The sequence below is a fragment of the Loxodonta africana genome, chromosome 18 (assembly GCF_030014295.1).
Source record: "Loxodonta africana isolate mLoxAfr1 chromosome 18, mLoxAfr1.hap2, whole genome shotgun sequence".
NCBI classification, from domain to species: domain Eukaryota; kingdom Metazoa; phylum Chordata; class Mammalia; order Proboscidea; family Elephantidae; genus Loxodonta; species Loxodonta africana.
The window spans coordinates 38,879,269-39,023,447 of NC_087359.1; the positions used below are offsets into that span (position 1 = coordinate 38,879,269).

Below are 144,179 nucleotides of genomic sequence, written 5' to 3' on the forward strand. Positions count from 1 at the left end.
GGTAATGATAGACTCCCTCTTTTCTACACTCCACCCTCCCCAGCAGGCTTTGGAGTCAGGTTCCGAGGGATGCTATATTGGGCTCTCGCGGGTGAGGGTTCCATCCCACTCTGCCCTTGATGGGCTGGCTTCTCCCCGGGATGGAGAGGTCATTTGTATCACCAGGGTGGCAGGGCCTCCTCCCCAGAGCCATGGTGCCTAAGATAACAGGGCAGCCCAAGAGCTGTTTATGAAAAGGCAGTGGAGTGGGGGGCGGGCAAAGCCCGTGGGACCGGGGACTGCTACCACAGATAGCAATTGGGGCGGGGAAGGCTGTCTAAATTACAGCTCCCAGAATAGAGGGGCCCACAGGGAGTGGCAGGGCATCCTACCAAGGAAGCCCTGGCAGTCTGCCAGGCACGTCTGAGCTCTAGGCCCTTCCCCAGGCACAGACAGGGTGACCGCACACTGGCCAGGCCACAGGGGATGCCATTCATCCTTGGCCAAGGCAGCCACGCAGCCGTGAAGTCGGTGAGGTGGCAGCAGGAGGCTCCTGGGGGGTAGGAAACCAACACACTGTGCCCTCCTGGAATAGGTAAGGTGCTGAGGGAATGGAGGAGGGGGTGATAGCTTGCTGCCCCTGGAGGAGACTCTGTCACAGATTCCTGTGGATATTTCTTATAAGAAGTGTGAGATATTGTAAAAATAACAAGAATACTAGCAATACATGTCATAATAGCAGCAGTCAAGAAATCAAACGGCGCATTGCCTTGGGCAAATCTGCTGCAAAAGGCCTCTATAAAGTGTTAAAAAGCAAAGAAGCCACTTAGAGGACTAAGGCGCGCCTGTCTCAAGCCATGGTATTTTCAATCTCCTCATATTCATGCAAAAGCCGGACAATGAATAAGGAAGAGCAAAGAAGACTTGACGCCTTTGACTTATGGCGTAGCACAGAACACTGACTATACCATGGACCGCCAGAAGAACGACCAGATGTGTCTTGGACGAAGTACAGCCAGAATGCTCCTTAGAATTGAGGATGGTGAGACTTCATCTCATGTACTTTATCAGGAGGGACCAGTTCCTAGAGAAGGACATCAGGCTTGGTAAAGTAGACAGTCAGTGAGAGAGGAAGACCCTCCATGAGATGAGTTGACATCGTGGCTCCAACAATAGGCTCAAACATAGCGATTGTGAGGATAGCACAGGACTGGGCAGTGTTTCGTTCTGTTGCATGTAGGGTTACTACGAGTTGGAACCGACTCGACAGCACCTGGCACCTAACAACAAAAACAATGTAATAATAGCAGCTACGTGTCTCTTAAGCTCTAAGCACTAACATACATCACTTCAGTTCACCCTCATAGCTCCTCATGATATGGGTATTATTACCCCCATTTTATAGATTAGAGAACTGGGGCTCAGAGAGGTCAAGTACCTGCCAAGTAGAGCTTGTCATCAATTGCCATTGAGTCGATTCTGACTCATGGTGATGGGAAACCTGGGCTGAGAGTCAGGGAATCTGGTTTGGAGCCCTTTGCCTCTCAGGGTCTCAGTTTTCTCATTTGCTCTGGATCAACTTCCTAGAGCTGCTGTGGGAATCACAAGGGGACACTGTGTTATGTTGGGAAGAGCTTCAGGTTGGAAGGCCTCGCTGAATTGTAGCATACGGATGGTTATAGCTACCTCCCTGGGACCCTCTGAGAAGATGATGAGATTATGTATGTGTGCAAGTACATTGGTGCTTTTGAAAGCAGTTTATAGATAAGAAAGTACCGCATTTCAAATTCTACAGAGGCTGACCAGTTATAAAGGCAATGATTTCCAGTTCTCTAGGGCTCTTCCTATATGCACAACATCCCTAAGGAACATCCCTCGTCAAATGAGGAATTATCCCTTTGTTTATCCTTTTTTTTTTTTTATCCTGGATGAATATTCTATTTTCCCCCCGTAATGGGTGGCTTAAAGCAAGGCACACCTGCATTCATGTACCGTAAAGGATTTGCTGCCCTGAAGCTGTCATCTTCAACTACTTATAGCCGAGGAACTGGTTTTCAGCTGAGGCTGGGCAAGCCCCCATCCCCAAGTTCCCTGCAGCAGCTGTGCCCTGGCCCAGGGGAATCCGTACCTAGCAGACACAGACTCGGCCCCAGATGACCCTCATCTCCGGCAGCTGCCGGCTCTCCGAGTCTCCTTCCTTCCCAGATGTGTTACTTAATGTTGTGCAAGATCCTCTAATCTGCCCCAGGGGAAGTGCCGCAAGGAACCCCAGAGGCCGGAATTGCTGATTCATCTGGGAGCCAAGGACAGGTTAAGGGCACTGTGTCCAGGAGGGGAGAGGACACCTGGCTGGCAGCCTCACCACTGCTCCCATCATACGTGACTGCCTCCCCTTTCTCTGTCCGTAGCTCAGTGTTTGCAGCGACCAAGCACCATGCAGGAGCAGGGAAGCACGCCTTACACCTGCTCCTCCCAAGTCTGTGGTGCTCCCTTTCCAAGGCCATGTCTCCCTTGCTCTCCCCAAGATCCTCACCACCCAGTGTGAGGAGTTGTTTCAACTTGGTACATGTCACCTTCTGGTTAGGAAACATAATTGCAGTGTTGTGGCACCATACGGTGAACTTACAGGAGGACCTGGGAGTAGCTGTCTCCTGCCCTGTTCACAAGATCAAAGCTCCAGGCCACTGTGAGCACCCCCTCCATTCTAGGGAGGGTTCTATGGAGAATCATTAAGTGGAAATCACTCACAAAATCATTCATTCAATGAATGCTTACTGAGTACCTACTAGGTGTCTAAGCCCTGGTGGTGCAGTGATTAAAGCATTTGGCTGCTAACCGAAAGATTAGCAGCTTGAACCCACCAACCACTCTGTGGGAGAGGGATATGGTAGCCTGCTTCCGTAAAGATTTCAGCCTTGGAAACCCTATGGAGTAGTTCTACTCCTATAGCGTTGCTATGAGCCGGAATCAACTCCATGGCAACAGGTTTGGTTTGTTTTTTGCTATGGGTCCGGCACAGCTCTAGACACCAGGGGCATAAACAATTCTTGCCCTCATGGAGCTCTCATCTAATGGGATGAGGCAACCAACAGTATATAGAATGCCAGCTGGTGATAAATGCCATGGAGAGTATAAAGCAGGGAAGAGGGATTGGCAGTGCGGGAATGGGTGGAAAGGGGTGGTTATTTTATTATAAAGGACAGTTGAAGAAGGCCTCATTGATAAGGTGACATTTGGGTGCAGTAAGGGAAAGAAGTGAGGGATCATGCAGATATCTGGGGGAAGAGACTTTTAGGCAGAAGGAACAGCGAGTGCTAAGAAGCAGGGTGGGAGTGATCTTGGTATGTTCAGAGATCAGCAAGCAGACCAGTGTGGCTGGAATGGAATTAGACAGGGGGACAGTGGCAGGTGATGAGGTGAGAGGTGAAGGGGACAGATCATGTACAGCCTTGTAAAACTTTGTAGGGCTTTGAATTTTACTTTGAGTGGCAAGTGTGAGCAGAGGAGTAGCACACTTGGACCTGAGTTTTAACAAGACCATCTGGCTTCTGGATTTTGTTGAGGACTGACTGTACTGGGGTAAGGGCAGAAGCCAGAAGATCAGCTGGGAGGCCACTGCAACAGTCCAAGCAAGAGACAATGAGGACTAATGGACCACATCTACCACAGCCTCCACCAGACTGAGTCCAGTACAATGAGATGGTGCCTGGCTACCACCACCGACTGCTCGGACAGGGATCACAATAGAGGGCTCCAGGCAGAGCTGGAGAAAAATGTAGAACAAAATTCCAACTCAAAAAGAAGACCAGACTTGCTGGCCTAACAGAGACTGGGGAAACCATGAGAGTATGGCTCCTGGACACCCTTTCATCTCAGTAATGAGGCCATTCCTGAGGTTCACTGTTCAGCCAAAGATTGAACAGTCCCATGGAACGAAACAAGACTAAAGGGGCGCGCCAGCCCTGGAGCAGGGACTGGAAGGTAGGAGGGAACAGGACAGCTGGTAATAGGAAACCCAGGGTTGAGAACGGAGAGTGCTGACATGTCGTATTGTTGTTAACCAATGTCATACAACAATGTGTGTACTGTTTGATGAGAAACTAGTCTGTTCTGTAAACCTTCATCTAAAGTTCAATTAAAAAAAAAAAAAAGAGAGAGAGACAATGAGGCTTGGGCCAGGGTAATAGCAGTGGAGGTGGTGCAAAGTGGGCAGATTCTGGGTGTATTTCTAAAGCAGAGCCAACAGGATTTGCTGATGAATTGGATGTGGGTGGTGAGAGAAAGGGAGAGGCAAGGAGGGCTCCAAGGTTTTTAGCCTGAGCTACCGGCCAACAACAACAACGGGAAGGACTGTTGTTGTTAGTTGCTGTCAAGTTGGCTCCGACTCATGGTGACTCCGTGTACAACAGAACGAAATGCTGCCTGGTCCTGCGCCATCTTCAGGATAGTTAGTATGCTTACGTCCATTTTTTGAGGCCACTGTGTGTTTTGAGTGTGATGCAAGACACACTCTTTCAACCGAGAGGACTCACCTTCTAGCACTATATCGGACAATATTCTGTTGTGACCCAAACGGTTTTCATTGACTGGTTTTCGGAAGTGGACCATCAGGCCTTTCCTCCTAGTCTGTCTTAGTCTGAAACCTCCACTAAAACTTGTCTACCATGGATGACCCTGCTGTATTTGAAATATCGGTGGCATAGTTTCCAGCATCATAGCAACACGTGAGCCACCACAGTGTGACAAACTGACAGATGGTTGTTGGACTGGAAGGACAGAGCTGTTTTTACCGAGAAGCAGGTTTGAAGGGTGGGAGTTTTTGCTGTGAAGATCTCGAGTTTCTCAAGCCAGTTAGTTTAATTAAGCTGGGCTTCAGGGTTCAGGTCCCAATATGTTTCTTCTTCAACACTGAACACATCTCAAGGGAAAGTGGTCAAGTTTCCCCTTGAAGGCAATCCCTTTCCTTTGATTCCTTTTCTGCCCAGCTCCAGCCTCCCTCATGGAGGGCACTCCCCTGTGTCCAGAGGGGACTTACCTGCCTGTCCCACTCCTTTCCCACTAACTTGGCACTTGGCACACACCTGGCTGGTGTCGTTGTCTTAGTTATCTAGCGCTGCTATAACAGAAATACCACAAGAGGGTGGCTTTAACAAACAGAAATTAATTTTCTCACAGTTTAGGAGACTAGAAGTTCAAATTCAGGGTGCCGGCTATAGGGGAAGCCTTTCTCTATCTGTTGGCTCTGGAGAAAGGTTCTTTTCTCTTTGGAGCTTCTGCTCCTGGACGATCCTCCCGTGGCTTTGCATCTGCTCTTGCTTGTTTAATCTCTTTTATATCTCAAAACACTCAAGACACACTCTACACTAATCCTGACTCATTAACATAACAAATACAACCCATTCCCAAATGGGATTATAACCACAGGATTTACAATATATATTTTTGGGTAACACAATCCATGACATTCCACTCTGTGGCTCCCCAAAATTCATGTCCTTCCTACATGCAAAACACATTCACCCATCACATCATCCCAAAAGTCTTAACTTCAAGTCCAAAATCTCATCTTCGGAATGATCTAAATCAAATCTAGGTGAGATTTTAGGTGTGTTCCATCCTGGGTCAAAATTCCTTTTCATCTGTGAACCCGTGAAATCTAGACTACAAATTATCTGTTTCCAAAATACAGTGGTAGAACAGACACAAGGTAGACATTTCCATTACAAATGGGAGAAATTGGAGGGAAAGAAGGGATAATGGGCACCAAATAAGTCCAAGACCCAGCAAAACAAACTATATTAGTTCTCAATGCTGGAAAATAATCCTCTGTTCTCTGAGACCACCTAAGCAATGGCCCTGCCCTACAGACTCTGGGTGTTGGCCACACCCTCTGGATTCCAGGTGGAGGCCCCTCAGGCCTGGGCTTCAGCTCTGCCTTACAGGCCCACTGGTATGGCAAGTCTTCCCTCAGCTTTGGGCCAGCCCCATTTTCCCAGTCCATCTGAGTGGTGACCCCACCACCTCGGCCCTGGTAGGGCCTGTTCTTCTGGCCCTTGGGCATGGAAGCCCCACCCCCTCAGCTTTGGGTGGCAGTCCCATCACCCTAGCACTCATGAATGGCAGCCCCACACTCCAGAACCAAGTTGGCAAAGATCCAATTCTTTGAAACCTAGGAGGTTGTGGCCCCACCCCTTGAAACCAAGAAAGCCCTGCTTCCTGTGCTCCTTCCATCAGTTCTGCTGATCTCCAAGCTACTTCAAGGATGGTCCTTTTCTTTTCCTGGAGGACAACAGATGTAGCTCTTTTGGTCTTTTTCCTGCCTGTGGAATTCCAAGAGGTAGGCAGCATTCTTTCATTTCATTTTCTCTGTCCCCTTCAGTCTAGGCTGGTGGGTTCTGCTCTGGTAGTTGGTTAGAACCATCACGAGAAAGATTATGTAGCCACTTCCTTGGTGAACATCCTAGGACCAGTGTCCACAGTTTGTACAACAGAATTTTCCAAATCTTAAAGTTTTGTTTTCATTTTGCACAGTTCATCTTTATTGTAAGTGGCAAGGAGAAACCACATGGTACCTTTAAGATCTTGCATAGAAACCTCCTCAGCTAGATATTGAAGTTAATCACTGCGATGCAATGGCTTGATTTTGTGTTGGCCTTTCTTGCCATGGTCTAGTAACTCCCACCCAAGTGATTGGGTGGCGCTGTGCACATAAGGTAATTGTGGCCCACCAAAGGGACTGATCAGTTTTGCCATCCTGCTAGGCTTAAAATGAACCATTCCAGAGGCAGGAAGGAGAGAATTCCACCACCACCAAGGAAAAAGAGAAAAGCATGCCCTTTCGACCTAGGATCCCTGCAGTGAGAAGCTCCTGGAACCAGGAGACCGAGAGAGAGAGAGAGAGAGAGAGAGAGAGAGAGAGAAAGCGCTGTAGCACTGAAGACGGCTAGAAGCAATAGCAGAGAAATGGTGGCAGGAGATGGTACGGTGGGCTTCCCAGAGAGAAAGCTGAGTGCTTTTGGGCAGGAGGCCTACTAGCACAGTGGGGTGCCTCTGGGCACTTATCAGCAGAGCTAAAAGAACTTTGTAACACTTGCCTGAGCAGGGCAGAGGCCGAGGGCCACAGAGAGGCACGCCTGTGGGCACGGTTGAGAGGAGGCTGTCCTGATGGAAAAACCGTACCCTGAGTGTCCCTGAACCTGAATTGTAACCTGTACTTCCCTAATAAACCCCATAACTGTGAGTACGGTCTGAGAGTTCCATGTGGCCTTTGCAATGAATTATTGAACCCAGCAGAGAAGTAGAATGCTGTGGGAGGGTTGGTTGGTGTCAGAATTAGTAAAGGTGGCAGACAAAGGAGGTCATAAAGACGTCAAAAAGAGGCAGCATGTCTGACCTCCACCTCATAGGAATCAGCCTTGGGCTGTTGATCTTGATTATCCTTCCCACTTGTAAAGTTAGAGGTCAGACACTACAGCCACACCGTTTTTACAGTCACTTACAAATTCTACCTTCCACCAAACATTTGAACATAATTCAGACAAGTTCTTTGCCACTGTATAAAAAGTATCATCCTTCTTCCATTGTCCAATCGTATGTTCATCATTTTCTTTAAAAGCCACAACAGAAGCACATTTAACACCCGCATTTCTAACAATATTCAGTTCCTGGCACCGTATTTATTCTCTAAGACTATAGAGACTTTCTCTATAGCTCTCCTCACTCCTTCTGAGCCCTCACCAGAATTGCCTTTGATGTCAATATTTCTACCAACAGTCTCTTCAAGGCAATCTAGGCTTTTACTGGGAGGAACCTTAAAACACTTCCAGGCTCCACCCACTACCCAATTCCATAACCACTTCCACATTTTAGGTATTTGTTAGAGCAGCACCCCACTCTTCTGGTATCCTATTTTTAGTTAGCTAGAGGTACTATAACAGAACTATCACAAGTGGGTGGCTTTAACAAACAGAAATTTATTTTCTCACAATTTAGGAGGCTAGAAGTCCAAATTCAGGGTTCTGGCTCTAGGTGAAGGCTTTCTGTCTCTGCCGATTCTGGAGGAAGGTCCTTGTCTCTTCGGAGCTTCTGCTCCTGGGCTATCTTGATGCGGCTTTGCATCTCTTTTCCCCCATATCTGGTCTGCTCAATTGTTCGTTTAATTTCTCTTAGATCTCAAAAGAGAGTGACTCAAGACACATTCTACACTAATCCTGCCTCGTTAACAAAGACAACCCATTCCCAAATGGAATTATAACCACAGAAATAGGTGTTAGGATTTATGACACATATTTTGGGGGGGGGGTGCAACTCAATCCATAGCAGTCACTATCACTTCAAGTCTTCTCTCTCCAGCTGAACTGAGAGCACCTGGAGGATGGGACTTACAAATGTCTTGGAGTTTATTGTGCTGGGCATATTGGAGTTCTCAGTAAATATGCTTGAATTGATTGGGAGTGTGGCTGCTCTAGGGAGGCCACCCCTGTTCCTGGGGATGCATGGGCTCAAGGCTGCCTTCTTCAACAACAGCCTTTCACAGATCCCAGGGACACAGAGGAAGACTGTCAGGGCTTAATAGGCACTGGGGATATCCAGGGTTCAAAGCAAGAAAACTGAGCTCAACTTCCGATTCCAATTCTGCTACCTTGGACTTTGCCGTCTGGATCCCAGATTCCTGTCCTCTCTGGAATGGGGCTGTGGTTTATCAGCCTTGGATTCCAAGGAGGTGCCAAAGGGGCTGCAAAGATGAAGGGGAGGCTCTGTTAATCCACAGACCACACGTTCACTTCATCAGGAGAAGAAGTTCTGCTTTGATTTGTTTCACATGTGTGTTTCCATGTACGCTTTCGTTTGGAAAAAGAATTTGACATTGGTTTAGCAGAAAGTATTAGGAATGCTGGTTCTAAACTTGGGCATGAGTTCACCTGGTAGAAGCAAGGATGGCAAGACTTTGTCTTGCTTACTATGGACACGTCATCAGGAAAAACCAATCGTTAAAAAAGGAAATCATGTTTGGTAAAGTAGACAGATGGTCAAGGAAAATGAGGGAAACCCTCCATGAGATAGATTGACACGGTGACTGCAATGATGGGCTCAAACATACCAAACATTGTGAGGATGGCACAGGACTGTGTTTTATTCTGTTATACATAAGGTTGCTGTGAGTCAGAGCCAACTGGACAGCAACTAACAACAACATGGCCTCAGTCTCATCTAGAAATTGGGGCATATAGAAACACCTTTCCAACCACAAAATGATAGCTGGCAAATTCTTCAAAGCGGTGTTCTCCAATGTTAATTTCTGAGACCTAGGGAGCCAGTGGAGCCCTGGAGGTGCAGTGGTTAAGAGCTACGGTTGCTAACCAAAAGGCTGGCAGTTCAAATCCACCAGCCGCTCCTTGGAGCTCCTATGGGGCAGTTCTATTCTGTCCTATGGGGTCGCTATGAGTCGGAATCAACTCGATGGCAACAGGTTTAGGGAACCAGTACTCTGGATGATTCTTGGTGATTCATGGTCTGTAGACCAAGTCTTGGTAAAACTAACAAGAGTGGTTACTTCTGGTGAGGAGCATTGGGACGCTGGGGTGGGAGAGGGGTAAGAACACTTGCTTTTTACTGTATTCTCTTTTCTACCTTTTGGATTTTGTATCATAAGCATGTATTATCTATTTAAAAAAATAAACTTAACACATTTAGAGTATTATTTAAGTACAAGATAAAAAAACAACCCCTCCAACTATATCCACTTGCTGTGTTCCCACTCCACAGATTGAAATTGAGCCTTGGGGAATGCCACCACACTTGTTCCCGAGGCCTTTGGGAAGAACATCTACTGTGGCCCAGCCTGAGTCGTGTAGGGTCACCTACAGGCCTCTAGAGAAGGCAACGAGGGAGTCACATACCTCTGCCATCAGGTGTGGCACTCAAGGTGAGTAAATGGTGGTGGCAGATTCTTAACTACCCATGTTTCTGTTAAGGGGCTGCCATAATGGCAGCCATGCTAAAACCAAACAAACTCAATGCACGTGGGAGGAGGCCCTCTCCTTTTATAAGGCAGGTACTGCCTCCCGGCCTGAGCTTCTCCAGCACTGGCTACACACCTCTATAAAAACCACCACCAGGTGCTGTGCAAATCTGCGCACTCGTCTATCACCTATTCTAGAGTGTGGATCCTCCAAGGCTGAGACCCTGTCTTGTCCATCTTCGTGTGTCCAGTCCTATTTACTGACCCATGCAAATGCCTGAGGAAAGAAAGCTTCTCACAGGCCCACACTGGACATCAGTAATTAGCACTTTACCTCTTACAAACAGCTTTCCCTTCCGTTCCTACACTCCTGTAAAACAGGCATTATTGTTATCTGCATTGAACAAATGAGGAAAGCAGCCTTGTGTCTGCCATTGTGTATTTTGTGGTGTGCCCTTGGCCAAATCACTTCACTTCTTCAGTTTTGTCATCTGTACACCATTGTTTCTGATGCTTCCACAGGCCAGGGAGTGGATAAGAATCAAAAGTTCAAAGGGGCTAAGTAGCCAGAAGCGGTAAGGGGCGGAGGTCAAATCTAGCCCAGCTTCTAAACTATTTCTGCTGCCTCACCAGCCTCAGGAGGATTCCCTGGGTATTGCAGATACAGTTAATGTGCTTGGCTTCTAACGCAAAGGTTGGAGGTTCGGGTCCACTCAGAGCTGCCTTGGAAGAAAGGCCTGGTGATCTACATCTGAAAAGCCAGCTACTGAAAACCCTGTGGAGTACAGTTCTGCTCTGATCCACGTGGGATTGCCATGAGTTGGAGCTGACTCGTTAGCCTCAGGAGGTGGAAGTCAACTCATGATCACCCACAGTGATGTAGAGATACTGTGAAAGGGTTGATAAACCCATTCATTCTTCCCTTCTTGCTTTTGGTCATTAGGAATTTGGAGAGGAGGATAGGCAGAAATATATCTTTATGCTTATTAACTCTTTCATTGAGTACCCACTACATGCACAAGTGCTGGGAGGCAAGTATAATTAAGATACAGAAAAAGAAAGTTTAACTCCTCATGGCAGGCTGGCTATTGCCTGCAGAGGAAGCATCTGAATTAGAATCCTGGAATATCAGTGCTGGAGACTTCTTAGGGGTTTCTAGTCCCTCATAGATAGATGGAAAAGCTGAGGCTCAGAAAGGGGAAGGGGCTTGCTTTCCCATGTCCCACAAATTAGAACATTTAAGTGACGTTTAATTAGATTAGTGTGAAAACAGGAATGTTGGTCCTTAGCCTGGAATCCTGAGGGAGTGAAGCAGGGAGGGAATAGTGCCCTGAGGGGTAGGGCCAGAAGATGGTAGTGGGGTAGGGATGGGGGATCAAGTCACCCTGCAAAAGGAGGCCCCAGAACCCAGAACAGAATCCTGGACCTTGCACCCACCTCCCTCATAGCTGGAGATAGTTGAACCCTGCAATCCCTCACACCAGTGACTTCCAGAAAAAAAGGGGCAGAAGTCTATCAGATTCTGCCAACAACAGAGGGCTTTCCAGGGCCTGACTCCAGGTTCTGACATTGGGCAGATCTGAATTCTCGTCTAGTTTCTGCTAGTTGTATCTTGCGGTGTGCTTTTGGCCATGTCACTTCGCCCCTCAGTTTTGCCATCTGTAAAATGGAGCCATTGCCCCTGTCACAAATGCAGGCCAAGACAGCATGCGGGGATCAAAAGACAGGAGCAGAGGCGCAGTTGTTTGTGCCTGGCTCTTTCTGAAGCCGATTTCTCCCCCTCCCCCGGACCTGTCCCAAAGAGGCGGATGGAAATACAACAGAGCCAGGCAGTCTCGGAGTAGAACAATCGGCAGCCCCGACGCGGAGATCCGCCCAGACAGAACAGCTATTCAGACGGCGAGGGCGGGGGCGGGGGCGGGGGGGTGTCGAGAAGCGCCCTGCGGAGCAAGAAGCGTTTCACACGCGCCCCTCCCAGCCCCCACCCGTTGCCATAGCCGCCTCTCCTCCCCGTGCTCGGCTCCCGGCGCACACGGAGCCCCGGGCTCGCACCGGCCTCGACGCCGGCGGGCATTTCCCGCCCGCCTCCCCCCCACTTCCTTGTATGTGGTCGAGGAGCGCGGGACGAGTCACGTCCGGGAAGGACGAGTTCGGCGGCGGCGGAGCCCCGGCGTCCCGCGGGCCGTGGACCGCGCCCGGCCCCGGCCACACCTCTGCAGGCGCCACGTCCCGGCCGGCGGCCGCCGGGGCACGACGCCCTCTGTGACTGCGCCGGACGCGGTGGGGCTGGGCCGGTGACCGAGGCGCCCGCGCCCTCGTCGCCACACGTGGCGGCCCTGGGCGCGCGGGTAGGGGGCGCCGCGCGCTCAGGGCCTCAGCCCCAGTTGAAGGGCACCTTGTCTCCCACTGACTTCCTTTGTCAGCTCCTGACACTTGCTAAACTGAGAATTGGCAAGTTCAGGCCAAAACTCCAAGGCAGGGCTTGAACAACTGCAGTTGGGTCTCAGCCTCAGCTGCCTTAAGTCTGGCCTGAGCACATTTCCTAGCGCTTGGTTAAAACCCCACCTTTGCAAGAGCCAATTTTAGAGCTATAGGATCTGACATCCTATAGCAGAAGGGGTGTAGAGAGCCTGTCTGTTGTCAACTGTCGGGTTTTTACTGATGAGGAAATTGAGGCCCAGAGGGGGCTGCATGTTCAAGGTCCCCCTCTAAGTTAGGGCCCAGCCAGGACTGGAACCCATGCTTTTGTTGCCCCGCCCTCAGCCCTGTGCCCTTTCTCCTACACTACACTGTTGTTAGGTGCAGTCAAGTCGGTTCCAACACATAGCAACCCTGTGAACAACAGAACAAAACAGAGCAGGGTCCTGCACCATCCTTGCCATTCTCACAGTCATTACTATGTTTGAGCCCATTGTTGCAGCCACTGTTGTCAATCCATCACCTTGAGGGTCTTCTTTTTCACTGACCCTCTACTTTACCAAGCATGATGTCTTGCTCCAGTGATTGGTTCCTCCCAATAACATGTCCAAAGTACACTACCCTACCTCAAATTAACTCAAATCTACCCTGGGGCTAAGGACATCCAGACTTTTTGCCAAGAGTGGTTTGGCTAAATTAGTGAAATGCCAGAAAAATGGAAGGTTTCTAATAAAAGCTGTCTCCACAGGCCCAGAGTGTTGTTATGAGTGCTCACCCACTGGCTCCACAAATCACCTGCACAGCCTTGCTCCGTCTGTAGCCTGGCGGCTTCAGGCCTGTGCCCTGTGCCCTGGGTGCCCCTCTCCCTCCCTCCCCCCCAACATACACACAGTGGCATTTTCTTCTCTGGAAACTGGAAGGGGCAGAAATGCCCAGAGACCTGGTTTGACTCCACTCCTCCCGGCCCTTCTTTATTCCTGTCTCTAGAATTGCTTCACTGCAGGCGCGTGGGTGGCTGTTGGGGGTTCTGTGGTCTGCTGTACATATATTTGGGGTCTCTGGTAAGACACAAGGTTCCTGAGGGTCACGCATCAGTGCCTCATTTCAAGGGTCTTTCAGGTGGCTCTGTGCTCTTGGGTTATCCCCAGGTGCTTCCATCACAGTGACAGGGCTGTCTTACAACAGGATTACTCTACATTCATAAAGCACTTTGTCTTTCTGGTTCCTTATCTCCTCATCCTCACAACTCTGTAATGCAGGACAGGAAGGGGTCCTTGACATGGATTGAATTGTGTCCCCCCCAAAATATGTATATCAACTTGATTAGGCCAGGATTCCCAGTATTGTGTAGTTGTCCTCCATTTTGTGATTGTAATTTTACGCTGAGAGGATTAGGGTGGGATTACTCAGGTCACCTCCCTGATCCAAGGTAAAGGGAGTTTCCCTGGGGTGTGGTCTGTACCACCTTTTATCTCTTGAGAAGCAAGCAGAGAGCTGGGGACCTCATACCACAAAGAAAGCAGCACTGGTTGCAGAGCATGTCCTTTGGACCTGGGGGCCCTGCACCTGATGAGCTCCTCAACCAGGGGAAGACTGATGACAATGAATCTTCCTCCAGAGCTGACAGAGAGAAAAAGCCTTCCCCTGGAGCTGACACCCTGAATCTGGACTTGTAACCTACTAGACTGTGAGAGAATAAATTTCTCTTTGTTAAAGCCATTCACTTGTGGTATTTCTGTTACAGCAGCACTAGATGACTAAGATGGTCCTTATCTGCACTCTTCCAGGTGCAATGAGATCTCTGCCTTGCCACTTATAAGCTGTGTGACCATGAGTCAGCAACTTGACCTCTCTTGGCCCCCGTCTCTAAAATGGAGCTAATACCTCCCCTTGTAGGTGGCAGAGATTGCCTGTAAATGAGGTGGGCTGCATCTACTCCCCGGCCCACAGTAGTAGGCACTTCAAAACCTTAACTTCTTCTCTTGGAGATGAGTTAACGGAGGCCTAAAACATCACCTATACCACAGCCACTACCCAACTTACTGCCTGTGCTTTTTCTTTACCTTTAAAAAATGTCCGGAGACATTAGATAGTGATTCTTCTGCCTCTAGGTAGGATTCTTCCAGTCTACCACAGGCAGTTCCCAAGCTATGTCCCATAGTTATATTTAGACATTAAATCCTTCATTCCTAGTCTTTAGGGATGGCTAATTTAGCCATTATCCAAATACGCCCTGGCAATGTTTCAAACCACACCAAGGAGGGCCCTCTGCTTAAAAGTTCCACATCAAAAGCAGCTCTTCCCAGATTCCTTCCCTGTTCCCAAACAGCTCAGAGAGAAGCAGCAAGCTGCCCCATTGTGACAGATTGCAAACCTTAGCCTGGTCAAGACTTTCTTTAGTCAGGATAACCCAGAGGGGGATCGGAGAACACCTTCCGAGAATCTACTCATCCCTCAATGTGTGTGTGTGTGTGTGTGTGTGTGCGTGCGTGTGTGTGATTGAGCAAGTCGCTCAAACCTGGACATTCTTTTGCCTCCATCCCTATTCCCTCGGAAAACTACTCTATCTCCACACTATCAAATGGGAAGAACTATCTCATAGGGATATAGTGATGACAGACCTCAAAACGCTTTCAAATGACTGATCTACACAAACAAAAGGAAGAGAGGCACACTAACCCCCAAATCCTTTTCATTGAAAAGTCACTTACACACCCATGTACATAATGTATCCACATAATACCTTCATGTCCCAGAGATCAACTAGTTTGGGACACTTGGATCAAACATGCTTGTTCTGAGGGCTTAGGAAGCCTGGGTCGTTCACCTCTCTGTGCCTCACAGACATTAGGGCCCAATCCTGGAAGTGAGATTGGGGTCATCACAGACTCCTAAGTAAGGAAGCGACCTTTGAGATTACCGAGGCTAACCCTCTCCCTTTGGAGAGTTTTCATAATTATTTATTTGTGTTGAGTACATGCTATGTGTTCTAACTAGAAGGAGAAGATGATCAAGACAATTCTCTCACAGTAGGGGGAGCTCACGGTAGGACTAGGGGGCAAACAAATCTGCCACTAATTACAAACCACGTGGTAAGAACTAGAACAGTTATGTAGACAGTGCAGCTCTGCAGAGGGTGACAGAGTGGGACGGACCATCTCTGTTTGGATAAGAAACACGTACACAGAGGAGGTGATACTTGAGCTGGATTTTGAAGGATGAATGGCTAGCCCACAAAGCTGGTTCGAGATAGAGGCTGAGGACTAGAACCACTGTCTCCCATTTTCTCTGGTAGTGTTCATCTTGGGTATCTAGTACTGCTATAACAGAAATACCACAAATGGCTTTAACATAACAAATTAATTTTCTCACAGTTTACGAGGCTAGAAGTCTGAATTCAGGGTGCAGGTTCTAAGAGAAGGCTCTTTCTGTCAGCTTTGGAGGAAGGTCCTTGTCTCTTTAAGCTTCTGCTTGTTATCTCCCTTCCCCCATCTCTGTGTCTTGCTTGTCCTAATCTGTTCTTTTATATCTTCTAAGAGATAGACTCCAAACACACCCTACACTAATCCTTCCTCATGAACGTGACAAAGACAACTCATTCCCAAATGGGCTTATAACCACAGGCATAAAACAAAAACAAAAAACAAACCTGTTGTCATCCAATAGATTCTCACTCACAGAGACCCTATAGGACAGAGCAGAACTGCCCCATAGGGTTTCTAGGGAGCAGCTGGTGGATTTGAACTGCTGACCTTTTAGTTAGCAGCCTGAGCTCTTAACCCACTGCAACAGAGGATAGGAATTACAACACATATTTTGGGGGGACACAATTCAATTCATAACAGTGTCCTTTTCATACATGGTCACTATTTCTATCATCTTGAGATAAAGAATTGCTGGGGTCAGAAACCTCAATTCCTCGCTATCTGAGGTGGGCGGGGGAGGGGGTCTGGGCATCTAAGCAGCAGCCTTGGGGAAAGCCACTATTAATGTACAGCCTTGACTCAACAATCATCAGCAGCACCAGACCTGCCTGGGCAGTAGAGGGTGGAGGAAGTGGAAGAAAACCTTCTCACGCAGATGGACCAGGGGAGGCAGATAGCAGTGAAGATTTGCATCCTTTAAATCTTGGCATAGGCTGGTGGGAAACCAGAGACTGCTTGTTCCATTTACCCTGGGCAGGGAGAAGAGAGGGACTTTTTTTCCATTTCTCTCTCCAGTTGTCATTGTTATTAGTCAGCTCTGACTCATGGCGACCTTGTGTGTAACAGAATGAAATGTTGCCCAGTCCTGTGCCATCTTCATGATTATTGGTATGCTTGAGTACACTATTATGACTATTATGTCAATTATTCTTATTGAGGGTTTCCCTCATTTTTGCTGACCCTCTTCTTTACCAAACATGATGTCTTTTACTAGCTACTGGTCTTTCCTGATGACATGGCCAAAGTAAGCAAGCTGAAGTCTTGCCATCCTCAGTTCTAAGGAACATTCTGTGGGTAGGCACTGGAATTATAGCTTGGTGAGTCTGCACGGCTGATTCGTGATTAACTGTGCATGGTTCATCCACTAGTCAAGAAAATGGTATCCAGACTTTCTGGTCCCTGACATCTGGCACTGGGTACTCAGAGGATGTGAATGTCTTAGCACAAGACAAGCCCCACTAGGAATGGAAATCTGCTGCACTAAATAAGCAGTTATAGATGTCAATAACTATCAAATAAAAATGAACTTAGAACCAATTGGTCTCTTTTGGATCAGTCTCTGTATTGCTTCCCCTCCTGAGACGTTTTATATTATTTTGAAAGACTGGAATAAGAGACATACCAAAATACAAGAGAATGCATGAGAAAGGAGAGCTACTGCTGGAAGGTCCCAGGACTGACCGGGGATGTAGCCTCACCTCTGCTATGAACTTGCAGTGTGGCCTTGGGGGCTTACTTCTCTCCAGGAGTCAGTTTTCATACCTATAAAATAATCAGTCAGGTGCTAAAGAATGTGAGACACATGGTTTTGACTCCTAGAGTTCTGACTCTTGAACCTAAGGCCTACCTGCCGGACTTTTCTCTCTCTGTCCCATAGAAAACGGTGTCTCCTGGTGATTGTTCTTCAGATCAGACTAGAACATAAAAGGGCCCAGTCCTGGTTGGGCATGTGGAAGGTGAGGAGTAGAGGCCTGGGCAGAGGGGTCGTGTGGTGGAGTGCTGGCCTGCAGGAAAGCAGAGGGCGGCAGGCAGTTCTGTCAGTTCCTGTCAGGTGGACTTGAAGGAGCTTGCTCCTGTCATCCCAAAAGCCTGTGGTTCAAGCAGTGGGGCAGCTCTCAGGACTCACTAGAGTGGGCTGCATTTGGTTTCGGACTCCACAGCTAGTCCCCTGAGCTGAAGTCCCTGCATCTCTTCTTGATCCTTTCCTTGGGTTTGGAACTTGGATCACAAAGAGGTGGAAAAAACCAACTCCCTTGAAAAAGACCTTGTTCTTTCAATCAAGACCGTGGGTGTGGGTCTTAATAGGCCCAACCCAAACATGTCACATCATCCCAAAATACGTAATTCTATTCAATTTTCTTGTGGTAGCGACCTGGGCAGAGAGATGTGGCTCCTGAGGGTGAGGAAGGTAAATAAAGGAGTCTTAATTTGTAACTAGCTGATGTTTGAAGTTCTAATTTTGTAGCTTTCCAGGCTGAGCACTATTTTGTGGTCTAAGCTTGTCTGGGATGTGATTTGCTTGCCCAAGCCACCATCATTCACCTCAGCCTGCCTACGTTTACGATCTTCTAAAGTGCCGCTGCTCCAGGCCTGCATTGCGCTGGCATTCTCCCAGTGAGTTTGCTCCACTGAGTTTAATCCACCAGGATGCTGGTTTACGATAATGGCTCTCCTCTTACCTGGGCCCAGCATGAGAAAAGGAAAACACTCAGCTGTGGAATCAGAGCATCAGTCAAAGCAGCCCAGTGGTTTCCTGACTGATTTTCACCAAGTCACAAACAGAAGGCAAGAAAAGTGATTTCTACACACTGAATACCGACTGTTCTCATTTTTCAGTTCAATATTCCTGATGCCAGGGTAGTGTCCCTCATTCCTCCGACAAGTGATTCTATCATTCCTCTGCTTCTGACCCCTTTCAGGGCTTGACCTGGTCACTCCACAAATGAAGGACTGCAGGGGGTTGTACTTATGTATTTACCCTACAGGGACCCTCGAGGCCCCCACCTCAAACATCGGCATCTCTCCACTTACACAAGGGGGAGGCTTTTCAGCTGCAATCTTCTTTGGATTAATCTGCCCCTGGCCACATTCTGAGGTCATCATTCCTGTCACCCACTGACAACATTACAAAACATGATTTACCACCATCTGTGGTTATTAACGAAAACCCTGCTGGCGTAGTGGTTAAGTGCTATGGCTGCTAACCAAAGGGTCGGCAGTTCGAATCTACCAGGCACTCCTTGGAAACTCTATGGGGCAGTTCTTCTCTGTCCTACAGGGTCGCTATGAGTCGGAATCGACTTGACAGCACTAGGTTGGTTTTGGGTTTTTTTTTGGTGGTTATTAACACTGACCGGGCATCAGTGGGCAGCATGGAATATCATCCTGGAGAGTTCTGGCCTCAAATACAGTTTTCTTCTTTCCTAGCCTTGTCCTTTAACATCGTCTGTTTTAATCAGATGCCACCCAACAGAGGCACTCAGTACAGGTTAGCAGTGATCTTAGGTCAGGTTCCCTGGAGACAGGTATTATTTATGAGTACAAGGTTTATTGCCCACTGCTGCTCCTGTTTTGCTATAGCCCTTCTGGTAGTGATGCTGGCAAAGGCCCTGTATCAGTCAATAATCTACTACAGAAACAGCACAGAACCAAAAAATATATATATTTAGAGATTTATTGCAAGGAATTGGCTTATGTGATGATAGGGGCTGGCTAGGTGTGGTGCAGTGAGTTACTAATATGGCCCTTCTAGCCATAGTCTTTGTGACTCCCACACAAATGATTGGGTGGGACTGTGCAAATAAGGTGCTCGTGGCCTACCAAGGGGATTAGACAGCTTGCTGATAATGCAAATAAGGTGCATGGAACCATGCAGGAGTGGGACCATGCAGAAAAATGTATGGAACCCCAACAACGGGATTGGTCAGTTTTGCCATTCTGCTAGGCTTAAAAGAGAGCCAATCCCAGGGCAGGGGGGAACCTGACTACCACCAAAAAGAGCCAGGGCAGAGCCCGTCCTTTGGACCTGGGATTCCTGCAACTGAGCCCCTCCTAGATACAGGAGACAGAGAGAGGAGCTGTAACATGGAAGACAGTGACAGATGGCAGCCTTGAGTCGACAGGAATCAGGAGATCAGAGAGATGGCTGTGATGGGGCTTCCCGGCCCACGGATGGAGAAAGCTGAGCGCCTTCGGGCACGAGGCTTGCTGGTGGAGTAGGGTGCCTCCAGGCACTTATCGGCGGAGCTAAAAGAGCTTTGTAACACTTGACCGAGCAGGGCATAGGCAGGGCCAAGGAGCCAAGAGGCCGAGGGGCCAGAAAGAGGTGTGCCTTCAGGCATGGCTGAGAAGCTGCCCTGAGGGAAGAACTGCATCCTGAGTGTTCCTGAACCTGAATCGTAACCTGTTATTTCCCTAATAAACCCCATAACCGAGTATGGTCTGTGAGTTGTGTGTGGCCGTTGCAGCCAATTATTGAACCCAGCACAGAAGTAAAGTGTGCTGTGGGAGGTACAGTTGTTGTCAGAATTGGTAAAAAGGGGAGAGGGAGGACACATTTCTGACCTCTGCCTCACAGGAAATCAGCCTTGGGCTATTGATCTTGATTTTCCTTCCCCCTTGTGAAATTAGAGGAGGTCAGACACCGCCCCCGCCATGACATTTTTACACTTGGTAAACCTAAAATTTGTAGGACAGACCAGTAGGGTGGAAAACACTTGGATAAGAGGTGATGCTGCGGTCCATAGGTGGAATTTCTTCTTCCTCAGGGAAACCTCGGTCTTGCTCTTATTCAACTGATTGGATGAGGCCCACTCAGGTTATCTCCTGGGTATGCGTTTGGCTGGTGGGTCAGCTAAGCTGGAGGGTCTGAGAAGTCCTCACCACATGTCTGGAGCCTAGGCAGGGACACTGGGACCTCTCTCCATTCAGTCTCTCATCACTCAGTAGTCTAATCTGAGCTTCTTTACTGGCAGGCAGGTTCCAAGAGAAAGAAGATGGAAGCTGCAAGGTGTCTTGAGACATAGGCTTCAGAACTTGCACATCACTTTTGCCACAATCTGTTGGTCAAATCGAGTCATAAGACTGGCCCAGGTTCAAGGGAGTGAATGGCCACACCTCCTACTGGGGGCTTGATGGGAGGAGGGGCAACTTCACACTACAAAAGGGTGTGGACACAGGAGACATGCATGTGGACCATTTTATCAATTTACCATGGAGACCTTGAAAAGGGAGGTTATATTTAAATTAGAACAACCTAGTTCTAGTTACCCTGGTAGTGGTGGTGGGTTGTAGTTCCCATGAGGAAAGGACTATGCAACGTGCCTGGGATTTGGACTGTCTCCACTGCAGGGCACTGGAATGAGCAATGACTAATCTGTGAAGGGGGCCCCAGAGTTTGGACTCAGAAATAGAAACGCATAGGCTGATGTTGGAAGATCCAGCTAGAAGAACCTGAAAATTCAATATGGATTGAATTCAGGCTGCTGTTGGAAAAGGACTGGATGAAGTAATATACATATACTGCTTTAGTACAGGATTTGCAAACTGTAGGTAGGAACTATTAACCAAAAAAACCAAACCAATTGCTGTCGAGTTGATTCCTATAGGAGACTGTAGAACTGCCCCCAAAGGGTTTCCAAGGAGTAGCTGGTGGATATAAACTACCAAACTCTTGGTTAGCACCAGGGCTCCAGGACCCATCGGTGGGTCTTAAAATTTAGTGGCTTGTGATCAGCATTTAAAAGACTAGAAAATACTCGAATATAGCACATACAAAGGTATTTTTCCTTAAAAGTTTTGATTCGTTTATGTAAGTTCATGTACATGTGTAAAAAACTTAAATGAATCAACCTATTGCCGTGGAGTCATAAAGACCCTATAGGGCAAAGTAAAACTGCCTCATAGGGCTTCCAAGGAGTGGCTGGTGAATTCAAACTGCCGACCTCTTTGGTTAGCAGCTGGGCTCTTAACCACTGTGCCACCAGACATCCCGTATATGTGTACTGAATAGCAAATAATTGGTAAAATATATTTCTTTCTATGGCTCATGATCCAAAGTCGGAAAACCACTGATTTAGCATATATAGGTGGGGAACGGGAGTATCTAATCCCTACCTCAGAAGAAACAGTGCGTTAACATCAGTTATCTTGTCACAGATACAGGATGGCAGAGAGTAAGAGGGGTAATTCTATGATGTGGGTGGTTTTGTGCATTCTAAGAGATTTCAAACAAAGGGAAACCTGAGCAGTAAGATTTTCTTTCTATATGCTAAAAAAAACTCCCTCACTGAAATCCTGAGAAGGAACAAAACTGGGTGGGTCCCGAACGCCTTGTGACAGAAATGTGTCTCCTACAGCAGGCTACAGTAACATTCCTGAAGGCGAGACTTTCCACAGGGACCACACCACCTGATGTCATCGCAGATAATTATTTATTTGTTTGTTGTCAGGTTTCCTCCACTGGAATGTAAGCTCAGTCTTGTTTACCGCTGAATCGCAGTGGGGAGAACAGGGCGCAGCAGATACTGAGCGCCCAGTTAACCTCTGTAGAGTAAATGCATGAATGAATGTCGGGATACAAGCTGGTGAAGCAGGGAAAGGAATTTCGTCCCAAGTGCCATATTTTACATCCAAAGCTTGTCACTGAATGTACTTTATAAACTGTTTCCATCTGTGCTTATTTTTCTTTCTAGCTGGTTCAGAACCCAATCCTGATCTTCTCTGCAAACACTGTGCTCTAGGTATTTTCAGCTTTTTGCTCAGCTGGACAGAGAAGTGCTACGGCAACCAATCAGGCCCCAGCCAGGCAGCACTGCAAAAAGGCAAGGAATCACTCTAACTTTGGTCAGCAGCCTTAAAAGATCATTCATAAAGAGGCTGGGCAGGGTTTGTGGGCTGAGGCAGCCCATTACCATTACCAGAGAAACAACAACTGATAGCAAATCAGGATTGTTGCTCTTACATCAAAAAGGCAATTCATTAAACAAGGAGGCCTCACAATGTTGTCAACCAAGGGTGAAGAAGAAATGCAGTGAAGAAAGAAGGACACACAATGGATATGGCTACTTTTTTTTTTTTTTATACTTTGAACATTAGCATTAAGTTGGTTACCGTACACATCCAAAGGCCCAGCATCTCCGGAATATCATGAAGCGGCACACCTTGTACCAGAGTCTCACAAGAATAAAATATACAATGCTACATCGAGTGGTTAAAAATACACAAAAAAGTAGTTTAAACAATCTATAAATTTTTTATACTTAAAATCATGATTGAGTTGAAATAATAAAAAAAAAGTGCATTTCAATTGCTAAAAAAAAAAAAAATATTGATAATAGTTAACACAAGGGGGAAAATCAGTACACTGAGGGATCTGACAGGATGCTGGAAAAAAGTGACTCAGGGAAGCTAAGCAAAGTGGGCTAGTTTGGAGATTCAGGAGGGGAGCTCAGTTCCACTTCACTGCAACTCCCTGGGGCCAAGCATCTCTCCTCTCCCTGGTATCCTTCCCATCTTAAGAGACCCTGTGCTACCTACCTGTCACCTCCACAACTGAAAGACTCCTCTAAACTTCTGTGCAGCATGAGAGGTACCCGCCCTACACTAAGTCCAACCTGACCTTCAATTGTGTCTCCGCAGAGAGGTAGGAGAGGGACACTGCCCTATTCTGGACTTGACATAAGTACCCCAGCCACGTGGCCTTAATCCTTATGACCTAGCAGGCAGAACAGGGACCAAGCAGCTTCTGTTTTGTCAAACTCCTTTGGACAAATAATCAACATTCAACAACAAGCTTTGTAAACCTAATGCTAAACAATTCCTGGCAAGCAAACTGGATTTTTTTTTTTTTTTTAAGAAATGAGGAAAAGTGCAAGTGATTTCAGTACTGTAGGGAACAACAAAAATAAACAAATTACACCTGACCACCTGCTACCTAGACCAATCACAGCTTCAGTTTTGGTTTTTGTCAAGTGTTGGAGTTATGAGTAGACACCACTATCTACCTGTGGCTAGTATTGCTCAGGGTCAGACTTGGCTTGGGGAAAGGGGATCAGGCAGAAATCAGTTAAGAAAGCCATTCCAGGTATGAATACCTCCTGGCTCTATAGGTTAAATATTTACTTCTGGTGTTTCCCCTCAGCTGATTACTGACCTGCTTACTGGGAAGATGCTCCAGTGACTGATTCTGCCAGAGAAGGAGCCCCAAGACAGGAAGCACCAAACCGGAATTTGCACGTGGAGGAGTACCTGCTGCAGGGGACCTCCCACAGGTCAGAATGCAGTGTGTGACCTCGATGACTTGCTCCCTGGTGTAACAGATAATCCATCTGGAGCAGAGAAGACAAAGCATTTCCTCACTCATACTCCACACTTAGCCCTGTCTCTCTCGTCCTTCTCAGAGATGTGACAGTCTGTGGTGGGGGTGAGCCTTGGAAGAAAGTAAGGACAGTAGCCTTCCTGCTCTGGCACTTAGCACATGATGGATCCTCCATGGAAAGGTCCTGGATTTTAATCTCCAGGCACTGTTATTTAACAAGCTATTTAGATACCTGACCCACTTTATGAATCCAAGGCACTCCGGGCCTTCACATCAATTTTTGCTGTGGGCTGGGCAATGACTGCACTTAGTTATGGGGGGAAATGTCTTAAAAATCAAAATATATAAAGAAGCACTGAGCTGAGAGAGGATATCGTATAAAAGAGATTTAGAAGTGGCATCTTTCTTCAAAAGGTGGAGCATAAAGAAGCTATAGTACTTTATTGCTCCCTTGTGGACAAAGCCAGTACTGCTGATGAAAGAGAATCACACAGCCCATGTCTAGAAATAAATAAAACACGTATTGAAACTTATCACGGAAGATTGAGAAAACCATCAGATTTTCGGAGGCTCGGGATACAACTTTAGAAGTAAACATCAAAATTATGCCACAGTTTCTTTTTTAACCCAGTAATAAGATGAATAATCAAGCGTAGAAAAGGTATTTCTAGGAAGGTTAGAGGTTCTAGGAGAATAAACTACTTCCCACCAACTTTAAAAAGCAATCAAGCACAGTCTTGAGTCCCGTGCAGGAAGTGAGTTGGAGTCTCAGTCCTTCTGATCACACGGTCCCTGTCAGCTGTAAAAACAGGTAGGTAGGATGCTGTGTTCATTCAGAGGAGCTAGTATTCAGAAACAATTAGATTCTTTGGCACAGCCAGTACAGAGACAGGCTCTTTAGTTGATCAAATCAGCTAGCATTGCAAGTTACTCAGTTTCCTTTTGAAGTTAAGCAAAATTCAGCTTCTACCCATTCTTGTCCCATGCCTACTTTCTACACCTTCCAAAGTCCCTTTCAAATAATTTGTGAGATCCCTGACCTCACCAGAGATGCTGAAGTCACTAGTGTGAAAGTAACCTGGAAGTGGAAATCTGGGGGACATTTCTTAGGGATAAGGACTCTCTCTGATACTTGTACCAAAGGTTTCCTATTAAAGATATAAAACAAGTCAACAGTCTGTCTCAAAGAATGTGAACCAAGGATGGCTCTCCACTGGTTTATTGTCTGGGACTCTGAAGGGAAAAGCCACAAATTTTAGATATTGTAGGTAGCCAGTTACTACCTGAAAGAGATCTATTTCTAGGTCATTAGTGGGGGAAAAGCAAGGCAAATTAAAGCAAAAAGTATTTTAAAACAACAAGAAATCTTTGTTACTTCTGTAACATAGAAATCTATCTTTTGCATTTTGTAAACTAGTCTTCCCAAATAGCCTTCAAATGTGCTGAATTTATTCATTATCAAACATAGCCAATTCTCACAATTTTGCACTGTCCAACCAAAAACAAGCTATCACAAGAACAAAAGATTATGAATTTATTAAGAGCTGCCTTCTTAAGACTCCCACTCTCATGTGGTTAGTCAGTCTTGAAAACCTGAGTATTATTAGCTTTAAGAAAAGAGACGTGAGATTTTAAGTCAGTAAGAAAAGATTTTGACTAAGGCCAAAATACCCAATAGCATTCTTTCATTCACTTAAAACAAAACAAACAAAAAACACCACCACAACAACATAATCAAATTTTCTCATTTTAAAGAGTTTCATTTGTTTTCGGTTTTGGAGGAGAACCAAAAGGGAGCAAGGGACTGGTTACAAAGCACAAATTCAATTTTGGCTGTGAAAGATGAGCCAATTGCTAAAATGTTTTCTCAATAAGATACTCATATCACATGGAGAACACACTGCAACCCCCTTTTTATTATACCCTTCACATATTATATTAATCATACTTTGAAAATTAATTAAATGAGAAAAACTAGAAAATCAAGTAACTGGAGGTTTTTGAGGGAAATGGGGATGAGAGAGATCAAGAATCAATAAAGGACTTCTGATAAACACAGAGCAATTCTGAATTAATACAAAAAAAGAATTGGGTACAACCTTACAAAATGTTCTTGGGGAGAGAGACCAGGTGGGAACAGGGCAGAGCAACAGCAGCAGTCAGGATCCCTTCCTCAGAAAGGGGAGGCATTTAGGAAGACTTAAGATGAGAAGAAGATGTCCAAAAGAGATACGCAATGACCTTTCATCTTAAAGGAACGTCTCGTTTCCGGCAAAAGAAAAGAAAGCAAAGAGTAAGATAAGGATAAAATCTTTCATCATTAGAGCTGTAATATGTGAAGAAATAAGATATAAATAAAAGTTAAAAATGTAATCTAAATGACATGGGAGAACAAAACAAATACGTTCAAAATTAATATCCAAGGTTTTACACCTAGTCTGTAGAGCTAAACCAATTGGAATAAGGGTGAATTCCAATACTCATGGAGAATGAAATAATCAGAGGTAGGATTTAGACCAGGAAGAAAATGTTCCAGGATGCTGGCTTTTTGAAGGCACTCAAGAACAGAGTGAGAGACACTGAAGCTGCAGTGAGAAAACAGAGGATTAGAAGAGAGGTGTATACTCACTTATCTGCCATAAAGAAATAAAAACAACTCCAGGAACATTGTGACAATACATACGTTATTGAATAACACATAGAGCATCAAGTTAGAAATCTACTTCATAAGTAGTTTCTTACAAGAATGTAGCTTCTACTTAAGAAACAAGAAAGAGAAGTTTGTTTTCCTGATATGCAACTCTGCAAAATAGTTTTGACTTAAATGGAGAATTTGAGAAATGGTACATTATCTTTAAAGTTGGGACAACCAAGGAATTTGACTTTCCTTTGAATCTTGCAAAACCTATCCTCTAAGACAAAAAGATCTGATCGTAAAGTCTATAAAAAGTCTAGAGAGTATAAAAGTATAGAACTGTAAAGTGGATATATTGATGGCAACTTTTATGGCTTCCATAGAAAGTATAGAGAGGATCTCTGGTTTGCTTTATCGAGGTAGTGTTCAGGGTTGAAAGGTCATTATTTATTACACATGCTACAGATAACAGGAGCAGGTTAGTTAGTTAGGGTGCTGTTATTGCATAATAATGCCACTATCTCTAATGGCTTATGACCTTTCGCTCCTGAAAAAAGGATCTTTTGAGAAATTTCCTATCTTGGTTTAGACAAAGGAAAATTAAAACCCAATATTTGCTTGTTCAATTTTACAGTTGGAAGAATTAAAGTGAGTTGATTTTTTAATGGTAGATAGTTGATAAAATTTTTAAATGTAACATCCCCTTTTGCATTAAATACTTCCCATACTGTCTAGGACAGCATCAAAATGCTCATCACGTGAGTCGGCAATGCAATAAAAGTTGTCTTTTCTATACAGTAGCTCAAACAGAAGGGTTTCTCTAATTTTAGCTTTTTTTAAAAAAAACATTAAAACCCACCCACCATTCTGTTTTACTAACTGAAATCTGCAAGATGGCGTAAATATATATACATTAGCAATGGATTTCTATCTCTGCTTTGTTTTTTCAAAATTTAAAACTTCCAGTGAAATCAAAATAAAACTAGACATACACATCCTTTCAGTAAACATAAAAACTTTAAAAAAATTTTTCAGGAAGTAAGAAATTCAAAGTTTACAAGCATCTCTTCAGAGCATTTTGCCTTCAGTGAGGAAGGACACTGAGGGACAATCAAATTATAGGAGAGTTCTACCACAATAAAAGGTATTTCCAGCAAGTGTAGCTTTAGAAAGATGGTACAACTATGGTAACGTCCATGCTCAGTCATTAATTTAAAACAGTTCATGTAAATGGTGGACTATAAAAGTATAAGTAACTGAATTGCAAAGGTTTCTTTGAACTATGGTTAAGTTTTATGTGGAAGCCTCCCCTGCTTGCTAAAAATAAGAATTAAATCACAAATATATGTGGAAACGAAGCCACATGCATTTAAGCTGTTCATCTTCTTTATTCAAATTTTAAAATCTAACTCAGCATGAGCCTACCTGACACAATTTGATAAAGCAGTAGCCTTTCATTAAGGCCAAGAAGAGTTTATATTTGAATGATAAATCAATGAGAAAAGAATAATGAGATGCAATGACACAAAAATGCAACGTCAACTCAAAAAAGTCCCTGTGAATTTTCCTCAAATAGGTCTTACTCCTAGCAATGATACAAGCCTTTGAAGACAGTACAATTAAGTAATGGGAGACAGCCTCAACTGATATCAATATAATGCTGAAATGTGGCCTTTGTTGTCTTTAAAAGACTGACATAAGTACAGATAAAGGCTGAGAACTCAAACTGCTCCATAGGTCTTCTATTCACAAACAGATAGCAAGTAGGTGATAAGTTCTGAAGAAGTCACAGGATGCTGTAGCGTATGTGGGAGGGAACATGCCATGTAACGCACCTTTTATCGTCGTAAAGGACCCCAACCAAATTTTCAACCCTGAGTCTGAGTTTTGAGCATGTTAAACCTGACGATACGTATGTTTAAGGCTTAATCCTGCAGTTCTTATATTCGGAAGCATTAATGTCATGAAGATTCTTAATGCATTTCATTATTCACATTTAATACGACACTGATAAGGAGTCATTAAGTTTCTGAGCAGTTCTCCTGAAGACCACAAGTCCTAAGTCAGGGGAAAAAAACTAGGTGTTTACAGACTGTTCCACAACACTTTCAGTAAGAATTATACTGTGTGACAATGCCGATTTTTAAAAAAATCCTTTTTGCTTCTGTTAAGGATGGTGGTGATTATTTGCTTAATACTTTTGTTTTCCTATATAGCAGATATTTTCTTATGGCTATATTCACTTGAATGTAAAAATCAAAGATGACTACCTGAATTTTCCAGTGTATAATTATAGTACACCTCATTAAATTAAATGGTTGATTCAGTGATCTCAAGTCTAGAATTCGGAATTGCTGCCTAATACTGTAAATTTATTTAGAACAAAATAAGATATAGCCAATTAACTGAGGTATAATTTACATCTTTTTCCCCCCCCAACCATTTTAATATAACAGGCTTGATCATGAAATAGTGACATGTCTATGTAAAAATGTAGATTCACAAACTGGTCATGGAATGCAAAGGAGACTGGGGGGAGGGGAGCAGTAGCTACTAAATATATAACAGTCATAAGCAAAGAATTAACTTTCCTTGCTGGCTTGGGTACCTGGATATACCCAGGTATACCAAATACTAACATTCTTTAAAACCGACATCCAAAACAGGAAGAAAAGTATGTCTGAGGTACTTCTCTGCCTCATTCCAAAATTTTCCTATGCTCACTATAGAAGACAAAGGCAATAATCAGAAGGAAGAAATCTGGAAATATTAAACCAAAATACTAATAGAGAATGTGATATTTTTAAAATAGTAACTTAGCTTCAATCGAAAGAGTTCCATTTTCTCTCTTACCACAGAGTTAATCAGCCAGAAAAGTGCTTGAAGCATATCTGCACATTTAACTTAAAAATTAAAAATAAATAAAAGCCAGGATTCCGATTCAGGCAATGATTCAATAGCCCATGGAAAAAAGGAGGAATGAACGAATTTGAAGATAAAAAATGAAAAGAGAGAGATCTAGCCTTGGCTAGAACTCAGTTCTCTAAGATGAAGAAATACAAAAGTGTTAGTTAGCTGTACTGAGTCAGGTCTGGATCAACTGATCAGTTAAATATAACCAGCGTGTGAGTCCTTCTGTTCAGCCTTTCCTGTAACAGGCTCCTGATTGACCATTCTCTTTTGAAGTTCCCCAAACTTTAAAAAACTAACCTGCCTAAAAGGTATTGGAGGGCTGCTGTCCTTACCAGCTATGAACGACAGGATCACGTAATTATTTGCAGAAAACAGAGCAGCAGAACTTCGGAGTTTCCCTCACTACAAGTTAAATCGTGTTAGTATAGCTCAAAGTTGTGGATATATTCAGTGATATAACCGATAGTTTAAAACTCGTGTCCAATTTGTGTTCTCACCCAATTTCTCTTCAGTCACTATCAGCAACATTGTTTGTGATTTCAGTTTACTATTTTATCTTCTTACAACAATTCTAAAAAAATAAAGCAACCTCAAAATGGGCAGTGTATTACAGGAGACTTAATCTGTCATCCCATAAAAGGACGTGAGCAATAGGTGTGACTGAAATGAAACAATCTCCACTACTTCCTCCTCTTGATGGTGAACAGCTTTACTCAGATTTTCAAAACATGCCAGCTCTTAGGTGACCTCCCTAGAACAAGGCCCAACCCTCTGCAACTCAGTTCACTTCACGCACTGACTAAATCAAATGAAACACGGAGGACAGGAGCACGTCAGTGAGCCTAACAGGCATTTAAGTATTAAGTAGGGAATCAAAACTACCAAGAACATATGCTAAGTTCTGAAAGCAAAACCTCATTTTTGTAGTAACCTGGTCTGGAGACCCTCTCAGATACATCTAGTCTCTGAAGCACCTTTGCGTTGTACGGATGTAAGAATAATTTTGAACTATAGAAGTTATATCCATCTTTAAGAATCACATTTTGATGATTATAAAAATTTTTTTCTATTTTACAACATAGGTCCAGCTACACTGAAAAAATTACACCGCTTATTGAAATACATTTCCATTTTAGAAACAGACTACTAAAGAAGTCTATACAAAAACTCTAAAATAATTTCTGTAGTAAAATAAAGAGTGCATTAGGAGAGCTACACAAAGAAGAAAATTTTTGTCTTTCTCTATAATGCTTGATATACTGTGATACGTGGCCAGCCCAACACTGCAGCCAGCACCAAAAGCTGAAAAGAATTCCTTACGATACACAGTGATACAATTAATGCTCTGGATTAATCTCACAGCCTTCCCGATTAGTACAAAGGACACCAGGCCTGTCCCCTCTTTGAGGAGAAGTCCAGGATATAAAAGCAAGCATACCTCATCAGCTGATATGAAATTATAAAATTTCACAAGTCTTAGTATTTGAAATTTATAAAAGTCACCAGAAAATGCAAGCAAATTGGGCGTTAGTTCAGTGGTTCCCCTGGTTAGATGACAGTTTCCTCTGGGAGCTCAAGGTTGTCTTCTGGTTCATTCCCTTGGATCTTCTGATCTACCAAGACAATGGCAAAGCTCTTGGTGAGGGCTGAGGAGAGTCTGACAGCTACAGAAATGCTCACCAACTCCCTCCTTGCAAGTCACATATAGGAACTCAATTCCTGGAGAACACACTTGAGGAGACGGATGTTAATGATGCTGTGCTGAACTGTTCTTCTCCGCCAGGTGCCGCAGAAAGTTGTCCTCACTCTGGCCTCTATGATTTAAAGGCTCGCTCTTAAAGAGAGCTGGAGGTGGGGGGAGGTGAGGGACTGGAGGGATGGGAAGGTGGTGTGGGTGGTGAGGGTGTGGGTGGATGTGAAGGTGTGAGAAGGGGTGGGGGATAGGCCGAGGGGGAAGAGTGCTTACAGGATTCATATTGATTGGAGGGACTGGGGTTGTGGGTGTGTTCACCACAGAAGGAACTGGGGTGGCTGGGGAAGTTGTAAGTGGGATCTGGACAGCAGGTGGCACATTCACAGGGCTGGTCACCCGAAAGCACTTCTCCTTGTGGGCCTTAAGCATGTTGGAGAAGCGAAACCGCTGGCCACACACATCACATGGATAGGGCTTCTCGCCTGTGTGAGTTCTGCGGTGCCTCTTCATGTTGGGGCGGCTGGTGAAGCTTTTGCCACAGATTTCACAGATAAAGGGTTTCTCTCCTGAGATGAACACAGACACGCAAAAAAATGATTAACATGCCAGACAGTAATTATGTGCTCATACTATTCCTCATATTAAAAAAGGAGATTACCACTCATCCCCCTTATTGCATATTATGTTCTAAGAATCATAAAGGAGTCCCCCAAATTTGGGACTTACCAAATCAGAGCAGATATGAGTAAAACTTATACATAACCTACCATCTGGGTTTGGTTTTTTTTTTTAAAAAAGCGGTATTTACAAGTAGTGATCCTTCACTTCCTACGCAAATTTCACATCTTACATGAATAGTTGTTCAAGTGGCTTTCCTGTAACTAACACCACAGATGAATCCTTCATTTCAGTTTAGCCAAGTTAATCTGTAAGCAACTTCTGACATTCCAACCCAAAGTAAGACTTTGTTCCAAATACCCCATGGAGCAAATCTGTCTCTTCACGTTTTGCTGTTGTTAGATGCCGTGGAGTTGGTTCTGAGTCACAGCGACCCTATGTACAATAGAAGGGAACACTGCCCGGTCCCGCGCCATCCTCAAAATCATTGCTACGTTTGAGCCCACTGTTGCAGCCACTGTGTCAATCTTGTTGAGGGTCTTCCTCTTTTTCACTGGCCCTCTATTTAACAAGCATGATGTCCTTCTCCAGGGATTGGTTCCTCCTGATAACATGTCCAAAGTATGTGAGACCAAGTCTCACCATCCTGGCTTCTAAGAGCATTCTGGCTGTACTTCTTCCAATATAAATTTGTTTGTTCTTTTGGTAGTCCATGGTATAATCAATGTTCTTCACCAACACCATAACTCAAAGGCATCAATTTTTCTTTGGTTTTCCTTATTCACTGTTTAGCTTTCATACGCATATGAGGTGACTGAAAATACCATGATTTGGGTCAGGCAAACTTTAGTCCTCAAATTGTTTTCTAATATTTTAAAGACGTCTCTTGCAGCAGATTGGCCCACTGCAATACAATGTTTGATTTCTTGACCGCTGCTTCCGTGGGGGTTGATTGTGGATCCAAGTAAAATGAAATTCTTGATGACTACAATATTATCTCCTTTTATCATGCTCTCACTTATTGGTCCAGTTATGAGGATTTTCTTTATCTTGAAGTGTAATCCATAGTGAAGGCTATAGCCTTTGACCTTCGTCAGTAAGTGCTCAAGCCCTCTTCACTTCCAACAAGCAAGGTTGTGTCATCTGCATATTACAGGTTGTTAATAAGTCTTCCTCCAATCCTGATGCCACGTTCTTCTTCATATAGTCCAGCTTCTTGGACTATTTGCTCAGCATACAAATTGAATAAGTATGGTCAGAGGATACAACCCTAATACATACCTTTTCTGATTTTCAACCACTTAGTAGCCCCTTCTTCTGTTCGAACAACTGCCTTTTGGTCTATGTACAGGTTCCTCCTGAGCACAATTAAGCGTTCTGGAATTCCCATTCTTTGCAATGTTATCCATCATTTGTTACGATCCACACAGTCGAATGCCTTTGCATAGTCCATAAAACACAGGTAAACATCTTTCTGGTATTCTCTGCTTTCAGCCAAGATCTACCTGACTGTAGCAATGATATCCCTTGTTCCATGTCCTCTTCTGAATCCAGCTTGAACTTCTGGCAGTTCCCTGCTGAGGTACTGCTGCAACCACTTTTGAATGCTCTTCAGTAAAATTTTACTTGTGTGTGATATTAACGATATTGTTCAATAATTTCCGCATTCTGTTGGATCACCTTTCTTTAGAATAGGCAAAAATACGGATTCTTTCAGTCAGTTGGCCCGGTAGCTGCCTTCCAAATTTCCTGACATAGGTGAGTGAGCACCTCCAGCGCTGCATCTGTTTGTTGAAATATCTCAGTTGGTATTCCATCAATTCCTGGAGACTTGTTTTTCGCCAATGCCTTCAGTGCAGCTTGGACTTCCTTCTTCAGTATCACCGGTTCTTGATCATATGTTACGTCCTGAAATGGCTGAAGGTCAACCACTTCTTTTTGGTCCAGTGACTCTGTGTATTCTTTCCAACTTCTTTTGATGCTTCCTGTGTCATTCAGTATTTTCCCGGTAGAATCCTTCAATATTGCACCGTGAAGCTTGACTTTTTTCCTCAATTCTTCCAGCCTGAGAAATGCCTAGTGTGCTCTTCCCTTTTGGTTTTCTAACTCCAGGTCTCTGCATATTTCATTATAACACTTTGTCTTCTCAAGCTGCCCTCTGAAATCTTCTGTTCAGCTCTTTTACTACATCATTTCCTCCATTCACTTTAGATACTCTATATTCAAGAGCAAGTTTCAGGGTCTCTTCCGACATCAATTTTGGTCTTTTCTTTCTTTCCTGTATTTTTAATGACCTTTTGCTTTCTTCATGTATGATGTCATTTCACAACTTGTCTCGTCTTCCATCATTAGTGTTCAATGCATCAAATCTATTCCTGAGATGGTCTCTAAATTCAGGTGGAATTTACTCAAGGTTGTACTTTGGTTCTTATGGATTTGTTTTCATCTTCTTCAGCTTCAACTTGAACTTGCATATGCGTAATTGATGGTCTGTTCTGTAGTCAGCTCCTGGCCTTGTTCTGGCTGATCCTATTGAGCTTCTCCATCGTCTTTTTCCACAGATGTAGTTGATTTGATTCCTGTGTATTCTATCTGGTGAGGCCCAAGTGTATAGTTGCCATTTGTGTTGCTGAAAAAGGTTATGTGCTGTGAAAAAGTCATTGGTCTTGCAAAATTCTATCATGTGATCTCCGGTGCCATTTCTATCACCAAGGCCATATTTTCTAAAAACTAATCCTTCTTCGTTTCCAACTTTCATATTCCAATCACCAGTAATTATCAATGCAACTTGACTGCATGTTTGATCAATTTCAGACTGCAGAAGTTGGTAAAAATCTTCAGTTTCTTCAGCTTTGGGCTCAGCGGTTGCTGTGTAAATTTGAATAATAGTCGTAGTAACTGGTTTTCCTTATAGACGTATGGATATTATCCTATCACTGACAGCATTGTACTTCAGGATGGATCGTGAAATGATCAGAAGTAGATCACTATGTCTTTCTTCCTAGTCTGTCTTAGTCTGGCAACTCTGCTGAAGCCTGCCCTGCCAAGCTGGACAGTGACCCTGCTGGTATTTGAAATACCAGTGGCATAGCTTCCAGCATCACAGCAAAACACAAGCCGCCACTATATGATAAACTGAAAGACGAGTGGTGGTCTTTGTGCTTATTCATATATAATCCTTAGTACATAGCTTACTTTTTGGTTTTGGACTTCGAAAACACCGCTCCTATAAAGATTACAGTCTAGGAAACCCCATGGGGCAGTTCTACTCTGTCATATAGGGTCGTTATGAGTCAGAAACCACCTGAAGGCACACAACAACAGCAACAATTCTTTACAGGAACAGATGGTCAGGGCTTTTCTCCCATGGAGCCGCTGGGTAGGTTTGAATCACCAACCTTTCGGTTAGCAGCCAAGAGCCTGACCATTGCGCCACCAGCGCTCCTTAACCACTAGTACTATAATACTTTTCTGTTTCCCATTCACTGCCACTGCTAGGCTCACTCTGTGATGCATATTCATTTTTCTAGATAAATTCTGAGCCCAGGTTGTTTTCCTTCCTTTTCACCCTCTTCCAATCATCCTGAAAACTTCAAATTCTATGTGAAATAAAATTCATTAAATAAATTATGGTACATCCACCTGAGACAAAGTGCCATTAAAAAGTGTTACAAGTATAGAAATTTAAAAATTAACATGAAAACATATATTAAGCAAAACGAACAAGTTATAAAAATGTATGCATAGCATTATCTACTTTTTTTTCCAGAGTGTCAAAAAGAAACTTTATTAATTTTATGATAGCCTCTTAGTATTATCTCCTTTTAAGGAAAAAACATGCATAGAAAAAAATATGGAAAGAAATACAACAAATGTTACCAGCAACTATCTCTAGGTGCTGGTAACTACGGGTGATATTTTACTTTATTCTTTATGCTTATTTACATTATCTGGTTTTCTAAAATAAACATTATTTACTTGTATGATAAAGTGTTTTAAAAAGCATACCTATTTGATAACCTATCAAAGCTCTTACCTACCTTCTCCTTGACTCTCCAGATTTATTATTCTTCACTCCCACAGCCACATAGAAACAGAGTAATATGCAGAGTGAATGACCTAATCTTTGAATTATTACACAGAATTTTTTTTTTTTTATAGTATAAGCAAACCTCTCCACTAGCTTCACTAATCACTTCTTAGGTATACCACTTTATTCATGAACGTATGTATTCACTGGAAGCGTACTGAATGTATGACGTTTAGCTTTCTGTTGTTCGCCAATCCTGGATCTTTCTAATCATCTTTCTTTTGTAGTCTTCTAGCCTATAGTGACTTGCCATAGAAAAACCAAAAACTATTAGAACTGGTCCACCACAAATCCATGGATTCAAATTAAAATGAGTCCCTTTTACTGCTTAATTATCTTTTATTCATTTCTTGATGTCCTACCAAAATTTTCACATGTGGTTGTTCCAGACCTTGACTTGGCCTAAACTCACAATCGCACCCACCTCTAACATTATTCAGAGTAGATGGCCCCATCTCTTAACTGTGCTGACGTTAAGGTTCTCCTGAAGCCTCAAGGTAAGACTATACTGCGGCTGAAATAAAGAAGTATCAAAATGTAACACTGAAGATCAACCGCCTGTACAATGCTCCACTTTAAGGAAGAGCTGGTAAATCGGTGGCTGGAAGCTATAGTAGCAGCCAAGTCCACTGAGGTAACTAGGAAAATAAATCAATGCATCTAAAGATTAACCTAACGATTACACAGAGATAAAGGCAACCTAACTGTAAGAAACAGTATTATGATGAATCCGAAGAAAGGTCATTATAAATGAAGGCAGAGAATCTGCAGGGAAGACAGAAAAGATCAGGAATTTGACTAGTTGCCTCTTATACTGCTCAAGGGAAAGGGCCATCTGGCCAACAAAGACAAGCATTCCATTCTGCTTAGTATGTATTCTTGAGTGGCATCAGAGATCCGTATCTATACAGCTAGCCTAAATCTCTCGCTTAAGCTTCAAACCATTTTTCAAACTGCCTACTGGACATCTCCACTTGAATGGCCCCTAACCTACTGCCGTGGAGTTGATTCTGACTCATAATGACCCTACAGAACAGAGAAGAACTGCCTACTAGGGTTTCCAAGGAGTGGCTGGAGGATTTGAACAGGCCACCTTTTGGTTAACAGCCTATGTCTTAACCACTACGCCACCGGGGCTCCTGAACAGCCCATTAAAAAAAAAAAAAAAACCAAACCCATTGCTGTTGAGTTGATTCCGACTCATAGTGACCCTACAGGACAGAGTAGAACTGCCCCATACAGTTTCCAAAGAGTGCCTGGTGGATTCGAACTGCAAACCTTTTGGTTAGCAGCTGTACCTCTTAACCACTGTGCCACCAGAGTCTCCCCAAATGGCCCATAAATACCTGAAAACTAACAAGACAAAATTAGACACATCCTCCTACCTAGCAAAGCTGCTCCTCCCTCCACTATTCTCTATCTTGGCAAATGGTATCCAAGCCCCAAATCTGAGACTAACCCTTGATTCTTCGCCCCCACACCACTCATATCCAATCAATCCCCAAGTTCATTTGACTCTACCTTGCTTATCTCTTTAATTTTACCCACTGCTACTACCAGATCATCTGAATTACTGCAATATCCACCTGACTGGTTTTACCATCTCTGTGGTTAAGAGCTACGGCTGCTAACCAAAGGGTCGGCAGTTCGATCCACCAGGCGCTCCTTGGAAACTCTATGGGGCAGTTCTACTCTGTCCTATATGGTTGCTATGAGTTGGAATTGACTCAACGGCACTGGGTTTGGGTTTTTTTTTTTTTTTTTTTAATTCTTGCTCCAGGAGTCCCTGAGTGGTATAATGGTTAATGCACTTGGCTGCTAACTGAAATGTTGGAGCTGTGAGTCCACCCAGAGGTGCACTGGAAGAAAGGCCTGGTGATCTACTTCCAAAAAATCAGCCACTGAAAACCCTGCGGCACTCAGTTCTACTTTGATAGACCTGGGGTCACTATGAGTTGGAGCCGCCTCCATGACAACTGGTTTGGTTCTTCTTTGTACCCTCCAATCTATTCTCCACACTGTAGACAGAGCGACCTTTCAAACATCAGAGAAGATCTAAGACGACGTGATAAACATTTACCAATCACCTACTGTGTGCCAAGCACTGTGTGTGAATTTCACAATTTCTGCCTTCAAAAAACTTATGTTCTGTCCAGTCCCCCAGTTTCCCGTTGAGTAACGAGACGTTGAACCCTAAGTGACTCAGTTAGAACTAAGAGCCTATCCAAGAACCATCAAATTAAAAGAAGAGAATCCGTTAAATACTCTGATATATCCTGGTATATCCACTTAGGTTATGGCTTCAAAATTATCATTATCTCCTGAGGTTTAATTTAACTAATTTAGCTCCTCTCAGGACTCCTCATCTAACCTAATCCTTAAAACCCTGAGGGGCCTCTGCTCTGAATGGGAAAGAAGCCCTCCGGGCAGGCATTTTTCTTTGGACTTCAGCAGACAAATGGGAACTAATGAGATGCAGTCCTGAGCAGAGTCTCCTCACCCTAGTTAAGCAAAAAGAAGAGCAGGCTAAGCAAGATAATCTTTGTGGTTCTTCCTAGCTCTGCTACTCTGGCAGACTAATAGAACCTAGAATCCCATGATCAGATTTTTTTTTTTTTTTTTTAAAGAAACCTGAAACATTTCCATGCTACTCAATTTGTACAAACACAGCTAATCATAAAATGTCAAGTTAGGACTGAGATATAGTGATAGAATTTACAGGGGAGCTATTATTTTAGCTAGTTCCTTGGAAGATGGACAACCAGATGATTAAGGTTCAAATCCATGCTATAGAGCCTATGCCCCTAAAAACACAAAGTGGCTACAATATTATTTAACCATCCTCAAAAGTAGTAAATTCTGGTAAATCAAATCCAGCCAAACTTTAAGAATATTCTATTTAAAGCAGTCAGTGTCCTCCATCTCTTTAAGGTCACGTCCTTCTGAGAGACCCTTTCCTTAGAAATATAACACGTGCACATACATAAAATAATTTTCACACAATCTCAGGAGCTCCTGAACCATTCTAGAAAGGCATTATAGGTAAAGAAGCCATTATATAAAGGTACACATAAATAACCCTTTTTTTTTTTTTTTAAATAAATAGTCATGAAAGACTGATTTCCCAGTAATATACATCTGTATTTTTATATATCAGGTTCACTTAAAGTGGAGTTTTCATTTAAAACGTAAATTTTGTGGTTTAGATTTTTAAATAAACACACCCACGGACTAGTCATCAACAAGTGCTTGAGACACATCTGTACTTTTCCCAAGAAATTCTTACCAGTGTGTGTTTTCATGTGTTCGTCGAAGTACTGCTTCATGTTGAAATCCTTGCCACACCACTGGCACATGAACTGTTTGTGCCCAATGTGGATGCTCATGTGGGAGCGTAGCTGGTACTTGTACTGAAACCTTTCGTCACAGTTCTGCATTGGACACAGTGGAGATTTTTGAATGCCAAGCATAGTAGCCTTATGTGAGCCCACCCTAACAGTCTCTGAGATTAGGTTTATTTTTCATACCCAAAACAGAACTCGTTTGCGTCGACTATTTGGCTCTGCTATCTCTATGTGGTTGAGTTATTAATAAAGGGGAAATTTTCTTAACTAATTGTCACTGAGGTATACTCAACTACTCTGAAGAGTGGAGGAAAGAAAAATAACTCACTGTGTCTCATGTTCCCAAATGTAACCTAACCTAAGAGAGTTAACAACATTAAAAAGGATATCTCTCTACCTACCAGTGAAATAATACACAAAGCTCAGAGCCCACGGCTGAAGGTTTTGTGGAAAAGCAGTCTTGTACCCTGTACTACAGAACACCCCTCTCTCACTGCCTCACCATATACACAAACGCTCCCAGGCACATTCCTTACCTCGCATCTGAAGGGCTTCTCTCCAGAATGCTGCAAGGAGTGCACCTTGAGTGACATACTGCGCTTGAATGATTTTCCACAGGTTTCACATGTAAATGGCATGTCTTTTGTGTGTGCTGCAACACAGAGTGCACTTTATAAGTCCACCAAAAGATAAATGTCCTACTGTAAAGCAATTATGCCATTTTAATTTTCTATACCCTAATTTGTGAGGCTTTAATAGTAGTGTTCTGAAAGAAAAATAAATAACAACGTTGAAAAGAAACCTGGGTGTGGAAAACTACACTGTCCAATTTGGTGATGCTTACTGAAGACATGTTGCATTTAGTTTCAACAAGTCAAAACTGATTAATATAAGGCAGTTTTCTCATATCCTGCCTAATCTGTAGCAGAAAAAGCATGCCAAATAACAAGAGGGAATTATAGATGTGAGAGAAAAGCAGCAGAAAAAACTTACCAACCATGTGTTTCCTCACATGAGCCATAGTATAGAACTTCTTCTCACAAATTTCACAGGAAAATTTCTTTTCTGCATATCCATGGACGATCTTGATATGTTCATGAAGGGACCAGAGTTTCTTGAACGATTTGTTACAGGAAACACACTGAGCAGGATAAACAGAAATAATCTTTACTTATAGGGGCTTGCAGAAAGCCATACCTGCCTACTGGCAGATGGAATGGGTGTGCTTTTGATTCATGGCACAAAGCCAGAGCCCAGACAAATGCTATTCTTCCACAGAGTCCAGATTCCAACACCAACATCTGTATGTTCTATTTTCCAAGATGCACCTTTCAGAGACACTTTGGGAGTATGAAAACAATAACAAAAACTAAGACAAGAAGAAACAGAAAGTTCCACTAATATCAAAGGGTTGACTATTATCAAGTTTCTATTGTACCTATTAAAAGAACCTTCACTCTTTTTAATACATGGATTACTAAAAGCAGCTTCCTCCTATATACATGGGTTTCAATGCAGTTAGTAGGTGTTTAGTAGAGAACATAAACTAATGTTAAATTAGTACAAAAAGAAAATTTAATAAAATCTGTATCAATGATTATAGGCCTGTAGGGGTTTTTGTACCTCAGAGAATATATAGTAGCACAGGTAATTGAGATTTTACTGTATTTTCCCAAATTTAATTTATTCTATTAAATTCCTCTCTGGCAGAATTTAATGTAACCTCTAAACTGTTAGTTCTGCTCTCTCCTTCCCTTATAGCCCAGTTCCAGATCTCTCTTCCATGCATCTACAGGAAACACACGCAACTCTGCCTAGTTCCTTGTATCATTAATAGCCTGGAATATCCAGGTATAAAGTGTATCAAAACAAAATACTTCTAGTTAAAGCAAAACAATACCAGAAAGTTTTTGGTAGTCATCAGACTCTGGGGTACCAAAGGGAACAAGTTAGTATTCCCTGAAAATAAAGATCCCCGAACATCACTGTCACTTCAGGAAATAAGAAACCCTGGGAAGGATTCGAGGCGTAAGCCTTAGGTTGGATATTGCTCTAGGGGAGGCCAGACTACGCCCGTAAGCCATTTTGTAGGGAAGGGTTTTCATTTTTACTTCTTACCAGGTCGTCAAGGCTATTAGGATCTCTAGGCAGAAGTAAAGCACCACATTCTTTAAGAATGTGAAGAAAGTTCAGTTATCAGAATCCACAAAGTCTAAACACAAGTTTCAATGTATTACAGTGAGAAATAGTAAAGACAAAGGATTTATTAACTCTCTTCTGTAACTTAATAAAGCAAATTTAAGTAGGAAGCTATACAGATCAAGAATGCCTTTTCAACAATGAACCCTTATGGAACCTAAGTTTGACCCCTAGGGTGCAGCACTGCGTTCCACTCCTGTGCAGCTGGCGAGGGCACGGGAGGTTGCTGCAGGATACGAACAAAACTCAGTCTTCTTTTACTTACCCAACGTGTCAGAGATCAAGTCACAAATGATGAAATAAAAAGCAGTGAATTTTTAACAAATGGAATTTATATTTTTTAAAAGTCTCTTTAAAGTAAAGCAATGATCCCAGTTGTTGATTAAAAGCAATAGAGGAAAAGTAAAACTTACAAATACTAGAAGCACACCAAAAAACAAACCAAACAATCTCACCTTTTTAAAGAAGTTTAGATTAAAATAGCACAAAGTATTTCTTTTATATAGCTTAGGGAGACATTAATATACTTACCTTTTATAAATGTCATTAATATACATTCACGAGTACAAACACAATATAGTTGCAATCCGCTCAATATAGCACAGTTAGCGTACCTCTTAACCTACAACCATACAGTCCTTTCAAGACACCAGCATGGTTTGAGTACCATGTTTTGTAACTGTTAATGTGCTGTACTGTAGCTTTATGCAACCCTACTGCCAGGTGGGCAGCATTTTCAAGCAGCTTAGCCTTGTTTAAAGTTTGCACTTTCCCATGGGCTCAGCCTCTTGACAAATTTAGTGCTGTCATCTCTCCACTGGTAAAAGCAAACTCACTCCTGGAGATCTTCCATTTCCACCGATCTGAGTCATTACAGTTTTTGTCCCCATCAGATGTACTAGAATCTGGCATCCTTTTAAACCTTGAAAGGGACCTTTCTCTACTCCTGACCCTTATTCAATCTCCCCCAACCTTGACAGAGAAGATGCCAGAGTGAATTATATTATGTGTCCTAAAAGAGTCCTAAAACAGCGACTCTCAGTGCACAGAGGTGTTGACTTTACCTCCTGGTTAATCACCTATAACAGATTCCCCTTCCAACGGACCTGGGTTCCCACTAGTCCAGTGTCAGTTAAATTTAATGTTTTTAAAATAAGACAGTAAGACTCAGTTTTGAAAAAGACCAAAGCAGGAGCTTGTGAAAAAATGCACTGTGTGAAATCTGTCCCTTCAGCCTCTACTGTATTTATTCTCTTGGGCAGATACCAGGTGAGTCTGAACAGCCAGGTTCTATCCTGGAAAGTTTGCCCTCTCGGTGAGGAAACCTACCTGAATATTTTTTTCACAGTCTGTTTGCTGGTGAAGGGACAGCTCACTTTCCAGGACAAACTTCTTGCCACATTTATCACAGATCTGCATGCGCCTGTGAGTAACGTTCATGTGCTTCTCCAGGTACCAGCGAGTATTAAACACCCTGGGGCACTTCTCACAGGTCAGAGTCTCTTTCTCTTCACACTTAGCTTTCTGCACTGGTGCTTTGGGCTCCTTTGTGGCCCGCTTCTTACGCTTAGGTGGCTCTACACTCTTCCTACGACCTCTTGTAGTTCTGGGAGTAGGGGAAGTGGTAGCTGCAGCAACAGAGGCAGCTCTCCTCCTTCTCCTTTGTGCAACGCTGACTTTCTCCACTATCTTCTCCTTTTTCTTCTGCCTTTCGTTCTCTCCATAGTCACTGCTGTCATCTGTGGCATCTTCCTCACTCTCTTCCTCTTCATCCTCACTGCTTGTCTTAAGAACAGGAGTCTCTTTGGACTGAGAAGAGACACCCTTTTCCCCTTTAGATACATTTAATGTTTGATTATTAAGGTTTACCTCCACTATGATCTGCTCCCTTTTGTAAGAGACTTCTTCATCCTCCTCCTCTTCTGTGTCATCAGAATTCTCCTGGTCTTCTTTAACAGCATGCACGCTGGACACTGATCTTGTCTCCCTGAAATATGGCTGTTCCTCTGTTTCGTGGAGATGTGGTTTGCTCATCTTGGTGTCCACTAACACAGAATAAGGACTTCCTGATTCCCTTTTGTACACTTTGGTGGACAGGTCGAGTTCTTGGTTGGCACCATGATAAAAGGTAGATGACACTTGACCACGACGACTATCTTCTTGTGCCATCCCTGCTACATGCACAGCACAATTTTCAACCAGCTCTTGACAAGAACTGGTCACGTGGCTCATTGGTAAGTGGCCCAATTTATTAAGCAGTTCAGACTACAGAGAAATAGCAATAAAACAGGGTAACTATTAAGACTCCAATCTTTTTCCATCCATAAAGAATCACTCAAATGAAAAAGATCTTCCTGGAATCTGTGCGCAATTCTTCCAGTGTTACAGCACCAAAGCATAAGTCAAAAAGGTTTGGTATTATGGCAAGAGCAGAGCACTAGCGATTTTTCTTCTGAAGAGAGCTGCAAATGGCTTGGAGCATCTTATCTACAAACAAAAAAGCAAAGAGGAAAAACAAAAATCAGATACCACTATTTCCTTCTTACAGAACGTAGTTAAATCATACAGCAGGCATAGCTCAAAATTAATTAAACTTTATGTACAATGCTTTGTACTGCTAAAATGGCTCAGTATTGGCCATTATTTTACTGGGTTACATGAAATCAACAAATACTTTCTATTAGAATGTAAATCCTATAACAGCAAGAGTCACATTTGTCTAGTTCATGAAGGTATCCTCAGAGCTTAGAACAGTGCCTAGCACAGAGTAGCTGTTCAGTAAATATTTGATAAATAAATGAGTATGTACCATCACATAACATTCATTAGACTAGATGCTATGAAATATATTGATACGGCTGAATATATGGTCTCTGTCCACAAGGAGTTTACAGTCCAATTATACAACAAATATGAGTCCTGCACAAAACACACAAAGGCTTTATGCTGTGTGACTTTCTTTTCAATATTAATCACAGCCATCCACCACAGTGAAAGAGAGAGAACAAAGGTATAGTGGGCTAGGCACTTTGGATCAAAGAAATAAAGCAGCTAATTGCCATAATTATAGAAGAGAGGGAAAATGTCCCTGGCTTTAAAAAATTTATAATCTAGCAATAGACATTATTGTTTTCAGGTTTACTTGGGTAAGTTCCAAGTTGCTAAGTATTTTAAAATTTGTTCTATACATAGCTCACTAGATATACTCAAAAAACTGGGTGATTTGTCAGTTGCATATAAGCTGAAATTCTAAGAAATAGTAACCATCAAGTTGATATGGTTCCAAGAAAAATAAAACCATCCATGAAAAAAAAAAGATTAGACAGGTACATAATTTGCTTTGTGACATATTTCACACTGCTGTTTCGCCAACCACCTAACCTCTGAGTCATCTGAATATTACTGCGAGCGCATACCCTGTCTAGATGACAAACGGAAGGAAGCTAATATTTACTGAATGCCTGCTATGCCAGGTACTGTATAAGTGTTTATTATTCATTATCTTTATATAATGCCTACCACAAAACATTAGAGTAGAGTTTTCTTAAATTTTACTGCGCTTTAGGTAAAAGTTTACACAGCAAATTAGTTTCTCATTCAAAAATTTATACACAAATTGTTTTGTGACATTGGTTGCAACCCTTGTAATGTGTCAGCACTCCCCGCCCCCTTCCACCCTGGGTACACTGTGACCATTCATCCAGTTTTCCTGTCCCTTCCTGCCTTCTCGTCTTTGATTTTGGGCAGGTGTTGTCCATTTGGTCTCGTATACTTGACTGAACTAAGAAGCACATTCCTCATATGTGTTACTGTTTGTTTTATAGGCCTAACCTTTGGCTGAAAGGTGGACTTCGGGAGTGGCTTCGGTTCAGAGTTAGCAGGGTGTCTGAGGGCCATAGTCTCAGGAGTTCCTCCAGTCTCTGTCAGATCAGTAAGTCCCGTCTTTTTTTTTTTTTTTGGTGAATTTGAATTTTGTTCTACATTTTTCTCTCACCACCCTCTACTGTGATACCCGTCAAGAGTAGTCAGTCATGGTAGCTGGGCACCACCCTAGTTCTTATGAGGCTCAGGCCGGTGGAGGCTGGGGTTCACGTGGTCCATTAGTCCTCTGGACTAATACATTCCTTGTGTCTTTCGTTTTCTTCATTCTCCTTTGCTCTGGAAGGGATGGGGCCAGTAGACGTATCTTACGCCGCTGTTCACAACTTTTAAGACCCCAGACGCTACTCACCAAAGTACGATGTAGAATATCTTCTTTACGAACTATGTTATGCCAACTGACCTACATGTCCTCCGAGACTATAGTCCCCAGCCCTTGGCTCCTGTAACTCAGTCCCTCAAGGTGTCTGAATATGTCCAGGAAACTTCTATGACTTTGCCTTGATCAGATTGTGCTGACTTCCTCTATACTGTGTGTTGTCTTTCCTTTCACCAAAGTCAATACTTGTCTACTATCTAGGTAGTGATTTCCCTTCCCCACCCCTCCTCTGCCTTGTAGCTATCAAAGTTGGTTTTTTTCTGTGTGTAAACCTTTTCTTGAGTCTTTATAACACTAGTCTCAAGTAGTATTTGTCCTTTTGTGACTGACTTATTTCACTCAGCATAATGCCCTCTAGATTCACCCATGTTGTAAGATGTTTTGCAGAGTCATCATTGTCCTTTACCATTGCATAGTAAAAAAAGTAGAGCAGGTTTTTTAACTCACTTTTTAAAAAAATTTTGATTGAAGTAATCCACTAAATAAATATGTCTTAAAAGTCAAATATACTGCTAGGTTTATAACAACAACAATCCTCTGTCCTCTATCCCCTCTGAGTCTCATACTCTAGAGGCAATAATGTCCATCTATTTTAGCTGTCCCCCACATTCCCAGATATTTGCTTCCATATTTCCAAATAACATGATTACATTTCTATTTCTTGACTTTTTTGGAATATTTGATATTATTTCTTGTCTTCCACTATAGTTTTCTAACCATACTGCTCCTAACTCTCCTAACCTCCCAGTATAGCTGTATCACACTTTTTGTTAAATCAGTACTTATTGCTTACATTATTATGACTATGTATAGCTCGCAGCTGATAATTCTATCATTCCTTTGCTATTGTTCCCCCCCCCATTTCCTTTGTTCTTGATGAATTTATTCTGTTTAAAAATTATTTTATTTTCATTTTACTGGAATTTCGGAAAGGACTGAAAATAAATGTCAACAAGTTTTCCTTGACATCTGAATAGATATCTCTATACTCTTTTGTATTTGTAAAGGAGGAAATTATGGCTCAGAGAGGCTAAATAATTTGTCTAAGATCACCTATCTATTAAATGATAGAGGCAATGTTTGACCTGAGGCATACCTGACTCCAAAGCTCACAATTTTTCTATTTCTGCTCTGACAAACATTCCAGAATAATTTAAACTCAATTATTCCTGGAACCACTTACCTTTTTGCATCATTCAAATAGTTTCATATCTAGTTAAATAGGAAAATCCTAGTTAACTTTATTTTGCATGTGCTAAAAACTTTTGACCCATGAAAATAATGTAAATTATTACAAGCACTGTTAAATAAACTTACATTAATTGTCTCAAATTAAGCAGGAGAGGTGAGACAGTAAAATTCAATTAACTAGCAAAAGCTAGGAGTTAAACAAAAATCAGAAAGACAAAGGAAAAAAAAAATAAAGGGCTGGGTTTACAGGGAAATCCTTCATGGCAGTCATCAATGAGTTCCCAAATATTTCTGGCTTTCTGCCTTGTAGGCACATAGTGGAACTGTACTTTTGAATCCCACCCTTCCCCCGTAGTTAGGTGGGACCCTGTGACTACTTCTGGCTGGAGCATTAAGAGAAGTGACAAGTGGAAGATCAGGGCATTTATTAATCAATATGAGATGCTCCAGACCTTTTTTGAGCTGAACAGAAGATTTCAAAGGGCAGCTTGAGAAGACAACATAAAGTATTATAATGAAATGTACAGAGACCTGGAGTTGGAAAAACATGCTTGGCATTTCTCAAGCTGAAAGAACTGAAGAAAAAATTCAAGCCTTGAGTTGCCATATTGAAGGATTCTATGGGCAAAATATTGAATGACGGAGGAAGCATCAAAAGAAGATGGAAGGAATATGTACAGTCACTGGACCAAAAAGCACTGGTTGACATTCAGCCATTTCAGGAGGTGGTACATGATCAAGAGCTGATGGTACTGAAGGAAGAAGCTGCACTGAAGGCACTTGTAAAAACAAGGTTCTAGGAATTGACAGAATACATTTCAACAAACAGATGCAGTAATGGAGGTGCTAACTCATCTATGCCAAGAAATCTGGAAGGCAGCTACCTACCTGGCCAACCGATTGGAAGAGATCCACATTTGTGCCCATTCCAAAGAAAAGTGATCCAACAGCACACGGAAATTATCGAACAGTATCATTAGTATTGCAGGCAAGCAAAATTTTGCTGAAATCATTCAAAAGTGGATGAGGCAGCACATCGACAAGGAACTGTCAGAAGTTGAGCCGTATTCAGAAGAGGCCATGGAATGAGGGGTATCACTGCTACAGCCAGGTAGAACTTGGGTTAAAGCAGAGAACACCAGAAAGATGTTTACCTGTGTTTTATCGACTATGCAAAGGCATTCGACTGTGTGGATCATAATAAATTATGGATACCATTGAGAAGAACGGCACTTTCTGAACACTTAATTGTGCTCACGAAGAACCTGTACATTGACCAAGAGGCAGTCGTTAGAACAGAACAAGGGGATACCATCAGGGAAGGTGTGCGTCAGGGTTGTATCCTTTGACCATACTTATTCAATCTGTATGCTGAGCAAATAATCCAAGAAGTTAGACTATATGAAGAAAAACGTGGCATCAGGATTGGAGGAAAACTCAGTGACAACCCGCAATATGCAAACGACACAACCTGGCCTGCTCAAAGAGAAGAGAACTTGAAGCACTTAGTAATGAAGATCAAAGACTACAGCCTTCAGTATGGATTATACTTCAACATAAAGAAAGCAAAAATCCTCACAACTGGACCAATAAGCAACATCATGATAAACAGAAAATACTGAAGTCGTCAAGGATTTTATTTTACTTGGATCCACAATCAATGCCCATGGAAGCAGTAGTCAAGAAATCAAACGATGTATTGCATTGGGCAAAGGGGCTGCAAGAGGCTGCTTCAAAATGTTAACAAGCAAAGATGTCACTTCGAGGACCAAGGCGGGCCCAACCCAAGTCATAGTATTTTCAATCATCTCATATCCATGTGAAAGTTGTACAATGAATACGGAACACCAGCGAAGAATTGATGACTTTGAATTATGGTGTTGGCAAAGAATATTGAATATACCATGGCCTGCGAAAAGAATGAACGAATCTGTCTTAGAAGTACAGCCAAAATGCTCCTTAGAAGCCAGGATGGCAAAATTTTGTCTCAGGTACTTTGGACATGTTATCAGGAGGGACCAGTCCCTGGAGAAGAACATCATGTTTGTTAAAGTAGAGGGTCATCAAAAAAGAGGAAGATCTTAAATGAAATGGATTAACACATGGGCTACAACAATGGGCTCAAGCATAACAACAACTGTGAGGATGGTGCAGGACCAGGCAGTGTTTCATTCTGTCGTACGCAGGGTCACTATGAGTAGGAGCTGACTCGGCGACACCTAACAACAATAAACCTCTTTTCTCCCTGGCACAGGGACCAGCAATCTTGAAGGTGATGGCTGCTATCACCCTGGGTTCCTGAGTGACTATGATGACCTATAGGTTACACACACATGGTGTGATTACAAAATGAAACTTTGGTGGTGGTTGTTTTTTAAGACACTTAGATTGTGAGTTGTTTACTGCTGCAGCAAAATCTGGTCTATCCTGGCTAATACGGGTGAAACCCAGGAATGAGGTGCTGCCTTATCAAAAAAACTCAAAATACACTGCAAAGGCTTAGGAGTTGGGTGGAGGGAGACAAGGAAGCAGCTATTAGAGGCTAAAAGGACTGCAATTCACATTACGCAGCGGTGAAATAATTGGTGACACCATCACCTGTACTGTCTCAGAAGGCAGCTAATATATCTCAAGAGCTTGTACCTTTACCGCAAGTGTTGAATGTTAAGAAAATGTGTCGGTCACTGTTGACTGTATTTGACAAATTATGACATGAAAAGGATGAATTCGGAAAACTATTGATCAGTTTACAATCAGGAATAGAAGGAGTCCAGAAAGTCAGAGATTTATAGGGTTACAAGAGGCAAGTACTGGATGTAAAACTGAGAAGGTCTTTGAGCTACAAAGGCTGATTAGAATTCAGTCTTGAAGCAAGGATCAAACCAAAGATTTGGCCTCCACAACCATTAATAAAACCTAACTGATTAAGGTACTACCTTTTCCAAAAAGATTTTCTAAAAGGAGACTAAGTTGAGGCTCTTTCATCAAAGTAGTCTCTTAGCACAGTTTTCCTTTTAAGCATATTTGTCTAATGTGATTTAGATCAAATGCTATTAGTAAATAGGAAAATGATGTCAATATAACGCAGAAGTCATGTTGCCTCATATGGGATTTTTCCCAGCAAGTTAACGTTTAAAGTGATGAGAAGCAAGCTTTCTCATAATTAGAAAGAAAACCTCAGCAAAATATGAAGACCTTAAGAAAAAAGCTAAATATCTTACTTCTGTACCTTCCTTTAATGCAAACAGTGGCTGGCTCAGTGACTTCATCAACCACTACACTTTCTACTTTATAAAATATCTGGTGAAGTGACAGCGTGTTTTTTCCCGTGTTTAAAAAAAAAAAAAAAAAAAGGCTTTTTGATTGTTGAAGCCTACACCATAGATCAAATTTTTAATTTTGATGAAACTGGTCTCTGTTAGAAGTGAATGCCTTCAAGGCCCCACATCTCAGGAGCAAACAAGAGGCCAGGAACCTGTGAAAGTGCGACTGACACTGGGTACAAATGCCAGTGGGGATTTAACAAGCTATTGTGTTATTAGAATTGCTAATTGTTTTTAACTAGTGCACTAGACACAGTGCTCCACAGATTCGGAGTGGTCTGCCCCAACCCTATTTTTGCTACATGCCCTGTTGTATTAGTGCACGATTTTGCAGAATGTAAAGCTTTTCAGGAAGGCGTATGTGACATGACAGCAGAAATACCTGTACTCAAAACCAAGGAAGAAGTACATTGCCAATAAAGCACAGCTTTACAGCAAATCTAAATACGGTTATAAAACAACTGTGGATGTGGCTAGGGCACATGTTGCTGACTGGAGTCGAATATATAAAAAGTCAACCAAGTTTTTGAGAGTTGGACAGCCAAAAGAGCCACCAGCTTGGGTTAAAAAAGACTAACTGTTCAAGACTTAAAATGATCTTTGGGTTCCCAAGCATCTATGGCAGGAAGTAGGATAAAACAGCTGTTCATTCCCTAAGAAGGACATATTCCCTATTATCCATTTTGGACATGGCCAAGGAAGATAATGGGGAGGGGGGAGGAGAAGAACATCCAGAAGGATGAAACTAAGGACCATGGGGATGGGGGGCGGAATGGACAAGAGAGCTAATCCTGAGGAGCAAAATCGGGAATATTCAAGAACATTCTCCACCCCCAAGGGGGAGGGTCCGCTCTGTGACTGTTCAGAGGGAGTTCAGAATTTGCTACAGTCTCGACTGCTATATGTCTCCTATTCTGCCCCCTTTCAAATGGGAGTGTTTATTTCTATTATCTGTTGCTATTCACTATTGTACACTACGTAGGGGCAAGAGATCATTTGCTAATTTCTTTCATAGGTCTCCAGATCGAGAGGAATAACATCTGGATCTAGTGTACAGATCACTATACACCACCTCCTCGTGAAAAGACCACCAAGTACCATCAGTCAGAGGTCCTGGACTTTGAGCTTTATGCCATGATTGAATAGGACAGTGGGTTTCTCTACCTTCGGGAGGAAGTGAGTATATTTTGCCTGTGAGAGACAGTAGACTGAATCTGATGACCAAAATGACAAACTGTGGTAGATGACAGTGTTTTTATCAAATCTTTTCATCTATCTTTCTGGCACAGGAGTACTGTACTTTCTTGTAGCTGCATGGGGCCACATGTTTAATACTGGTCATCATGTTGTAAACGTTAAGTACTGTGAGTCACTTCTGAGCTACAGTATTTAATTGCAATGAAAGACTCTCCAGATGTCTTCTCTCTTACCGTGGTGACTGATGATGTACAAGAAGATAGCTATTCCATCAGGCTGGGTCACTGAGTGATGATGGTAACAGCAGAGACCCCTGATGATCTATCATGGCCATGTAGTGTGAGAGACAAATATTTCATTGTTTTAAGCCACCTAGAAGGGGGGGTAGTTTGTTACCAAAGCATAACCTAGCCAATGTAAAGTACTACCTGTCAACTAAACCCACTTATAGTAACTGTCTTAGTTTTAGACTAACAGCAGAGCCAATAAAGTTCTTAAGTGAAAAGTTAAAGATCAGAAAGACAAAGGGCTGGATTCACAGGGGAATCTGCTATCTTAATAAATTAGAACATAAGACTATACCAACTTTTAAAAATTCTATTTAAAATGCCTCATTCTGTTTTAAATGATAAGCACACAAACACATTCCCACATGAACCTGAAAGCGACACCTCACCACTATTCAAATCATGAAAACTCACAAAAACATCAATAAATCACACCGTCACAATAGAAGGTGAAGTCTAATTGTTCACACTGGAACACACATGGGCTTTCTGCCCATATTTTACTTTCTTCATTTGATTTTGGCACCTTTTTCCTAGTCACAGTTTTGGTGATAATCTTCCTTTATTCTCTTTCCAGAAAACTTAAATATCTTCTAAGGGCATAATAGGGTAACCTTTACAAAACTAAAAACACATTAGGGAAATTAGGACTTTCCATTTTCCATTATTTCACCCTTTGTGTTTATCCTCAGTTCCAACTTACTTATTATTAATCACCTTAATTTAGTTTTTTATAAGACACTGAGCTCTAAGGACCTGAAAGTAGAATAAGAAATAGTCTTCACCAGCATTTAAACAAACAAACAAACAAACGAAAACCTGTTGTTCTTGAGTATATTCCGACTCATAGCGACCCTATAAGACAGAGTAGGATGGACCCATAGGGTTTCCAAGTAGCAGCTGGTAGATTCAAACTGCTGACCTTTTGGTTAGCAGCCAAGCTCTTAACCACTACACCACCAGGGCTGTTTAAATTCATCTCTCTATATAGTATTAAAAAAATACAAGTTCATCTATTCTTAAAAGATTATTTTCTACTCTTTTGTAAAATAAACTGGGTCATCCCTTAGTGTCTTACTATAATTAATGAACACATTATTCCAGACAGCTTGAAGACAAATGTGATGTGTAGTCTGGGGGTAGACGCATTAAGAAGCAAGCAGTCCTGGCACTCTAAAAGCTTGACAAGCTGCTACAAAGAAAATAAATTTTAAGAAAAAATTAGAAAATACAACCTTATAGATAGTAAAGTAGAGCTTGCTCTTCCAGGTAGACTACAAAATAAATTTTTAAGCACGTTTATTTAAACTTAATTTTAAGAGAAAAACAATTTTGTTCCCTGAAAAGTTGCAAAAGTTAATTTTTGAAAATTCAACAGTTTTTTTCTATTAAAATATGTAGCTAAGCCTCCTCTGCACAGAATACTTTAAAAAGATTCTACTTGTGACTAGTCTTTTCAAGTTGAAGGGGCAACCTTGTGAGGTATATTAATCTGCTGCTACCTCTGCTTATTCTACTTCCTTCAGAACCAATTCCACCGACCTTCCTCCAAAGCTCAAACTACCCAGGCACGACCAGATCCTTGACCCATTGGATGCAGTGCTTTCTAAAGCACACAACTATGTAAGAAGATTATGCTAAAACTAAAACTACGAAGAAAATGAAAGGAACAGGGAGAAAAAGATAAAGGTGTACTGGCAAAGTTCTTCCAAAAATTTATCTACTGGGAAGAATGGGTAGGACGACATTTGTGTATCTATGATAGGGATGGTCTGATACTTTATTCAAAGCTTTGCTACTTTTACAGAAGTATTTTCTTTCTCATTAGGAAAATATGCCAGTGACACATTTGCCAAATGGCAACTATTCTCAAAATCTGTGAGGTTAAATAATTACATAATACCTACTATATGTTTAATATGAATCAAAAAAAGTATAAAGTAATCTAAAGTTTTAGAAGAGAAAAGAAACCACATCTAGTTGAGGAAATCGAAAAAAGCTTTGTAAAGGAGAGTACATTTTAAAAACCTCTGAAGGGCTGGTAGGTTTTAGACTGGCAAATTAAGGTGGAAAGGCTATTTGCAGTGAAGGAACATAAGAATAGGGTAATGGTGGGGTATATTCTTGAACAGGAGACAGTTAAAGTTGTTTAGTTTTGCTAAAATACAGGGCTTACGGAAGAGAAATATGGCAAGATAGGTGAATCACTGCCATATGAGGCTTACACTGAAGGATGGGCTGAAGAGTTTGCAGTTAATATGGATGGCAAGATGGAGCCGCTGAAGGTTTTTAAAGAAAGAACTAATACGATTAGAGTTGTGTTTTAGGGGTCAAATTATATAACAGCAATCAATTGTATGCCTATATTTAAGTATATCTTTGAAACATATGCATGATAATTTAAAATACGTGAAGAAATTGTAGAAGAAAAATAGAAGTAGAAAAGTAAGATAATGCCAAGAATTTGAATAAAAAAATATATAAGCACAAACCATTTTATACTAAATCCTAAGACATATCGATAATGACTAAAACAAAATTTAAAATATCTGAATTGTAATTTTTTAACTTTTTTATAAGAATATGCTCCTTATAGGAGATAATTATTTAATTCTCCTTCCTAGCAATTGAAATTTAAAACTCATGTCCCCACTGACTGAAAGCTTTATTTTTTTTTTTCCTAATTCCACAAGTTCTATTTGCCTAAAATGAATGAAATCTAACCAGGTCCTGTCTTTTTCTTAAAATAATCTCTACCAGTAAGAAATTTCAATATACCTTCTGAGATACCCCGAAGGTGTGAACTACTCAAGACATAAACTGCTACGTAATTTTACCAAATGTTACCATTTAGGCCCCTCTGATCCTGTTTTTTTTTTTTTTTTTTAATATAAAATAAACAATATTAACAAAAAATATCTGACCAAATGGGCTAAATGATAAGACCAATAAATAGAGTTCATTTTACCCCAATTTTTGGTACTGTCAACCCTTCATTTCACCAATCTATGCCTTAGTATGCCAGCCTGAAAAGTGAGAGCCAAGAAAAGAAACTGCAAAACTGAAAAGCTTTGTAAACTCTACTCTCTGGTCTACAAAATGCATATAGTAGTGGTGATAATAATTTGCATTTATTTAATGCTTTACAGTTACATAAAGCATATTTATCATACGTTTGTTAAACATTTATTAAGTGCCTACTATGTGTTAGGCATTATAGGAGCTGAAGCCATCTAGGTATTGAAAGGTCCAATGAGGGAGACAGACATGAAAACCAGTGATCACAATACAGTGTGATAAGTACAATAACCAAAGGTTGCATGGCAGAGTGGTTAAGAGCACAAACTCTGCTTGCATAAAAAATCTGGCTCCTGCACCGACTAGCTTGGGCAAATTTCTGAACTTTTTTATGCCTCATTTTCTGCATCTATAAAATGCGGGTAATAATAATACCTACCTCATAGGGTTGTTACTGGGATTAAATGAGTTAATACTTACAAAAACAGTACATAGCAGTAGTAAGCACTAGCGTAAGTACTTATTAGAGAAACACACACACCTATAAATTTAATGTACAGAGGCAATGCAGAGAAGAAGCTAATTAACTATGTAAAAGGTGGTGAGGGTGTCAAGGAGAATTTCAGAGATGAGATAAAGCCGGAGCTGGTCTTGAAGGACAAGCAGTCGGACAGAAGGAGAAGAGAAGCAGGCATGCTGCATACAAGAAACAGGTTATGAAAAAGACAGGGACTAAAACCACATAGGTTTTTATTTTCTTATTTAAGCATAATTGCCCTACAACAAAAGACCTGGATGGCTATTCTTATTTTAAAGCTGAGGGTCAGTTTGAGATCATTCCCACTGCCAAGGCTTGTAAACGACGGAACAAGGGCTAGAATTCTGGTTTTCTAACTCCTAGTCCCAGTTTACCTTGCTGTCTCTTATTGAGCTAAACGGTAAACACCATTATTTCAAAATATGTACTTAGGCCTTAAGCAAACAAATATCTGCACTACACAAAGTAAAAAAATAAAACCAGACTAGTATTCAAGGGTCTAAATTTTATTTTTAGCTAGTGGAATTCACACAACTCACACTTCTCTTCCGAGGGTGCCCGGCCTGTTAGATTAATTCATACAGGAACATTTCCCACTTCAGATTGATCCGCCTGCAGTTAATGCTTCACAGTAACCACTTCTGACACACTAGAGGCCAAAATTTAAATTGTTTTAGTTCATCTTCTTCTTACAAAACGGTTAAGTTTTCCAATAGATAAAACCTAAATAATTTTCTAAACTAAACTTGCTTTGTAGACTAAAAACACTAGACTAGAAGCTACATAAATAAAATTTACAGTGAAAAAGGGTCCATTTCACAGGATCAGCAGCATACTTACAAATGTCCTTCATCTCCAAAGGACAATTTCACAAAATTGGCTTGGAGAGCACTAGAAAGGTTATCAACACCAACTTGTAGGAGTCAACTTTACAACAAACAAAACCGCAAATGATACATAAACATATATATCACTGCACAAATTTTGGATAAGCATTATAAAGTTTCCTCAGATGCTTATACTTTACACAGTTAAAACAGAACTAATTTTAATGCAATCTCATTTAATAAAAAAATTTAATATATCAATTATTTTTAAGCGGTCCATCTAATCCATTCTCTGTAAAAAATGGAAACTGAGAAACGCCGTCATCTTCAGTTTTAGACAAAGCTTTCAGAAAACTAAATGTCACTTAGCTTTTTACACAGGCATTTAAATGAGCATGCCACTGTGCTTCCTCCATAATATGCAAGTGCAGCTAGTGGAAGAGGGCAGAAGAGAGGTACTCCTCCCAGGTCCTAATTACCTTCAAGCATCAACAGTCTGTGTGTTTCCATATAAGACAATAAAAACTAATGCGCATTACTCATCACACAGTCAGCTCAAGCAACCTTAACTTTCACCAGTAACCACCCTAGGGCCAAAGGAGAAATCATATACTAAGTAGGCTACACCGTTGAACTTAGATGATCACAACATATATTCAAAACACTTTTTCACTATTCAATTCAGGTCATAAATGTCCTCTGAAGACAGGAGAATATAATTTAAACAAAAAACAAAACAAAAAAAACAAAAACCCATTCCCATTGAGTCAATTTCGACTCACAGTGACACTACAAGACAGAGCAGAACTGCCCCGTAGGGTTTCTAAGCAGTGGCAACTGCCAACCTTTTGATGAGCACCTGAGCTGTTAACCACTACTCCAGGACGGTTCCAATTTAAACAAAGGAGCTATTTTTAAAAGGTAAGAAGTTACCCAGAAATCCCACTCCTCGGAATATACCCTAGAGAAATAAGAGCCTTCGCATGAACAGATATATGCACACCCATGTTTATTGCAGCTCTGTTTACAACAGCAAAAAGCTGGAAGCAACCAAGGTGTCCATCAACGGATGAATGGTTAAATAATTGTGGTATATTCACACAATGGAATACTACGCATCGATAAAGAACAGTGACGAATCTGTGAAACATTTCATAACGTGGAGGAACCTGGAAGGCATTATGTTGAGCAAAATTAGAGGCAAAAGGACAAATATTGTATAAGACCACTATTGTAAGATCTTGAGAAATAGTATAAACTGAGAAGAACACATACTTTTGTGGTTACGAGAGAGGGAGGGAGGGAGGGTGGGAAAGGGTTTTTTACTGATTAGTTAGTAGATAAGAACTACTTAGGTGAAGGGAAGGACAATACTCAATACATGGAAGGTCAGCTCAACTGGACTGGACCAAAAGCAAAGAAGTTTCTGGGATAAACTGAAGGCTTCAAAGGTCAGCGGAGCAAAGGAGGGCGTTTGGGGACTATGGTTTAAGGGGACTTCTGAGTCAATTGGCAAAATAATTCTATTATGAAAACATTCTGCATCCCACTTTGAAATGTGGCGTCTGGGGTCTTAAATGCTAACAAGCTGCCATCTAAGATGCATCAATTGCTCTCAACCCACCTGGATCAAAGAAGAATGAAGAACACCAAGGTCACACGATAACTATGAGCCCAAGAGACAGAAAGGGCCACATGAACCAGAGACCTACATCATCCTGAGACCAGAAGAACTAGATGGTGCCTAGCCACAACCGATGACTGCCCTGACAGGGAGCACAACAGAGAACCCCAGAGGGAGCAGGAGATCAGTGGGATGCAGACTCCAAATTCTCACAAAAAGACCATACTTAATGGTCTGACTGAGACCAGAGGAATCCCAGCGGTCATGGTCCCCAAACCTTCTGTTGGCCCAGGACAGGAACCATTCCCGAAGACAACTCATCAGACATGGAAGGGACTGGACAGTGGGTAGGAGAGAGATGCTGATGAAGAGTGAGCTACTTGTATCAGGTGGACACTTGAGATTGTGTTGGCATCTCCTGTCTGGAGGGGGGATGGGAGGGTAGAGAGGGTTGGAAGCTGGCAAAATTGTCACGAAAGGAGAGACTGGAAGAGCTGACTCATTAGGGGGAAAGCAAGTGGGAGTATGGAGTAAGATGTATATAAACTTATATGCGACAGACTGACTTGATTTGTGAACATTCACTTGAAGCTCAATAAAAATTTAAAAAAAAAAAAAAAGGTAAGAAGTTTTTTGTGTGTTACTGTGATCTTTTTGGTTAAACCTGACAAGTAAAGTCCCGGCTACATAAAGACCCAAATAAAATTTAGTGCCCTTAAAAACAACTATAAGAACACACCCACAAGATATACAATTTTGGAAAGTCTCAGTCTAGTCTTGACCAAAGGTTGTTTCACTGAATGCAATTATTTAATGCAGTAGTCCATTTTCAGATAAGCCCTGGTGGCGCAGTAGTTAAAGCACTCAGTTGCTAATAGAATGGTCGGTGGTTGGAACCCACCAGCCACTCCCCTGGAGAAAGATGTGGCAATCTGCTTCTGTAAAGATGTACAGTCTTGGAAACCCTATGGGCAGTTCTACTCTGTCCTAGAGTTGGAATCAACTCAACGGCAAAGGGTTTTTTAGTCCATTTTCAAACTGGCTAACTATGTAAGTATTTTGATCAGTATTTACTGATATCCTGCTTATTAGCTTTATTAGGAAAAATCAGAGACTTAAAAGGCCTTGTGAATCTTCCTTTTCTTAAACTTGTGAAGGTGACACCCCAGGTTAAGAACTGAAATATTTTTGGCAGGCATGTATGTACACATGGTGACTACCTATAATGCAACCCATTAAGAAAGGCCTATGTACTTGTCAACTTGAATTAAACATTCATTTGGAAAACGAAAATAGCTCTGGGAAATGCCCTTAATACATTCCTATATTTTAACACCCCCCAAAAAAGGAAATCATAAATATTTTAGATGTGTGAACAACATCAGGAAATATTGGAATTTAATTTATACATTTATCTATGAAAAAACAAAGGACTGTTAGCTTCTCATTAACAAAGAAATTTTGACACTTTGAAAATGAACTTTGGAAAAAAAAGCTTAACTGAATTAGTCTTAGGCCAACAGGTATAAAGAAATAGTCTAAAACAAAAATATCTGAAACCAGATGGAAAGGTTTAACCCAAACCACAACATACCCAAAACATGGCCAACGGAAAGAGACAAATTGCTAACATACAACCTGCCTTTTCCTTCCCATAGCCTATATAATCCTCTCCTAAACTGCTCTTAAACATCTGAGATACGGACTTATGAGATTCTTTTGAAAATTACAAATCCTCTACCCCAGAAAAATGAACATACAAAAATTTACATGCAATTTCAAGGGGTTTGTCCATTTCCAGAAAACCAGCCATGGATCCCCTAAAGGTCCAAAGACCCCAGGCTAAGAACTCTGACATACAGCAGATTTTACTTTTCCTTATTTGTGATGTATATTTAGATTAGGTTTGTGAATTAAATGTTTCTCTACCTCCTTTCTTTCTCTTCTTATCCCTTTCTCTCTCAATTCTCCTGTATATCTATGGCCATAAACGGATTAACAGGGTGAAAGAACAGTATATGAGTAACATCATTAATTGTAGAATAAAAGGAGGAGATTAAGTTTGTAACTATGAACTGAAAGGTTGGTATGTGGCCTAGACACTGCCTGCTCTAGTTTCAGGGAGGAAGCATTGTAGAGCCACAGAAATCTTAGTAGGAAACCCCAGTGTGCTACTTAGTCAGGTGTATAGCCTTGGACAAGCCAGTTAATCTCTCTCAGACTCAGTCTGTTTCCCTGTAAAATGAGAATAATGGTATCTTCATCTCAAAGTGCTGTTAGGAGGATTTAATCTATAACAAAGGTAAAATTTCCAGCACCAGTCGGAATCAACTCTATGGCAATGGGTTTTTTTTGTTTTGTTTTGTTTTAGGGGACTTTCTGCCCTAGCTCCCTTCCCCTTCCTATTTGAGAAGATTTTTCTTAAAGAAGTTATAAATTATGGAGGGTGTAGATCACAGAAATAGGTAATTTTAGAGTTTGTTGCATACATTTTTACATAATGAACATGAGGTAGTGAAAATGAAGGGAAAGGAAAGAATGGCTAAAGAAAGAGAGTTAAAATTAAATAGGCCAAAAGCAACCAAAGGAAAAAAAAATAGGTAAATTGAACTTCATCAAAATAAACTTTTGGGAGACAAAGGACACTATCAAGAAAATGAAGAGACAATCCACAGAATTAGAAAAAAAAATTGTATACCATACATCTTATAAGGGTCTATCATCCAGAATATATAAAGAATGCTTACAACTCAACAATAAAAAAGACAAATAACCCAACTTAAAAATGGGCAAAGGATTTGAATAGACATTTCTCCAAAGAAGATACATAAACTGCCGATAAACACATGCTCAACATCATTAGTTATTAGTGAAATGCAAATAAAAACCACAGTGAGATACTACTTCACACTCGGTAGGGTGGCTATTATCAGAAAATAACAAATGTTGTCAAGGATGTGGAAAAAATTGGAAGTCTCATACACTGCTGGTGGGAATGCTGGTAGGAATGTGGATAGGTACTGCTACTGTAGAAAACAGTTTAGGGGTCCTCAAAAAGTTAAACAGAGTTACCATATGATCCAGCAATTTCATGCCTAGGTATACACCTGAGAACCAAAAATATATGTTCATACAAAAACTTGTACACAAATGTTCATGGCAACATTATTCATAATCGCCAATGTACCACACAGTTAGCCATTTTAAAAATGGACGACTGCATTCATTAACTGCATTCAGTAAAATAACTTCTGGTCAAGGCTAGACTGTTCTGGTTGTTTTTAAAAGCACTGAATTTTATTTGAGGTAGGACTTTGCTTGTCAGGTTTTAACCAAAAAGATCACAGTGATATACACACAAAACTTTTTTTTTTTTTTTAAACGTAAGTCATATGTTGAGTGAAACCAAACCTGGTAACAATGCCACAACTATGTCAAAATTAAAGGCAAGAGTGCCCAACCACTCCTTAGGAGGCCTGGAGCAAAACTTTACTCAACAGAGGTGTTCTACAATAGATGTTGGCAAATTGACCCAATGGATCCTCCCTCCCTTTTGGGAAATTCTTCTGAACATAGAGAAAGCTAATTACTGGTTTTGGGTTGTTACCCGAACCACAATGAGTTATGGTTAATAAATCTTCACAAGTATATCATAGTCTTAGAAGCAATGGGACCCTACGTTACTAAAAGTGCTGTTACTCAAACGTGGGGTTTACATGTGAAAAATATCTCATAATCCTGCAAGTTAAAAAACAAATTATAGTCTTATTACCCAAAGAAAATTCCATCTAAACTACATATGCTAAATCACTACAAAAACGGTGTGTGTGTCAAAAAAAAAAATTTTTTTTTGTGTGTGGGGGGAAGAAGTGCAGGACCTATAAACAAATTACAAGTTCATATAAACATTAAATACATATTAACAATTTTGTTCTCTGTATAAACATGGTTGGAGAGTTAACAGACATAGCTCTAACAAACAAAAAACTAGCTGGTATGATGATTCAATCATTTATTTACTGGATGTTTTTTCCCAGACACTGTACTAGGCCTCATGGGCATAACTGTGAACACAACATAGCTTCTGCTTTCAAGGATCTCAGAGCCTAATGAGGAGTACTAATAGTTCAGCAACGACCACACAGTATGATAAATGCCACCACAAGGGTGTGCAGAGGGTATCAAGGGAGCCATAGATGAGTGTCACAGATGAGTGGAAAACTACCAGAGGATGTGACTGCCAATGTGAGACCCAAAGAAAAAGCAGGAGTTAGCCAAGTGAAGGTCAGGAAGTGAGGGGCAAAAACATGGGAGTGAGAAGAGGAAGGCTGATCTAGACAGAAGGCACAGGATGCACGAAGACTAAAAGGTGAGAAAGGCCAGGCTATAGTGTAATGAGGAAGGAATGGAAGCTGAACTGGAACTCAAAACCGAAGAACAATTTGAGTTTGTTTTTTTAAAGATGAGAGACTTGAGCATGTTTAAATGTTGATGAGAAGGAACACCTCTTACCACAAAGGAACTCCGTAACAGCATTTAAAAATACACTACAGTAGGAGGTTAGCTCGTTAAACTCTAAAAAATTATATATAGAAGGAAAACTCTGATAAAGCCACATTCTTAAGCTTCACCTTATTTCAGAACACATTAACCAAGAGAAAACAGATCGATACATTAAAAAATGATTACATTATAAACATGATTCCAATATTAAAACACAAATTCAAAGGACTAAAGCAAAAAAGTCCAGATATTTTAAAAGCTAAAAACATGTATAATACACCTAAAACCCCAAATCAAAAATATACCTACCTAAAATCAATTTTATTTGGATTATCCTCCTAAAATTCTTTTAGTCTTTAATACTTTCTCAAATCTAAAAGTGTTTTGCCTCTTTGGTCTTACTGAAGAAATATGTTGTCTTGAGATAAGCTTTCTACAAACTTAAGTACAACTTCCTAAGAAAATATTAAAACATTTTTATGTTCACTTCAGGAGATTCTAAAATTTAAAACCGCTCCAAATTAAAATATGACCACTTCAAAGTAAAGGGAATAATTTCAAAGTTAAGACCAAAACAGCTTTTGATACAAACCACTGCATGTTGCAGAAACGGTAACCTAGTTTCACTTTGAGTATAATGTTTGTTGCCCTCAAGGGATCTGCAACTTTCGAGCAAGATTTTTCATTAAATACCAGATAACAGGTAAAGCAAAGGCGGGGGGGGGGGGAGGTGGGAGGGAATCAATACATCTTCATGCTACAACACATTTCAACACTTCAGTTTAAGGGAAGAAAATCAGTTCTTATGCGCGCGCACAAACACGCATACATGCACCATATTGACAAGCCTCTGGCAGTTACCCGTGGCATAACACTAGAATTATAAGTCAAGGCTAAACTATAGAACATGTGGCAATTTAATGATCTGCTTGTGAAAAGGAAACAATCTTCCACATCACACAAAATTTTTCTTGGCTATTTGCTCTGTAGCATAATAATTGGTCAGAATAATCCAAGCTGAGAAAGCTGATGGAAGATGTTCAAATATACAAAGGTTTCAATACAAAGAATTTTAAACAATTTTTTTCCAAACTATGGTTCCTGATATTGAATTATGAATGCCTATGCATACTTCAGAAACCCTGGTAGCGTAGTGGTTAAGTGCTACAGCTGCTAACCAAAAAGTCGGCAGTTCAAATCCACCAGGTGCTCCTTGGAAACTCTACAGGGAAGTTCTACTCCGTCCTACAGGGTTGCTATGAGTCGGAATCAGCTTGACGGCAATAGGTTTTGTTTTGTTTTTGGTTATGCGTATTTCAGTAAGACAAAAATATCCCAATAGTCCAAATCTCTGAATGAACTACCTGTTCAAGCCACTATCATCCTATAAATTCCAGAAAAGTTAATTTTAGGACATAAAGTAAATTAATTAGTAACAATACACACTTTAGACATTTATATTTTAACTCTATCAGAATGTCTAAAAAAATGAGACTATGAGCAGCAAAGGCAGGGAACTGCCAGAAATTTAAGCCAGATTCACAACAGGGTGTGGAACAAGGGCTATCATTTCTGATGTCAGGTGGATCTTGGCTAAAAGCAGAGAATACCAGAAAGATGTTTACCTGTGTTTTCATTGATTATGTAATTAAAGGCATTCACCTGTGTGGATCATAACAGATTATGGATAACACTGCAAAGAATGGGAATTCCAGAACACTTAATTGTGCTCATGAAGAATATGTACATCAACCAAAAGGCAGTCGTTTGAACAGAACAAGCGGATACTGCATGGTTTAAAGACAGGAAAGATGTGAATCAGGGTTGTAGCCTTTCACTATACTTATTCAGTGTGCATGCTGAGCAGATAATCCAAGAAGCTGGACTACATGAAGAAGAATGAGGCATCAGGACCGGACGAAGACTCATTAAAAACCTGCAATACGCAAATGACACAACGACGCTTGCTGAAAGTGAACAGGACTTGAAGCACTTACTGATGAAAGATCAAAGACTACAGCCTTCAGTATGGATTATGCCTCAACATAAAGAAAACAAAAATCCTTACAACTGGACCAATAAGCAACACCATGATAAATGGAGAAAAGACTGAAGCTGTCAAGGATTTCATTTGGATCCACAATCAACACCCATGGAAGCAGCAGTCAAGAAATCAAACAATGTGTTATATTGGGCAAATCTGCTGCAACTGACCTCTTTACAGTGTTAAAAAGCAAAGATGTGATTTTGAGGACTAAGGGGTGCCCAACCCAAGTCATATGATCACCTCATATGCATGCAAAAGCTGGACAATGAATAAGAAAGATGGAAGAAGAATTGATGCATCTGAATTACTGTACTGATGGAGAATACTGACTATACTATGCACTGCCAGGAGAACAAACAAATCTATCTTGAAGAAGTACAGCCAGAATGTTCCTTAGACGCCAGGATGGCAAGACTTCGTCCCATGTATTTTGGACATGTTATGAGGAAGGACCAGTCCCTGGAGAAGGACATCATGTTTCATAAAGTAGAGGGTCACCAAAAAAGAGGAAGACCCTCAACGAGATGGACTGACACAGTGGGTACAATAATGGGTTCAAACATAACAACTGTGAGGATGGCATAGGACTGGGCAGTGTTTTGTTCTGTTGTACATGGGGTAGCTATGAGTGGAAGCCAACTTGATGGCACCTAACAACAATACGAGCAGCAAAGGCACTGAGCTCAAGAGGAAGTGAACAGACTCCTGTCTTGCAGACAAATGGGTAGGTGGAGGAAGCATTTATGTGGGGAGATGATTTTTATACAATGCCTTTCTTAATCTAAAGAAAACCACAGCTCTTCACAACATATGCACTATAAATAGATGTAACCAGTCAAAAATCTTAATGTTTTGTTCACTTGTTTGCCTGCTTGCTTTATTGTTGTTGTTGCTGCTGCTCTGTTTTTGTTTTTTAACTTTTGTCATAACCCAAATACAACGAACAAGCAGGCTCCCCAGTCAGAAGCCTGGGGACAAAGGACTAAGGTTACTTTCCTTTATCTATTTATGTTGAAGAAGATTTTAATTAGTAATGGGGATTTTTACTGTAATATCTTTGAATATACTTCCCTTACCTAAAATCAATTTCACACTAGTTCACATCAATACAAATTTTCTGTCACTACTTTTCGCACCACCACTCATCTGTCCAGGGGCCAGAGGCCAACTGCAGAACAGACCATCAATTGTCCACATGCAAGTTTAACTTGAAATTGAAGAAAATTAAAACAAGTCCACAAGTGGTAAAGTACAACCTTGAGTATATCCCACCTGAATTTAGAGACCATCTCAAGAATAGATTTCACACACTGAGCATTAATAACCAAAGACCAGATGAACTGTGGGATGATATCAAGGACATGAGACATGCAAAAAGTAAAAGGTCACTAAAAAGATAGGAAAGAAAGAAAAGACAAAAATGGATGTCAGAAGAGACTCTGAAACTTGCTCTTGAATGTAGAGTAGCTAAAGCGAATGGAAGAAATGATCACGTAAAAGAAATGAACAGATGTCCAAGGGCAGCTCTAGAAGACAAAGCGTTATAATTAAATGTGCAAAGACCTGGTGGTAGAAAACCAAAAGGGAAGAACATACTCAGCATTTCCTAAGCTGAAAGAACTGAAGAAAGAATTCAAGCCTTGAGATGCAATACTGAAGGATTCTATGGGCAAAATATTAAAGGACACAGGAAGCATCAAAAGAAGATGGAAGGAATACACAGTCACTGGACCAAAAGAATTGGTTGATGTTCAATCATTTCAGGAGGTAGCATATGATCAAGAACCAATGGTACTGAAGGAAGAAGTCCAAGCTGCAGTGGAAGCACTGGCAAAAAACAAGGTTCTAGGAATTGATGGAGTATCAATTGAGATGTTCAAACAAACGGATGCAGTCCTGGAGGTGCTCATCCGTCTATGCCAAGAAATTTGGAAGACAGCTACCTGGCCAACCAACTGGAAGAGATCCATATTTGTGCCCATTCCAAAGAAACGTGATGCAAGAGAATGCAGAAATTATTGAATAATATCATTAATATCATAAAAATATACAGAAGTAAAATTTTGCTGAAGATAAATCAAAAGTGGCTGCAGCAGTACCTCTACAAGGAACCTCCAGAAATTAAAGCTGGATTCAGAAGAGGATGTACAGCAAGGGCTATCATTAATGATGTCTGATGGATCTTGGCTAAACGCAGAGAATACCAGGAAGATGTTTACCTGTGTTTTTACTATGTAATTAAAGGCATTCGACTGTGTGGATCATAACAAATTAGGGGTAACATTGCAGAGAACAGGAAGTCCAGACAGTCAGTTGGAACCTGTACCTAGACCAAGAGACAGTCATTTGAATAGAACAAGGGGATAAAATCAGAAGTGGTTGAAAAGCAGAAGGGTCTGTGTCAGGGTTGTGGCCTTTCACCACAGTTATTCAACCTGTACGCTGAACAAATATAAGAAGCTGGGCTATATGAAGAAGAAAACGGCATCAGGCGTGGAGGAAGACTTATTAACAGCCTGCGATATGCAAATGACACAACCTCGCTTGCTGAAAACAAAGAGGACTTGAAGCATTCATTGATGAAGATCAAAGACTACAGCCTTCAGTATGGATTATACCTCAACATAAAGAAAACAAAACTCCTCATAACTGGACCAATAAGCCACATCACGATAAAAGGAGAAAATACTGAAGTCATCAAGGATTTCATTTTACTTGGATCCACAATCCATGCCCATGGAAGCAGCAGTCAAGAAATCAAACAATGTACTGCAGTGGGCAATATGCTGCAAAAGACCTCTTTAAAGTGTTAAGAAGCAAAGATGGTACTTTGAGGACTAAGGTTCACCTGACCCAAGTCACGGTATTTTTAATCGCCTCATAAGCATGCGAAAGCTGGACAATGAATGAGGAAGACCGAAGAAGAGCTGATGCCTTTGAATTATGGTGTTGGCAAAGAATACCGAATAGACCATGGACTGCCAGAAGAACAAAAAATCTGTCTTGGCAGGAGTACAACCAGAACGCTCCGTAGAAGCGAGAATGATGAGACTTTGTTTCAGGTATTTTGGAAATGTTATCAGGAAGGACCTGTCCCTGGAGAAGAACATCATGCTTGGTAAAGTAAGAGGGTCAGTGAAAAAGAGGAAGACCCTCAATGAGATGGAATGACACAGTGGGTCCAACAACGGGCTCAAACATAACAACAATTTTAAGAACAGTGCAGGACCGAGCAGTGTTTCTTTGTATTGTACATAGGGTCACTGAGTCAGGACTGATTGGACAGTCCCCAACAACAACACTTTTGGCAACATCTTTAAGAAGTGTTGCTAGAGCAACAAATGACAGTTTTGGTCATAGAGACATTGTTTCAATAATCGTTCTTCCTCCCCTACTTTCTCTTCTCTCCAAAATATAGCTAAGAATCAGAGTTCATATAAAAATTGAAAATACCTGTTCATTAAAAAACTTTACCAAAAAAGTGGAAAGACAAGCTACCGACTAGGAGAATATCTTCTGAAACCATATATCCAATAAGAATCCAATAATCAAAATAAATATAAAACTTGGACAACTAAACAACAAAAAGACGAATAACACAATCATAAAATGGGCAAAGGAACAGAGCAGACATTTCACCGAAGAGGACATGCAAATGGCCACCAAACACATGAAAAGATGCTCACTGTCATTAGCCATCAGAGAGATGCAAATCAAAACTACAAGGAGATGCCATTTCACTCCCGGGAAGAGAAGCTAAGAGAAAAAAAAAAAAAAACAGAAAATAACAAATGTTGACGAGGATGTGGGGAAACTGGAACTTTTACCCACTGTTGGTGGGAGTGCAAAATGGTACAGGCTTTGTGGAAAACAGTGTGGCGGCTCCTTGAAAAACTAAAAATATAACTACCATATGACCCAGCAAATCCACTCCTAGGTATTATATACCCAAAAGATTTGAAAGCACCCAGAGGCTCAAACAGAGACTTGTACACCAACGTTCACTGCAGTACTATTCACGATAGCTAAAAGGTGGAAACAACCTAAATGCTCATCAACAGATGAATGGATAAACAAAATGTGGTACACACATGCAATGCAATACTACTCAGCCAGTAGGAGAAATGAAGTCTTGATATGATACATGCTACTTACAATATGGATGGAGCTGGAAGACATTATGCTGAGTGAAATAAGTCAGTTACAAAAGGACAAATACATAATCTCACTTTAAAAAAAAAGACAAGAAAAGGCCAATGTACAGGGAAAACAAAGTTTATTAGCTGTTACCAGGGGCAGGAGGGAGAGGGGAAGAGGAAAAAGGGCTTAAGAGGGATCGAAATATCGTGATTAAGGGTAGGGTTGCACAGCTGATTATTGTAATTGCTGTCAATAAGTTGCATATCTGTAAAAAGTTGAACTGGCAAAAGTTGTGTAAGAGATACATTTACAGCAACAACAAAAAGCTGCTGAGACTGCTTATATACAACCAAAAACCTTATGGGATTTGGTTTTTGGTTTCAAGATTTAGGGTCATGGTTTCATGGTAAAAAAAAAAACACCCAAAAACCTTATGGGATTTGGTTTTTGGTTTGGAGATTTAGGGTCATGGTTTCATGGTACATCCCAGTTAAACGGACTATTGACATGTTTAGTGCCTCTATTCTACCTCCTAGTTTGTGCGTAGTGCTTGGGGTCTTAAAAGTTTGCAAGCGGCCTTCCAACGCACAACAATTGGCCTCTACTCCCAAGGAACACCAGAGGAAGGAAGGTCAAGAACAGAAGGAGGATATACAACGTGTGGCTAACTGCCTCCATGAACAACTGCCTCCTTTGCTCTTTTCTCCCTTAAAATCCAACCAGATTGATAGATTATCTTTTTTTTTTTAGAAATGGAGGTAAGGAGGTTATTTATAATTTCTAATTTTTCTACAACAAACATGTATTATTTCTGTTATAAACAACTAATCCTAAACTTTAAAACTAAACGCATTAATCAAATCCACTCAGATTCAAGTGTTGATAAAAGAAGTTGAAAAACTGTGAACATAACTAAGCATAAGGAACACTTAAAGCCTATGCCAAGTCTCCAAACATCAGGAGGCATTCAACAAATACTTATTGTGCACCTACTATGTGCCAGGTGCCATAGACACAACTGTGACCACGACAGGTGGGGTCCCTGGCCTCAGGAGGCTCACAGTCTTGCCAATTAGTTTGTCAACAGAGTGGCCATATGTCACCCTGTTTGGTGGGCAGAGTCCTGGTTTATAAGCATTTCTTCCAGAGTAATTATTAATAACACCCTTTTCATTCTCAAAAGTGTCCTAGTCTGGACAATGAATTACATGGATACCCTATTTATTTTTTAAAAAGGTACTTTTCCTATAAGGTTATACAATGTATATTATTCCAAATTTGTATCTTTTCAACTTAATTTCTTAAATTATAAAAAAATAACTTAGATATTCATCTCATTTTGATATATACTTGTTAAATAATGAAATCAAAGATTTACTTTAATCAAACAAGAGGAAATCAAAATCTGATTTTATTATATCAAAATGTGTAAAGTAAATAAATCAAATGAATATAAAAATCAAAACTTTATAAGCCCCTTGAGGGCAGGTATCTCTTTAGAGTATGACTTCAGCATTTTAGCCTGTGCCTATCCTAGCTCAGTACTGAGAACATACCGAGGTTTTTATGTCCCACTGAAAGTAAACAGGGCAGGAAATACATGAGTCTGCAACATCTTGTCAAAATGGAACCATCAAAGACTAGGGTTGTGGGAGAAAGACTCAAGAGCCAATCTGCCAAATTCGTAATAAGACACATCTGAGTATCAACAAGGATTAATAACAGCAGTGGGCTGAAATACATCAAATAGGCTTACATCCACCGGTGGCCTTTAGAGGATGCTAAGAGAACTAAAACCCCATAAGAAATACTATGTATCCTCAATTTTAACCTGCACATTTTACTGTTAAAAAAAAAAAAAAAAAGCTAGATAATTTTCCTCTGTTCTAAGATGCTGCTGTTGATTTTAAATGTTTATATTATGGCCAAGTCTATGTAAGAGACAACTGAAGCAGCCATAGTCTCTGATTTAGGCTCCAAACCTCAAGTTCATTTTTCACTGCTTGCCTTCCCTTACCCCAACATCCAATGAACCAATGTGTCCTGTTTCTTAAAACTGTCCTGTCCTTCCTCTTCCGATTGCTACCATAACACCCCAGAGTTTAGGTCCCAATCACTTCATACTCAGACTATTGTAAAAGTCTTTCTACTCCTCTTTCAAACCTTGCCACACACAGGTCTTCTAAACTAAGCTTTTCTAAAGAAATCAGACCATGTAACTCCCTGGCTACAAAACATTTATTGGTTTGTAGAGTCTAGAAACAAAATACAACTCTTTAGCAAAGCATTGGAAAGCCCTCCACCAACTGGGTCCAACTGACTTTTCCAGTCTTGACTCCCAGAGTCCTCCTCTTGCACCTAACATCCTCATGGTATTTCTCAAACGCACCTTAACTTTTCCACCTTGAAACTTTTGATTATGTCATTCTTCTTTCTACCTGGAACATCCTCCCCCACTATAATAATATGCTAGCCTTGTGTCTTAGGCTGAGTTCTCTAGGGGAGTAAAAGAGAGACAGAGAGAGATTTAATTCAAGGAAACAGCTCACACAGTTGTGGAGGCTGGCAAGCCCCAAATCTGTGTCAGGTGTCAAGCTGGTGGCTTCTCCTGACTCACACTGCTGGGGCTCACAAACCCAAAATTGGCAGGTCAGATGGCAGGCTACTGGCTCATGTCCCAAGACTCACAAGTCAGATGATGACAAGTCAGATATAGGATCCAGAGCAAGAGTGAGCCTTGCTGGACCATCCATTTACACACTGGAAGCAGGCCACATCCCCTATGAAACTCACCTTTCAACTGACTGGCTTCTCACAGGAGATCCCATCATGGAGATGATTACATTATATTATATTATGGAAGAGCAATCAGTCCAACGTCTGCCAAACCACTGAGAATCACAGCCTAGCCAAGCTGACACATAGCATTAACCATCACACCTTCTTTCAAGACCTAGCTCAAATACACCTTCTTCTTAAAGCTTTCTTGACCACCCTAATCAAATTATTTCTCCTTCTTCTAAACTTCTGTATCACAGACCTACTCACCTAACATAAACCCAAACCCACTGCCGTCGAGTAGATTCTGACTCCTAGCGACCCTACAGAAACCCTGGTGGCATAGTGGTTAAGTGCTACAGCTGCTAATCAAAGGGTCTGCAGTTCGAGTCCACCAGGCGCTCCTTGGGAACTCTATGGGGCAGTTCTACTTTGTCCTATAGGGTCACTATGAGTCGGAATCAACTTGACGGCACTAGGTTCTGGGAGCGACCCTATAGGACAGAGTAGAACTGCCCCATAGAGTTTCCAAAGAGCACCTGGCAGATTCGAACTGCTGGCCTCTTGGTTAGCAGCTGTAGTACTTAACTACTACGTCACCAGGGTTTCTGCACCTAACATACATCACCATAAATTGTAATTATTTTTACATAAATTTTATCTCCTCCACTGTAAGTTCCTTGACAGAAAAGAAAAAAAAAAAAAAAAATGCTTCCCCTTGACATCTAATGCTCTCCACAGAGGCATCCGCAAGATACACATAAAAATTCAGGACCACTTTCTTAGTTCTTTAGCACAAATGCTGTACTACTTTCTTCCTGTTTGCCTTTGTAAAAAGAAGGTGTACTTCAGATCTTCTACGTGTTTTCTCATCAAACTGCTAAATTAACTCTAGGCATTTTTGCTTGTTTCCTAGAATGCTTAAGAGGGTTTTTTTTTTTTTCTTTTAAAAAAATGTGGTATACTAATGGATTTTTTTTTTTTTTTTTAATGGAGTACTACTTAAGTGGTCCATTTAAGCTGGGAGGAAAAAAAATTTTTTTAAATACATATCAACTTGATGCTGCCAATTCCTTCCTCCTGTGCTATAAACTAAACTGTTTCAAGGAATGATCTGAATTTATACAGTGTATTTGCATACCCCGGTTTGCCTCAGGAGGAATTCTTTGCATTAGCAAGTATGAAGTGAAGCCTACCCAAGTACTACCCTTTCTACAATGGTATTTTGCCTCAAAGCCAACATCTTTTCTCCTTCAGGGGTGGCCAAATACTTAAATCCTCTCAGAGCAAGACATTATAGACAGTGAAACCTGTAGGCTTCTAATTGATAAATGAATTTCCTAGTAAACAAAAGGTGGCTAAATGAATCATTTCTTTTATAAGGATCAGCACAAAGCTGTTTCCTATGAGGCGGAGGTTAAAGATCTCCCAAATGTCCAACTTTTCCAAAGTGTTATACCACTCCATCCTCTCTAACATCAATATTCTTCCTCCCCTAAGTACTCTTCCTCCTGTTTTTGGGTTCCATAATTTGCTGCAACGTCTTGCAGAACTCAGAAACCGTATCAAGGTAATAGCTCACTTTGTTGTGGAGGCTGCCAAGTCCTAAATCTGTGGGTCAGGCGTAGGCTTCTCCTGACCCTTGGCTGCATGCAGGGGCCAAGGAACACAAATCGGCAGGTCAGATGACAAGCTGCTAGCCCAAGGGGCTGCAGAAGCTGGCAAATCCCATTGGCGGGTCAGACGGCAGGCTATTAGCTCAAGCTCCAAGAATCGGAGGTCAGATGACGACAAACTAGATGTGGGATCCAGAGTGAGTGCAAACTTTTTTTTGAGAAATCCCCCTTACTTGAAAAAGGTGGTGCAAGGGTGTGGCTTGAGTAAGGCAGTGACTTTAGTAAGGGTATGCCTCAAGATACACCCACCCTAATCCTGAGGTTTAGGATTTACAATACATACAATACCACAAAATGGAGGACAATTACACAACACTGGGAATCATGGCCTAGCCAAATTCTAACCATCACAGGTTCCATACACCTTATTTGCACTGTCCCACTCAATCACTGTGTGGGAGTCACAAAGACCATGGCTAAAAGGGCCATATTAAGTAAGTCAATGCACCACAGTGGCTATTTTCCACATACTCCTGGAGACAGAAGCTGTGCAAGAACTATACTCACAGATGTTTACAAATCATGTGTCTGCATGGAACTTAAGGCTGGGGTTGCGGGGAGGATCTTCAGCCCTACCTTAAAATGGCCCTGGGCAGAACTGTCTGTGAATGTCAAAAGATACCTTCCAAAGATAGTAATGTCAAAGATAATTTATATTTGTTTAAACAAATACAGAGATCCAGATATATATAGTGCATACATACGTACAATGTATGTTATGACTAAAATAAATCTATGAACAGATATTCAAGCTTGTTTAAGTATAGAGTTTAAAAGCTTGACTTAAAATGTTTCCAAATAGTAAAGGATATTAGTAAAATTTGAATAAAATCTGCAGTTTACCTAATAGTGATATACCAGTGTCGGTTTCTTAGTTTTAAGGAACACACTATGGTTATAAAGATGTTAACAATAGGCGAAACTATACAGGCACTCTCTTTACAGCTTTTGTATAAACCTAAAATCTAAAAGCACTTATTTAAAAGTATTCAGAAGTATTTATTGGCATAACACAGACTAAGTCATAATCATTTTAATCAAAAGATTTTCTTTGAATTAAAAAAGTGGGCTGCTTCATCTAGGTATTTACTTTTTTCAAAAATGAAATTTTTTTAACTGACTTTGCTTTTTTAAATTTTGATGTTTTCAAACATTCTCAGGTTTACTTGGTAAGGCTATCAATTTACAAATGGCTGGGTTTTTTCCAACCAGGATCCACATACAAACATGTATAAATATGTTTTATGGCTAAAATCCCAAACTGGCTAAGCCAAGATAACTTGACTGACTTCTGACATTAACTGGCATGGCTGACCACGGCTTATAATGCTATATGAATATGGAAGAACCTGCCTTAGAAGACTCAATGGCAACGTGTTTGGGTGTTTTTTTTTTTTTTATAACTTAGAGCAGTTCAGCACTATTTCCTTAAATGTGAAGTATGCATATTTTTAGATCCAGACATCAAAAAATTCACCATTAGAAAACTCTGCCACAAATATAAAAAGATATGTGTACATGGACACTCATTATAGCATTATTTACTATAACAAAAAACTGGAAACATAAATAATGGTATCCACAGACACTAACATACTATGCAGCCATCCAAATTATATACAGATTTATATTAACTAACACAAAAATATATCCACATTAAAAAAAAAAAAATAAGGATAAAGAACATGTAGGAATAGGATCATGCAATCCCATTTGTTATGGACTGAATTGTATTCCCCCAAAATATGTGTTGCATTCTTGCCTCTTGTACCTGTGGATATAATCCTGTTTGGAAACACGGCTTTCTTTTGTTATATTAATGAGGTCTGAAACATGGTAGAAGTAGTAGTAATAGTAATAGCATCAGAACCTGTCTAGCTTCATGGGGGATAATGACCAGGGATCAGCCCAAAGCTGATTCCCAGGAGGTGGAGGTCAGATATAACTCTACTCTCCAACCTTTTACAAATTCTGACACCAGCCATCCCTCCCACGGCACTCTCTACTTCTCTTCTGGGTTCAGTGATCAGTTGCAATGGCGACACAGAACTCACAGACCATATTTACAGTAAAGTGGTTTATTAAGGTACAGGGTACAACTCGAGAGCAGGATCAAAAGGCTGCAACTCAGGATTAGGATCAGAAAGCGTGTAGGCAAAGCCTGCCTTCTTCAGTGCAGGACAGCTCTCCTCTCAGTCCCCTGAGGACAGGCCTCCTCTCGGCCCCCTCAGGACAAGGCACCTCTTGGCTCTGCCATCTGCTGACGCTAGTTCTGCCGCTGGTCCCCTTCTGGGCCTCTCACTGTCTTCAGTGTTACAGCCCTTGACGCATGCTATACAGCTCTTTCAGGAGGTTCCTTGCCTCCTCTCTCGCTCTACTTCTCTCTTCCTTCTGCTTCTCTTCCTGCATCTGTCTGAAAAAACTCTGTGGGGCTTGCTACATATATAACCAAAAAAACCAAACCCACTGCCGTCAAGTCAATTCCAACTCATAGTAACCCTACAGGGCAGAGTAGAACTGCCCCATAGAGTTTCCACGGAGCACCTGGTGGATTCAAACTGCTGACCTTTTGGCTCGCAGCAGAATGCTTAACCATTGTACCACTAGGGTTTCCATATATATGTACATAAACACACAATTCCTTGTCAATTTCAAGGCATGGCCACTGGGGTGGGGGCACAACTGACCAATCCCCTTTCAGTAGACCAGACTCTTCATTTGCATAGAAGGCTACAGATACTTCATTTGCATAGTCTATTGACCACTCCCTGCAAGGTACATATCAATCATAGGGTAGGCTGCAGCCCAGGAACAGGCAAAAAGTATCAAAACCAAGTTGTTTACAGTTTACCCAGGAAATGTCAGTCAACCTGAACAGAAGTAACAAACCCTCTGGATAGAAAACTAGGGCAAAGGTAGCTCCTCAGGGCTTAGGGGAAAAAAACCTCTCAGGCTGTTTCGCCAAAGAACCAAGGCAAATGGCCACATAAAGGAGCTCATTGCACCACAGGTCATACCCATGTAAGGTTTAGATACTAACCCTAATTACTTCTGAACAGTTCACAGAGACGCACATATGGGGGAAGACAGACCCGGGGCTACTGATAAGGAAGGAATCCACAATGAGACCCTGATTTGGACTTTTAGCCACCAGAACTGTGAAAAAATAAATCTTCCCTTAAAGCCACCCACTTGTGTTTTTTTTTTAGCGCTAGTAACTAAGACATGATTTACGTACAACCATGGACACAGATGCACGCAGATGTGCACTCATTGGCAGAGATGTCTGGAAGGATGCTCACTAAAACATCAATAATAACTGTACCTCAAGATGGGGTAAATATGGGGAAGGGGATTTTTTTTTTTTCTTTATGTTTTTCTGTAATCCTTAAAAAAATCCTTAGATGGTTTTAAAACAGGCAGGCATAATTTTTTTTTTAATAAAAACAATAAAGCTAGTCTTTTAAAATTCTATATAGAAGTGATTTATTTCACACCTAAATAAAACATTAAGCATTAGTATCTCAATATGTAAGGAGCCCTGGTGGACTGGTGGTTAAGTGCTTGGCTGCTAACCGAAAGGTCAGTGGTTCAAACCTACCAGCCACTCTGTAGGAGAAAGACATGGCAGTCTGCTTCTATAAAGATTACAGCCTTTGAAATCCTATGGGGCAGCTCTATTCTGTCTATAGGGTCTCTATCAGTCAGAACTGGCTCAACTGCAGTGGGTTTGGTTTTGCTTTTTATCTAAATGTACAATTTTTTAACAAGTGACACCCATTCATAACAGAAAAACAGCAAGATATTTGTTATTAAACATTGTAAATTAAAAAAGAAAAAAATTTGCTGTCAAGTCAATTCCGACTCATAGCAACCCTATAGGACAGAGTAGAACTGCCCCATAGGGTTTCCAAGGAGTGGCTGGTATAAATTACAACCCTAGAAAACTAAGAAATAGTTATATTATGAAAACAACAGACGTTAGCCAAAAGACTCTATGTCGTTAACGTTAACTGCAATATTAACTATATATTTTTAGCTTATAGATACAACACACACCATCACCATATTATTACATTTAGCTCCAAAGGACCAACAAACACAAATTTGTCTTCTTGCCAAGGATTTATCTTTCCATCTATTTCAGTGAATATGGGAGCTGCAAGAGAACTTACAACCCATTCAATATAACCCTATAAGAGATGAGGAAACAGGCTCAGAAAAGTTAAATGGCTCCTCTATGGTCTCTAGTACTCTGATGTCTGATCATAAGGCTTAAAATAAAAATTACTCCTACATACACATTAAAAAACTAATTGCCATTAAGCTGATTCCAACTCATGGAAATCCCACGTGTTTCAGAGTAGAAATGCACTCCATGAGGTTTTCAATGGCAGTGACTTTATGGAAGTAGATTGCCAGGCCTTTCTTCCGAGGCACTTCTGGGTGGATTCAAACTGCCAATCTTTTGGTTAGTAGCCAAGCACTTAACCGTTTGCGCCTTCCAGAGACTCCACATAAATACCAGAATGGCTTTAAAAAAAAAAAAAAAAAACTGACAATATCAAGTGCTGAAGAGGACAAAGAATAATTAGAATTCTCATACCTTGCTCGTGGAGATCCAAATAGCCCTCTCACTATGGAAAACAGTTTGGCAGTATCTCAAAACATTAAGCATACACTTATTACATGATCCAACAATCTGTCTCCCAAGTATTTACCCTAGAAAAATGAAAACACAGCTCTGGTGGTGTAGCGGTTAAGAGTCTGGCTGCTCACCAAAAGGTCAGCAGTTCGAATCCACCAGCCACTCCTTGGAAACCCTATGGGGGAGTTCTACTCTGTCCTGTAGGGTCGCTATGAGTCAGAATTGACTTGATGGCAATGGGTTTGGTTTTGGTTTATTCATAATTGCCAAAAACTAGAAACAATCTAAATGTCCTTCAACTGGTGAACGGATTAAAATCTGTGGTATATCCCATACAATGGAATACTACGCAAAAACAAAAAGGAACAAACTGCTGATACTCACAAAAATTTGGATGAATCTCAAAGGCATTATGCTGAGTGAAAAAGGGCAGTCTCGAAAGGGTATATACTATAGGATGTTACTTACATAACATTCTCAAACGACAGAACTATAATGATGGACAACAGATCACCAATTGCCAAGGGTGGCGGGTAGAAGAAGGGTGTGAATACAAAGGGATAGCTTGAAGGAGTTTTTTGGAGTGATGGAACTGTTCTGTATTCTGAGTGTAGTGGTGGTTACACGATTACACGTGTTAAAATCTAGAGAGCTGTGCATACACCCAAAAGTCAATTTTACTGCACATTAATCTTAAAAATACAATAAATGATTTACTCAGCCTCTAGTTTCTAAAAGTCAGAACTTCTATAGAATACAAAAAATTCTTATGGATTTTAAATTCTACTTTTTAAAAAAATTAATTTTTCAATTATTAAAATCAAATGATTCAATGGGTCTTCTCTTATAAAATCTCAATGCCAAGAAAAGGACACATTTGGCAAGTTACATAACCTCAATTTGCCTCAATTTCTTCATTGTGGTAAAACAGGAATAATTACCTACCTGAAAGGGTTGTTGTGAGGATCAAATGGTGAATACTATGTAAAGGTTTGTTAAATGAATATATACATACATAATATATATAACTTTGGAGGAGCCCTGGTGGTACAATGGTTAGGCACTCAGCTGCTAAACAAAAAGTTGGCAGTTCGAACCCACCAGCCACTCCACAGGAGAAGGATGTAGCAGTCTGCTTTTGTAAAATTTTACAGACTTGGGAACCCTATGGGGCAGCTCTACTCTGTGCTATCGAGTCCTTTGGGTTGGAAATGCCTTGATGGCACACAACAACATATATAACTTTAGTACAAAAATGAAAGACAGCTCCAACCAAGTAATTTACAAGTTTTGTCCTTCTGGTCAACCAGGTTCTGATCACTGCTTTTCTGATAGAGCTGTCTCTGAAATACAACCCCAAGTCTAGAGTCTAATTTTCAATAGAAGTAGACATTCACTATTGAGTTTTTGCTGTATTTTCATTCTGTAACCACTTTACACAAGTAGATTACTATTTAAACCAGGCTTTCTTTTTTTGTGTGTGTGTTAAAGGAGGTTATACTGTAGAGTTTAAGAAATCTCTTTCTGAATATTCATTAATCCGCTTAGATTCTGTGTGTGTGTGTGTGTGTGTGTGTGTGTAGCAGCAGGAGGTATACCACCTCTTAGAAGACCATAGTTTAAAATGCTAGGCAAAATGGGGATCTAACCTTGACCCTTGCAGGGTTTCAAGTCTTTTAAGTCTTACCCATTTATATGGAGTAAGGTTTTAAATACAATGATTTTCTTCCTGTCTCATTTCTTAGCATCCTACTTCAAGCCTACACTACTTAACATAGTTTTAATTTTATCACGCTCCTCTATTTAATCCAATGAGCATTTGTTTAGCATCTACTGGAAGCAAACACCACTTAAGCATTACACAGGGCAGTGATTTTCAAACTGCATCCCAATCTTCTCCCTCCACTCTTTTTTTTTTTAATGAAATAGAATAGAATAAAAACAAAAAATACAGACTGCCTCACAGACAGTACAGGTAAGTACTGCTTCATAAAGCTTTTGTTTCAGTTGCGGGTGTGCGTATGAATGTGAGTACGTGTGAGCATGCACGCAGTGCTTCTCACTGTGGATCATGGTAAAAAAGTTTGACAAATACACTATAGGGAATTAAATAAACATCAGTTCTAGATTTAGAACAGTCCAGCCCTGCAACAGTTGGCTTCTGTAGTCATGTTTTCTAGTACTTGGTACACCATCTGGCCTTGGAAACATACGTCATCTTAAAAAAAAAAAAAAAAAAAAGTATATATATGGGATACTTTCCATTGAGGAGAGACTGGAAAACAGAACCAACTATCTTTCGGATGTTGATTATAATATAATGTCTGATGAGCTGGAATGGATAAAAGTTTGCATATTCTTTACCACAACCTGACAGGAAGAAATCAGCCATTTGAAGTGTGATCATCTCTTTAGACCATGCATGTGTTTTCCAAATGTAATTTAAACATGTTTCTCACTTAGCAGCTTTTCTTTTTTTTAACTTACCATACTATATGAGATTTAAATATATTCTATGTCAAACAACCAAATGTTCTCCTTTAAAGCAAAGCAGATACACATTACCCATTGCTGTCGAGTGGATCTGGACTCATAGCGACCCTACAGGATACAGTAGAACTGCCCCATAGGGTTTCCAAGGAGCGGCTGCTGGATTCCAACTGCCGACTTTTGGTTGGCAGCCGAATGCTTAACCACAGCACCACCAGGGCTCCAGACACACAACAGGATCACAAAAGTAAAGATTTCTCTTCTTAAAAAAAAAAGTATACCCCTAAGTCTGCTATGTAATACATATATAAAGACTTTTTCCTTTTGTGATTAACCGTTTATACAACATCTGTATTCCAAGATAACCTGGCTTTACTTACTGGGAGGCTATATATAGCCTATTAAAAAAAAAAAGATTACTTGTCCACTAAAATATATCCTAAAACCAATTTTCATATTTAAAACCCTGCTAATATTTAGGAAATTACTAAGCTTATATCTTCTCTAAACTTAGGTAAGCTAAAAATGACCTTCGTGTACTAAATCTAACAAAGTCAATGCTAAAATTGCTACCTGCCTGGTGGTATTACAGGAGAGTTTCTCAACCTCCACACTACTGATGCTTTGGACCAGATAATTTTTTTGTTGTGGAGGGCTGTTCTGTGCATCGTTAGGATGTTTAGTAACACCCCTGGCCTCTATCCACTAGATGCCAGTAGCATACCCTTACCCCGAGTTGTGACAATCAAAAATGTCTTCAGATATTGCAAAATCACCCCCAGTTGAGAACCACTGCTTTATATGTTTATACTTTAATCATTATTACCATGTTTTCCAAAAGAAGGAAAATGGTATTACTGCAACTAAAGTGAAAAATTTGATCAAGTGTAGTTTTTTAACAGAAACAAAGATGCCTCAGCAGTTATTAAAGTGCATGGCTATGCAAAACAGCCTGGTACTGGTACAACAACAGATACATAGACCAATGGAACAGAATTGAGAATCTAGACTAAATCCATCCACATGAGCAACTGATATGTGACGAAGGCCCCAAAACAGTTCAATGGGGAAAAGACAGTCTTTTGAACAAATGGTGCTGGCATAACTAGATATCCATCTGCAAAAAAAAGGAAATGAGACCCATACCTCACTCCATGCACCAAAACAAGCTCAAAATGGATCAAAGACCTAAATATAAAATCTAAAAAGATAAAGATCATGGAAGAAAAAATAGGGACAACGTTAGTAGCCCTAATATATGGCACAAACAGTATATAAAACATTACTAACAATACAGAAGAAAAACTAGATAACTGGGAGCTCCTAAAAATCAAACACCTATGCTCATTCAAAGGCTTCACCAAAAGAGTAAAAAGATCACCTACAGACTGGGAAAAAGTTTTTAGCTATGACATTTCCAATCAGCGCCTGATCTCTAAAATCTACATGATACTGCAAAAACTCAACTACAAAAAGACAAACAACCCTATTAAAAAATGGGCAAAAGATATGAACAGATACTTCACTAAAGAAGACAGGTAGCTAATAGATACATGAGGAAATGCTCACAACCATTAGCCATTAGAGAAATGTAAATCAAAACTACAATGAGATTTCATCTCACTCCAACAAGGCTGGCATTAATCCAAAAAGCACAAAACAATAAATGTTGGAGAAGCTGTGGAGAGACTGGAGCACTTATACACTGCTGGTGGGAATGTAAAATGGTACAACCACTTTGGGAATCGATTTGGCACTTCCTTAAAAAGCTAGAAATAGAACTACCATACAATCCAGCAATCCCACTCCTTGGAATATATCCTAGAGAAATAAGAGCCTTTGCACGAACAGATATATGCACACCCATGTTCACTGCAGCACTGTTTACAAAAGCAAAAAGATGGAAGCAACCAAGGTGCCCATCAACAGATGAATGGATAAATAAATGATGGCATATTCACACAATAGAATACTATACATTGATAAAGAACAGTGATAAATCTGAAACATTTCATCACATGGAGGAAAATGGAAGGCATTATGCTGAGTGAAATTAGTCAGCTGCAAAAGGACAAATATTGTATAAGACCACTATTATAAAAACTCGAGAAGTAGTTCAAACAGAGAAGAAAATATTCTTTGATGGTCACGAGAGTGGGGGAGGGAGGGGGTGGAAGAGGGGTATTCACTAATTAGTAGATAAGAACTACTTTAGGTGACAGGAAAGACAACACACAACACAAGTGAGGTCAGCACAAATGGACTAAACCAAAAGCAAAGAAGCTTCCTCAATAAACTGAACGCTTTGAAGACCTGCGTAGCAGGAGCAGGGGTTTGGGGACCATGGTTTCAGGGGACATCCAAGTCAACTGGTATAATAAAATCTATTAGGAAAACACTCTGCCTCCTACTTTGGAGAGTGGCGTCTGGAGTCTTAAGCACTAGCAAGCAGCCATCTAAGATGCATCAATTGGTCTCAATCCACCTGGATCAAAGGAGAATGAAGAGCACCAAGGCCACAAGGTAATTACGAGCCCAAGAGACAGAAAGGGCCACATAAGCCAGAGACTACATCAGCCTGAGACCAGAAGAACTAGATGGTGCCCAGCTACAAGTGATGACTGCCCTGACAGAGAACACAACAGAGAACCCCTGAGGGAGCAGGAGAGTGGGATGCAGTGGGATGCAGACCCCAAATTCTTGTAAAAAGACCAGACTTAATGGTCTGACTGAGACTAGAAGGACCCTGGTGGTCATGGCCCCCAGACCTCCTGTTGGCCTAGGACAGGAACAATTCCCAAAGCCAACTCTTCAGACAGGGATTGGACTGGGCAATGGGTTAGAGAGGGATGCTGGTGAGGAGTGAGCTTCTTGGATCAGGTGGGCACTTGAGACTATGTTGGCATCTCCTGCCTGGAGGGGAGATGAGAGGGTAGAGGGGGTTAGAAGCTGGCAAAATGGACCCAAAAAGAGAGTAGAGGGAGGGAGCGGGCTGTTTCATTAGGGGGAGAGCAATTGGGAGTATGTAGCAAGGTGTTTATAAGTTTTTGTGTGAGAGGCTGACCTGATTTGTAAACTTTCACTTAAGGCACAATAAAAATTAAAAAAAAAGAAAAAAAAAAGTGCATGGCTACATCCAATTACATTCCACCAACCACTTGGTTGGTAAGTCCACCAAATTTCAAAGTAATGTTAGGTATATTTATTTTAGGAGCCCTGGTGGTACAGAGGTTAAAGCTCTCAGCTGCTAACCACAAGGTCAACAGTTCCAACCCACCAGCCCCTCTGCTGGAGAAAGATGTGGCAGTCTGCTTCCTTAAGATTCAAGCCTTGGAAACCCTATGGGACAGTTCTACTCTGTCCTACAGAGTCATTGTGAGTCAGAATCGACTCAATGGCAATGGGTATACTTATTTTAGCTAAGTTTTTCATGTTGCTATTTGTTTACAACCTTGGGTTTCAAAGAAGTTTAAATAAACAGCAGTTATAAAATTTAATTAAAATAAATTTTAATATTTAGTAATGCAGGAAGGATTGATTTCAATACTATAAAATGAGATGCTAAAAGAAAGATTTAGTGGTTAGAAGAAGAAATCTTTCAGGTGTCAGAGTTATTTTTAGGACTTTTTCAACACAGTTACCCCCTCTTTATTTAAAGATAAACAAATCGAGGCTTGCTCTTAGGTTAACTTGGGAATTCTCTTAGTATTATGAAAATCCAAACTAGGTGTTTGAGGATACACTAAAAAAATGGTTTGAAATTATTCTGCCCTACTATATATTTCCATATTTAATTTAAAATATGGCATTATATTTTCCTATTGGTCATTTGGGGGAATATTTTTTAAATAAAAGAATTATTTCATAGGTAAACATTCATTTGGGTCAAAATTTTATAATTCTAAGTATAAAAAAGTATATATTGAATAGAACAGCATTATTCATGACAGCCAAAAACCAGAAATGACCCATTTGTTCATCAATGATAAAAAGGACAAATCAATTATAATATATTCAGACAATGGCATATTATATGACAATAAACAAATTCTTGTTACACTCAACAATATGGGTGAATCTCATAAACATAAGTAGCCAGACACAAAGAAATATATACTGTATTCCACCTATATAAAGTTAAAAAAAAAAAAAAAAAAACACACAAAGTCAATCTATGTTGCTAGAACTCAGGGAAGTGGCAACCTTTGGGAGGGTAGTAATTGGGAAAAGACACAAGAGGCTTCAGGGATATTACTAGGTGCTGGTTACATAGCAAAAAATCATCAAGCTATACACCTATGACTTCTCTACTTTTCTATGTGTTATGTTTTATTTTAATGAAAAATTTACTTTTTAAAAAAGTATACAGGTGGAGCAACTAGGAGTATATAGCAAAGTGTATATAAATTTTCGTATGAGAGACTGGCTTGATTTGTAAACTTTCACTTAAAGCAAATTAAAAAAAAAAAGTATACAGGGAAACATCTCCCGCCAACCCAGGTCCCTCAGTCATCCAGTTTACCCCTCAACAGGCAACTAATATTATTAGTTTCTTCTGTGCTTTTACAGAGTTATTCTATGATATATAGTGAAATACCCAGATATGTTCTCTCTCACACAAACTTTTATACAAATAGCATATTACACACTGTTCTGCTCCTTGTTTATTTCATTAATATCATATCTTAGAGATTTTACCATAGCAATATAGTTTTCTCATCTTTCCTCATTCATATTGTATGCAAATATGCCCTAATTTCCTTAACCACTCTATGCTGATAGACATTTAGGTTGTTTCCAATCTTTTGCTGACTGTATATGCTAAAAATAATGTAAGGATCCCTACAATGAGAATCTTTCAGGCAAGGTAACTTCAAACAGATTCCAGCTCTACCAGCATATTAATACAGGAAAAGTCATGGACATCTGGGCCACAGGCTTATGAGGAATGGTGAAAACTGTATTACAGAGTTAGCCATAAAATTGAGATCACAAACATACTAGACACAAACACATACAAAGCTATGCTTCAGTGTTCACAGGCCACTGGTATTACTTTAAATATGTTAAAATGATACATTTGAAATTGTGAAAACAATTTATAAGGGCCAAGTTATAAATCTTCTCATTTTTGTAGGTCACGCAGTATAAGAGGTTATGTTTTATTTGAATTTCAAAAACTGAATCAAAATTCCAAAGCTGGAAAGTATAAATGTATTAAAGACTATATTCTGCACTAGCACTAAAGACAAAAAGGAATCACCTGACACTGTAAATCTCTGTGAAACCCTCTAAGAGTCATAACCCTCTGATACCACGTGCACAGTAAAGACCAAAAAATCAGGCTAAGGAGCTACTGTTTGCATTGTTTCCATTTCTGTTCTCTACCAACAATCCCTCCTCACCACACACTCACTGGTTTATCAAGAAACTGACAGAAGCCACAAGCTATCTTCTAGCCCGTTTGACTTTAGAGGACCAGGAAAAATAGTTGCCAAAAAAAAAAAAAAAGCACACTCTCCATCAAAGAAAAAGTTTATTTAACAAAATATATTACAGCTTAGAAAAAAATATGTAACTCAATCCCTTAAATTTCGTTTGCTTAGTCATCCTGGGCTCACACAGCGTAAGTGTTGTTATTATTACATTCTGGCTGAGATTTTTTTCAAGTGTCCTGCAAAACCTAAGGTAAGTCAAAGACCATTATTTGCCAATCTCTCTTTTATCAGCAATCCAATACTAGTGACTTATTCCACTGATGGGCAAGCCAATAGGTAGCTCGATAATAAAAGAAAATGAGAATTAGCAGATTCTGTAGGGGTAAATTCTAATGCATTACTGATGGGTCTACCTTGTCTGAAAACTCTCTAGATAACTCTTATGGGCTCATAGACTCATCATAACAATATCATAACAATATTCTGCAAAAATGACAAAACCATTTAATTCTAGAATAACCCAAGAAATCCTATTTTAAAAACTGTATGCATGCATACTATACATATGACCTTAAATCTACTTTTCAAAGTAATCCGTCTCTTAAATGATGTTTAGAAAAGGGAAAAGGTAAATTTCTTTTTTTTTTTTTTTACCGTAAAACTGCCTTTTGGGCTAAAAGACAAGGGAAGGAATTATACACACAACCTATAGGCTTAAAGTGGAAAGCTGATAAAATCTGGCAGGTAAAGGGACCTTACTTTTCTTTCCTTTCCCCACCAAAGTAAAAATGCCTAAGGCACTCAAGACTATAGCCCTAATAACTGTTTATGATTTAAACCTCAGAAAAGTAATGGGAATTCTGTAAGAGAAAATGTCCATAAGTATTTTTTAAAAATCAAAGATAACTGCTTTACAAACAGATTAAAATAAGCATCTGATGTCTCCACTGATTCTACCAGGCACTTTATGGCTTGCATTAACCATGAAAATTTACACAACACTTTGCACGTGATTCAACTCTGGACACAGAACTCATTGAGATATGTTAATGTCCCAAAACACCCGCTTCACCACACGAGCTCTGAATAGGCTTAAACAAGCACAGGCTGTGGGTAACACTATAGAATTTGAAGCCAAATTTTATCTTCTCCACCAAGTTCGGCCAACCATAAGGGCAACAAATCAAGGTTCCAATAAGCATATAGCACCTGCAAGACTCAGTTATGCTCCAAGTCAAATATTTGCAATTTTTTCATCCCAAATCAGCACAAATGAAAGTACGCAGATCGCAGCTCCAAATCTGTAATTCTTGTCATAAGCCAAAACGATCTGTAGTTTCACTCCCACATCACCGGTGTCCTAATCATTTATTGAGTCTCTAGTATGTACGTGAGCCAGGACCTGTGCTAGAAACCTGCACACATTATATTCTCATAACAAATCCCATTCTGTTGATGAGGAAACTGAGGCCAGAGAGGTCAAGGTGTCTTGCTCAATGCCCTAAAACTAGTAAATGGTGGAACTGGGAATTCAAGCCTAGTTCTCTCTGGCTCCAAAGAACTGTCTGCCTCCCCAGTCCTCCAACGTCACTAACTGCAACACCAATTCACCTCTATCAAAGTAAATTCAAGTGCTGTCTGAAAGTACGCCAATAGCTGAGAATACCATCATACCTAAAACTGTAACACAAGACCCAAGGGTTCCCAGCGAGGAAATGCTGCCACCTCCTTTAGAATAACTAGTTCCAAAGTTCACAATTCAAAAGAATCCACTTTTTTTTTTTTTTTGGCTGTCTCTCAACTGACTTTTTAGAACAAGGGAAATGAAACTCAAGAGTATCTTCACAATTTTTGGTAAAATTATTTAAAACCCTTGAAAAAAGGGTGATTTTTTTTTTAATAGTTCACATTACAGTTTATTTCTTCAACAGGCTTCAGACATTCAAAAACAAAATCACATCGGTAGCATTACTAATCAACTTTTTTTCTACAGACTTGAAAAGTATTTTCTTACCACAGTACAAGATTACTTCCCATACTTAGAGCAGAAATGAAAACAGCTCTGAGTATCACGAATCAGATCTTGAGGCCACAGTTGCAGAAAGTGGGTGCCGCTTCCCTTGAGTAGGAGCTGCTGATGTGAAACCTCCTAAGGGAAGGGTGTCTGAAGAACCGTGCTGAAGAAACTAAAGCAAGCTGTTTGTATTAACAAGAGCGAGCTGCTGGCACCTCTGTTTAAGTGTTTCACTGCTATGCAGTTGTTTTCCAGCTTCCAAGCTCTGAATCTGGCAGGGAGAATGCTGTTCCTGTTACACGATCAGCTGCTCTGTGGTGTGTGGGTGTTTAACTAGGTAAGTGACTGGTTAGAAGAGGTTCTGCAATATTAAACCAAGGAAGCACATTGTCCCCTGAGATTTTAATGGTCTATCACTACGCTACACTGACAAAGAAAAGTAACATATTTGCAACTTTGAAATAGTTTTGGTTTAGGATAAGCAAATAATTTCCAACAGTAAAACATCAGGTGTGACACGAACAAAAAATATAACCTGTAATATAAGCCACTTCAAGCATGTTTATTAGATAATTAAAAAATGCAGTATTTGCAGCCTCAGCATGCCTTCAAACTTCAGAAGGTACATTGCATAATTACTGGAATAAATGCTATTCTTCAGGTGTGTGAAACAGGTTCTATGCAAGATTCCAAGGTTCCCTTGCTTTCCAAAGAGCTGGTTAATACCATGAATTCCTTAGTCTCTCCGAACCCAAAAATACAAAAAAAAAAAAAAGGTCTCAAAGAATTCTTTAAGTGAAAAATATTGTCAGAATTGTAAGCTGCTAGAGAGTGAGGGACTGTGGTTTTTAATGTCACTGCCCCATCACAACATTATCACAAACGGGAATAAATGTGTCTTGACTGAAATATTATCACAAGGCAAAAGCTGAGTAAAATGTAACTGAAACAAAAATAGCTGATACTTATCCCTGCTTATTGGTAGAATGGTGCAATGTTCATTCCTAGTTTTAGATTTTAAATGTGGAAACTGAATTCCCTAACTACAACTAAAATCCTTTCATTAAAACAAAATAATGATAAAAAGATGATCCCAAGGGCAGCGTCAATCTTATTAAAGACATGAAATCATATACAATAAAGTTGAAAAAAATCCTCTTCATGCAGCAGGTGCTCCACTCTGGGAATGATAAAGCCTTCTTTTAGGAGATCTGACCAGTCTCAACCAACACATAAAGATTCCTAACAGGCATTATAAAACAGACCATGTACTTTGCCGTTGAAATCTGCTACATTTAGAATACAACACAAGGAACATACATTATCAACTGGTCAAATTTAAACAAATAATTTTGACTTAATTTTTTACTTCCTGAAAGACTTGCATATATATCTGTTTTTCACAGGAAGACAGTGAAATGATACCTTACAAATACATAACTCACTGTAATCAAAGAACATAACACAAGGTTAGATACATAATCCACTTTGCTGTATATTGCTCAGGACCAAAGTAATGCGAATCCGTAAAAACAAAACGAACAAAACACCAAACTCAAGTTTCTTTCACTTTTGCATAATATAGATCTTAGCCTGAGGTCCCAGGACCAGCTCCAAAGATATCCGTAATTGCATACAACATTATGTGTGTCTATTTCACTGAGAAGAGAGCCCAAAAGGTTTCCACCACCTCAAAGAAAGGTTAAGAACCACTCGCACAGACATTTCCAGGATCATTAAAACTGAGCAGTGAACCTTTTAAACAAAATTATACTAAAGGTAGTATCCATATGAATACATGTGCACAGTCCTGATACAAACAGCCAAGCTGCCAGCGCTGACAATCATGGAGCAGCTCACCACTCACAAACCAGCAGAACATGGGAACATCACCTGCATTCGGCACATAAACGTACACATCCCAGCAACAGCAGCTCTTCGTTCCCTAAACATACATGTGTTGTCAACAAAGCATGTGCTAGTTGGCTTTCCCGGAACAATACGGGCCTGGCCATGTCTGGAAAAAACACATAAACATTTTTCCCAAAATATTACCCTCTTTATTTCACTACACCTTTGACTAGAGGTGTTAAACATTATAACAAAATATATAAAATTCCCCAACATCATGTGTATCTAGAGTAACAGGGAAAACAAACAAAAAAAAGCCTCAGGTATTACTGAGAGTCCATGGGAGATGCATATAAGAGATACACTATGATGATGATGCTTGAACATGGGGACAATCGGAGGAATCAAAGGGACTCACTCAGGAACATCCCGAGAACATGGTTGTGGAAAGCACCCTTCTCCAAAGGCAAAACCACATTCCTTTGATTGGCACAAGCCATTCCCGACAATGGATTCGCGATGACAGGGGCTGTTCCGCAATCAGGAAGTACGCGTGCGTGTATGCTGGGGGGCGGTGGGAAGGTGGATACTAGATGGGATCAAAGACTGGCCTCCAAAGAAGGGCGTATGGGATCTTAAATCGTGAAGACAGACTTGGAGAGTGAGGCTGGGGCATTTATCATTTCTACAGGAGACAACCCTCGACAACGAGCATGTTCTGTGAAGATGTAACGGCGGTGTCACTACCTTTAGGATCTCGGATCTAAGAAAAGTAGAGCCTGATTGGAGAGGAGAGGAGGTGGGGGTGGAGAAAGGTCTGCATTACCCACTGGGGTGAGTGTTGGGGCTGCTGGTGGTGGGTGTACATCAGCTGCATTTCATCTCCTGGCGGCACGATACTCCCGGGGGCTGGAGGTTTGGGCGCAACCGCAGGGCAGGGGGAGGCAGCGGCTGCACGCCACCAGCTGCAGGGCAGGAGGATCCTCGCAAGAGGACCGGTGCAAACCTCCCCCCAGTCCGCTAATCCGTGCAGCCCCTGCCTCCCCTCAGGCCTCAGGGCAAGCGGACTCGCAGCAAAACTGGAGCCGAGCCCGGGTCCGGGAGGGAGGGAGGGGGGTGGCGAAAGGGCAAAAGCGAGGCGCCCCCGGCCCAATCTCGGTGCCGGATCCGGGGCCTCGCCGCTGGAGGGGGGCTGCTCCGGCCTAGTGCGCGGAGCGCCTCGGCGAAGGGTTAACCCGGCCCCCAGAGCCTGCCCGGCGCGGCGGGCGGCGGAGAGGAAGAGCTGCTGCAGGGGACGAAACCGCGACTGTGGCGTGTGCGTGGGGGGAAACGGGCCCCTACTCACCCGGGCCGGCCGCCTCCGCCTCCGCCGCCTCGACCGCCGCCTCGGCGGTCCATCTCTGCGGCGGGGGGCCTGTAGCCGCGGCGCTCGAGTAACAACCGCCGGCCGGGCCGGCCCCTCCCCCCCGCCCAACGTCTGGCCTCAGGGCCGCTCCTCAGACCCGGCCTCGGCCGCCGCCGCCGCCGCCGCCGCAGCGCTACGTGGCCGCCGCTCCGACGTCTCGCGACTCCCTTCCGAGCGCGCGAGGGCGAGCGGGGCCGGCGGGGCGGGCGGCGCGCGGGGAGGGAGGCAGGGGAGGGGGTGTGCGTGTGTGGATGTGTGTGCGGAGAGGGGGCAGGGAGGGAGGGCGAGTGGCGAGAGCGCGCGCGCGCACCCGCGGGCCCTTCCCTCGCTGGCCCCCCCGCCCAACAGGGATCCCGACACCTCCCTCTGCCCGCCCCCCCTTGGCATCCCGGCCGCTGGAAGCGGCAGCGCGCATGCGCAGCCCCTCGGGGCTGGCCCTGGCGCACCTTTTCTCCCTCCTGCCACATTGTGAGCGCTCCGCCGCCCAGATAACCGCCGACTCCCAGCTCCACCCCCGCCCTCTCCCACTCCGCCCACTCCCTAGAGCCCAGGTAAAGGCGTGGACTGCGCATGCGCACCGCACCTCTGGGGCCGGGGGGCGTGGTTGCTGAAAGGAAGCCAAAACGTAAGGTGGGAGGGAGCTCTGGGCAGGGGGTGTGGGATTCCACAAAATAGGGGGCGCGTTAGGATTAGGGAAAGATAAAGTGAAAAAGGGGGCGAAAGTAAAAAAGTGGGCCGAAGTGAGATTTAGAAGTGAAAGAGCCTTTGGTTTTCAAATAAAGTGGAAAAAAAAAAATTGGCTGCTAGCCTCCTCCTCACTGGAGGGCAGTGTGAGTGACAGAGGACAAATATAAAAGAGGCAAAATGCGAGCAGTAGTAGTCATTTCCCAGATAAATGGGGCCGCTAATAAAAACTGGAGAAATTTAGAGATTGCCAGAATGGTCAGAAAAACAGTAAGATTTAGAGTCGCCCTTGTCCTGTGGCCAGGAATAGGGAAGAGGATGTGTGCGTGTTTGAGACATAGAGCTGCTTCAAGGAAGGAAGACTCCATTGTAAGTATTACAGCACTATGACTAATTCGCTATTAATCGTTAATATAACTAATGGCACTATTAGCTAACAAAGGAGCCCTGGTGGCGCAGTGGTTAAGCGCTCAGCTGCGAAATTCGAACCCACCAGCCACTGTGCGGGACAAAGATGTGGCAATCTGCTTCGGTAAAGATTAAACCCAGTGCCCCGTCACAGCCTTGGAAACCCTATGGGACAGTTCTACTCTGCCTTATAGGGTCTCTATCGGGTCTGCCCTATAGGAATCAAGTCTACTGGCAATGAGTTTGGCTTTTATTAGCTAACAAGATAGTATTTATCCAAGTTCACATCCAAGAGAGGGTGTCCAAAATGGAAAGAGCTTGGGTTTACAGGGAGGGTAAATGAACTCCGCAAGGTGAAGGCCTAGGTTGGAAAAGAATCAAGGCAGCAACTCTGAGGGTCAAGCTGACCCTTTCCCACCGTAAACCAAACTTCCAAGATGTTTTCCAAATCTATCTTAATTGGAGCTCCTTATCTTCTTTCCATTATTAAAAGCCCTCTCCCCAAAACAGCACACCCTCCCAAAAAAACACTGTAGGGAATAAAATGACCTGAGTCTGGGACAGGGTTACAAAAGAGAGTGAAACTTTATAGATAAACAAATGCTTGTTTTTTATTACACCTGGACTCCAGACTCCAGGAATCGTAATTTTGGCAACTTTGGGCCACATTCTTCAATAGTGACTTTCTTAGGGGATAAACACTAAGAAGGATATGGTCCTTCAGCAGGTAGAGAGAAAATCCTCAAGCAGAACAGGCGGAAATAAGCATACATAGTAAAACGAAAGACTTAGATTCAAAGTAAGAAAGAACGTAGCACCCGTGAGGGCTGGTGAACCTGGAACATCAGACTGAGACGTGTAGCTTTGCCATCTTGGACTCTTGATCCATTCCACCACTTTCTACCTGTCCTGTTTGGAAGAGGGGTGTGCTGAGTGATGCCTAAAGAATGAGGTGACCTTCCAAGTACCTGTGCCTCTCTGTCCGCAGGCCAACTCTCTGCAAAAGCTCCTAATAACTAGAATAGAAATAATGTTACCTTCCATTTGAAGAGTGCTTTATGATTTTTGCAGGGTGGTTATGTCCATTTTCTCATCAGATCTTCCAACAACCTGCAAGGCAGGCAGGACAGGTATTATTCCCAATGGAGGAAATCCAAGCCAAGGAAGGTTTAATGGTTTGGCCAAAGTCACCCAGCCAAGTAAACAATGGAGCCAGAACAGGATCCAGGTTTCCTGACTTCCAGTGTGCTGTTCTTCCAGAGGGCTTGGCAGGCCCACTCTGAAAAACTGCTACAGATTCCTGTGGGTTAAAACCAGGGGCCCTTGGATTGTGCTAATATTCAGTTTTATTTCTGCACCTCTTTTATTTAGTGATTTTTTCTTTCTCCCTCCAGGACTCTGGGACTTACCCCTATGTATTTGGAGCCTCATGACCTATGCTTTGGAAGGCCTTGGGTCTTGGGCCTCAGAGCTAGCAAGGTCCCTCTTTGGAGCTACCAGTTCCTCTACTCTCTTTTAGCTCTTCCCCTTCACGTATCTATCAAAGGGAGGAGACTGCCAGCCAATGTGATCGCTGGACAGATCATAAGAAGAGGGCATTTGCTGTCAGACAGACTACTGGTTTCAGTGCCTCCCTTGTTCACCTTGGCAGAGTCATAGTGGGCAATAGGTAGCACTCACATCTGACTTTATGAGGCCTCACTGGCGGAGGATCAAGCTTCTATCATCCTGGTTTCCTGGCCTTAGGTATTTCTTCACTAACTTCTCCATTAAGGCAATGGGTAGAAACCAGCAGAATCCTTTACTTTTTGTATTTTTTTTTTTTTTGGGGTAAAAGTATACACAACTACAGATATACCACTTCAACAATTTCTACATGTACAATTCAGTGACATTGATTACATTCTTTAAGTTGTGCTACCATTCCCACTAACCTTTTCTATATTATTTCACCACCATTATCTTAAGCTCCTGCCCCCTAAGCTTCCCATCTAGCCTTTCAAGGTGCCTTTGTCAATTTGCTCTCACATAGATAATTGTTTTAAAGAGCACAATTTTCAAAGTAGATGTACTTTACTAATTAAGATAAAATATTTTTTGAGAATCTATTTTTTAATTAAAATTTTTTATTCAAAATTTCTGTGCACTTTTCCCACTTTGGAGAGTGGCATCTAGGGTCTTAAACGCTAACAAGTGGCCATCCAAGATGCATCAATTGGTCTCAACCCACCTGGAGCAAAGGAGAATGAAGAACACCAAAACCAACCAAACCAAACCCAATGCCGTCGAGTCAATTCCGACTCATAGTGACCCTATAGGACAGAGTAGAACTGCCCCATAAAGAACACCAAAGACACAAGGTAATTATGAGCCCAAGAGACAGAAAGGGCCGCATAAACCAGAGACTATATCAACCTGAGACCAGAAGAACTAGATGGTGCCTGGCTACAACTGATGACTGCCCTAACAGGGAATCCCTGAGGGTGCAGGAGAGCAATGGGATGCAGACCTCAAATTCTCATAAAAATACCAGACTTAATGGTCTGACTGAGACTAGAAGGAACTCAGAGGCCATGTTCCCCAGACCTTCTGTTAGCCCAAGACAGGAAACATTCCCAAAGCCAACTCTTCAGACAGGGATTGGACTGTACTATGGGATAGAAAATGATGTTGGTGAAGAGTGAGCTTCTTGGATCAAGTAGACACATAAGACTATGTTGGCAGCTCCTGTCTGGAGGGGAGATGAGAGGGCAGAGGGGGTCAGAAGCTGGCCAAATGGACACGAAAATAGAGAGTAGAGGGAGGGAGTGTGCTGTCTCATTAGGGGGAGCAACTAGGAGTATATAACAAGGAGTTTATAAATTTTTATAAGAGAGACAGACTTGATTTGTAAACTTTCACAATCAAAAAAATTTTTTTAATTAAATTAAAAAAAATGTGCACTTTGATAGTTCTGAAAAACCTTCATGCATTTAAATAGTAGTAGAAATACCTGGTTTCTGTAAGATGAGCTGGGTGGCCTGGTGCAACCTCCCTGCTCACTGCATTTCCTCACTCCCTAAATTCTTAGAATGTAATCCCAGTTGACAATAGTTCTTATCAGTCTGTACTCACATAGGGGCAGTGGCCATGGCTCCCTGCTGACCCATTCACTAATATTATCAGATCCTATTATCAGCACCAGACTTGGAGCCAGAGCTCTGGTCATGGACCTCTAGGTTCTCATACTTCTAGTGAGTAACCTTTGCTTACTCACTTCATCTTTTGGGCTTTGTAGAAAGAAGGGACTTTGCTTGGAAGGGGAAATGGCCAGATGTGCAATTTTGTACTGATTCATGGGCTGTGGCCAATGGTTCAGCCAGATGGTCAGGGACTTGGAAAGAACATGATTGGAAAATTGGAACAAGGAGGTATGGGGAAGAGGTATGTGCATAGACCTCTCTGAATAGGCCAAAGAAGTGAAGATATTTGTGTCTCATGTGAATGCTCACCAAAGGGTGACCTCAGCAGAGGAGGATTTTAACAACCAAGTGGATAGGATGACTTGATATGTGGAAACCAGTCACCCTCTTTCCCCAGCTGCTCCTGTCATTGCCCAATGGGCTCTGGAACAAAGTGGCCATGGTGGCAGGGATAGAAGTTATGCATGGGTTCTTCAGATCTCATGCCTAGGATTCTACTCTAGAAACTTGACTATGTTAAAAAAAAAAAACTCATTGCTGTTGAGTCAGTTCCGACTCATAGTGACCTTATAGGATGGGATAGAGCCGCCCCATGGGGTTTCCAAGGAGTAGCTGGTGGATTTGAACTACCAACGTTTTGGTTAGCAGCCAAACTCTTAACCACTATACCACCAGGGCTCCATGTTCATTAATACATTGCAATTACATTCCTTTCTTGGGAAGCACTATCCAATTCTCATCCCTAAACCCTACCTACAGGAAACTGCCCATTTTCTGGGATAGCTAAAACTATCCTGGATACCTCCGCCCTTTGTTCGCTTTTTCTCATACCTCTAAGTGACAGTGCCAGAGATAGCTCCGAAAGCTGAACTTTTGGCTTTTCTGTCACAGGGCTTGTGTGTGTGTACAGCATGAAGCATGAAGCATCAAAGGCCTTTCTTAAGGGGACATGAGCCATGGGTACCTTCATTCTGTGCCCCCTCACCTCCCACCACTCCCACTTGAATTCTAGTGAAAAGTTAAATGCCAGAACTCTAATAGAAAAAAGAGGATGCACTAAGAGGACATAAATGTGGGCGCAGCTGTTTCGTCTGAGGGGGGCTATGGGGATAGGCCAATGTCTATATGGTCAAAAGCTTGTTTTAGCCACAGGTTTCTTCTACGCTGTTACTGTCCCCCTATTCCGACAGAAGGCCATTACAGCCTGGCGTGGGACCCATACGTGGTTTATAGTACCCTGCCGCTGTGCTCTCTGTAGATCAGCTTCTCATCTGAAACATTTCAGAGTCTGGAGTTCGATTATTCTGGTGTCCTTATCATCAAAATGTATTTTATAATTTTTAAAAAACTATATTTATGTGACAATTTCTGTGAATCTTTCTCCTGTATTACCTCACTTAATCCTCCCCTCAACCCCGAGAGGTAAGAAGAGCAGAAAGTGTTGTTCCTAATTTTCTCTTAACAGGGAAAAAAAAAATGAGGTTCAGATTTTAAGGGCCACACAGGCAGAAGTAAAACCTAAGTCTCCAAAGTCCAAGTCCAGGGTTTCTCTATAACACCATGCTGTAGCCCTCTGCTGGACACCACACAAAGCAAACTGAACAGATGTGGGCTCTGCCCTCTGGAAGTTTGGACTCAAAATGGACAGCCATGATTCAGGCAAACATAAAAGGACAAAGTGATTCATGGTCAACTCACATACGCCAATAAATAAAGGAGTTACACAGGTAAGGAAAGGCATGTTTACCTGGTCTACTAATGTGGTTTTCTTCTTCTTTTAATCCCAGTTGGGTAGAAAGGAAGACAATGCCAATTTTTTGGGTCATTCATTTCCCAATCTCTCCTGGTTTGCTTTGCACATGGAAAAATATTTGTAACTGCACTGTAGACTCTTTCCCACCTTGTCTTTAACTTTCTGTAAACCTTTCCTGAGCACCTACAAGTGTAACACAAGGTGGGAATCAAGAACCATTAAGAAATCACCTCTGTCTTTAAGGAACATCTTTGACCATTGCCCTTACTCAAAATGTTGGGAAGGCTTCATGTAAGCCCAGATATACCATCTCTGCTTGTGGAAAATTAGCACACTTGGGTGCTGACCAAAAGGCTGGAGGTTCGAATCCACCCAGAAGTGCCTGAGAAGAAAGGTCTGGCAATCTCCCCCCAAAAATCAGCCACTGAACACTGTATGGAACATAGTCCTATTCTTACATACATGGGGTCACCAGGAGTTGGAATAGACCACAGCAACTGGTTTTACTGATGGAAAAAGAACAAATCAACTCAACACCTGCCCTGTTGGTAGAGGGTCTGGGATTGATCTTTATCCATGCAAGGCAGCCAGTTAGGACAATGGAAAGGTGGACTTCTAAACTGGAGGGAAATTGGTCCTATCCCAGAGCAGTGAGGCTGTCAGTCCACTTGCGATAGCTTAGCTTGGAGGTGGCAATTCCTGAATATCCAAGCAAAGGCAGGGAGGAACCCGCGGGTTAGAGTCTGTGAGAAGCCAAGGTCAGTGAAGAGATCAGCATCGGGGGAATAGCCCAATTCCTTAGCTAGGGGTCCTGCTTCACAGTCTGTCTGGGGCAGAGTGATCTAAAGCAGTTAGGCCCAGGTTGTATTTAAGTCTTTAAAAAGGCTCACTGATTCTTCTAGGCAGCACGCGTAATTGTTGTCTGTAATTGATGTGACATATGCCCCAGAGGCATGCACTGAGGTCCAACTGAAGAGATGGTTTTCAAAAAATTGGAATTAATTAACTAAAGAGGGCAGCTGCATGGGGCTGTGCATTAGTGCCAAACTCCGTAACCTTAAACTATCCAACCCACCCAACCTGCCTCACCACTGGAGGAATAGTCCCCACAGTTCTCACCAGTTCTCACTGAGGTGAGATAAGAGACTGGGAAGCGGGGTCAGGAAGCAGAGCTACAGGGGGAGCGTGGGGCTCAGGGGAACTTCTAGCTTTCACAACCCCCGAAAGGTTTCACTCTGGGCGCAAAAAAGAAATATCTTGGGTGGGAGGAAGGGGACTAGGAAGTGTCAGAAAATAGAAGAGTAGGCCAAAAGGAGGTATATGGGAGAATATGGGGGAGGGAGAGCAAGAAACTGGGGGCTGGAGTGGGAGGGGGAATTGTTGGCAAGAGTGAAGAATGGTGGAGCCACTCTAGTAAGGGCTGGGAAGATCTAGGGGTGGAGAGGATCCTGTGGGCAGAGTTCAGAGATGAGGCACGGATGTGGGGGTGGAACACAATGCTGGAGGCCCGACATTCAGAGCACGTATTCATTAAACCCCTGACCTGAGGTCATTAACAAAGCTGTGGCAGCTTTTCATAGAAGTTGGGTTAATAACAATAATAATAACAATTAATGATAATGAGACCTCCTCTGAGCAAGCTGTTCCTAGAGCTTTGTAAGCATTAAGTCATTAATTCCCCTGGCCCCTCAGGGCTACCTTTTTCTAAACAGTAAATGATGGTGTGGGAGGGCTCAATTTTTATGCACCTGAGCACCAGACTGGCATCCTTCTGCCAGTCCCCTAGGCCCGCTGCCATCACTAGGCAGGTTTCTTCATTCATAGAGGGATAAAATCTAGGGTTCCTTTAGGGCTTCATAAACCGTTATAAACGTTTGCATTTATTTGTTATTGTTAATAGTTAGCAGTCCTTGAGCCATCTCCAGCTCATAGCTACCCTTCATATAACAGAACGAAAACATTGTCCGGTCCTGCACCATCCTCACAATAAAGGATATGTTTGAGCCCATTGTTGCAGCCACTGAGTCAATCCATCTCATCGAGGGTCTTCCCCTTTTTTGCTGACCTTCTACCTTGCCAAGCATTGGTCTCTCCTGATAACATGTCCAAAGCAAGTCTCACCATCCTCACTTCTAAGGAGCATTCTGGCTGTACTTCTTCAAGACTGATTTGTTTGTTCTTCAGGCAGTCCATGGTCTATTTGGTGTTCTTTGCCAATGCCATAATTCAAATGTGTCAGTTCTTCAGTCTTCCTTTTTCATTGTCCAGGTTTTGCATGCATATGAGGTGACTGAAAAGAACACAGCTTGGGTCAGGCGCACCTTAGTACTTAAAGTGATGTCTTTGCTTTTTAACACTGCAAAGAGGTCTTTTGCAGCAGATTTGCCCAATGCAATGTGTCATTTGATTTCTTGACTGCTGCTTCCGTGGGCATTGATTGTTGATCCAAGTAAAATGAAATCCTTGGCAACTTCAATATTTTCCCTCTTTACCATGATGTTGCTTATTGGTCCAGTTGCAAAGATTTTTGTTTTCTTTATGTTGAGGAGTAATCCACACTGATGGCATTTATCTAAATTCTCCGAAATGATGTTAAATCAGGTGAGTATAGAAATGTAGAAAATCAGCTACCACACGAGTTGAAACAGCTTTGATGTGAAAACTCAAGTCACACCCTGAGGGCATCAGGCTGAACAATGTGATGCGGTGAGGAGTGGCCTGGAAACCACCGCCCCCCTCCACTTCTGCTGTGGTGAAGCTCTAGTCAGTCTCAGCCTCTGCCTCCAAACACGGTAAATTGAAGAACTTAAAGCATCTACCCCTACAGACCAACGGAGGGGGGATTTAGAGCCAGGGCTTGAGGGAAGTATAAAGAGGAGGGTCATTCTAGATTGGGGGAGTCACATGGGATGAAGCCTGGGAATAAAAGCCTTGAACAAACCTTAGTGCCCTTGGCAACTAGCCTTGCAGATTGCAACTGAGTCTTTCTTTTCTGTATTTCAAGTAATAATGATTGCTACAACTTATATGCATCCAATCTAAAGATAGACTTGCATTCCTATCCAGAAGGGTGGTGAGGGTCTTCATCACTATCCTTACCAAATATCAAAGACAGCAATAAAGACAGGATTCTATAGCACTTTAAAAATATTTATCAATGTACTTAAACAGAATGGGTATCCTGATGGTTCTTTGATCAAGGGTGAGCAGGGATAATACTCCCTCCCCATTAATGAAGAGGGCAGGTGAGATCCAGTGCAGGAGCTGAGCTTATCCAACATCTTAGACTTGGGTAGCAGAAGATTCTGTGTCACAGGTGAAGAGCCACCACCATGACACTGAAATAAGAGGGACCAGACCAAACCAGTTGCCATCCAGTCGATTCCGACTCATTGCAACCCTATAGGAGAGAGGAGAACTGCTCCATAAGGTTTCCAAGGCGCGGCTGGTAGATTTGAACTGCTGACCTTTTGGTTAGCAGCCGTAGCTTTCAACCACTGTGCCACCAGGGCTCCACTTTGTCCCTGCTCTTCTGGCCCTGGGCTCCTCAACATCCCTCTAGAACCATAACCTTGCTTCCCTTTCCTGTGTTACTACAAAGAAAGTCACCTGTAAGAAGGTACTGGAGTTCTAGAATCTACCTCATAGATTGCATCAAACAACAGATAGTAAAGCCTTACACAGTTGTAAAGATGGTATGGTGGAGGTATCTGACCTCTAACTTCACAAGGGGGAAGGAGAATGAAGATCAATAGCCCAAGGCTGATTCCTAAGAGGTGGAGGTCAAACATGCCTCCACCCTCCAACCTTTTTACCAGTTGTGACACCCTTCTTCCCTCCCAGGACACTCTCTACTTCTCTGCTGAGTTGGATAATTTGTTGCAATGGCCACACAGAACTCACAGACCATACAGTTATGGGGTTTATTAAGGAAGTAACAGGTTACGATTTAAGTTTAGGAACGCCCAGGATACAGTTCTTCCATCAGGACAGCCTCTTCTCAGCCATGGTGCAGGTAGGTTTTTCCCTGGCCCTTGACCTCTCAGCCTGGCCTCTGCCCTGCTCAGGCAAGTGTTACAAAGCTCTTTCAGCTCTGTTGATAAGTACCCAGAGGCACCCCACTCAGCCTGAAGGAACTTGGCCCCAGCTCCGTGGGTCAGCAAACCTAGATCCACCAAATACCCAGGAGCACCCTATTCGCCTGCAGCCCTACTTGGAGGTAACCCTATCTATATCCACTCTTTTGGAGGAAAAAGCAACAGGAAGAAGAGAAATACTTTGTTATTTTCTGGGTCATAACCTGATTTCTTTGCCTAATATGTGATTTCTTTTAGTTTGGTATGAGGAAATGGGGACAGAGAAGATGCCAGAAGGTGTATTAGGAAAGCAAGGAACCTAGAACCAAGTGCCCACTGACTCTGATAGGCACAGTCATTGTCATACTGGGTGTACAGGTAGGTAACAAGTTGCCACATCCATAGCTGGCTCCATACCAGTTTAAACAAAATTTCCTTCAGAGGTCTCAGGGGTTAAAGTTTAAGACAAAAGATTGTCTACTCTTTAATATTATTTAGTATCTAGACAGAATCTGCCGTAAAATGGGAGCAGATGGGGTCAGCTTCTACTCCTTATTTCTTTGTGCCAACAGAGGAAGCAGATGAGTCCTGCGCTGAGTGGTGTGGTACCATTCAGAGGGGCTGTATGTTTTCTTTGTGTCAGAGAATCCCCTGGTGCTTAGGTACTTCCTTCGGTGTCATGCTGATGGTCCTGTGGAAACAGGTCCCCTAGGAAATGGGTTCTGCTCTGCATGGCATTGACTATGCGTATTTTCTACCTGACCAGGTCACTGTTCTTAGCACTTAGTGGGCACCAAGATGTTCCCAATTTCTTGAGAGGTTTCCACATACTGGAGTCCCTGGGTGGTAGAAACAGTTAATGGGCTTGGCTGCTAACCGAAAGGCTGGAGGTTTGAATTCACCTAGAGGCACTTTGTAAGAAAGGCCTGGCAGTCTACTTCCAAAAAATCAGCCATTGAGAACCCTATGGAGCACACTTCTACTCTGCACACGTGGGGTTGCCATGAGTCGGAACTGACTCAATGGCAAATGGTTTTCCACATTAACAGGCACTGTCCTAAGTGTTTCACCTTTCGTTTTAGTTATCTAGCGCTGCTGTAACACAAACACAAGTGGATGGCTTCAACAAAGAGAAATTTATTCTCTCACAGTCTAGGAGGCTAGAAGCCCAAACTCAGGGTGCCAGCACTAGGGGAAGGCTTTCTCTCTATGTTGGCTCTGGGGGAAGATCTTTGTCATCAACCTTCCCCTGGTTTAGGGGCTTCTCGGTGCAGGAACCCTGGGTCCGAAAGATGTCCTCTGCTCCTGGCACTGCTTTCTTGGCAGTATGAGGTCCCCTGTCTCTCTGCTCATTTCTCTCTCTTATATCTCAAAAAGAGTTTGACTGAAGATACAACCTAATCTTGTAGATTGAGCCCTGCCTCATTAACATCACTTCTGCCAATCCCAACCCATTAACATCATAGAGGTAGGATTTACAATGTGTAGGAAAATCAGAGCAGATCACAAAATGGTGGACAACCACACAATACTGGGACTCATGGCCTAGCCAAATTGACACACATTTTTGGGGGACACAATTCAATCTGTAACACCTCTATTATTCTATATAACTCTTCCAACTAGCCTTTGAGGTGAGTACCCCTGTTTCACAGATGGAGAAACCAAGGCACAGAGAAATTAAGCAAGAAATGATACAAGCTCACATGGCTTTTAAGTAGCATAGTCACGATTGAACTCAAGTAGTAACACTCCCAAGCCTGCTCTCTCTCTTTTTCCTTAATAATTTACTGAGGTAAAACCCAAGTCATGTTACATGAACCATTTTAAAGTGAACGATTCAGTGGCAGCTAGTACAACCATAATGTTGTGCAACCACCCCTCTATCTAGTTTAGAAACATTTCCACCATTCCAGAGTAAAACTCCTCACCCATTAAGTAGTTTACTTTCATTTCCCCATCCCCCCCACCCCTGGAAACCACCAATCTGCCTTCTGTCTCTATGGGTTTATCTGTTCTGGATATTTCATATAAATGGAATTATACAATGTGTGAGCTTTTATATCTGGCTTCTTTCACTTAGCATAATATTTTGGAGGCTTATCTATGTTGTAGCATGTATCTGTACTGCATTCCTTTTTTATGGCTGCTTAATATTCTGTTGTATGGATATACCACATTTTGTTTATCCATTGGTAGACACTGGCACAGTTTCTACCTTTTGGATATTGTGAATAGTCCTGCTTTGAACATGCATGTTTGAGTACCTAGTTTCAATTCTTCGGGGTATATACCTACAAGTGGAATTGCAGAGTCATATGGTAATTCTGTGTTTAACTTTTTGAGGAACTGCCAAACACAAGACTGCTCTTTTAACCACAATGCTATACTGCCTAATACCTGTTCAATCATATCACTCCCCTGCTCAGAATTCTTCAATGGTTCCTGTGGTAGGCAGAATAATGGCCCCCCAAAGATGTCTACATTCCAGTCTCTGGAAACTGAGTATGTTATCTTACATGGCAGGGACCTTACGGGTGTGGACCAAGGATCTTGAGATGGAGAGACTATACTGGATGATCTGAGTGGGTCTGATGTAATCACAAAGTTTATAGGCAGGAGGGTCAGAGTTAGAGAAGGACATGTGATAATGGAAACAGAGGTTGGAGTGATGCAATCGCTGGCTGTGAAAATGGAAGAGGATCACCAGCTAAGGGCTGCAGGCAGCCTCTAGAAGCTTGAACAGGTGAGGAACTGATTCTCGTCTAGAGCCTTCAGAAGGAACATAGCCCTGTTGACACCTTAGTACTAGCCCAGTGAGACTTCTGTCCTCCAGAACTGTAAGATAATAAATTTGTGCTGTTTTAAGCCACTGAAGTTTGTATTAGGAAACTAATACAGCTCCCATTAAACAAAAAAAACCAAACCTGTTGCCACTGAGCCAATTCTGACACATAGTGACCCTATAGGACAGAATAGAACTGCCCCATAGGGTTTCCAAGGAAACCCTGGTGGATTTGAACTGCTGACCTTTTCGTTAGCAGCCAAACTCTTAACCACTACACCACCAGGGTTTCCAAAGTTTGCATTAGGAAACTAATACAGCTCTCATTGCTTGGAGGAAATCTGACTGCTTTGCATAGCATTCAAGGGCCTTCTGTTATTTGGCCGCAGTCTAACTGCCTAGCTAGCCTCACACACACACACACCCCCCGCCACCTGGCCCACACACTGCCTCTACCCTCTGTGCTTTACATACTGAACTTCCTGGGGGTCCTCAGCAGGCCATGCTCTCTCTTACTGCCTTGCCTTTGCATGTGCTGTTGCTCTGCCTCAAGCACTGTCTCCTCACTTGTTTATCAGGCAAACTCCTCATCCTTTACATCTCAACTCAAACAAGCCTTTCCTACTTCTCCCAAAGGAACTTAAGGCTTCTTTTCCTGGGCCTTTGCTCTCTTTTATGTATACTTCATTAAAGCAGTTACCATATTTTAAGAACCTGTCTGAGACCTCCCTTTTCATCTTTGGGCTCCCTTAGCACCTAGTGTGGTCCCTGGCATGTCGAATGAAGGCCTCCAGTGACTAGAGCTCTTATCCTGACTACCAGTGTACCTGGACCAATATGTAGCCCCTTCAGCCCCATTTCTCCATTTATAACATACAATTGGTAGATCATCCCTTCCCTTCCCTAATGACAGATGAGAACTGTTATGGATTAAATTGCGACCCCCTCAAAATATGTGTTGGAGTCCTGACTCCTATACCTGTGGATGTAATCCTATTTGGAAATAGGATTTTCTTTGTTATGCTAATGAGGTCATTATCAGGGTAGGGTTCCTAAGCCAAATCACTTCTGAGTGATACTAAGAGCAGCCTAGACACAGAGACAAGAAGCACAAACGCGGGAAGATACTTGCCACGTGAAGATTGCCAAGGGACTTAGGAGCACTGGAAGAGACATGGATCTTCCTCCAGAGCCAACAGAGAGAGAGACTGCCCTAGAGCCAGTGCCCTGAATTTGGACTTCTAGCCTTCTGAACTGTGAGAAAATAAATTTCTGTTTTTTAAAGCCATCCACTTGTGATATTTCTGTTATAGGAGCACTGGGAAAATAAGACAGGGACAATGGAAATCGAAACATGAAAGTTTCAAGTTCAAGAAAGAGAAAGATGCTAATCAAAGTTTTATAAAATTCCTATTGTGTCCATGGGCTATAATGCTTCCTCTCCATGTCTGCATTTCTTAAACTGGGAAATGGGTCTAGACTAGACAAGCTCCAGGAAGACAAGAACCATGTCTACTTTGCACCTCATTGTATCCTCAGTGTCTAGCCCTGTTCTTTACACTTACGTGAGATCTCTGGTGTTGGCTGGTGAAGATCTTAGAGGAGGCTTTCCCACGTTCTTCAGATTCATAGAGTTTCTCTCTAATGTGAACATTTGTGTTGGGTATCATCTTGAGCAAAGTTTCCCCACAGTCACTACATTCATATAATTGAGTCTCACGGTATTGAGTAAGGTGTGTCTTCCAAGCCTCCAAACTCACCCTGAGGGCTCTCCCATGGACACATCCATGAGTTTCTTTCCAGTAGGAATTCTCAGATGTTGTGCAAGATGGTTACTCCACCCAAATAAAGGCTTATTCACATCTCTTACGTTTGTGAATGTTTTTCTCCAGTATGAATTCTCTGATGATTAATGAGAAGTGAAAAGTAAATGAAGGTCTCAATAAAGGCTTATCACGTACCCAACGTTGTCCTCGGTATTCAGTGGATCTCCAAAATGTAAGGAATGGCCTCTGCCCTCTACAAGTTTGTAACTTTGTTGGGGAGATAAAACTAAGGTACATAAAAAAGCTGGAGAACATGAGACATTACGTAATCATATCAAGTGCATAGTTTAATGGAAATTGATGAGAATTCAGAGAAAGGGGAGTCTAACCAGAGATTGACTAGATGGGGAAGATGTCATGAAGGAAGTCAGACTCTAGCTTGACCTGAAAGGATGGTAGATTTGAGGCTGAAAGAGAGAAGGGGAAGGGTGTTCCAGGCTGCGGCTGCATAGCAAGAGCAAAGCCATCCTTTTGTTGAGACTCACTGTTCTAACATTCTGGAAATTTAGAAAAAGAAAGATAAAACCAACTCTTTCAACATAGTGATTTGCCCCTTGATTTAGGAAACGTCCATAAAGTTAGGGCAGAAGACTTTGAACATTTTATTTCTCTAATGCCTTTCTCTTTTTAGAACTCAAGCCACTTTCGCTTTTACCAGGCAAACCTAAAAAGGAACGGCTGGTGGCTATGCTTCATATGCACAGCCTCCCTCAGCATTCTTGGGACCCATTCCAGTCCTACAACCAGGAATGTTACCCCCAGGGTGACAGAGGCACTGAGTGGGGAAAGAACCCCATTCAGGAGAGAGCTCCAGAAGAGCACTTGGGAGGCTCATTAAGTGCAAGGGTATCAGAGCTAAAGGCCTTTTGCTTACATGAGTTTTATGAAGCTTTTAGGGAGCATTCTAAGTAGAGAACACTTTATAACTTCTCCTGTTTTCTCCATTCCACAGAGGGTGGGAGATAAGCAAGAAGATGGAATTTGCAGGATCTCATCTTGGTTAGACAGTTAGACGACTTTTCTGCCAATTATAGTGGTTAAACACTGACTCAACATCAAATAACTGAATGAGGGGTTAGAGCCTTCATTCGTGGATGAGTTTCAAAAACATGGAGCACCACCTGTCATGGGCAATTTAGCTAGAGAGCAGAGGAGAGTGATTTCACACCCAGCAAGATGGATGCTTTCTGGAGAGGCTGCGGGATCTGATGTTTCCTAACACGGTGGAGTTATGCAGTGCCTTTTGCGGCCCACAGGGTTTGTTTGTACATGGAATTCTTAGGCTCTTAATTCTGTCCTTGCTTCTTGTGTCACTTCCTGGGAATTTGAAGGGACCTCACCCGCAGGGGAGAGCAGGTTGAGGGCAGTTGTCTTTGGATCTTACCATGCAGACATCTAGTTGGAACATTCTCCTTTCTCCCCAGAGAGGTACATTGCACTGTGAAGAACCCAGGAAGTAAAAGGGTCTGTGAGGCTGCAGTGGAAATGCAGCTTAATGAACTCTTGTGGACTCCATGATTGTCACCCCAGTCTTACCACTCACCACATTCTAATTTCATCATTAGAGTCTAACTCCCTGATAGATCATGGGCTGTCTTAATACCTACTCCAGTGCCTGGTACAGAGCAGTGTTTAGTAAGTTTTTTTTTTTTTAACCATCTAAATTTTTTATTCCAAGATTGAGAAATCAGCAATGGAGAAGCATCTTTTCAAATATGTTGCAAATGAAAACTAAATCAGCCTTAGCCAGTTGCCATGGATGTCAGAGTAGAACTCTGCTCTCTCGGGCTTTTGTTTGTTAGAATATATAATACAACATCTGCCAGTTGAACATATTTCAGGTGTACAACTTAGTGACATCAATTACATTAACCATGTCGTGCAACCATAACTCATAATCATTGTCAAATTTTAGTAAATGGCTTTGAATAAATCGGCTATAAACTCAGAAGTGCTTCCCTTGAAGAGGTCTTCGTTCTTGTTCAGGTGTAGAGAGTTCTGTTACAAACTGCTGTGTGCTGGGGATGGGAAGGGACATTGCTGGGCAACAATAAGAGCTAGAAAAGTGTGGGAGGGCTCTGGAAAACAGCCTAAAAAGCTTAAATTGTACCTGATATGCACCAGGTAACCAATAGGAGAAAGCAAGTAGGTGGAGGCATTACAGGCTGAAAGGTCTGGAAAGTGGCAGAACTAAGAGGGAACTTCTGTGCTGAGGGCTGAATGTTTTGACTGGGTGGGTATTGAGAAACCAGCAAGGATTCTAGGGAACATTGCTTCTGTGTTACCTCAGAGACTTGGTGGTAGGAACAGAGGCAGGGGCCAAAATGGCTGGGGAGGAAGAAGACACCTCAGGACTCAGGCTGGGATTCCAGTGTTGAATTGTGTGGAGGGTGTGGGTGAAACCAAAAAGGAAGATTTGTCTTTTTCCACAGAGAGACTCCTGAGGATAGGGGCCATATCTTCTGTATCTATATCACCCACAGCTCCAGGCACAGTGCCTTGCATGTAGCAGCTGCTGAAGAAATGCTTTATAAATGGGTGCTTGGCTGGCTGGTCAGCACTGGGAGGCAATGAGGAAGTGAAAGCTTGTGGAAGTCACCAAAGCCCAGTCTACTGTCTTCGCTTCTCCAGTCTCCTCAGCCTAACCTTCTGGCTACTCTCTGGGTGGGCAGCACGTGGTAGGGAAGGTGACCCCAGCACCTAGAGGCTGGATCTCAGCCTGCAGTCTGTTGGGCCGCTCCTTCCCTTCACCTTTGGGTTCCTACTGTTGGACAGGATCCACGTGTTTTGTAGGCTTCCACGCAGCCCCTCACCCAGTCATCAAATTATCATTCACATTCTCTTCTAGTCTTTCTCATTTTGATCTCATCTCAGCAGGTAGAGACATGTCACCACTGGAACCTGGTGTTAGCAAATGTGTACACAACAGACATAAAATACACACACGTACAATAATACACACATACACACAACACATACAACACACATACACAACACACACAATGTGCACACAAACACACACCTCTTTGCCTGTCTCTAAACCTTGTCTGGCCCTCTGTCTCTGGGTCTGGCCCATCTTTACAAGATCTAGGCTCTTCCTATTCCTGGTTGCTGAATCTGGCCTCTGACGCGAGAGAGCTGGGCAATTTGCACATCTGTGGCATTGCCCTTCCTCAGGGGTTTGCGGAGGACCCGCCCATATGGCAGGACCTTCCAAAGAGACGCGAAACCAGGAGCCTGACCTCATGATGCCTGCAGCACCTGCTCTGCTGTCCTGGCCCCAGCCCAGCTCTCTCTTCTAGAATCCACACCTTCTCTGGCTCCCTTCCGGGCCAACAAGATCTGCCCTATTTGGGTGAGGATAAGCATGGCCTAATGAGTAGGGGACAGAGGAGATGGTCTTTGCTACATGACCTCAGCCAAGTCCCTCCCTGGCTCTGTGCCTCAGTTTCCCCCTTGAGAAATTCTGCCAATGCTTCCAGGGAAAGAGCTAAACATTGGAAAGTTCCCTGAGCTCACTGGAGAAGAAACCCAAAGTCATGTTGTGTTCCCTCCAAGCCAGAAGCTGCCTGCCCCACCCCACCCCAGGAGGCCTTGCTAGTTAGTGACGCTGGCCTAGAAAGGCAGGGTCCTGCAGGATGAAAGCTCAGAGAAGCCAGAGCAAGAATAATGATAATCATCAGCTGTGGCGTCTTAACCATCCAGGAATGCAGGGCCCCACGCCCTGCACACCTCACACACCAGGACACTCCAAGGGCTCCTCTCCCTTCGTTTTATTGCAGTGATCCCACACTCTGCCAATCCCAGCCCAACTCATTTTGGTTCCCAAGAATTGCAGTCCAGGCACCAGCTCGTCCACCACCCAGGTTACATGGGAAGATTCAGCTCAACAAAACCCAAGCCAGCAGCAGGGTAGGACACCTAGTTACTTGTAAACCCGAGCTTCAGTGTTTCCCAGAGAAGCCACCTGCCCGCCCCTGGCCTGGAGCTCTTTCCCACAGGCCCCTCTATATGTCTGGTCAGTGTTAGGGCCAGGAGCTTTGCCTGTGTCAGTCCAAATCTGGATTCAAGTCATGGCTGAGCCACAAACTAATTCACTATAGAACTATGGTGAATTTTGTTTTTGTTTTTAGCCTCTGGGTGTAACTGTCTTCTCTGCTCAAAAACACTCAAAGGCTCCCCATTGTTCACTGAACATAAATCCAGGATCCCATGGGGTCAGCATGTGATTGTTTAAAACCTGGTTCTAATACACCTTTCCAACCCCACCCTTCTTCACACTCTATGTTGTTGTTGTTAGGTGTCATTGATTCACTTCCGACTCATAGCCACCCTATGCACAACAGAATGGAACACTGCTCCGTCCTGCATCATCCTTACAATCATTGTTATGCTTGAGCTCATTGTTCCAGTCACTGTGTCAATCCACCTCGTTGAGGGTCTTCCTCTTTTCTGCTGACCCTGTACTCACACTCTATAGGCCAGCCGAAAGCAACAACTCACTGCTGGTCATACACATTGCATGCTTTTCCATTGGCGGGGCTTTGTTCCTTCTTCTGCAATGGTATTCCCTCCATTTTCAACTGGTTAGACCCTCCTAGCCTTCAAGACCCCAGCCAGAGGTCATCTTCTCCATGACTCTGCCTGACCATCACCACAGCTGGAAATCACCTCACCTTCCTTGGAAACTCTCGGCTCTTCTTTGTCTGAACTTCTCAGGCCCCTTGGAACAGCCCACTCTGTGTTGTGGTTATGTGCGTATCTTAACTTGCCCATCAGCGTCCTAAGGTCTTGTTCATCTTTGTATCTCCATGGTGCCTAACAGCACCTTGCACACAGAGCATGTGCTCAATAAATAAGTGTGGGACATACATTGTGGAGAATAGTAACTCCCACCCTATTAACCTCCACACAAAAATATGCTTTGAAAGAGCAAAAATTATTGTTAATATAAAATCTTATAGGTGTGCACTCTTGGCTTGAAGGACAGAGCAAAGGCTAGAAGAGCCCCATGCCTCCATCAAAACTTCCCGTAGGTGGGACACAGGTACCCAAGTCTCCAGGAATGGAATTAGCTGTCTGGCTTAGATTCATGGGCTGACACCATGGGAACACTTGCTTCCACCAGTCACTGGTCCAGTCTGATCATTGGACTCTGCCTAGTAGGAGGTGGGGTGTCCCTCCTCAGAGAATGACAATTCTATGCTTTTGGGGACTTTAGGTTTTTTTGAGCACCAGAACCTCCATGCCCCATAGGACCCATATACCAGAAGGAACCCCAGATTCACATGGTGAATCTGCTCCTCCCTACTCCCAGGTCAGAGGCCACAGGTATCTTTCTTGTTCACCACTGTGTCCTCTGTGCCTACACTCTATCTGGTGGTGCAGTGGTTAAGTGCTCAGCTGCTAACTGAAAGGTCGGCAGTTTGAACCCACCAATCTCTCCATAGGAGAAAGATGTGGCAGTCTGCTTCTGTAAAGATTACAGCCTTGGAAATTCTATGAGGCAGTTCTACTCTGTCCTATAGGGTCACTAGGAGTCTGAATTGACTCAGCTGCAACGGGTTTGGTTTTATCTTGAATGGTTAGTGTGCTTCACTGCTAATGGAAAGATTGGGGGTTCAAGTCCACCTGAAGGAGCCTCAGAAGAAAGGCCTGGTGATCTACTTCTGAAAGATCAGCCATTGAAAACCCTATGGAGCACGATTCTGCTCTGACACACGTCAGGTCGCCATGAGTCAGAACTGACTTGACAGCAACTGGCTACATAGATACGTGTGTGTGTGTGTGTGTGTGTGTGTGTGTGTGTGTGTGTTTAGAGATTAATGGGTGGAATTATATAGAAACCCCTCATTTGGATCCGTATTAGAACTTTAGAGCCCCTTGGAGCAGTGCACAGCACTGCTTCCCATTAGTGTTGTTAATAGGGACGATAACTTTGACAACATCTTCTATTTGCTTAATGCTTTTCTCCAGGGAAGTCAACTAATCTTTCCCTCATCTCCAGAAGGAGGAGAAAGACCAAGGCGATGAAAGAGAAGTGAGCCATTGCAGCCATGCTCCAGAATGCAAGTATCCTTTGTTCTAAGAGGTAAACGCAATATGTAGTATTTTGATGTGTAGAACTGATGAAGTAGAAAACCAGTTTATTCCCTGGGACCCAAAATCCATGACTTCAGAATTTTTTGTCCAAATCAAATTCTGTGTGAGATGACAACTCCCATACTGAGGTGTTACATCTCATGAGTAGTAAAATTTGAGCCCCATTCATTCAACCCAAGCCCCCTGCCGTCGAGTCGGTTCCAACTTAAAGTGACCCCAGAGTGTTTTCAAGGCTGTAAATCTCTATGGAAGCAGACTGCCACGTCTTTTTAAAATTTGAGCACGCACCCTTAATACATGTTTAATTACTTATAAATTGTATATATCACCTGCCAGCATCTCAAGACACAACATATACTTGGGATGAGGTTTATTTTTAACAGTGGTAGAAGCGTAAGTCCACATTTCCGATATTCACTTTTTGGGGGGCTGTCTTCACGTTAGATCTACTTCGATTGTCACTGTTTTAACCTCATAACGTGGCTGACAAAGAGGAAAAGTGTCAACTTTGCCATTTTCTTGTTAGTGCTTGTTGAATTAACCCGTTGCCGCTGAGTAGATTCCGACTCACAGTGACCCTATGGGATAGAGTAGAACTGCCCCATAGGGCTTCCAAGGGGTGTGGCTGGTGGATTCAAATCGCTGGCCTTTTGGTTAGCAGCCGAGTTCTTAACCACTGCATCACCAGGGCTCTGCTTGCTGAATTAGGATGATCTTTAAAAAAAAATTTTTTTTTTTTTTTAATATGCAGTTTCTTTGCAGGAGTCTTTCAAAGGCCCTTGTCCATTTTGTAGAGGTTAATTTCGTTCAGGCTGGGTAATATAACCCATAATTTCATTTAACCAGGCAATGTAAACTGACACTTCACAATATTCTGGCCATGAATTAAAGAGTGAGGGAGCCCCGTCAACCCCTCTGGTACACTTCCATGCCTCCCCCAGGAGACCCCACATGCCATGTATGACCCATGACAAGTGTCCATCCATATATTTAAATAATGGTGAAGTTTTCTTGACTCAGTCTGAAGGGAGTCGTCACCACCCAGCTCACTCCCATCCTTGCACCCACTATTCCTGTGATTTTCAGTGCCCTCCCAGCTGTCTCAGCCACCTCACCTGGACCTTTTCTAAAGCCCTTCTTTGTAAAACCCATGTCTCTCCATTTATTCCCCATCTCCAACAAAGACACCACTAAATGCCAAGCTGCCAAGACTAGAAACCACAGAGTTGGTCTCCTGTCCTTCTTCCTGATCGTCCTTCCAAATTGATCTACTTTCTAAGGACCCTCTCCCCTCCATTCTCACTGTTACCATCATATTGGGGCTGGAGCCCTTGTCATCTCTTGCCTCCACCACTGCAGGGGCCACTTAATCAGTTGCCACCGACTTTTCCCCTCCTGCTTACCCTCCACATTTCTACCAGAGAAATCTTTCAAATACAAAAATCTGATTTGGGTCTTACCCTTTCCTAGTCTCTCCATTTACCTCATGCCTACCTGATAAAATGCAAACTCTTCGCAGAGCATTGCAAGACCATTCCCTTCTCTCCCTGTTCCCAACTCCCACCCAACCACCAAGGAGTAGCCCACCTTGTATACAAAGTTCCCTGTTACTCAGAATACCTTTTAATGTTCCCTCTTCTCTACCTGGAAACCCTGGTGGTATAGTGATTAAGTGCTACAGCTGTTAATCAAAAAGGTCAGCAGTTTGAATCCACCAGCTGCTCCTTGGAAACTCTATGGGGCAGTTCTACTCTGTCCTAGGGTCGATTTGAGTCAGAATCAACTTGATGGCAATGCGTTTAGTTTTTTTGGTTTTCTTCTCTGCCTGGTGAATTATATTACTTAGCCTCCAAGATCAGCTCATCAGGCATCTTCTGAGCATGGCAGACCAAGAAAGTTACTTCATCTCTCTGTACCCTAGCGCTTGGCACACAAATCTCTTGTATGACTCTAAATGTGATTGTTCAGTTGTTTGTATCCTCTATAAGATGTTGGCTGCTGAATACTTGGGCCCATATCTTATTTATCTTTATACCCACCTTTCACCTGCCCCTTCCAGGCTTGGTATGGTGGCAGGCACTCTATGAAGGGCTGTGCCATTGACACAGGTGTTAGAAATTTCTTTTCCATCTGTTACCTGCACTGCTCCCCACCTCAGCTCCAATAGCTAATGTTTAACAATCAATTACTAGGTACGAGGTACTGTTCTAGTAGCCTTGGGTATATTGACACACTTCTCACAACAGCACTATGAGGTAGGCCCTATTATCATCTCCGTTTTACAGATGAGGAAAATGAAGCATAGAGAAGTTACTTAACAGTCCAAGGTCATACAGCTAGTAAGTGGCAGAGTTGGGAGTCAAGCTCAGGCATCCCGGATCCAGAGCCCCGATCCTAACCTCTATGGTGTAGAGTCTACACTATGCCATCTCACTCAGCCCTCTCATTGTTCTTCATTTCCTTGACAGGATGGCTGCTGTTCTCAAGGCCAGCTGAACACCTTTCCACCCTGCAACGGATGAGGGCCTGGTGGTGCAGGTGGCTATTTCCCTGCAGAGAGAATGTCATGGTTCCCTCCAGCTGCCCTGGACCCATGCCCCTCACTGTCCTTGGGAGAGGCCCTCTACCTACCCACTCAAATCCAGGGTCAAGGCTCTTTGAGAAGATCTGATTTCTGGTCTCGGTGGGTCAATATAATTTCTCTGAGAGGGTCTGCCTGAACCAAACCCCATCAGGAGAAGCCCATCATGGCCCTATCACCTGCTTACCATCACCTCAGGTACCTGGAGGGCCTCCAACTGCTCTACCTAATCAGCTTCCAACAATTAATAGTATCTCATTCTCCATCTCTGGAGCTTATTGTCTCTTCTGCTTTGCCTCCCCACACTTCCTTCCTGTTCTTATTTCTCTTTACAACAGGGCTGGGTATTTTTAACCTGAGGTTTCCACTCACCTCTCATTAAGACTGGGTGGGGGTGCTGGCATGCTGGGAGGGCTGGGAGTGTTTTGCCAGCCTTGGAGACTACAGAGTTGCTGGGCCCAGCCTCCACCCCCACCCTTCTTGTCTCTCTTAAGTCTCCTGTCTCTGCTTCTGGAGTGAACACCCTAAACTGGCCTTTGGCAAAGCTTTGGAAGATATACAGGGGACGTAGGGAGCTGAACTCCCCCTGGGTGATGCTGTGAAGACTGTATATGGAGCTAGGTGACAATTAAGGAGCACCATGAGCCTCACATGTCCCTGGAGCAGCCACCAGGTGCATCCTTTGGTCCAGTTGGGTGGTCCACATGTGATGTCCTTTGAAGGGGCTTGTAGAGCTGCTGTGTCAAGGTCTACACCAGTCCTGGTTTTGATTTAATTGTGATAAAATATATATAACCTAAAATTTGCCATTTTAACCATTTTTAAGTATACAATTCAGTGGCATTAATTATGTTTACCATGTTGTACAACCATCACCTCTATTTGCTTCCAAAACTTTTTCATCATCCCAAACAGAAACTTGGTACCGCTTAAGCAATAACTCCTCCTCCTAACTTCTCCCTTTCCCCCAGCCCCTGGTAACCTCTAATCTACTTTCTGTCTGTCTCTATGCATTTGCCTATTCTAGGTATTTCATGTAAGTGGGATCCTTATTTGTTCTTTTGTGTCTGGCTTATTTCACTTAGCATAATGCTTTCAAGGTTCATCCACCTTGCCTCATGTATTAGAATTTTATGCCTTTTTATGGTTAAATAATACTCCATTGCACGTATATACCACATTTGTTTATCCATTCATCTGTTAATGGACATTTGGGTTGTTTCTACCTTTTGGCTATTGTGAATAGTGCTGTAATGAACATTGGTGTATGTGCATCTGTTTGAATCCCTGCTTTCAAGTCTTCTGGGTATATTTTTTGCTCAGCTTTTGGGATACAGCTCAGAGAGCCCCATGCTTCTTCCCTGGCTCCTCTAATGTGTTCCTGAAGGCCTCTGCTACTAGAGAGACTTTCTGCTTCAACTTTCTTCCCACTCTGCATCCAGCCTGGCTTACCCCATCATTTTCCATTCCATTCTCCACCCTACCCTCACTGCTAGTCTCCCATCCCCACGGGTCTCACTATTCTCTGCATCCCCAGTGCTTAAGAGAGTAACTTATATTTGAAGTCCAAACAACTGCAAAGGTGAGATAACTTGGCTTTTAGGGTTTCATAGTTATTGTTGTCTGCTTATTTAGTTAGGTTTCTGCATCCAGCTTTTTTTTTAAGAAGAAAAATATGGCAACTAAACAGGTGGATACACAGATTTTTTTTTTTTTTAAAGCAGCCGCTAGCGATTCACTCTAGGCTCCGGAGCCCACATTGAATGTTTTCTCAAGTAATGGATAGTCATAATGATGGCTGGAGGCACCTTGGTATCCTAATGGGTGCTCTGAGTCACTGCAGATGATTAAATATGTTCAGCATTGTTTTTACACTGACTGTATTTTAAAAATTCTAATTCCTAAAGGACAGGCACCCCTGTATAATGCATACGGCCGCTCTTCAGTTAGGGATCCGATTTTCTGTGTGGTCTAGTGGGTAGTCAGGACTTGTTGACTGGACAGAATATCTGCAGCTTCCATCTCCAGCCTCCACCCTAGCCACACCCATCTGCTTCACACCCTCGGAACTGCCCCTACCACTCCTGCTCAGCTGCCCCACAGGTCCCAAGTAGTAATGCCTTCTGGCCCCAGGTTGAGCCACAGCTGCACCCCTGCTCCTCTCCTTTGTCCCTGGCCCACCTTTGCAGTGGCTTAGTCATTCAGTCCACAAACACTTTCTGAGCACCCTCCATGAGCAGAGAGAGCTGAGCAGGGAGCACTGGGGGAAAGGCAGAAGAAACTGTCAGCTCTGCCTTCCGGGAGAAAGCCTTCTCACATCACAAACACCTTGACAGCTACTTAAAGCAAATGAACTGGATCTCAGAATCAAAGGGGCACAACAACCAGACAGACAAAACAAAACAGTTGCCGTCAAGTCAATTCTGACTCATGGCAACCCGGCCTGTGTAGAACTATACTCTATAGGGTTTTCATGGCTCTGACCTTTCAGAAGCAGATCGCCAGGTCCTTCTTCTGAGGTGCCTCTGGGTGGGTTTGAACCACCAGCCTTTCAGTTAGTAGTCAAGTGCCTAACCATTTGCATCACCCAGGGACTCCACCCAAAGGGGCAGCGGGGATCAAAACAGGGTGGGGTTATCAGACAAGGCTTCCTGAGGGTGCGAGTTTTGACCTTAACTTCGATTGTCAAGGCTGTCCCAGCTGGGGCAATAGGTACATGGAGGTGGGGAGCCCATCCTGTCAGTGGGACCCAGAAATCCCCTGTCACCTCTGCCAGGAAGCTGCCTTTTGAAGCCTGGGCTGCCCTGTCCCCTCTGGGCTAGCTGGGCGATAAGGACAGGGCACCAGCCCCAGCAAGGAGGAAGTGGACTGGCTTCCTGTTTGTTTGTGAATCTCAGAGCAGTACCGCGCAGCAACGAACACCAACCAAGCAGAGCCACGCAGGCCTGAGCCAAGAGCGCCAGTGAGCCCACTGTCTGACCCTGCGAGCCCTCAACCAGCTGGGAGATAGATGCACAGCCTCCATCTCAGGGCAGCCCACCCTCTGGATGGCCCCTTTTGCAGCAACCATGCCAGCTTATCAGTTACAGGAGGTGGAGTAATGACTTCCCCCAAAGAAGTCAAAGTCACACATTCATGATATGAAGCCACCTGGCAGCACTGGGGGCTCAAGCATTGCTGTCTCTCCACCACTGGGCACAACCCTGTGGTCTTGTGGGGAAATTGTGTTCAGGGATAGCCGGGCCCTTTTCAGAACGAGGCAGCATGCATGGCAGTTCTGTCTGCACCAGCAAAATACCTGAGAACCACCAAGAAGCCCTCCAAATGCAGACTGGTGACAATAAAAGATGATAGATCCATACGATGGAAGATGATAAAAAAAAAAAAAAAGTGAAGATGATAGAGCTGTTTAAAAGAATGAGGAGGATTGGTATGTGCTACTTGGAGAGACCTTCAAGATATTTCAATAAACGAAACTAGCAAGACATAGAATGGTGCGTACAGAGTGATCCCTTTTGTGCAAATAATCAGCACAGCAGAGGACAGGTACATACAGGCTTGGGGCTGCTGAAGGCATAGCTTTATCCTGAAAGGAAATTTAAACAGCCTAGCAGCGGTTGTTTTGGGGCAGAAGCACTTCGGGAGGAAAGTAGTAGGGAGGCATTCACTTTTCATTCTCTCTGTTTGAAATTTTAAGCGATGCGTGTGTATGTTTAAAATATTACCTGTGGGCAATGGGATTATGGTCCATTCTATTTTACTCTTTACATTTTTCTGTATCCTTAAAAATAAAAAGCATCAAACCAGTAAGTATTTTTTTTTTTTTAAACAATCTAAAGAATCAGGCTGTGTTCCATTGCAAGATGAAGCAGGGTAGAGCTAAGAGCACAGATTCTCCAGGAAAAGTGATGGGAGGAGATGGGAGAAATGTTTTGCTTTAAGATCTGTATCCATTAATAACGGTATAGCCAGTTCTGGACTCCTCTTTGTGGATTCCTTATCCCAAACTTTTGAGCCATCTCCGGCTTTCTTCCCATCACCCCCTTTCCCTATGTCTTCCCCCATCATTTAATTTTTAGCCTAAGCCAAGTAATAAGGTACAGAAATCTGAAGGAAGAAGAACAAAGAGGAGAGGGAGAAGGAGGAGAAGGAGGAAGAGAAGAAAGAGAAGAAGAAGAAAGATAAAGCACTTCAATACCCATGATCTGATCACCTGTCATTTGGACTAAGTTGCATATTAGCTTCTTGATAAAGGATCTGTGTCTCATTCATCTTTTAATCCCCTGGAACATCTAGCCCAAGGCTGCACACAGTAGGTTCTCAACAATTCGTTGGATGAATGAATGGACCAACTTGTGTACACAGCACTTGTCCTTTCTAGGTCTGTTCAGGCATAAAGAGCATCCCCAAGATACAAGGTCAAAGGTCAAGTGTGCCCAAGCACTTCTAAGTCTGTCAGATTTAACCCCACCCCTCCTCATGAGTGTCTTGGGAAATTGGAAGGAGACTCCTGGGACCTCAGAAAGAAAATCCGATGTTTCCTCTGTGTTCTATGAATTCATGAAAACTGGTTAATCCCCCAAATTGACTGCAGTGACCTGAATATCCAGCGCCCTGGCAGCCTCCTTGGTTCAAAGAAGAATTAAAGGAGAGCTGGTGGCGATCTCCCCCGGCAAAGAAATGGGTAGCACTGGTTTGGCTGGTGATTGTGACAGGACAGTTGGAATATTTACAGTCGCAGATGCCCAGGGGGTTTCTATATCAGGAAGTCATCTGCAGAGGGTCACCTCAACCTATTTACTTATCCTCAGTGTTGGCCTGAACATTCTCCTAGTACTTTCCTTAGGATATTTTTCTGAACATCTTGCACTTGTCGACACAACCTGGCACCTGCAGCAGGAGACAGGCTGCTGCCACCTGGTGGAGAGGAGAGGCTATAGTCTTGCCCAGCACATGACCTGAAACAGACTTGAGAGAGAATGGAACCTTGGAGAAGAGCTTCTAGGATCCGGGATTTCAAACTTTTGCAGCCATGGAGGCCTTCCTTCAACAGCAAGGACTAACACCCTCATGTAAGACATATAAACTCACTGTCGCTCTGCCGTAGCAGGGGAAGGAGAGGCCAGAGCTCCACAGGACATGTGACAACTGAGAGATGACCCCCTCATTGAAAAAAAAAAAAAGGGAGGGGAAATGGAGACCTAGAAACTAGCACAAACAGTGGCATCACAAAGACTAAAGCACAAATCCCTTGTACACAACACACTTTGGAATTACCTGGCTAACTTGCACCCTCAACCTTAAGCAAAGACTAAAGACAGCTTCCTGAATGCTAGGCCAAGCCACATATCCTGAGACCTCTGGGCTCCTGGGGAGGGGGATCCCAGGACTCAACTCCTTCTGGATCTGTTTGTTTGCATCACAAACCAGGTTTGGACTCTTGACGGTCCCTATCTCTCCTTCCCAATGGCTGGCATGATGCAAGGGGCATAGCAGATACCATTACTACCTCAGGATTCCAAAGGATTTCTCTGGTCTCTGACATTGAGGAGAAGCAGAAAGCCACCTAGGATACAAAAAGGGAAGATAACTGGAATATTTTTAGCATCTACTGTGTGCTGCACCCTGTGCTAAGCATTTTCACATCTGTCATCTTACTTACTCCCTAACAACATGCAATGTGGATATTCATATCCTTAGTTTTTCAAGAAGAAGAAAGTTGGATGCTGGAAATACTTAAGTAATTTATCCAGGGTCTCCCAAGCTAGTTAGCGGCAAGCCAGAATCCAAACCCAAATCTTCCTAATTCCAAATACCGTGTCCTTTCCACTCAACTGAATTCTGGAGAGAGAAATCTGGTAAATTCAACCCCGCTCAGGGTTCCATAGTGTCAGCAAGCATTGATGCAATTCATGGCATGATGGGGCTTACAAAAGAGAACACATTGACTCTGCCTCCCACCTATCATAGTCTAACTGGGAATAAAAATGAATTCGTGAAAGGAATGAAGATGAACATGTATCCTCGCATCTGTTAGACTGTTGAGTGCAAAGGCAGAATAAACAAGTCAAGGCACCCCAAATACAGGAATATCTGGAAACAAGACAGATGCAACGGGGATAGCACTAGGCTGAGAGTTTGGAGATCTGGATTCCACACCTGGCTTTGCCACCTGTACCCTGTGGGATGCTGGGCAAGTCTCCTCACTTCTCTGAGCTTTTCCACCTTCAAGTAAGGGGTTGCTCCCAAGGACCTGAAAGGCTCCTTTTCAGTTTCGTGCTGTTGTGATTTTGGCAGGGGAGAAGTTAGACAGCAGAGGAGTCCTGAAGGAAGTAAGTGCTGAACGGGATCTTGAGGAGGAGGATTATGGGCATGGAAGAGGGAAATGGCACTTCATACTGAGGGGCTGGCAAAGGCAACGAAGAAAAAGAAGCAACCATCAACCAGAGCCAGCACGCTTATTGATCTTTGAATGCTTGGTAAAGATTAGGTTTAGTACAATTCACAATAAGGAGACCTTGTAGGTTCTTTTGGGGTCTGCACTTTGCTGTCCAGGATAGACATGGTCTTAACCATGAGTCATCTCCATCTAGAGGCTAAAGCTACCAGGGGCCCCCAGTTTCTGGGATATACTGCTGCACTGGGCTCCCTTCCTTGGCTGTGGTCTCTCTTTGGTTTGGAAGAACAATCCAGCAGCAAACCCTTACTGGAGGGCAGAGGAACAGAACAGAAGTGGTTTTACCCAGACCTGGAGATCCTTAGACCTCTAGGGGACCATGGGGCTCCCCTTCCTTCCTATTCCCACCTGTTTGCTGCTCTATCTTCACCTTCTGCCTAGTTCAGAAACACATTCACCCATGGACACCAGGGGCTATAGATCTGTGTGCTGGGGCCCCTTGAGTCCAACATAACTTTGCTTCCCAGATCACCAAAGCCTTGGATACAATCAAGAAATCTGGTAACAATTACACTGGTATATGACATAAAGCCCTCAGTCCCTCTTAACCCCTGAGACTTCCATATTTCAGGGTTCTTTCCTTTCACCAGTATCCCCATTTTCTCCAAGGCTATACAATCCCCTAGGTCAGGGGTCAGCAAACTTTTTCTGTAAAGGGACAGATAGTAAATATTTTAAGCTTTGATCTCTGTTGTAACTATTCAACTCTGCCATTGAGTAAATAGGCATTGCTATAAAACTGTTTATGGACAATGAAGTTTGAATTTCCCGTAATTTTAATGTGTCACAAAATACTGTTCTTCTTTTGACTTTTTCCCAACCATTTAAAAATGTAAAAACTTTTCTTAACTTGTGAGCTAAACAAAAACAGGTGGTGGGTTGAATCTGGCCCGTTGGCCATAGTTTGCCAACCCCTGACCTAAGTGTTTGCAGCTCAGACTTAGATGGTGCAAGCCTTTTGTTCATGATGTTTATTCTGGATAATCCAGATAGTTTGTCATGTCCACCGAGGGATGATAACAGCTTTAACCTCCCCCAAAGTAATCTTGCCTTTTCAGATTTACTTTCTTTTCTGAAGTAGCTTGGCAGGAGGGTGCTAGAGGGACACCTCCTCCCTACCCACCCAGTGTCATATACAAAGGCATCCTGTTCCAACCATAAACTGGTTTCCCCAAGCCCGGTATATTTCCACTCATTCTCTCCCCCAGCAATGCGTGTCCTGGCCTTGCCAAAGCACCTCAGTCCCTACCGGCTGGGACAGGCTTCATCATTCCTTTTTGGTTCAATTCTCAATCCTGTGTTGCCAGAGCTCCTGAGTCAATGCCTCTTTTTATAAAAGAAGAACTTACATGCGAAGGAAAATTTGGAAGAAGGCAAAAAAACAAAAAAAAACCCAGTGCAGCCAGAGGTAAATTCCTGGAGAAGGGAGATTTTAAGCTGGGTTTGAGACAGGGAGAGGGACAGGGATTGAAGGAGGGAGGAGAGAAGAGTAGTTTTCCAGACAGAAGCAGGAGAGAGTAAGCTGTGGACAGGCGACAGCGATGCCATGAAATGGGAGAGGGACAAGTCTGGGGAATTGGTAGGACATTACTGGATGGGTTGGCCTGCCTAGACCCAGAAAATTCCAATTTAGAGTAGCTGGAAGCAACTTAATATAATGGCATGGGAGGAAAACTCAAGAGCCTCAACTTCCAACCGCATTTCTAACCTAACTCCCAATTTCTTCGTCTGTTCATTTGATGGAGTCCCTGGGTGGCACAAACTGTTGAGTGCTCAACTAACCAAAAAGTTGGTAGTTTGAACCCATCCAGAGGTGCCTCAGAAGACAGGCCTAGAGATCTGCTTCCAAAAGGTCACAGCCTTGAAAATCCTATGGAGCAGTTCTACTTTGCACAAATGGGGTCGTCAGGATTTGGGAGTCAACTTGACACAACTAAAGCAATTCTTTTGACAAACATTTAGTCATTTACAGCCAGACTCAGGCATGTTTGGCTTGGCAAGATCAAGGAGTGGTTGGGGGAAAGAAGGGAAAGGGGAAAAGTTGAATCATATAAGGATCCTGTCCTCTATAAACTTAGAGTAGGAGAGAGAATAGGCACACAGAGACACAGACACAAACATGCACACATATAAGTAACTACAATCCAATTAGGAGTGTGCTAACTGCCTTGGGAGAACATGAATAAGGAGTTCAGGCAATGATGGTGGGGTGGGGTGGGGCACCAGTGGGAGTTTTGTGGAAGAGAAAGAACTCGAGCTAGGACTAGAAGGGTAAGTAGCATGTGGACTTGTGCATGTGGGGAATGGTAGTCCAGAAGGAAGTGACACTGTGAGCAAAGGGGATGCAATGAAAGCATGGGGCACGTGCAGACAAGAACAAAGAACTTGGTTTTGTCATCTTTCCATTGGGGTACTGCTGGCATTACCTTTGGGCAATTCTTCATTGTGTGAGTCTGTCCCATGCACTGTAGGTCATGTAGCAACCCTGCTGCTCCCTCTCCCCCTCCCCTAATGCCAGTGGCCACTGCTCCTTTCCACTTGCATTTTCAAACACCACTCCCTACCCTGTAAGAACCACTACGTAGGTTTGTGAAGGAAGGCAGTAAATTAGGTTAGGCTAGAAAGGTAGGGAGTGGTAGCCAGCCCATGGAGGGCTTCGAATGCCAGGACAAAACATTTGCACCTTATGAAGCAAGAAGGGAGTGGGCACTGAAGGCTTTTCAGCAGGGAGCAGACGAGACCTGCTTTGGGATAATGAAGCATGCAGCGGTGTGCAGGATGAATGGAAGGCTGAGGAAAAGCAGGGAAATCAGTTACAGCCTCCTGTGCCTTCTCACCCAGGTTATTTTCACTCAGGGTTGACTGCGTTGCCCACAATTATTGGCATATGGTAAAGGTCAAGGAGAGTTCCTAACTACACATTCTAACTGCTAATTGCTGGAATGTTCTATTGTTGTTCTTGCTGGGTGCCATCAAATCGATTCTGACTGATAGCAACCCCATGTGTCTTAGTCACCTAGTGCTGCTATAACAGAAATACCACAAGTGGATGGCTTTAACAAAGAGAAATTTATTCTCTCACTGTCTAGTAGGCTACAAGTCCAAATTCAGGGCATTGGCTCCAGTTAAAGGCTTTCTCTCCCTGTCGGCTCTGGAGGAAGGTCCTTGTCATCAGTCTTTCCTTGGTCTGGGAGCACCTCAGTGCAGGAACCTCAGGTCCAAAGGACACACTCTGCTCCTGGCACTGCTTTCTTGGTGGTATAAGGTCCCCCATCTCTCTGCTTGCTTCTCTCTTTTATATCTCAAAAGAGATTGGCTTAAGACACTATCTAATCTTATAGATGTCATCGGTATAATTGCTGCTAATCCATCTTATTACATCACAGTGATAAGATTTACAATACATAGGGAAATCGCATCAGAAAAAATGGTAATCAGACAATCATGCAAGGGAATCATGACCTAGCCAAGTTGACAGATATTTTGGGGGGGACACAATTCAATGCATGACACCATATGACAGACTAGAACTGTCTTATAGGGTTTTCTTTGCTGTAATCTTTACGGAAGCAGATCCTCAGATCCTTCTCCCCAGGAGCCGCTGGGTGTGTTCAAACCTCCAACCTTTTGGTTAGCAGACGAGTGCTTAACCGTTTCACCACCAGGACTCCTGAATGTCCTTTTAGAATAGCAAAAAATAAAAAAGCATTGCCATCAAGTCTGACTCTGGCAACACCATGTGTGTCAGAGTGGAACTGCTTCATAGAGTTTTTAGTGACTGTAATCTTGTTTAAGTAGATCACCAGGCCTTTTTTCCTCAGTGCTGCTCGGTGGATTCAAACCACCAACCTTTTGATTAGTAGCTGAGCACAAACCATTTGCACAACCCAGGGCCTCCTATTAGAATCTTATCATTAGGTGCCGTCGAGTTGGTTCCGACTCATGGCAATCCTACATACAACAGAACAAAACACTTATCTGTCAGTTCGTCTTACTGTGGTGGCTTGCACGTTGCTGTGATGCTGAAAGGTAAGCTACCGGTATTTCAAATACCAGCAGGGTTCCAGCTGACCTTCCAGACAAAGACAGAGTAGGAAGAAGAACCTGGTGGTCTACTTCTGAAAAAACTGGTCACTGAAACCTTATGAATAACAGCAGAATATCGTCTAATATCGTGCTGGAAGATGAGCCCCTCAGGTTGGAAGGCACTCAAAGTACAACTGGGGAAGAGCTGCCTCCTCAAAGTAGAGTCGACCTTAATGACACGGATGGAGTAAAGCTTTTGGAACCTTCATTTGCTGATGTGGCATGACTCAAAATGAGCTGCAAACATCCATTAAAAATCGGAACATGGAATGTACAATGTATGAATCTAGGAAAATTGGAAGTCATCAAAAATGAAATGGAATGCATAAAGATCGATATCCTAGGCATTACTGAGCTTAAATAGACTGGTATTGGCCACTTTGAATTGGATAATCATATGGTCTACTATGCCTGGGATGACAAATTGAAGAGGAATGGTGTCACATTCATTGTCAAAAAAGAACATTTCAAGATCTATCTTGAATTACAACACTGTCAGTGATAGGATAATATCCATATGCCTACAAGGAAGACAGTTAATATGACTATTAATTCAAATTTATACACCAAACATTAATGCCAAAAATGAAGAAATGGAAGTTTTTTTTTTACCAACTTCTGCAGTCTGAAACTGATCAAACATACAATCGAGATACATTGACAATTATTGGTGATTGGAATGCGAAAGTTAGAAACGAAGAAGGATCAGTGGTTGGAAAATATGGCCTTGGTGATAGAAACAACGCCAGAGATCACATGACAGAATTTGGCAAGACCAACAATTTCTTCATCGCTAAATACCTTTTTTCAACAACATAAAAGGCAACCATACACATGGACCTCACTGGATGGAAAACACAGGAATCAAATTGACTAAATCTGTAGAAAGAGACAGTGGAAAAGCTCAATATCATCAGTCAACAAGGCCAGGGCCAATTTGTGAACAGACCATCAAGTGCTCATATTCAAGTTGAAGCTGAAGAAAATTAAGACAAGTCCACGAGAGCCAAAGTAGGAGCTTGAGTATATCCTGCCTGAATTTAGAGACCAACTAAAGAATAGATTTGACACATTGAACACTAATGACCAGAGACCAGAATAATCGTGGGAAGACATCAAGGACATCATACATGAAGAAAACAAAAGGTCACCAAAAAGACAGGAAAGAAATGACCAAAATGGATGTCAGAAGAGATTTTGAAACTTGCTGTGGAATGTAGAGCAGCTAAAGTGAATGGAAGAAATGATGAAGTAAAAGAGCTGAACAGAAGATTTCAAAGAGCAGCTCAAGAAGACAAGGTATTCTAATGAAATGTGCAAAGATCTGGAATTTGAAAACCAAAAGTGAAGAACACGCTTGGCATTTCTCAAATTAAAATAACTGCAGAAAAAAATCAAGCTTCCAGTTGTAACACTGAAGGATTCCATGGACAAAATATTGGAGCGACACAGGAAACATCATGAGCAGATGGAAGGAACACACAGAGTCACTGTACCAAAAAGAATTGGTTGATGTTCAACCATTTCAGGAAGTAGCATACGATTAAGAACTGATGGTATTGAAGGAAGAAGTCCAAGGTGCACTGAAGGCATCGGCAAAATACAAGGCTCCAGGAATTGAACTGTTTCAAAGAATGGATGCAGTGCTGGAGGTGCTAGCTTGTCTATACCAAGAAATTTGGAAGAGAGCTACCTGGCCAACTGACTGGAAGAGATCCGTATTAGTGCCCATTCCAAAGAAAGGTGATCCAACAGAATGCAGAAATTATTGGACAGTATCATTAATACCACATGCTAGTAAAATTTTGCTGAAGATAATTCTAAAGCGGTTGCAGCAGTACGACAGGGAACTGCCAGAAATTCAAGCTGGATTCAGAAAAGGACATGGATCGAGGGATATCATTGCTGATGTCAGATGGATCTTGGCTGAAAGCAGAGAATACCTACCAGAATACCAAACCCCAATGCCACTGAGTCGATTCCAACTCACAGCATTTGCTAAATCAGGATTCCATTGTCTTTCCCCATCCCCACCTCGGGATGATCACAAGACTGCTCCGTGCTATCAGTCCACACTGGCAGAATTTACCTAAAACTAACAAAAGTAAGGAAACGGCAACCCTGTGAGGGTTTTTCCTCTCATCTCCCTGTCCAGGGTCCATTGCCTTCTTAGTAAGCAATCCCTCAGAGCTTGAACAAAGGAACTATTCAGCCTGAGCAAAGGAGAGACAGAGGAAGACACTTCCTGCTCTGTCCCTTTCCTGAACAGGACATTGCTTTTGATCCAAGGCTCAGAGAATCCTGGGCTGATAAAGGCCCATTGTGGCAGCTTCTGGAGAAACCCAGAGGCCATCAAGGGACTCCTGCGCTAAGCAGCCAGTTAACAAGCGCTGAACATTTGTGAAAGGAATTACTCAGCGGAAGCCAACGCAGAGCAGGAGGCCCCCAGCCTGCCATTGGGATGTGCCCCTGCCATCTATGGCAGGGAGGCTAACGGCAGAACCAGCAGGAAACTGACCTGCTGCTGAAAGGGCTGACCTGAAGGCAGAAGGAACCCAGAAGCCAGGAAGGGAGCTTTTCAGCTCAGGCTCCCTTACCAACACCTGAAGCATGAAACCCAGTCGGCCGCCAAATGCAGGAAATGCAACTGCTCTTTTAAAAAGGGCCTGGGGAAGAGAGAGAAGCCTCCTACCCTGGCCCCCCCAAAGGGTGTCCAAAGCAATAAACGGCAGGAAAAGGCCGCAGCGTGGAAGTTGGTCTGGAACTTATTTAGGAACTACACTCTTTCTGCTGCAGTCTTTGTCACACTGAGTCCGGGCTCCTCATCATTTGCAGGCCTCGTGTTCTGCCAGCAAAACACCACGAGGCATTCCGAGGCCTGAGATAGATGGTACGGAAGGAGCTGGCAGGGAGATGGCAAGATGGTGGCACAGGGAAACATCAGGGTGAGGCTTTTGCTGGGAGGTTAGCGGTTCAGCTCTGGGTCGGGGCCCGTTACACAGCTTATGGGGAGGAGGCTGGATGGGAAGGAACTAGATCTGTGTCCAGAGGCCCTGGGAGAGATGCAATGTTTAGGGATTGGGATAACTCAACCCCCAGCTCCACCCTAAATCCATGCATCAGGTCTCCCTCTTCCCCAGCTGACAGCTGGCCCTATCATTCTGGGACAGGAAATGCAGAATCATGTCAGAGAGCTGCCTGCAGACCTCTTACAGAGCCCTGGGCGGCCAGGTGGTGGGCACAGGCATGACTGAGAGCAGAGGTTAGAGCCCAGCCGATGCTGTGTGCTCCATGTGTGTTGTTTCCACTTGTTGTTAAAAGGACATGAGGTGGGTAACTAGCACAGCGTGCATCACAGGCCCAGGTTTAACCTCCGCACCATCCAAAATGCACACACTTGCTCCCCCACCCCAAATGCCAAGTCGTTTCCCCGTTGGTCAAAGAGTAGGCAGCATAAACCTACCGTAGAGAATTCAAGTCGTCTAACATATGTCAAAGTCAAACGAGAGCACACTGAGGGCCACATGACACGTGCATTTTTTGGCAGTTGCATGGGGGAAGGTGTTGCTGACAGTTGTGGGCAGGCCTTTCATTCCCAGTTAGGGATAACCTACTGCTGTTGAGTCAATTTTGATTCACAGGGACCCTACAGGACAGAGTAGAATTGTCCCATAGTTTCTAAGGAGCGCCTGGTGGATTCAAACTGCTGACCTTTAGGTTGGCAGATGTAGCTCTTAACCACTAGGCCATCGGGGTTTCCCCAGTTAGGGACAGTGGTACCAAAAGCCACACGGAAAGTTAACCAACCTCTACCCACTCGTCCCCTCTTGTCTAAGTACCCATCTCCTGATAAACCTCACCCCAAACCACTAAGATTCATTTCAGGCTTGGGATGGCTCTGGAATACAGCACAAAGCATTTTTTGAAACCAAAGCATTTTCTGCCTTGCTGGAGACTCTGTCCCAGCTGGTGATACAAACATGTGCACACAAAAACGACTAGAACACTCTGTTCTGGTCCCATGGCTCCCACAAACAAAAACACATACCCATAAGGCTGCACTGGAAGGTCTGGGTGTCATTTATTGACAGTTTACACACATTCGTTTTTTTCCCAGGGCTGTTTCCTTCAAAGTGCAGGCACAGGGCCCACTAGAAGGGCAGGCTGGAATGAGGGAGCCAGGAACTCAGGACACACACGTCTTTGGCAGGTTCATTCAGCCCCAGCAGGATGCAATCCTTCAAGCTGGAATTCCGTTGAGTATTTGAGGGGGACCAAGGCGGGAGGGGCAGCAGAAGCCTTCCACAGGTCTCACATCTCAGTCCAGGACTCCTCTCTCACCTATCCAAGTCCATCCCAATCTTAGGACCCTGGGCGGGTAGCAAAATCAGGCCCACCCACCTCAACAGGGGCAGATCCTTCAATCCATGCCCTGTTTGCACACACCTGCTTCCGCTGGTCCCACAGTGAAAGACAAGCAGCCTTACGGTAAGAGACAGGCTACTTCTTCTCTGACCCCCCCAGGCCTTCTTCAGCTCCTCTGTGCAGCAACGCTGGAACACGGAGACCTGGTTTCTCAGTTCATTTGTGTGTGCCATCTTCCTCAAATCTTCTCTAAAGGATAGCTTGAGGCTACAAGTTTACTGAAACCAAGAACTGCGCTCCCAGTCAATCACATATGCTGCCCTGCCTTTCTTCTGCCAATCACCAAGTACCTAGGCTGAAGTGCCTGCAGTCCCCAAAGCCAGTGCATAGACACCTGGCAGTTTTTGGTAGTGGGGATAAGGGGGGGTGGATAAAAAAGTGAATGGGTATGGAAAGAAGAGCTTCATTTGGTAATTAGAGACCTGAATTGATTTTATTTCCTTCACTATTTAAGCCAATCATGAAATTTCACAGTGATTTCTGGGATGGGGGCAGAAGGAAGGCTGTGTTAAGAATCAACAGGACTGTGGCCAAGTCTGCCCAAAGAGGCGTGGGCAGAGCAGCCTCACTGGGGCAGCTGGAGGAGCACTGACTGCCCGTGTGGCAGGTAGGTGATGTTCCGAGAACGAGCGAGCTGATACGCAATGTCCTCTGCGGCTTCCAACTTGCGCAGCTCAATCAGGCCGTCCCCTGCGGTAGCCAGCGAGTTGGCGATCAGCTCAGCTGCTTTGGAGTCGCCCTCGGCAGAGATGATGGCTGCCTTCTTCTGCTGCTCAGCCTAAGAGTGGAGGTGGGGAGAGACCAAGATCAAACCTCAGGGCACTGGATGTCAGGCCACCATGGCCAAGGAAGGACCTCCTTGGGCACTTTCACTGGTTCCTGAAGAGCCCTGGGGAATTTAGCTGTCTCCATCTCCCTCTCCTCCTGATGGGGTCAACAAGCACATTTTCCGCCCAATCCTCCTCTTTCTTTTAATGCCGACTTTGGATAATTATAGGAATACATATCTGCTGGCTGTATAAATACCTGTCTTACTTCCAAGTTCTCATTAATAGCAACCTTGTTCAGCCACCTTACTCTGAGCTTGGAGGATCCAAGGCCATGGGAAAAGAGAGGTGGAATCAACCCTCAGGCTCATCCTTCCTTGGTGCCACGTCAGAACGACTTTCATCAAAACCAGGGTAGCTAAGAAGTGCAGTTTGCATTTGTGACTCTCACAGGTGCTTCCTCTGAGCAGTTCCTGACCAGGAACCCAGCCCCCAGAATGAGGTCTCTTAGGCCTTCCCTCCTGTTATCGACAGGATCACATCTATCTGCTATGCATGTTCTTCGGACGCATGGGAGAAAAGTACAGAATCAAGCCTCTCGGAGATGAACGCAATTCAAAACAAATATTTCTTGAGTACCCAGTATGATCAGCACAGCTCTAGACTTATTCTAGGCTCTGGAGACGCGGTAGAGACAAAGCAAAAAAAAAAAAAAGTTCTTGCCCACATGGAATTTTCAGGCTCCGAAATTAAATGTCAGCCTCCTCTTTTCCCTGGTTCTAAGGACTAAGGGGTCTCAGATTAGGAATAATTGAAGTGATGGTGGAGAGAGGGGACAGCAAGAAATAAGCACACCTTTTTTTTGCCAAGGCCAGGAAGACCAGGCTGCTATGCAAATACATTGTACCCCATCACACTGACACATCTGGATGGATTTAGTGCTTGAAAAAAATCTAGTGATGACAGCACATCTGGCACAACCTTTGATCCTTTCTAGCTGTCAGCTTTCACTATGTAACCCGGTTAAAAATGACTTCCCAGTGAAGCTGAAAACATTCCAGGAGAAACATTTTGATTTGTAGGGGACTGTTTTTGATCCTAGGGAAGTGGGAAAAAAATGCCTCTTCAGTGGTTTCAGAACATAACTTCACATATCCCTGACTAGCCCCCAAAGACTCTGGAACTGATTGTAGGAGCACAATACCTTCAAATCCCTTTCCAATTATCTCGGACAAAGAGATGACAGATGATAAATTTCCAGGCCACCCAGCAAATGGGGAAGCTGAGCAGAGGAGAAAGGGAAAAGAGAGGCTCCTGCCATCTGGTGGAACACTCACCTTTTCCACCACAAATCTGGCTCTCTCTGCTTCCTGCTGAGCCACCTGCTTGGCTTCTACTGCTTCTGTGAACTCCTTCCCGAAGGTCAGATGCGTCTACGGGGAGAGAGTGAGCACAAGAAGAGGCGGTGTAACTGCTTAGATAGCACTGCTGTGAGGCCCCCGTGGCTGGTGGAAGGAAGAGGCCAGGGATGGCTCTAGCAGCTGGAGGCATCCACAGGGCCAGAACACCCTTCCACCTCCACATCCTTGTCCAAAGTGAGTTCATACCCCAGAATCCCTGGCTGCCCAAACTGCTCCTGTCCATCATCTTGTCACCCTTAGTATGGCAATCTCAGGTACCCAGTGCTTCTGCTCGGGCCCACGGGCACCAGAACGTGCTACTCAGTAGACCACCTCTCTCGGGAGCAGATTTGGAGGCTCTAGGGCCCCCACCATCGACTAGTGCTCTTCCAAGGTCCTTTGATTCCCTATTCAAAAAGCCCCAAAGGAGGCCAGATGGAAAACGGAGCCCCTGAGAGTGGGGGATGCAGCTGGTTCTCAGAAATTCCAGAACCTGATGCTCCCTGCTTATAGATTAACCAGTCCGCTCCTCTCTCACAGCACCTCCACCACAAAACAGGAAGAGGAAGAGGGAGACAGTAGAACTCATCTATTCTCTACATGAGTGGCTCTGGTAAAGGCTTTCAAAAAACGAGGAGGAGGCAGGTAAAGCCATTGGTCAGGGTGAGGGTTTAAAATTCCGATTATCCATAAATTTCTTTTCTCTAATACCATGAATAACTGAGACTTGGCTGAAGTGACTGTCCCTGATAGTGCAAGCAACGGGATAAAATCTCAGAACTCCTAATGCCTAGTCTACAGTGATTTACTTACTCAAATAGCTTTTTATTAAAAAGGAAAAAAAATAAAGGAAAGAAAAGTCCTGGCTTTTCTATCAAGTTCCTATTTGTTTCATTTCCTCCTCCACCTTCCCAACCCCTGCTTTCTTAAACACAAGCAGGCCCAAACCTCTCCTGAAGACTAAATCCTGGGCCCACTTTCTCCCAGGATTTTTAACACCCCTCCCTCTTAAACTGCAGCTGTTCTACTTTGCCTGCTCCATTTCTGGACTCTTGCTCAAAGCTTGGGGAAGAACATGCAACCCTGAGAAATGAAAAACGAAACGTGTAATTAAAGAGTAAAATCTATTTCCAAAAGGGCCAGTTGAGGGCAGCAAATTCCCCATGAAATCTCATTTTCTTCTTACACTTCTTAGATACAGTTTCTTGTGGTCAGCCCACATTTCCCCAGAATGGAGTATGTGGTTACGGTCCAGCAAAATGCCAAGCTTTTTCTTAGGTTTTACTTAGCATTTTCTCCCAGCCAAGGTGTTCAGGTTAACAGTAACTGGGGAAAAGCCTGAGAAATTGCTTTATTCAGAGCCAAATGGCTGCAGCCTGGAATCTTGCCAGTAGAGGGAGCCCACGAGTCCTTCCACATTAAGCAATTAACGCGAGGTGGAGCAGTGCCCTGCGGGTTAGACTAGGTGCTGTGTGCTGTGGAGTGCGGCTGTTTAAACAGCTGCACAGATGCTGGGGGGAAATGGTGCCTTTTCCTAGCGATGCACAGGAGAACTGAACAGGAAACACTTACCTCCCTGCCCGAACAAATCACTCCAGATGACTTTTCCCAGGGAATCTAGAAACACGACCCTTTCCCCTCACCCTCCTCGATCTGAAATGCTATCCTGCCTGTATGGTTTTCTGAGTTATGACATTCAATGTCTTATAAATACACAGACTATAACGTCCCAGGAGGATAGCTGACGCCTCAGAGATGTCCCTTGCCCCTCCATACCCAGCTCTGGGGGAGCAGCCACTCATTTACACTCTATCACCTTTCACTGGGGGTTCCCAGAGCTTCAGGCCAGAAGTGTTAGAAAATTCCCAGAGGTCAGGCAGGGAGGTCTGAGCTAGGGGAAAAAAGACTGAGCTGTTCTCTAGTCTCTACCAGGCAGTTTCTTCCTGCGTCAAACAGTGTTAACAAGACCTCCATTGCTGGGGAACGCTCACATTGTTGAGAAGGTGAAAAATCTAGTGGTTTGGGACCATTTGGGTAGGATCAGAGGTGAGGGGAAAAATGTGTGTGGCAGAGCGGGGGTAACGGAACCCTAACCTGAAAACCAACACGAGGAAACCGCCTCATGTTTTCAAGTCTCACATCCAGGAAGGCAGGAGGCAGGACCTAATACTGCCTGTCCAGAAATGGAGCCAGGCAGCTCAACAAGAGCTGCACACCCTTCCCCACGGCCTCCCTGTGGATCTTACCAAGGACACATCATCCAGGATGAGGCCAAAGGTGGCCGCTCGCTCCGTGAGGTCATCGCTCACCTGTCTGGAGACCAGCTCTCTCTGGGTGATTAGTTCTCCAGCATCAAAGCGAGCCTGGCACCAAAGGGGGGGTGGGCAGAGAAGCAGGACAAGATAATGAGAAGGCAGAAAAGGAACCAGGGAACTACACAGCCACATCCCAACCAACCACTACCAAGCTCTTCCTGCCCCTCAGCAACACTGTGGAGCTGCGGGCTAGGCTGCAGGTGGAGGGGCCCTGTGCACTCACCACCACAGACTTGAGGATCTCTGTCGTGATGGACGGCAGCACACGTTCATCATAGTCCTCTCCGATGCTGGTGAAGATGCGCGGCAGCTGGCTAGCAACTGGCCGGAAGAGGATGCGCAGCGTGATGTTGACATTCTGTAAATCTTAGGGGAGGGAACAAGCGCTGGAGTTAAAAATAAAAACCACACGGGGGAAACGAGCGGCCTTTTACATGACCTCTTCTGCGCCAAATTTGTCTTTTTAAGTATTTATAAGTAAATTTGCTGATTACAAGACCCTAGAGGGCAAGGAGTAGATATGTGTGGTTTCCTTTGTAGAGAACTCAGCAGAGCGTCACAGAGTTAGGAACTTCTTAAAGGTTTCTGGTGACGGCAGCTTTTTCAGTATGTCCTGAATGCCCTCTGATATATGCAATTATGATTGTACGTCTAATAGGTGCCATGAGATGTTCGGAACATTGAACATCTTAAGAAAACAGGCCAATGCGAAGAATTCTAGGGTGAGGTCTTTCCAGAGCCTCATGGATGTGGCCCAAATCAGGAGTATGCCTCAGAGAGGTCAGTGTGGAGGCAGCGGAAACAGCACTGCACTAGTGGTCCAAAGGTCTAGTGGTCTCACCCTGCTGTTTACTAATTACTAATTTACTAATTATGTGGCCTTGCTGAGCCAATGTGGGCTCATTTCCTTGTCTGTGAGAACAGGGATAGGTCCATCTGCCTTCAAGGTCCTGTGGGAATGCTGGGGGAGACTGAAGGACACGATAGCTATAGCAGCACTCTGTCAATTGCGGACAGATGTAGAGGTTCTCAGACTGATCTACAGACCACTTCTCATTACTTGGCCAAGTCACAGGACCCAGGGAAGGCAATTATACCTTTCACCTGACAATTCAGGCCTGCTCAGAGCTAAAGTATGGGCACAGCCTGCTTATGGTCATAAACAATATGGCTCATGCAATGAGATATGGTCCTGAGCCAGGCACCTGGAGAGACGGGGAAAGCATGTCCCTAATCTCCAGCTAGTCTGATCAATAGTTCTGGAAATGGACACACAATGTACCTTTAGAACAATTACAAAACAGTACAGAAAGAAACCCAAAAGAGGCGAGAAGTCTACAGCTAAGTTTTTAAGTTAAAATTGTATGTTTTTCAATTACTCCCACTCCACCTCTTATTTCCCCTTTGGAGTAGGTAAGTCAGACCTTAGCAGGCAGCTTCTTCGTCTCCCTGGCCCGGAGCTATAGAACAGATTGGGAAATGCAATTTACCCTCCCCCGCTCCTTCACCTGACACACTTCTCATTCTTTAAGACCCAGCGCAAATGTCCCAGTCACCCGTGGAAGTTAGTCGCTTTCTCTTTTGTGCTCCCACTACACTCCGTATGACCTTGACCTCAGTACTCATCACACTCTACTGTAACTGCTTGTTCACATGCCCATCTTCCCAGTCAGACTGAGCTCCCTAGTCATCTGTGAACTACTCCCCACCCTCCAACCCAGCACAAAGCCTGGCACACCACAGTAAGCAAACATCTGCTGAGGAATAGCACCGAAGTCCTTGAGTATTATCAAAATAATAAACCAACGTCCACGTGACCCTCTCCTCTTCATGTGTAGAAATGCCACTGCTGAGCCAGACCTGTGAGTCCATTTCCTGCGTGCACCTCTACGTGCAGTGTGAGAAAGAACAGGAAGAGCGATTCGTTTTGGCTTAGAATGGAAATCCAGTGGAGTGTCCCCGACACTAGGAGACTGCTCTCAGGGATGTGGCCTCAGCCAGGGAGATAACAACATGAGGTCAGCACCACTGGCAACAGGGGCCTTGGAAAGCAAGGCAAAGGGTAAAGTAAGCTACAAAGACAAACAGAACAGCTAGAGATTGGTTTATGCAGTCACTTTGGGGAACAAAAACTGATGGGAAAGGTCAACTAAGCCGGGTAAAACACGCATTTAGATTCCTTTAAAATCAGGTCTCTACCTAGAGCTCTTAAGATGTACCTATTGTGTATTCTCTAAATTTGTACAGTTATCTCTGTGTATACCTTAAGTATATACATCATTTCTTTGTATGAATCCACATTAAACTCTTCAGGGCAAACATGCTAGGAACTCTTATTATGTGAAGTCTGATCTCCCCTTCTTCTGGATCCCAGTGCCCCACAGATGTTTCTGGACTTGATGAACCAGCACAGCGCCCTTCCCACACTCCCTACTTCAGCTGACCCACAGGTAAGACAAGACTCACCTTTGCTACCAGTGATTACTGGCACGTTACGTGGTCGAGAGCGGCAGTCAAAGATAATTGGTTTCTGTACCCAAGGGATGAGAAAGTGAGTCCCTTCCCCTATCACAATGTCCTGGACTCCACGGAACCGGTCAAAGATGACAGCTCTGTGCCCTGCATCCACTAGGAAGAAGGATAATGACAGGTCAGAAAAGCTCCCTCACCCTTTAGCCAAAGAGGATCATGTCTTTGAAAGATCCCTGGTGCTTTCTGTTCATTTATTAAGTCTCCCCTCTCCTGCTCTGTCTTCCTGCACTTCTGGTCTCTAAAGGCCTCTAAATAGCTACAAAACTAAGTACTCACTTCCTGTCCCACGTGTCTCCCCAAGGACTTTGGTAATAGGATCTGTTCCTCAGAGTCCTTTCTCCTTGAAAGAACTGGTTGCTGATTTTCTGATTAACCATCCCCTCCCCAAATCACCACCAATGTATTTCAAGAAATGATTTCCTAACCTTCTTTCAAAAACTCACTGAGGTCTTTACTGTTACTATGCTTAATCCTGGCTCCAATTTAACCCAGTGTCCCAGAAGCTATACTCTCACCATGGGAATCCTAAAATTTAAAAGGTTCCAATCCTTTCTAATGGAAACCTTGTTGGCATAGTGGTTAAGTGCTACGGCTGCTAACCAAAAGGTCAGCAGTTCAAATCCACGAGGCACTCCCTGGAAACTCTATGGGGCAGTTCTACTCTGTCCTATAGGGTCACTATGAGTTGGAATCGACTCGATGGCAACAGGTCTGGTTCTTTTTTTTTACTTCTTCTAATACCTCAGTTTCTCTAAGGGTTGTAATGGGTTATAGAGCTATCCTGCTGATTTAGAGAGAAGTTCAGTGATGGTGGTACTGTCTTGTCGTGCAGGTATGGCCAAAAAGATCATAGTATGAAGACGTGCCATATAAACCAAGTAAGTTTTTCTGATCAACTGCTTTCTGTTCCTGCCTCTGGACTCTATAGTTCGTTCCATTTATCTCCACTCTGAAAGTGATCCTCCTCTTATCATACAGCCACACACAAGGCAGGTCAACCTGTTGCGTGCTTTCCATGGTGGAAGTTACAGAATGTTGGAGTTGGAAAGGGTCTTAGAGATAAACTAGTTCATTGCCATTGCTTGACCAATGAAGAAGTTGAGACCTAGAAAGGTGAGGTGACTTGCTTAAGGCCACAATGTAAAGTGGACGAAAAGCCAGCTTAAACCCCTGCCACACTGCTAAAAGCTGGACAACGCATCCCAAAGATACTCTCTCTGGAACTACCCAACTTCAGCAGAGCAAAAGCTCCTGTTCAGGGCAAGGTCACCCAAATAGGTCTAAGGTTATACCAAGTTATCTCCATTTCAGCTAGCCAGTGAAATCCTGACACTCTGTTGAAGCATACAGGGTGGTGCCGCAACTTTAACAACAGCAGGAAATATCCAGCCAGCAAATGGGCCAAATGGGCCAGGTAGCTCTTTTTGAATCATGCGTCTCAGAAGAACCTACAGCCAAAAGAACACCAGGCTCTGATAACAATGCAAATACGTGGTGTGGAATGGCAGTAGGTGAGCCCTCTTGTCACAAACCCAGTTCCCATCACAAGAGTCATGTGGGCTATACCAGTCAACAGGAATCTTCTGGCAAAAGACACTGACCCACCATCCTTCAGTGCCTCACCATTATACAATGCAGAGTTCACCACACCTCCTGCAACGGCTAAGGCCAAGCCAAACTTGCCGATGGACTCAAACACCTTGGCAGCCATATCTTCTGCTGGATCTTGCCTTTTAGCCCACTCAGACCTACAGAGGTAAAAACAAAATAAAACAATGGAGCTCCCCCAGAGAAAGCCCTCTGTGAGACAAAGCATTCACTTCTCAGCCTGGGTATTTATTTTCCCACTTCTGCGAGCTCTAACTCTCCCACTGAGGGCTTAATAAATAACTCCATGGCTTGGAAAAATGCAGTACCAATTCCTGTGCTTTTTCTTCAGTTGAAACCAGTTAAAGAAAAGGGGGTCTAGGGGACTTGGCTCAATGATGGGAACATGAAGTCACCAAGACCAAGGCACGAGCCTGATACCAAGGAGAATTTTTCGCTGCATTCTAAACAACTCTCCTGTTCCCTGGACAAGTAGGCCCGAGTGAGAGGTCGTGTGGCTTGTTCTGTGAAACCAATTCCAGTTTGGAAAAATAACCCAAAGAAGGTGCTACACAGTGATTCCAACAAAAATAACTACTAATATTTATACCAGGCAGAGTTCTGTGGCAATTTATTTCTCACAATTCAATGAAGTAGATGATTACAGATGAGGAAAGTGGAGCAAATGAGCACATTAGGTGAGGAGCCTAAGATCACACAGCTATTCAGTGGTGGAACCATGATTTGAGCAGGGTGGTCTAATTCTAGAAGGCACAGCTTAACCCCTCATCATACCGCTTCTCAACATTATGTATTAAGAATACTGTTATTATGGAAGCAAGAGCTGGATGACACTCTGGAACCAAGATAACAACCGATTTGGGCATAAAGGTTCTAAGTAGCTTCACAGCTAAAGAGCGCTCTTTACGTGTTGGTAGGGTGGAGCTGAGGTAGGGTGGGCGGGACCAGAGTTGACCTAACTAAAAACCTACTCCAGCTTTTAACTTTTTTTCTCTAGTTTTGTTCTTTGATGCCCCGCCCCAACGTTTGCTCCCCTGTCTCAAATCTTCCCTTCTAGACTTCAACTCTTGAACCTAATTTGAGCTCTTTCCGTGCATTTAAATCTTTCTTCCCGCAGCCCAGAACTTCTGGTCCTTCCCCTTCAGCTTTTCCATTTCTAAAAGTTTTTGGATTATTCCTCACCCTGCCCCCATACACACCTCCCTCACTCTATGCAACCCCTGCCCCGTCCCGAACCCATCCTCTTTCCCTTCCCCTGCGAAGCGGACCCACGCACGCACCCCGCTCGCCCGAAGAGTGTATGCAAGGGAAGGGGAATTTGCAGAGACCCCCAGCAGGCCTGTACCACGTTCCACCATTCTCACCTGCTTCCACTCTGACCTCCACATGAATTCCCCAACCACACACTGCCCATGCGCCCGGCAGCTCCTCCTCTTTCCCGCCCCCTTCCAATATCCGTGCCTCTGATTGGTGAGGAGGAGCGCTGTGAGTTCTGGGAAGGGTAGTTTGCAGCCTTGCCCTGGTTCCTCGGGGCTCTTCGGAGGTGGACTACGATTCCCAAAAGATCAAGCAGCGGAAGCCCCGCGCAGAAAGGCGTTTTCTCTTTGGACGTAACCGCAGAGAGGTTGCCGCAAAGCCTTTTGGGGGTTGTAGTTCCTGGGGCACATGCCTATCCTGAACTGGTGCTAGAGCCTATCCGAAGAAGGCCGCCCCTAGAACCCCAGGATAAAACGGCTGTGCCAGCAGCTGGTGACCGGACTGGGCAGCGCAGGGACTAGTCTACGGCTGATGAGAGAAGAGGGACGGGTACCTTCGTAAAACAACTGGTGGGTGGGAGACCTTGAAGGAAGCTGAGATGCCGTCTTCTTTCCGAAGCCCCGTCCGAAAACGTCTTCGAAATTCCCCAAAAGAAACCCACTGCCATCGAGTCGATTCCGACTCATAGCGACCCAATAGGACAGAGTAGAACTGCCCTATAGAGTTTCCAAGGAGCGCCTGGTGAAGTTGAACTGCCGACCTTTGGGTTAGCAGCAGTAGCTCTTACTCACTACGCCACCAGGGTTTCCGGAAACGTCTTTAGAGTCATGGATATTGATTGCCAGAACCAGAGGGAATCTTAGAAACCAACAGGACTAGAGAACTGAGGCCCAGAGAGGGGAAGGGAGTCATTCAAGGTCATGCACGAGTTAGCACAGGGGCTTGGCTTAGAGTCTGGGTACCCTGGACACAGTTTTTTAAAAAAAAGTTTTATTTGGCAAAGTTGCAGGAGTAGCACAGAGAATATATGTGTACCCTTTACTCAAATTCACCGGTTGTTAACATTTTACTCCATTTGTTTTATCGTTTCGTCTGTCTATGTATCTATTTTTTTAAACCCCTGAGCTATTTGGGAGTAAGTTGACTACATCGTAATAATTTACGTCTAAACAATAAAGTGTGGATTTTTAAGGAATATCCTGTTACATAATTTGGGTAAATTTTACATCGATACAATACTTGAGTTAAGCTACTTTCTGCGTTTCAATTTAGTCAACTGACCCGATGATGAACTTTATAGGATTCTTCTCCCCAACCCCAACACAGGATGCAGCCTAAGATCAAATAATGCATTAAGTTCTCATATCTCTTTAGTTTCCTTTAATCCAGAAAAGTTTCTCAGCCTTCCTTTGTCTTTTGTTACGTTTTATGGCATTTTTTAGAAATAGAATGTTTCTAATTTTGGTTTGTCTGATTATCCCTCATGATTCAGGTTTTGCTTTCCTAGCTGGGATACTATATAAGTGATGTTATGGACACTTAATTGAATGAAGCCAGGCTCATTTCTGGACTCCAGAAGGATTGTATTCTTTCAACTTAATTTTCCTACATGACTTTCTGCCCCTCTTCCCCGTCCCCATTTGGCACAATTAAATGTTGTAGTGATATTTACAACAGAACTCTTCAGGCAGTGTGAGTTTGCCCTAACCAAGCACAGCTTTTTCCTCTAACCACTAGAATGCAGACTCTGAGAGCTGGGTATCAGCCTACTGTCTTTATTCTATTCTCAGCACCTATACTACTGCTTGGCACACAGTAGGCACTCAATAAATATTTGTTGAATGAATGAAGGAAAAGGGGGATTGAAGGGAGAATGGTTAGGCAATTCATGACCAGGGAAACACAAGACAGGATGCTCTGGAGATGGAGGGGATAAAGGAGAAGAAAGCTGAGGAAGGTGTTTGGGAACAATTTAATTGTGAGAAGGCGAAGATTAGGGAGCGTGCACCAATGGCACATCAGCTTTAGGAGTCAGTCCAGTTTGTTGCTACATAGAGTATATTTCCTTTGAGCACCCTTCCCAATGGGCATAGAAGTTGGCAGTAAGAACAAATATATCTTGGAACACCTACTATGGACCAGTTGCTTCATAAATACACAATCTATTTTAACCTTATTTTCATATCTCTATCTTGAACATGAAGAAATGGAGATTCAGATAACTCAGGTAACTTGCAGTCATGCAGATGATAAATCACAGGTAGTTCTATACCACAGCCTATGCTTTTCCATAACTACCACCTGTGGGAAGGGGTGATCTCTACATAATATCCAAACGAAGGTAGATTAATGCCAACGTGGAGGAGGGGCAGTAACTAAAGCAAACAATTATAGAACATCTCTTCTTTCATTTAATACCCATATATTGAAGACCTATCATGTCCCAGACATCAGACTAGAAATTGGGAATACAGTGATGAACAAGACATAGAAGGACCCTGCCCCCATGGAGTTTACATTCTGGGGTGAGAGATGGTGGTATGCACACAAATGACAAGTAAATAAAAAAATATGTATGAAATGTTGACTAGTGTCATGAAGCAAATAGGCAGATGATAGGAGGGTGTGTGAATCAGTAACGATGGTTTTGACTCCAAGCAACAGAAAACTAGATTCAAATGCCTTAAACAATAAGAAAATACATTATATCATATAACAAGTTGTCCCACGGTAGGGTAGTTTGGGGGTTGATTAATTTAGCGGCTCAACAAGGTTATCAATAACACAGGTCTCTTCATCTTTTGACTCTGCCATCTTCAGGTATTGACTTTTGTACTCATACTTGCCCTGTCAAGGTTAAAAGATGGCTAAAGAAGGTCCAAGCTTAATATTCTCATGCAACAATAACCAAAGGCCCAGAAGGCAAGAAAAGAATTTCCCAGAATCACCCACCAGATACCACTGGCAAAGGAATGGCATGTTTGGACTCAACAAATCAAGAGTTAATTTCTGGGACTAGTGAGGGGCCTGGCTTCTCCTAAACTACATGACCACCCAATACCCTAACAAATCAAAATCAGGGCTCTTGTTAGCAAGGAACAAGAATGGAAAGGAGGAATAGATGTTGAAATTGCAACCAACAGTGTCTGCCACAAGGGGTCTATTTTGGACAAGCTGATCAAAGAGGCCTCTATGTGGACATGACATTTAAGGCACCATCTAAAGAAGTCAGCCATGGGAAGGATTGGGTGGAGTGAGATAAGAGCATTCAAGTAGAGATAACAGCATGTCAAATACAAGGCAAGGCAGGACCGATAGCTTTGAGTGGTAAAGAAAAAACGAGCCCTTTTTAGATTCAGACAGTAAACATAAGCAATGAAAAAAAGAGTAGCCAAAGGTGCCAGCAACTAGTGGCCCTTGCTCAGGGCATTACTGAAACAAAAGGGGCCAGATGTCTGCGACACAGATGACAGGACACCCTGTTGCTGAGGAGCTAATGGCATGCTGTAGCTAAGAAGTTTCATAGCTTGCAGCTGTATCCTTAGGGGGATAAGGTAGAAAGCCTCACACCTCATCCAAACCCTGAAGGCAATGAGAGACTGTCTCATGACAGGTTTCCCCATAGGTAAGGAAATGAACAAGAAATGACCTATCATAAGTCTCCTTAATGTTCTAGGAGGATTACAAGATATTTAGCTAAGACTTAGATTCAGCTGAGATTCATGCCTATGGGGCCTATGTGGAGACTGGACATAGTTGCCAGGGTGCCATGGTGGAGCCATTTCCCTACAGTGCAAGGACCATGAGTAAAGATAAATATGGCTGAAGCCACAGGAATAAATGAGAGAGTTAAAGGAGGTTACAAAGGTGAAATAAGCAGATGACAGATATTGTAGAATTTGCTAAAGAGTTTCATTTTATTTCAAGTGCAGTGGGAAATCCCTGGAAGTTTTTAAGCAGGAGACTGGATAACTCCTCTGTGGGGAAACCAACTAATACAAGAAAAAACCCTACAGATCCTGGCTGTTGGAATTCCCAATGAAAGAACCCAGACAGATCACCCTAGTGCAATCATTCTTAAATTTGTTGATCTTAGGGCCCCTCTACGTTCTTAAAAGTTATTAAGAAACCCAAAAAGCTTTTACATGCTCTTGAAAAGCTCTACTGGACATTTATGAGAGAATGAGAATGAACAAGGTAAATCATGATTTAGTATTATCATGAAAATAATTTTGACTTCAAGTACTCCCAGAGAGAGTCTCAAGGACCCCGGTGTTACCTGAACCATACCTGGAGAACCGCTGCCTTAGGGTGAAGCCCACCACTGGACAAGCCTCACTCATCCACACGCAGCTTCCATTCAGCTTTCCAGTGCTTATATGAGTTGGGCTATTGATTAAAGTCTAAGTTGCTGGACCAAAACCATTAAAAACCAAACCCACTAGCATTCCAACTCTTAGCGACCCTGTAGGACAGAGTAGTACTGCCCATAGGGTTTCTAAGGCTATAAATCTTTACAGAAGCAGACTGCCACATCTTTCTTCTGTGGAGTGGCTGGTGGGTTTGAACTGCTGACCTTTTGGGTAGCAGCTGAGTACTTTACCCACTGTACCACCAGGGCTCCTGCTATGCCAAAGGGACCCCAAAATACAGTGACTTAAAGAAAATAGAAGTTAATTACTCTTTACTCCACCAGTATTTCAAAGATCCAGGTTCCTTTCACCTTGCTGCTTTATCGTCCCCTAAAGAATTCTCTTCATCTACCCATGGTCATGGGCCCATATGTGTTCCAGCTTGCAGGAAGAGGAAACCAGAAAAAAATCCAGGATAGTAATTTTGTTTTAAGCAAATGAGGCAGAAACAACACATATACTTTCCATTCCATTTTATTGATGAAAACTTGGCTATAGGACCACATCCTAGTCAAAAGGAGGCTAGGAAATGTAATCTCTATCTGGGCAGCCAAGTACCCAGGAAAAAAGGATCTGGGAACTAACCAGCAGTCTACAGTGCTTCACTCTCTCAAATATGAACAACCAGTCAAATGACATAGTCCATCTGACAAAAGCCGTAACATGAAAGAGAAAAAACAAATTAAGCAAACAAAAGGAAAACAAAACCAACAAGTAAATAAACAGAAAACTTGGAAGAAGCAGAGACAAGGCAAGGAGCTTAAGAAATGTTAAAAATAAAACTAACCCTATAATTGGTATCTTCAGGTAAAAACATACCACTGTCCATCAAACTAGAACATAATGCTATTAAGAAGAAGAGGTAGAGATGAAGGACTGGATGTTTCCCCTGCCATG

At 42.8% G+C, this 144,179-nt stretch overlaps 2 protein-coding genes across 7 annotated transcripts; both read right to left on the reverse strand.

Moving 5' to 3' along the window:
• Nucleotides 1-22,424: 22,424 nt before the first annotated feature.
• On the reverse strand, nt 22,425-92,777 carry ZNF652 (zinc finger protein 652). Of its 5 annotated transcripts, XM_064271192.1 has the most exons (7): nt 90,567-90,694; nt 42,703-43,860; nt 40,168-40,315; nt 39,711-39,826; nt 39,117-39,261; nt 31,396-31,688; nt 22,425-31,243 (listed from the first exon to the last, which is right to left on the reverse strand). In XM_064271192.1, exons 2-7 carry the CDS (start codon nt 43,603-43,605, stop codon nt 31,232-31,234), a joined length of 1,617 nt encoding a protein of 538 aa, XP_064127262.1. In that variant the 5' UTR covers nt 43,606-43,860; nt 90,567-90,694; the 3' UTR covers nt 22,425-31,231. The 5 variants fall into 5 exon arrangements, with proteins under 5 accessions (XP_064127262.1, XP_064127260.1, XP_064127259.1 ...); XM_064271190.1 differs by lacking the exon at nt 90,567-90,694 and adding an exon at nt 92,756-92,777 and having other exon boundaries at nt 22,425-31,688; XM_064271189.1 differs by having other exon boundaries at nt 22,425-31,688; nt 90,567-90,695.
• Nucleotides 92,778-129,405: 36,628 nt separating this feature from the next.
• Nucleotides 129,406-139,059, reverse strand: PHB1 (prohibitin 1). 2 transcript variants are annotated; one of them, XM_003414653.4, is made up of 7 exons: nt 138,978-139,059; nt 137,629-137,753; nt 135,940-136,101; nt 133,697-133,839; nt 133,405-133,521; nt 131,096-131,191; nt 129,406-129,769 (listed from the first exon to the last, which is right to left on the reverse strand). In XM_003414653.4, exons 1-7 carry the CDS (start codon nt 139,025-139,027, stop codon nt 129,557-129,559), a joined length of 906 nt encoding a protein of 301 aa, XP_003414701.2. In that variant the 5' UTR covers nt 139,028-139,059; the 3' UTR covers nt 129,406-129,556. The 2 variants fall into 2 exon arrangements, with proteins under 2 accessions (XP_003414701.2, XP_010592651.1); XM_010594349.3 differs by having other exon boundaries at nt 138,894-138,983.
• Between the last annotated feature and the right edge of the window lie 5,120 nt (nt 139,060-144,179).

Excerpts from the sequence above, each read along its gene's own strand:
- ZNF652 (XM_064271190.1), bottom strand. The coding sequence starts at position 43,605 with ATGAGCCACGTGACCAGTTCTTGTCAAGAGCTGGTTGAAAATTGTGCT. Across the intron at positions 40,316-42,702 it reads ACTGTGAAAAAAATATTCAG|TGTGTTTCCTGTAACAAATC; the intron begins GTAGGTTTCCTC and ends TATCCTGCTCAG. Across the intron at positions 39,827-40,167 it reads TGTGAGGAAACACATGGTTG|CACACACAAAAGACATGCCA; the intron begins GTAAGTTTTTTC and ends TCTGTGTTGCAG.
- PHB1 (XM_003414653.4), bottom strand. The coding sequence starts at position 139,027 with ATGGGCAGTGTGTGGTTGGGGAATTCATGTGGAGGTCAGAGTGGAAGC. Across the intron at positions 137,754-138,977 it reads GGAGGTCAGAGTGGAAGCAG|GTCTGAGTGGGCTAAAAGGC; the intron begins GTGAGAATGGTG and ends TTACCTCTGTAG. Across the intron at positions 133,840-135,939 it reads AGTAATCACTGGTAGCAAAG|ATTTACAGAATGTCAACATC; the intron begins GTGAGTCTTGTC and ends CCCTCCCCTAAG.